Source organism: Rhinopithecus roxellana, chromosome 8 (assembly GCF_007565055.1).
Source record: "Rhinopithecus roxellana isolate Shanxi Qingling chromosome 8, ASM756505v1, whole genome shotgun sequence".
In the NCBI taxonomy this organism is placed as follows: domain Eukaryota; kingdom Metazoa; phylum Chordata; class Mammalia; order Primates; family Cercopithecidae; genus Rhinopithecus; species Rhinopithecus roxellana.
In genome coordinates, this window is record NC_044556.1 from 87142362 (window position 1) to 87286540 (window position 144179).

The 144179-nt window shown below is 42.9% G+C and overlaps 2 protein-coding genes, 1 non-coding gene and 1 pseudogene across 4 annotated transcripts; all 4 read left to right on the forward strand.

Moving 5' to 3' along the window:
• The first annotated feature begins 1798 nt into the window (after positions 1–1798).
• On the forward strand, positions 1799–2293 carry LOC104677279 (annotated as a pseudogene).
• Positions 2294–61735: 59442 nt separating this feature from the next.
• On the forward strand, positions 61736–103124 carry FBXO28 (F-box protein 28). Its single transcript, XM_010382260.2, has 5 exons — positions 61736–62039; positions 73453–73562; positions 77660–77798; positions 96547–96742; positions 100932–103124. Exons 1-5 carry the CDS (start codon positions 61773–61775, stop codon positions 101324–101326), a joined length of 1107 nt encoding a protein of 368 aa, XP_010380562.1. The 5' UTR covers positions 61736–61772; the 3' UTR covers positions 101327–103124.
• A 20768-nt stretch (positions 103125–123892) lies between these two features.
• On the forward strand, positions 123893–124018 carry LOC115899423. The gene has a single exon (XR_004059131.1). It is a non-coding gene; the product is annotated as a small nucleolar RNA SNORA72 (small nucleolar RNA).
• A 4667-nt stretch (positions 124019–128685) lies between these two features.
• DEGS1 (delta 4-desaturase, sphingolipid 1) lies at positions 128686–139860 on the forward strand. Of its 2 annotated transcripts, none has more exons than XM_010382259.2 (3): positions 128686–128933; positions 135997–136739; positions 139036–139860. In XM_010382259.2, the coding sequence occupies exons 1-3, from the start codon at positions 128852–128854 to the stop codon at positions 139180–139182; spliced, it is 972 nt and encodes a 323-aa protein (XP_010380561.1). In that variant the 5' UTR covers positions 128686–128851; the 3' UTR covers positions 139183–139860. The 2 variants fall into 2 exon arrangements, with proteins under 2 accessions (XP_010380561.1, XP_030792475.1); XM_030936615.1 differs by lacking the exon at positions 128686–128933 and adding an exon at positions 129155–129306.
• Positions 139861–144179: the final 4319 nt, after the last annotated feature.

A 144179-nucleotide genomic window follows, 5' to 3' on the forward strand; every position in this document is an offset into this window, starting at 1 on the left:
TGTTAGATAATATTGAATTAAAAGCAGTATACCAAATAATGGATACGCACTTGTTAAAATTATATAAGTCTATGCAGACATGATCAAAAGTAGAAAATTAATTTGGAGGAGTGGAAATAGTTTATAATGTATTCATTATGTTGTGTGAATGCTTGTTTAAATTCACAGAAGAGAGCCTATCCATCTGGCAGGCAGTCCAACACAACAAGGAGGACCAGATGGGCACAGTAATAGGTCAGTACTGGTAGAAAGAATATCCAGGACAGGATTAATTACTGATGCCCCTACCCGCCTTGGGACCGACGACAGGCCAATTGCCGGCTCAACTTGCCCTGCAGTCACCCAAGGGAATTAAAGGCCACCTGGTGGCTATATCAGAAAATTACAGCTCAGATGATTCCTGGAGGGCAGCTGCAGCAAGAAAAACTAAATAGGACCTAGACAGACCACAATGTATTGGTTAGCTTCACATACATACAGAAGCATCTTAACAGATCATCACTATTTCCGGCAAATCCTGTTACTTCCTCTTCATCTTTGCCAGGGTCCTCAGTCATGCCTTCTCTCACCTTCAATCATCCCTAATCCAAAAATCCAAAATTCAAAATGCTCCTAAATCTGAAACTTTTTGAAAGCTGACCTGACACCACAAGTGGAAAATTCCACACCTGCCCTCAAGTGACAGGTCACAGTCAAAACAGCCGAAACTTTGTTTCATGCACAAAATTATTTAAAATATTGCATAAAACAGAACTGGCATAGGCATAGCAGCTCAAACCTGTAATTCCAGCACTTTGGGAGGCTGAGACAAGTGGGTTACTTGAGCTCAGAAGTTTGAGATCAGCCTGGGCAACATGGCAAAACCCCATCTCTGCCAAAAATACAAAAAAAATTAGCCAGGCTGGCCGGGCACGGTGGCTCACGCTTGTAATTCCAGCACTTTAGGGGGCCGAGGTGGGTGGATCACTTGAGGTCAGGAGTTTGAGACCAGCCTGGCCAACATAGTGTAACCCCATCTCTACTAAAAATACAAAAATTAGCTGGGCATGATGATGGGCATCTGCAATCCCAGCTGCTCGGGAGGCTGAGGCAGAAGAATCGCTTGAACCCAGGAAGAGGTTGCAGTGAGCCGAGATCGCACCATTGCACTCCAGCCTGGGCGACAAGCAAAACTCTGTCTCAAAAAAATAAAAATAAAACATAAAAAAATTAGCTGGGAGTGGTGGTGTGCGCCTGCAGCCACTCAGGAGGCTGAGGTGGGAGGATCTCTTGAGGCCGGGAGGTGGAGTTTGCAAGGAAGTGGAGGTTGCAGGGAGGTAGAGGTTGCAAGGTGCCAAGATTGCACCACTGAACTCCAGCCTGGGCAACAGAGCAAGATCCTGTCTCAATAAACAAATAAATAATAAAATACTGTATAAAATTACCTTCAGGCTATGTATATAAGATGTGTATGAAACAAATTAATTTCATGCTTAGACTTGGGTCCCAGCCCAAAGATATCTCATTAAATATATATGCAAATATTCCAAAATCTGAAAAAATCTGAAATCCAAAACACTTCTGGTCCTAAGCATTTCTGATAAAGGATACTCAATCTATATCTCTATCTTCCTTCTTCTGAAAATGCCACGTGCAGAATTCATTACTATTGCATGTGAATAATCAAGATTTAGCATTTCAATAGTCAAAACCATCCCTTTGCTCTTTCTGGGCTACCTTGTAGCAATTTGAAGGTCAGTCATCAGTTTCTGCTTGGTTTCAAAGATCCAGGAGAAGCTTAGTGTTGTTCAAGACGCAGATGGACCCATCACAGCAGTTTAATCCAACCTCCATCCCAGAGTCTTCACAAATGCTGACCCAAGAAAATTCTCGGGACGATTCATGGGCCTCTGAAATCTGTTCCGAGATGTTGATAAAGAACCTTAGTAACTTGACTATCAACGCCACTAATGAATCCCCTTCCCCTCTACCAGAAGAGTCACTCCATCGAGTGATAGATGGAATTGCTGCAAGAGCACCAGTCCTCAGGGAAATCAGAGATGACTTGATTTATAGGAGGAGAGGAGTAAGAACATTGCTGTCTGTGCAGAGAGAAAGGATGGCAAGATTCAGATACATGTTACTCGGCAGAGTTCGTACGCATGAAAGAATACTAACAAACACTGGACTTAAGGGAGTTAGGAAGGAATCAAGACCATTCAAATGTCCCCGCAGTTTCTGCATGTCTAATGGATGGGATCCTTCTGAGAATGCTAGAATAGGGAGTTATGACACCAAGCCACTTCAGCCATAAAACTTGTTCTTGCACCTTTTTCTTCTTGCTGGTAATCCTATATAGCAGGTTGTGAAAGCTATTCTATGCTAGTATAGACTATACACCAATAATATTAACAAGTTCTAGGATATATTTTTCTTCTTGCATCTTTTTCTTCCTACTATGATACTAGTCATTTGTAAGGGATCTGTGTCATTTGAATGTATTTGAATAACTTTAGCTTTACTGTTTGATTTGACCCAAAGACATAAGTATTCCCATGTGTCTGAGAAGCCCAAAGTCAGTGAGATGACACCCAACATCAAGAAATTGAAGCAAAGTTACTTGTGGATAAAGAAAGCATTAGGTAGTTTGGCTATAGCATAATAACTAGATTTTCTGGCTTTCAAAAATTTGGATTGCAATCACAGCAAACGTTGTTATTTTTACAGTTTTCAGTACAAAAAGCTGTTTATATAGAAACAATAAAGTCGACATTTGAGTACCTTTTAAAAAAAAAAAAAACCATCCCTTTGCGTCAGCACACCCTCTAATTCTTCTCCAGAAACATGGCAATATACATATTTTGTTATTAAACAATAACAATGATAACTGATTCACAAAGACAAATACACATTTTGCTTCACTATCTTTTTTTAGTGACTCATTCATTATTGAACACTATTCCCATCATTCAGTCAACTCTTGAAAATCCTTTGAGATAGTTTGAGTAATTAAAATAGCAGCATTTAATTTCAGCTCTATTTTTGATAGAATTATTATTAGTACCCTCAGCAGAGGTCTCTCTGCCTGAAAGACAGCTCCCCCTTACCCCCCACCAAGTGACAAGTCCTGATATGACATTAAAAACGCATGAATCCCAGCTACTCGGGAGGCTGAGGTGGAAAAATCACTTAAGCCCAGGAGGTTAAGGCTGCAGTCAGCTATGATCACGCCACTGCTCTCTAGCCTGGGCAACAGAGCTGTACCCTGTCTCTAAAAAAATAACGATAATAATAAGTAAAAAGCATTTTAAAAGATAAGGAAAGTCTCTTTCAAAAGGAACTTTTGGGCACTGACACCTGACTCCCTGGGCTTTTGTTTGATTCCCTTCTCCACCGAGCTCTACTTCCTGATTACTCAGTTGACCATTCCTCATCTATTTGTCATGAAAGTGAGTGGATCATAGCAGAAGCTCAAAAAACATGAGTCCCTCCTCTTCCCATCCATTTGGACCAGCATGCCTATGCAAAGGCCAGAAGTGGGAAACAGGATGGCCGGCACCAGTTGTACATTAGAACGCAGGATGTGAATGAAAGAAGGCATTAAGGGGGTGATCAGGCCTCTCCTCCCAATCTTTGGGTCCACCTGTGGCTTTGGTAAGTCCCAGGACCAGAGTATGCCCTTCATTACCCCATCCACCTTAACACCCGCTACTCAAAGATGGGGTGCCCACCAGCCCTTCAGTCCATCTCCAGCCTGGGCCTGCCTGGGCTTAGTCAGGAGATGTTTCAAATCCTCCTTCCTTCAATTCATCTTGCCACAGTACTACTATTATTTACTTTTCCCAAACAAATTGAAAATGAGAAGGTGTACACAAAAGGAAACTTGGAAACAGACACCAAAAAAAATCAGATGATGCATGGCACTCTTCTAAGAAATCCTTCCACTTAACTGGATTCCAACACATTGGTTATTCTTTGTTCCCCTGGTTCTTATTCTGCTTGTCAATGATCAAAACATCAGAAAATAATTAACATCATCAACAGCAGGACAAACTGACAGTTATGAGTTTCCTGATGTATAGCCCCAGGAAGGATGAACCACCACTCCTGGCTATTCTCACCATGTTCTCATGTACAACTGGAATCTCATCCTGAGAAAACATGAAATGAACCCAAATGGAGAGATAGTCTATAAAACTACAGGCCTACACACTTAACAGCAAGGTCATGAAAAGTAAACACATGCTGAGGAGTTGTTCCAGATTAGAGGAGACTAAAGAGTCACCTCAAGGAGATTATTAAGACAAATGGTAAAATTTGAACAGCCACTGATATAATATTAGACAATAATATTATATCAAGGTTAAGTTTCCTGAATTTTCTAATTGAGCCATGGTGATAGGTTCTGTGTCCCCACCCAAATCTCATGTCAAATTGTAATCCCCACATGTCGGAGGAGGGGACTGGTGGGAGGTGATTCGCTCATGGGGACAGACGTCCCCCTTGCTATTCTCGTGATAGAATAATCACAAGATCTGGTTGTTTGAAAGTGCATAGCACTTTCCCCGTCTCTCCCTCTCTCTCTCCTGCCTCACCATGGTAAGGCACACTTGCTTCCCCTTCACCTTCCTCCCTGATTGTAAGTTTCCTGAAGCCTCCCAGTCTTGTTTCCTGTACAGCCTGTAGAACTGTGAGTCAATTAAACCTCTTTTCTTCATGAATTACCCAGCCTGAGAACAGACTAATACATATGGCTATGCGGGAGAATGTTCTTAGGAGATTTCTGCTAAAGTATTTTGAAGTAAAAGGGCACCAATCATTTAGGAAAAAAGTAATGTGAATACATAGAGAGTAATAACATAGGGAGTGATGGGCAAATGTGGCAAAATTTTAAGAATTGGGGTAAAGCAAATGTGGAAATTTTTGTACTATCGTAACTCTGCTATAAGTTTGGGATTATTTCTAGAAAGAGAAAAGAGAAAACACAAAAATAGAACATTCAATAATCAGATGCTTCACCTCTATTTTCTAATAGGTTTTTCATGTAAGAAAAGGGGAGAGTTTACCTGCAGCTCTCCTATCAGTTGCATTTTTAAGTTGAGTAGTAATAGTGATCATTGGGAAAGGGATTCCGCTATTTGGTTATGTGGACTGGATTAGTTCATTTTCATGCTGCTATGAAGAAATACACAAGACTGGGTAGTTTATAAAGGAAAGAAGTTTAGTTGACTCACAGATCCACATGTCTGAGGAGGCCTCGGGAAACTTACAATCATGGTGAAAGGGGAAACAAACATGTCCTTCTTCACATGGCAGCAGGAGAGAGAAAAAGTGCCAGCAGGGGAAACACCAGATGTTTATAAAACCATCAGATCTCGTGGGACTCACTCATTATCATGAGAATGGCATGGGGGGGAACCACCCCCATGCTCTAATTACCTTCCAAGAGGTCACTCCCCCAACATGTGGGGATTACAATTCAGATTACAATTCAAGATGAGATTTGGGTGGGGACACAGAGCCAGACCATACCATGGGTCTACCAGTTTTTTTCCCTCATTAGCAAGAAGGCATTGATTTGCCTCATAGGTTCAGGAGAAGTCCTCTACCCATCTGGTCCAATGGAGAGTTTGCTCTTCTATGTTCACAAATAATAGTAGTGGATGAGCCAGGCGTGGTGGCTCACACCTGTAATCCCAGCAATTTGGGAGGCCGAGGTCGTTGGATCACCTGAGGTCAGGAGTTCAAGACCAGCCTGGACAAAATGGTGAAACCCCACCTCTACTAAAAATACAAAATTAGCCTGGCATGGTGGTACATGCCTGTAATCCCAGCTACTTGGGAGGCTGAGGCACAAGAATCACTTGAACCCAGGAAGCAGAACTTGCAGTGAGCTGAGGTCATGCCATTGCACTCCAGACTGGGCAACAAGCACATAGTGTATCCACTACAAGATAGTAGTGGATAAGTATTAAATGCTTGTATATGAAACACTGTGCCTTCTTAATTTTTATTTTATTTTTTAAAATTTATTTTTGAGACAGTGTCTTACTCTGTCGCCGAGGCCAGAGTGCAGTGGCATGAATGGTTCACCATAGCCTCATCCTCCTGGGCTGAAGCAATCCTCCCACCTCAGCCTCCTGAGTAGCTGGGACCACTCAGCTATGCACCACAGGTATGCTCCACCATGCTAATTTTTTTATTTTTTGTAGAGACAGGTTTCCCCATGTTGCCCAGGCTGGTCTTGAACTCTTCTGCTCAAGCAATCCTCCCACTTTGGCCTCCCAAAATGCTGGGATTACAGGTGTGCACCACCACACCCCGTCATGCTAACCTTTTAACAGTATTAAGGCATTTAATTCTTACAAGAATACTATAAGCTATGTACTATTATTTACCCATTTTTACAAATGAAGAAACTGAGGCACAGAGAGGGCAATACATTTCATGACCTCACAAAATGACTTGGTGGAGGAGCCAGGAATTGAAATCAGGTCTATCTGGCTCCAGCGTTGATGCTCTTAACTGTGCTACTACACGACATCTAGGCAGAAAGAGCCCTTGCTGGGGCGGCATTTTGTTGGGAGGACCATTGATCTGGCATTCCTACTCTTGGCACTAGGATTGAATACTGTCCTGAGTCTGGATATCTACCTAACCATCACATGTCAGGGATGGCTACAAAGCTTTAAGAATAGAAGTAGGGGTCAGGTGGTGTGGCTCATGCCTATAATTCTAGCGCTTTAGGAGGCCGAAGCAGGTGAATCACCTGAGGTCAGGAGTTTGAGACCAGCTTGGAAAACATGGCAAAACTCTACTAAAAATACAAAAATTAGCCAGGCACAGTGGTGAGTGCTTATAATCCCAGCTACACGGGAGGCTAAGGCAGGAGAATGGCTTGAACCTGGGAGGCGGAGTTTGCAGCGAGCCGAGATAATGCCACTGTACTCCAGTTTGGGCAACATAGTGAAACTCCATCTCAAAAAAAAAAAAAGAATAGAAGTAGGGCCTCTTTCCCTGCTCCCCTGGCCCCTTCTTTCCCCTTCCACCATCTGTATATAAGTCTCAGGGATTGTAAAGACGACCAAGATAATGAAGGAACCCACACCATGGAGTGAGAAAGACACAAATTCGGCCACGATGAATTGTGATGTTAACGTGCCTCCATCCCCAGTTTCCCTTGCTGCCTTGTCTGGTTCCGTGGACCTCCTCCCTATTCCTCCTTTTCTCCTGCAGCTCCTCTGCAGGAGGGTCAATGCTCACTTCGTATCAAGGCTCTGCCTTTCACTTTGCTCCACACCAACTCAAAGTTCAACTGAAATCCAATATGGGCTCTTTATTTCCCTCACACCCACCATACAAAATGCCCACAGCTGGTTACAGCTTCTGCTGCCTCTGATCTGAGTGTTTCTTTCTTTGAGAGTTCTCTGGTAGTGACCTCTGTGCTCAGCTATTCTGTTCCCTGCTCTGCCCTCACTGGGGCAACAGAGGAAATATTTTATATTCTGCTTCTTTGGGCAGCAAAAGTAAATTACACAAGGTGTGGTTGGTGGGGTGCCCAAGTTGAAGAGATTTCTATGTCAGGCAGAAACATGGATGCCTGTGACACTCTGAGTAATGACATTCAAAACCCATTCTGGATGCAGAAACCTGTAAACAAAATGTAGGGAGTGTGTATGGAGTGGGAGGGAGGAAAGAGCATATCCTTTTAACTTCCCAGAGAGGGAAAAATTTGTAGTGATCTGAAAATAATAAAACTTGGAAACACATGAAATCTGCCTTATGGCAGGCTCATCATTCCTTAAAACACAGCTCTGCTTGTTCTGCAATGATGTAGAAACCACTAATCATGTGCCACCATAAACTATTTAGACTTACCACTGTCCCATCTGGTAATCTTCATTTCCATACACTGAGTCATGCTATGGCCACACTATGTCAGTTTGAGTGCTAGCACGGCAGCAAGATGAGTAGATCTGAACTAGATCTGGTAGCAGGGATGTGGTAGGTGCTTGAGGAATGACCAGTAGTAGGTAGCAGGACAGCACCTGCACCGAAGAGAACATTCTTCAGGGGTTAAAGGTGGAGGGTTCCAGGTTCTTAGCGTCTTGAACAAAGAATTGGACAAAACGCACAAAGCAAGGAAGGGATGGAGGAATTATTGAAAATGAATGTACACTCCGCAGTGCAGGAGTGGGCCTGAGCATAGGGTTCAAAAGACCCTGTTACAGAATTTTTGGGAGTTTAAATACCCCCTACAAAATTCCATTGGTAACTTTGGGTACGCCCTATGTAAATGGAGAGGATGAAGTAAAGTTACAGTCATTTACAGCGTACACCCTATGGAGAGGATATTTTCTGTTATAGGGTAAGTGTGAATTGGCCTAATGTTCCCTGCTTCCAGACCCTATTTTCCTGCCTCACAGGAAGGCAGAACAATGACTCAGATGATATACAAAGTCATAGTGAGTACCCAGTGACTAACATGATGTCTCGGGGTGTCCTGCGAGACAGGTGAAGCCCTACCTATAGTACTCAGAAATCAGGGAGTTAGCATTATGTAACTGTTAGCTGAATGCAGGCCACCAATCTCCAGGCCATGGCCCTTGGACGGACTGGCTTTTTGGAGTAGATGGTACTGGTGAGAAGAAAGTAAACTCTGAGATTTGAATAGAAAGGGTACTAGACAGATCTAAGCACATTAGTGATCACATCGAACCAGGCATTGGAACCAGCTCACAGACTCCTCTAGTCTAGAAGCAAGGGTGAATTGGAGGAAGTCCTAGAATGTTGATTTACATGGTCAAGTGCCTCTCTATGAGGTCAGGATTGGTCCTACAGATCAAAGCTCCAGGGCACACATGTTAAGGACCCTCAGCCCAGGGAGGTGGCTTTAATCTTGGTTCTCCAGTGTCAGGAAGAGATCCTTCAGTCTTGGGGTAAGCATTTTCTGAGCACTTAGTATGTGCCAGTCTCTGGACTATAATGGAGAATAGTCCCTGCCTTCAAGACTCATTGGACCATCAGTTTGGATTCACTGAAGCAGGATTCTTTGCAGCACTTCTGATGCAATTGTCATGGACTGGAGACCAGCCTCTATACAGGACCTGCAGGTACGGTTTGTTATGCCCTGCATGGCGAAATACAAATCCAGTAGAGGTAAATGAACAAGTCTGAGGGGAACAGTTTGAAGATCTTATATACTGCCCCACCACAGTGTTTTTAAAGGTTAGGTAATGTCACTGAAAATAGAAAGAGGAAAGGTACATCCAGAAGGTGGAATAATAACCCGCCAAAGACATCCACATTCTAATCCCCGGGATCTGACGGAGTGAAAGCAACTTTGCAGATGTGATTAAGGGCCTTGAGGTGGGGAGATTGTCGTGCATTATCTGGACGGGCCCAATCCATTCACAGGGTTTTTTTCATCAGAGAACCTTTCTTGTCCAAGTTCATAGTCAGAGGGAGATGTGACTACAGAAGAATGGTTGGAGATATGCAACATTGTGGGCTTTACAGAGGGAGGAAGGAGACACGAGCCAAGGAAATCTGGCAGCCTCTAGAAGCTAGAAAAGGCAAGGAAACAGATTCTCCCTTAAAGCTTCCAGAAAGGGACACAGCCCTGTAACACTTTGATTTTAGCCCAACCAGGTGTTTGTCCCACTAGTGATCTCCAGAACTGTGAGATAAGTGTGTGTTGTTTTAAGCCATTAGGCTTGTTTGTGATTACTTGTTATAGCAGTGATAAGAAACTGATACATTAGCGCTTTTTTTTTTTTTTTTTTTTTTTGACAGATTCTCACTCTGTCACCCAGGCTGGGGTACAGAGGCATGACCTCAGCTCACTGCAACCTTCGATGCCTGGGTTCAAGCAATTCTCCTGCCTCAGTCTCACAAGTTGCTGGGACCACAGGCATGCACCGTCATGCCTGGCTAATTTTTGTATTTTTAGTAGAGATGAGGTTTCACCATGTTGGCCAGGCTGGTCTTGACATGCTGACCTCAGGTGATGTGCCTACCTCAGCCTTCCAAAGTGTTGGGATTACAGGCATGAGCTACCAAGCCAGCTGGCTTATTTTATGATGCTAAAAAGATTGGGTACTATCTATTCTCTAATACTTGCTAAATCTTCATCTATTATCTATCAGAAAATAAATTGATAGTGTCCAAAAAGGATAAATTTTAAAATAACAGCTTAAACATATTCTTTATATGTGAAGGTAAATATCAAAAGAAATGCTCAAGAGAAGTGAAAGTGGGTGCCTCTGCAGAGTGAGACTAAAAGATGGGGCAGGAATCTGCTGTTTTAGTACTACTAACACAATTTTTAAGAATCAGAAAACACTAAAACTTTGACTTAAGAAATGCTAAAACAATGTAATTAGACCTGTGTTTTCTTTCACATAAGCAGGCATTGTCTAGAACTGTACTGTTCTATATAGTTAGCCACTAGCTATATGTGACTTTTACATTTCATATTAAAATTAACTAAAATTGGCTGGGCATGGTGGCTCACACCTGTAATCCCAGCATTTTGGGAGGCCGAGGTGGGTAGATAACCTGAGGTCTGGAGCTCAAGACCAGCCTGGCCAACATGGTGAAACCCTGTCTCTACTAAAAATACAAAAATTAGTCAGGCATGGTGGCACATGACTGTAGTCCCACCCAGCTACTTGGGAGGCTGAGACGGGAGAATCGCTTGAACCTGAGAGGTGGTGGTTGCAATAAGCTGAGACTGCACCACCGCACTCCAGCCAGGGCGACAGAGTGAGACTTTGTCTCAAAAAAAAAAAACAAACAAAAAAAAAACAAAAAAAACAACTAAACTTAAATTAAACTAAATTAAAAGTTCAGTCCCTTGTTCACACTAGCCACATTTTGTGTGCCAGAGTATTGGATTCATAGATTAAGAACTTTCCATCAGAACATTCTATTAGGCTATGCTGGTCTAGATTCTTTTGTTCTCTGCCCTGCACAGCCCTGAAGCCATTTGGGTTTGTAACTATTGCCTAGTGGCAAGATAGGTCTACAGATGCGAGTGAATGGGAGCCTGCAGGCCAGTTAAAGGAGTTACATCTGCCAGTTAGGATTAATGGAAAGCAAGATTAGAAAAGGAACAGACCAGCTCAGTTCCAGTTATCTAGGACTACATACCAAACCACCTCAAAACGTATCTGTTGTACCATAACCATTTTATTTGACCCTCAGCTGGAACATCTAAGGATGGTCTCTCTGTGTGGCCTGGGCTTCTTCATCACATGGTGCCTGGGTCCAAGAGATAGGAAGTGGAAGCTGCCAGGTTCTGAAGATCTGGACCTGGAGACTGGCACTGTTCACTTCCACTATATTTCATTGGCCAAGTAGGCACAGAATCCAGATTCAAGGAGAGGGGACATAGACCCCACTTCTCAATGAGAAGAACATCACAGAATTTGGGGGCCATGTTTTAAAACCACCAAAGCTCAGAACTCCTCTTCTTCCTTATCAATGCCTACTTTTCAAGGAAATATATTTTTTTTCTACAAAACAATTTTTTTTTTTTTTTTTTTTTGAGACGGAGTCTCCCTCTGTCGCCGGGGCTGGAGTGCAGTGGCCTGATCTCAGCTCACTGCAAGCTCCGCCTCCCGGGTTCCCGCCATTCTCCTGCCTCAGCCTCCCAAGTAGCTGGGACTACAGGCGCCCGCTACCTCGCCCGGCTAGTTTTTTGTATTTTTTTAGTAGAGACGGGGTTTCACCGTGTTAGCCAGGATGGTCTCGATCTCCTGACCTCGTGATCCGCCCGTCTCGGCCTCCCAAAGTGCTGGGATTACAGGCTTGAGCCACCGCGCCCGGCCCTCTACAAAACAAATTTTACAAAACCTTATGAAGACACAGTCTTTACGACTTGCATGCCTTTGCTATTCTAAAACTATAAAGTACCTTACTACATGTCAAACACTGTGTAGACTATTACTCTTTCAAGTAATGACATAAAGGAGGAAACAGAAATGCAGTATCAAGAAAGTTTCTTTTTTCTTTTTCTTTTCCTTTTACATTTTTTTACATTTTTCCCTAAAAATTTCACTGAAGTGAGAAAGCTTCTTTTTTAGATGGAAGATAACTTGAACATGTTTATAGGCAGGAGAAAAAGGGTGTTGCCAAAATAGAAAAAGATTCTAAGTGTTAGCAGAGAAGGAAGGAATTGGCTAAAGAGTACTAGGGAAGGTGGAGCTGATTTCTGATTAATGTTTTTAAAAAAGGCTGGGTGCGGTGGCTCATGCCTGTAATCCCAGCACTTTGGGAGGCTGAGGTGTGTGAAATGCTTGAGTACAAGAATTCGAGACCAGCCTGGGCAACATGGGGAAAACTGTCTCTACTAAAAATACAAAAATTAGCCAGGTATGGTAGTGTGTGCCTATAATCCCAGCTACTTGGGAGGCTGAGGCAGGAGAATCACTTGAACCCAGGAGGTGGAGGTTGCAGAGAGCCAAGATCGCGCCACTGCACTCCAGCCTGGGTGACAGAGTGAGACTCTATCTCAAAAAATGAAGTAAAATAATTTAAAAATGTAAAAAAGAGTACCAGGGAAGGAGTTTACATCAGGCCACAGGGGGCCACTCATCCTTTGTCCCTTCCAGAAATTTTTACATTTTCCTTTTAACGAGTCTGTGTCTTTCTCCTTATGAACATTAAAAAGCTCATTTGCACAGAACACTGTGTGGCCCACTGAGAATCCAATTCTAAAGGTGTCATAGCCTTCAATTCCATTATTTCTACCACTACCTTGCCCCACTTAGAAGAGGGTGCGCATGTCAGTGTTAAATGCTGCTCCTTCAATGGTTCTTCTAAGAAGCAAAGAAACAGGCTGCTGCAATGGGATCTCTGAGCAATTCTGATTTGCTGGGAATTGCAAAAGTTTTCTTTTACTCAGTGTTCTTGAGGTTTTGCTTCCATCTTTGAGAAATGAACCTTTTACTACTCCAAATTCTTCACCTAGAGAGACACTCAGAAGTCCACAGACACAAAAATGGCATTTATTAAACATTTAAATCACCTGTAGGGTAATTATCAGATAAGTACAGTATAAGGTTGCATGCATTATTATAATCACGATGCTTGACATTTTCTTTTTTTTTGAGATGGAGTCTCGCTCTGTCGCCCAGGCTGGAGTGCAGTGGCGCGATCTCGGCTCACTGCAAGCTCCGCCTCCTGGGTTCACGCCATTCTCCTGCCTCAGCCTCCCAAGTAGCTGGGACTACAGGCGCCCACCACCGCGCCCGGCTAATTTTTTTGTATTTTTAGTAGAGACGGGGTTTCACCGTGTTAGCCAGGATGATCTCAATCTCCTGGCCTCGTGATCCACCCACCTCGGCCTCCCAAAGTGCTGGGATTACAGGCGTGAGCCACCGCGCCCGTCCGACATTTTCATAAAGCCATTTTATTCTGCAATTTAAAAGAAATGATTCACAATAATTTTTTTTTTTTTTTTTTTTTTTTTTTTTTTTTTTTTTTTGAGACAAGAGTCTCATTCTGTCGCCCAGGTTGGAGTGCAGTGGCACTATCTTGACTCACTGCAAGTTCCACCTCATGGGTTCACACCGTTCTCCTGCCTCAGCCTCCCTGAGTAGCTGGGACTACAGGTGCCGGCCACCTGGCCTGGCTAACTTTTTTTTTTTTTTTTTTTTTGTATTTTTAGTAGAGACAGAGCTTCACCATGTTAGCCAGGATGGTCTTGATCTCCTGACCTCATGATCTGCCCGTCTCAGCCTCCTGAAGTGCTAGGATTACAGGCATGAGCCACCACGCCCGGCCCAATAAAGCATTTTTATTGAATATTGTCAGTGAATGAGCTTCGGAAGGTTTTTAAATGAGTCATATGATTTTCTAAAACTACTAAGTTCCTACTTTCCAATTTGATAAATACATCTGACATTTTTAAGTGTAACATCTAGTTACCTAGGGAGAACAAAATCCAAAAACCATGTGAAATCAGAGGGGCAAGGCTGTGACTCCTATCATGCATTCATCATGCTCCTCTCAGGTGTCTCCTGCCAGCTCTCAGATTACAGCTGTACACAGCTCACAGGTAATAAACTCAGGCTATTCCAGCTTTCTGACTTCATTTTCATTCAAATCTCAACAAATATTTACAAAGCACTTATTATATAGTAACACTGCACAGGAGGCCAGTCAAATATGAGGAAGACAGTGGTAAATCTGTAAGATGGAGCAAGAACTGCAACTAAAGAATCAAAGAGGATATGTCTTCTAAATCCAGACATGTGAGAAAGAAAATAGAAAAACTCTTATTAGGTGTAGGAGCCAGGGAGCTTACATGAGCAGAAATGGGCAACCCAAGAACAGAATAGAATAAAGAAACCATGTTAAGATAGTGAATTCTGAGCCAAATCTTTTCTTTCTTTCTCTCTCTCTCTTTTTTTTTTTTTTTTTTTTTTTTTTTTTTTTTTTTTTTTTTTTTTTTTGTAGCTCCTGATCTCTGGTTGGAGAGCCAAATCTTTGAAAGAGTACTCCTGCAGAGGTTCCACTGGGCACCTGCTAGGGAAACAATGGGAGGGATGAAAACAGAGAAGGAAAAGAAAGCAGATCCAGGGTTCCCACCTCCCTGGGTGAACCCGACTATCCATGCCCACATTAGACAAAAGGAGACGAAAAGATGTTTTCCTGGGCTCCTGGTTTGTGTTATTTGAGGCCTTCCTTTTTCAAACAATCTAATGTATCAGGTATCTGATTCAAGAGGCACATTCCTTGACATTCATAGTTAATTTATGGACTTATGGCTGCTAATACTTGTTGGCTGTTACAAAACTTTATCCACAGCTCATAAAGATTTCTTAGTTGTGAGCAATAGTGATTTAAATCTTTTTGTAGGGCAGGTTTGTTTTTCAGTTTAAGTTTTGCAAGATTATTACAGTAATAGAACTTTGGCACTTTTACTAAGGGAAGGGAATCTTGAAGGATTTCAAAGCCAACTGTGTTTTCTAGTAAGCTCAGACACCCAAAACCCTAGGAAAGAGGCTCAGAAAACGTGAGATGTAAGGTGAGGTTTGGCACAGAGTTTGAATGAGGAATGGCAAAGGCTGGCATCTTCATCCCAAAGTACCCACTGGCACACAGCATTTGCTAAGTAATTTACCAAGACAACAGGGGTAGCTTCCTTGGCTTTTTATTTATAAAAGCATGCTAGACACATCTCAGAACAGTGACTGGGAAGTCTGTCTGATGTTGTTGTTGTTACTGTTATTATTATTATTTATCACTACTTTGACAATTGTGAGAGTTTTTGAACTCTGATAATGTGCCATGCAGAAGACAAACTGAGAGGCTGGGAACAGTGACTCATGCCTGTAATCCCAGAACTTTGGGAGGCTGAGGTCAGGAGTTCAAGACCAGCCTGGGCAGCATAGTGAGACTCCCATCTCTACTAAAAATACAAAAATTAGCCAGGTGCAGTGGCAGGCTCCTGTAATCCCAGCTACTCAGGAGGCTGAGGCATGAGAATCGCTTGAACCCAGGAAGTGGAGGTTGCAGTGAGCCAAGATTGCACCGCTGCACTGTAGCCTGGGTCACATCTCAAAAGAAAAAGAAAAAGAAAAACAAAGAAGGCAAACTAAGATACAAAGGAAAGACTTTTCAGAAAATCTGTTTTTTAAGCTCTTGATTCATAAAGTACAAAATGATCCTGGTCAAGCAATTACTTCAGAAGCCTAACCCTAAAGAAAAGCGCATCACCTTCTGTAAGAACAGATTGCCAAAGTAAACAGTGATTATGTTCTGACTGCCTAGAAAGGCCCCACCTGTCACCTTTCTGGCAGGAGATTGAAGGGAAGTAACAGGTGAAAGTGTACAAGGAAGTTGCAACCTAAGTGAACCACGAAACCATCCCCACAGGCTGGCAGTTGATATATGAAAATTCCATTGCTATTTGGTCATTTTTAAGAATAATTTTCTTAACTGTTTTTACTTAAATTTTTTCAAAATCAGTTGTAAACTTTCCTTATGGGCCCGGCACCGTGGCTTATGCCTATAATCCCAGCACTTTGGGAGGCCAAGGCAGGAGGATTGTGTGAGCTCAGGAGTTTGAGACTAGCCTGGGTAATATAGTAAGACCTCTGTCTCTACAAAAAAATAAAATAAAATAATTAGCCGGCATCAAGGCACACACCTACAGTCCCAGCAACTTGGGAGGCCAAGGCAGGAGAATTGCTTGAACCCAGGAAGTTGAAGTTGCAGTGAGCCATGATCATGCCACTGCACTCCAGGTTGGGCAACAGAGTGAGACCTTGTCTCAAAAAAAACAACAAAAGCAAAACTTTTCTCACGAAAAATTCCCTGAAATATAAAAATGTATTCCAAGGCCGGGCGCAGTGAGTGGTTCATGCCTATAATCCCAGCACTTCTGGAGGCCAAGGCAGCTGAATCGCTTGAGGTCAGGAGCTTGAGACCAGCCTGGCCAGTATGATGAAACCTCGTCTCTACTAAAAATACAACAATTAGCTGGGCGTGGTGGTGGGCACCTGTAATACCAGCTACTCAGGAGGCTCAGGCAGGAGAATTACTTGAACCCAGGAGGTGGAGGTTGCAGTGAGTCAAGATTGCGCCACTGTACTCCAGCCTGGGCCACAGAGTGAGACTCTGTCTCAAAAAAAAAAAAAAAAAAAAATTACTCCAAGGAACAGCACACACACCTCACAAATCACCACCAGCTTTACATTTTAGATTGTGATCATACGGAGCAGACAAAGGCTGAGGGCTCTACTGGAACTCGTTTTTCATCTGTAGAAACCACTATCTGGATAAATCTTTACCCGGAGAAGAAGCATCATCTTTGTCCCAAAAGCCAGATGGTCTAATAGTATACCAGGGCGCTCTGTACCTCAGTTTCCTCATCTGTAATTGCCTTACGCAGTTGTATGAATGCCCTAGTACTGTTTCTTTTTTTAACTTTTTTTTCTTGCCTCAGGAATTTTGCACCTAGTACTGGTTTTAAAAGTGTACTACCAATATTAAGATGAGATCCAAAGGAAAATTTGAGTTGAGCTTGAGCATTACAACCCGTAGTTTCCCCCTTTAAGAATTTTTTTTTTTTCCTTGAGATGGAGTCTCACTCTGTCGCCCAGGCTGAAGTGCGGTGGCATGATATCAGCTCACTGCAACCTCCGTCTCCCAGGTTCAAGTGATTATCCTGCCTTAGCCTCCCAAGTAGCTGGGATTACAGGCATGCACTACCACATCTGGCTAATTTTTGTATTTTTTTAGTAGAGACAAGGTTTCACCACGTTGGCCAGGCTGGTCTCAAACTCCTGGCCTCAAGTGATCTGCACACCTCAGACTCCCAAAGTGCTGGGATTATAGGCATGAGCCACTGCACCCGACCCCCCTTTAAGAATTAATTTCCCTATTGAATCTTTTAAAACAAAAAAGGCTCTGTAGATTATCACTGGGTTTAATCCTTTCTAGAAGCAAGAAACACCAGGGTGAATTTACCTGAGACCCAATTCTTAAGTACTTGCCTACATGTCTAGGATAGTTATGAGTGTTTTCCTGAGAATCTTCAAGCAAAGAAATTCAGTTTCCTGAAATAGTACAGGTTTCAAGTAAAACTACTACATAGGAGAGTTAAATTAAATAACCTCTAAAAGTTTTTTCCAACCATGGCTTTTATTTTTAATTGCCTTATGCTTCTCCCTCTCTCTCATTTCAAAGGTAATCAGGAAGTCTCCTAGGATAAGGTTATTATATTCAAGTCCTGCCAAAAAATGTAAGAAAAGAAGCTCCTATTTGAGTGGACCGAAAAGAACAATTATACCTCCTAAAAATAAAATGAGCCTAAGCTAAGAAAATGAAAAGTTTTCTAAAGAAGAAGGTCAGTACTTCTTTTTTGGTCTCCTTTCATCACGGTGTGATTTACTTTAATAGTACCCTGTCAAACTAGATGATTCAGTGGCCTCATCATAGCTTACAGAGCATTTCATCTGTGGTCACTCATCCTGCCTATGAAGAAATTGACATGTAGTCACTACAGAGAAACACTGCTCACCAATTTTTATTCACCACCATAACCTCCTGATCCTTGCCTAATCAAACAGAGAGATACTATCCTGCTTTTACCTACACAGAAAAAGATAGAAGATAAAGCAATGTTGGGGGTTGTGGCTCATTGATGGTCAGATATGAAAAGCTGCTGCAAATTTTGTCCCATCAGTTCCTAAAACTGCAACATGAAAATGCATCATCATAACTACCCTTTACCTATGTCCCAAGAGTGAAATTGTTTTCCCCAGTGAAAGTTTAAGGAAATGAAGTAATTGGTGTTTGGGGCAGGAATATTATGAGTATTACCATACAGTTTTTTCCTTAAATGGTTAATTAGAAGGAAGTGTGGCATTCTTAGAGCTATTTTTTAATTAAGCCAGCAGACTCTACCAAGAATCTGATCCCCTCTCTAAGCAGATAATTACAGCGACAAGTGACTTTCAAGTTTATGCCCACGTACTCCTAGATTTCTGATGTGTGCCAGGAGGTTACCATTCCAGTGTTCTGAGTGCTGGCCTCTGGGCCTGACCCCCTGTCTGCCTGGATTTGGAAATTTGCCTTCCCTTAGCTTGTGACTTGCCCCCCTAGATTCCAGCCTGTCCTTGACCTCTGGCAACAGTAAACTCGTTAATACTTGCTCTGCATGCATAAATCCTTGCCTTCTGCCCAATTCTTAATTCTGATTTTTGGACTTCTGGACCAGGCTAATCCTTACAGTCTGGGGAGAAAGAAACCATTGTGAGACTGAAATAGCTAAGCCCAGAGTTTATGATTAATGAGGACAGACAGTTCAAGGAGTCATTAACCATACAAATGTTCACAAATGATTTGCCATAAGGCCTTAGATTTTGCATATTGTATATATGAGGTTCATATATTACAGCCAGTGTCAGGATACTAACAAGTGAAAGACTTTTCAAACCCAGGTCAGGGAACACAAGGCATAGCTCTCAAAACGCACCTCAGATCATAGGGCAAAAATATGCAGACGTATGTAGTCACTGTTGCTGAGTTGACAGTGTCACCCGTGCCCTGAGGACAAGTTTGGTATCTATTTAAGACCTGAGCATTGAGAGGCTGCAAGAGGTGCACAAATTCTGGGAAAGTCTTCATCCTTTCAAATACAAATGCACAGTATGTAAAATTACACATATTTTTTTGAGGAAACTCTCATTATAAATGTTCAAATATGGTAGGGGCTATAAAATAACAAATGGAGTTTGGACTATAAAAGGCTGGTGTGGAAGACCAAAAGGAATGCACAGTGGAGAATTAGAAGACTTGGTTGGAGAACTTGCTCAGGCACTGATCAGCTGGCTCTCAATTTCTCTGTAAAAAAAAAAAAAAAAAAAATTGAGGAATATGCTTCTAAATCACATTTATAGCCCTTCCTGCTCTGAATGATTCTTTGACCTTGACATAGAATAATAGGACTGGAAAGGACCTTAGTTACTTAATTCAACCACTAATCCTTCAGGGACAGAGACAATAGCATCTCCTGGGCCAGCCTATGCCCTTTCCAAAGAGCTCTTATCAGAAGAAAGGTCTTTTTTATCTTGAACTGGCACCTTTCTCTCTGTATTTTCTACCGTTAGTTCAAATTCTGGTCTCCCGGAAAACATAATCCAAATTTAATCTTTAACCCACATGACAGCTTTTCACATTCCCCTCTGAAATTCTGTCTCAAGCAAAGCACCGTTAGTTGCTTCACACATTCCTCATATGCTGAGGTTTTTTTGTTTTGTTTTGTTTGAGACAGGGTCTCACTCTGTTGCCCAGGCTGGAGTGCAATGGTATGACCTCAGCTCACTGCAACCTCCACCTCCTGGGTTCAAGCGATCCTCCTGTCTCAGCCTCCCAAGAAGCTGGAATTACAGGCATCCACCACCACGCTTGGCTAATTTTTTGTATTTTTAGTAGAGACAAGGTTTCACCATCTTGGCCAGGCTGGTTTCGAACTCCTGACCTCAAGTGATCGACCCGCCTCAGCCTCCCAAAGTGCTGGGATTACAGGTGTGAGCCATCACGCCTGGCCCATATGCTGAGGCTTTAAACCCTATCTCCAACCACTCACTTTTTTTTTTTAGAGATGGAGTCTCATTACGTTGCCCATGCTGGACTCCTAAACTCAAGGGACCCTCCTGCCTCAGCCTCCTGGAGTAGCTGAGAATACAAATGCACACCGCCATGCCACACCCCACCCACTCACTTTTGTCTGTTTCTGTTATTTGCTGTCATTGTCCTTCTTAAAGTATGGGATAGGGGACATCAGAGCATCCAGAAGCAAATACTAAGGCGAGAGGGAGTATCATCTTCTCTCCCCTGTTCTGAGTATTATTCTTCATTAATGTGGCCCACTTATGAATTAGCATTTGAAGAACAGTCATATCACATCATTGAATTACTGCATGTTTATCTTACAGTTTTTTCCACATGTGGACATTAAGCAACACCTCTTCTATTCTGGGTTGTTTAATCAGGATTTTAATTCCAAGTATAAAACCTTACAGTTTTTATCCAACCCTGTTGGATTTCATCTTATTAATGTTGTGAAAGATTCTATAAGAAAAGTCCAAGGCAAAAAGGAATCAGTAATGGATCTTCAAGGAAAAAGAAATAGGAAATAGTCCCAGAAATGCAAGGAGTTAACTAGGAAGCCTAGCTGAGGGACTACTAAATTAAAAGGGCAGATGGAACCCTGTGTTTATTTTTGCTTCCTCCTAAAACCCCAATGAATCAACATAACAGGATTCTTTCTAAGGCACAAACTCACAAAGAAGGATAGAAAAGTCATAACAGCAATACAATTTTGGAATTTGAAAAGCTGATGACCAAGTGGTAACTAACTAGCACATCTGAGAAAGCAGTTCTTAATCTAGAAATGAGGAAAGCCAAAAAGCAATTTGATATTCACCCCTGAAGTTCTAAAAGGCTCAGGAATTGGTGGTACGAGGTTCTACTGGAAGTGAGGGGGAAGGAGGGCTAAAAGCAGATTGATTGGATGAAGGGTGTTTTAAGAACACATAGGATCCCTGGAGCTTCTTCTCCACCTCATCTTAGGAGGCATATTATCTGGACAATAAGGCACTATTGAAGGTTGGCATACTGTTTCCAGGAAATTAAAGGGAGTATACTCAGCTCAGTCTTCTATTTTTTTTTCTTTTCTTTTCTTTCCTTCTCTTCTGACAGGTTCTCACTCCTTCAACCAGGCTGGAGTACAGTGGTACAATCTGAGCTCCTCTGCCTCCCCAATTCAAGCCATCTTCCCATTTCAACCTCCTGAGTGGCTGGGACCACAAGTGCACACCACCATACCTGACAAATTTTTTGTATTTTTGTTGTTGTTGTTGAGATAAGGTCTCACTATGTTGCCCAGTCTGGTCTCAAACTCCTGGGCTCAAGCAATCCACCCACCTTTGTCTCCCAAAGTACTGTGATTGCAGGCATGAGTCACCATGCCTGGCCAGCTCAGCATTTTTTTTTTTTTTTAACAAACAAAATATTAAAGCATCTTCTCTACAGAATCCAACCAGTCCAAGAGGAAATACCAAAGAATTTCAACTTTAAGAGTTCCTCGATGACATTCTTCCCTTCTATGGTACTGGTCCATGGCCTGTTAAGAACTGGGCTGCACTGTAGGAGGTGAGCAGCAGGCCAGCGAATGTTATTGCCTGAGCTCCACCTCTTGTCAGATCAGCAGGAGCATTAGATTCTCATAGAGGTGTGAACCCTATTGTGAACTGCACATGTGAGGGATCTAGGTTGTGTGCTCCTTATGAGAATCTAATGTCGGATGATCTGAGGTGGAACAGTTTCATCCGGAAACCATCCCCCATCCCCAGATCATCATACAATGAAGCCCACAAATAAGCCCCACCCACATGCTCAGATCTTCCAAACAGCTTGCAAGAGTGCCTCTCTTGAATATAAGTAGCTATCTAAGATTCACCAAGCATCTGAGGCAAACCTCCAGTATGATAAACAGACCACAACAAACAGAACAAAACACCCAACTTGGAGGAAACAGACTGCAGAGAAAATAAGACATCACAAAACTGTAATTAATAACCTTAGAAAGATAAGAAGATATTACATTCAAGAAATAAGGATATTTAGAGATTATTTGCAGAAATGAAAATCTCAGTGAAAGATTTGAAAGATGCCGCTGAAGAAATTTCCCAGAAAGTGGAGCAAAATGACAAAAAGATGGGAAATAGGAATGTAGAGATTTAAGGAAAATAAAAAGGTCATTCGAGAATATCTAGCACTTGAATAACAAGAATTCTATAAGACAAAAGTACCAAACTTTCTTAGCACCAGGGACCAGTTTTGTGGAAGACAATTTTTCCACGGACAGGGGTTGGGGTTGGGGGATGGTTTCAGGGTGAAACTGTTCTGTCTCAGATCATCAGAAATTAAATTCTCATAAGGAGCACACAACCTAGATCCCTCACATGGGCAGTTCATAATAAGGTTCACACCTCTATGAGAATTTAATGCTCCTGCTGATTTGACAAGAGGTGGAGCTCAGGGAATAATGCTCACTTGCCTGCTACTCACCTCCTACTGTGCAGCCCAGTTCCTAACAGGCACGGACTGGTACCAGGCCATGAACCAGTACCAGTCCACAGTCCAGGGATTTGGGAACCCCTGCTCTAAGAGAAGAATTGGGAAAAAAAAAGAAAGAGAGGAAATTATGGAAGACATCATTCAAGAAAATTTATCAGAACTGAAAGGCATAAGTTTTCAGATAGAAAAGGCCCATCTAATCCCAGCACAATATGTGAAAATAGAACCACAGAAAAAAACACATGTACATGACATTTAAGAACACTGGGGTTTATAAAAGATTTCAGAAAAGAAAACAGGCCATATATAAAGAGTCAAGAGTCAAAATGTCTAGAATCCAGAAGAAAATGGAGCAGTGCTTTCAAAATTCTGAGGAAAAATTATTTGCAGCCCAAAATTCACATATCAATTAAGCATAAGGGCAAAATGAAGACATCTTCAGACATGAACTATCTAAAAATTACCTCCTATATACAGTTTCTTAGGAAGGTACTGAAGGATGTATACCACCCAAACAAAGGAGATAATGAAAGGAGAGAAAGATATTGATTGAGACTTCAGAAGTTTGGGCTTACCAGATACAAAATATAGGCATTTAAAGGAATAAAACCTACAAAATTAACAAAGGTACAAAGTTTACATATCTGCTTATGGTGGAAAAGCAACAACTTTCTCACAAGAGGAAAAATGGGGAAACATAATTTCATTAACTGCCTAAGCACAGAACCAAATCTTTCATTGGCTTGTAATACCATAGCTCTAGGGTTACTCAGAAATAGAATGATGGCATGTTCCTATGGGTTCCTTGAGGAGTTCATTCTTTCACGTAATTAGTTTGCTTACTTATTTGTTTGAGTGTGCATTTAGAACCTGTCTTAGTCTAAATCCGATTTAAAGTAACGTACTACTATAATATCTTTGGAGAGAAATTGAACAATCTGTGTGGTTTTCTTTACCCTCATTAAAAGAGATTTCTACTGACTGGCGAAAAAGATTATCTAAGTAGGAAAGTAGTACAATATTCTGGTATGCCAAAATAACATTAAGAAATTATCTGCATCGAAACAATGCCATTCAGCCGGGTACGGTGGCTCATGCCTGTAATCCCAGCACTTTGGGAGGTCGAGACGGGCGGATCACCTGAAGTCAGGAGTTCGAAACCACCTTGGCCAACGTGGTAAAATCCCATCTCTACTAAAAATACAAAAATTAGCTGGGCATGCTGGCACATGCCTGTAATCCCAGCTACTTGGGAGGCTGAGGCAGGAGAATCTCTTGTACCCGGGAGGCGGAGGTTGCAATGAGCTGAGATCACACCACTGCACTCCAGCCTGGGCAACAAAGCGAGACTCTGTTTCAAAAAACAAAAGAAAGAAAGAAAAAATGACATTCAAAATACGCATTTTGAAGCAATATTTTGCAGATGAAAGAATATTATACACTATATAAATACTTAGGGGAAGTCAGATAATTATTTTTGTAAGCTACAGAGATGAAGGTGATACTGTCAAAGATACCTTTTTAGTATAATGACATGTGAAACTTTGTGATGAGAGCTATTTATTGCAAGAGTTTAGAATGTGGTCATAAAATAACCCACTAATGGCAAACTATAGATATGTCAAAAAGACATTATTTTTCACTAGAAAAAAAAGGTGAGCCCTTTCTAGCCTGTTAAGTGTATTGATGGCTTTTTGGCAGAACTTTATTATTGTGAATCTCTTTCACTTGAAAAGCATATTTCCAACATTTGTCACCTTGACTCCTTGGGGAGATTATTACACTGATGGATTCTTAAGCTTGCTTTACAGGATATAAACATGTAGAGGATTAAACCATTTTTCCTTGGTCACTGCTAAGGGGACAGGCTAGGAACCATGAACTTAGATGGCGGCAGCCCTTTGCTGCCACCTCAAATTTCAAGCTTCAATGACATTTCAGAAAGCCTAGGACGCTTTTAAATGTAAGTGGAAAGAGAAATAGGTTTTGGCATTCCTAAGCCTATAGCAGGTCCTTCTAGATTCTAATAGAAATCTCAGCTTCAATTTTCAATATTTTGGTTTTGTTCAAAACTAATGCTGCACATATTTCCACTAACCATTAGTATAAGTAAGGTTTGGTGGAGAGTAAGCAGTCTCCACCAGCTTGTACTGGCGGAAATGGACCTGAAGAGGATCGTTCATCCAGTCCATGAATATTTACAGAGCAACAGTTGTGTAGTGCCCTCCTAATTCCAGCATAACCAAGGCCCAGCTGTTAAGGAGCCTTCAAGGCCAGTGGGGAAATAAGATAATCACATACACAAAATGAAATAAGAACATAGGGCTGTGCATTCTTAAATGATAAATGAATGAGGCAGGCATTAAGTAGCCATCAACTGGTTCTTCTCTTCTCTTCTCTTCTCTTCTCTTCTCTTCTCTTCTCTTCTCTTCTCTTCTCTTCTCTTCTCTTTTTCTGAGACAGAGTCTGGCTCTTGTTGCCCAGGCCTGGAGTGCAACGGCATGATCTTGGCTCACTGCAAACTCTGCCTCCTGAATTCAAGCGATTCTCCTGCCTCAGCCTCCCGAGTAGTTGGGACCATGCCTGGCTAATGTTTGTATTTTTAGTAGAGACGGGATTTCACCATGTTGGCTAGGCTGGTCTCGAACTCCTGATCTCAGGTGATCCACCCACCTCAGCCTCCCACTTTTCTATTTTTTTTTTTTTTTTTTTTTTTTTGAGACAGGGTCTCGTTCTGACACACAGGCTGGAATGCAATGCCGCTATCATGGCTCACTGCAGCCTCAACCTCTCAGGCTCAAGCAATCCTCCTGCCTCAGCCTCCTGACTATCTGGGACTACAGGTGCACACCAACATGCCCAGAATTTTTTTTTTTTTTTTTTTTTTTTTTTTTTTTCTGTAGAGAAGGGATCTCCCTATGTTGCCAAGGCTGAGCCACTAACTTTCTGAGAAGGGAGGTATCACTAGAGGATAGAGAGGCATCATTACTCAATGGAGCCCAGCTTCTTGTATTCAAATCTTGGCTCAGCCATTTGCCAGCCCTATGACCTGAAGCAAGTTACTTAACTACCTCTACCTTGGTTTCTGATCTGTAAAGAGCCAAGGTAAGGGTGGGGATAATGTAGAAGCAAAAACTGACACTTTCCATTGTCTCCAATACAATCAAATGTCTTACATTCCACAGTCAGGAAAAAACAAAAAACAAAACAGAACACTTTGAATATGAGACAAACCAAAATAAGTCACCCTGTCTCATTCTGACCCCCAAATAAAATCTTGAATACCTCCTACAAACTCCTTAAAAAAATATATCTCTTGGCCGGGCGCTGTGGCTCACGCCTGTAATCCCAGCACTTTGGGAGGCCGAGGCCGGCGGATCACAAGGTCAGGAGATCGAGACCATCCTGGCGAACACGGTGAAACCCCGTCTCTACTAAAAATACAAAAAATTAGCCAGGCGTGGTGGCAGGCGCCTGTAGTCCCAACTACTCAGGAGGCTGAGGCAGGAGAATGGCGTAAGCTCGGGAGGCGGAGCTTGCAGTGAGCCGAGATCGCGCCACTGCACTCCAGCCTGGGCGACAGAGCCAGACTCCCTCTCAAAAAAAAAAAAAAAAAAAAAATGTATCTCTTGTTTTTGCTATGTTGGTATCTGAAGACGTGTCCTGACTTTCATGAATATGATCATGTGAGAAAGTTGTTGCTTTTCCACCATAAGCAGATATGTAAACTTTGTACCTTTGTTAATTTTGTAGGTTTTAGTCCTTTAAATGCCTATATTTTGTATCTGGTAAGCCCGAACTTCTGAGGTCTCACTCTGTTACATTCGTTGCAAGTAAACGTTCTTTTTTACTTTTTCTTTTTCTTTTCTTTTTCTTTTTCTTTTTTTTTTTTTTTTTTTTTTTTTTTTTTGAGATGGAGTCTCGCTCTTGTTGCCCAGGCTGGAGAGCAATGGTGTGATCTTGGCTCACTGCAATCTCCGCCTCCCGGGTTCAAGCGATTCTCCTGCCTCAGCCTCCTGAGTAACTGGGATTACAGGCGCCCACACCCGACTAATTTTTGTATTTTTAGTAGAGATGGGATTTTGCCATGTTGGCCAGGCTGGTCTTGAACTCCTGACCTCAGGTGATCTGACTGCCTCGGCCTCCCAAAGTGCTGGGATTACAGATGTGAGCCACCGTGCCCAGCCTTTTCTCTCCTTTTCTAAATGCTTCTGCCTCTGAGTCTTCCTTTAAGTTATGATAGTACCTACCTCCTAAAGCTATTGTAAGGATTGAATGAGTAAACATTTATAAAACACACAGCACAGTGCAAGGCTTTTGTTAAATAATAAAGTGGAAGCCGGGCGCAGTGACTCACACCTGTAATCCCAGCGCTTTGGGAGGCCAAGGTAGGCAGATCACTTGAGGTCAGGAGTTCAAAACCATCATGGCCAACATGGTGAAACTCTGTCTCTACTAAAAATACAAAAAAATTAGCCGGGCGTGGTGACAGGCGCTTGTAATCCCAGCTACTCTCAAGGCTGAGGCAGGAGAATTGCTTGAACCTGGGAGGCGGAGGGTGCGGCGAGCCAACGTTATCGTCACGCTGCTGCACTCCAGTCTGGGTGACAGAGCAAGACTCCATCTCAAAAATAATAATAATAATAATAATAATAAAGTGGAGAGAATGAGAAGGCTTCCCAGAGAAGAGTAGACTTTACTTGGTCCAGAAAAATGCATAAGATTTAGATGGGATGAGGGAATGGTGTGAGGACAAGGATGTGACAGCATGACTAAGGAACACTAAGTAACCTCGTTGGAATGGAACAAAGGACTCACTTTGAGTGCGATGAGAGAGATACCATTGATGGGAGTTTCCAGTTTTGAATTACACATTGAAGGGCTTGTTCTTGTTGGTGAAAATAATAGGGAGTCAGTGACATATTTGTACTCAGTGACATGACTTGGCCACAACTCTGCTGTAAGCAGAGTTTTCTTCCACAAATGCCTCTGGAAGCCAGAGCTTCCAGAAATTTAACTTTATTTTGCATGCTGCCTGCTGCCTTTGCTGAAAATGAAGCACAGCACTGCTTCCTGCCTACTCCCTCCAACCTCCATGTCAGTGACTGCTGTTTCCTGCAATCTGTTAAGAGGCCACAATTGAAGTTATTTTGTAAACTAATTAGAAAAGCCACAATTAGCTTCTTGCGCATGTTCTAGCAGCATTTTTTTTTCTGCCCATTGTATTTGAGGTCAAACCACTTCAGCTCATGATACAATTTCTGTTAGCACATTGAGTGCTGTGCAACCTTCACTGAGAACTAGTTCCAGAACTCTACTGCCACTGATCACAACACTAACCAAGAAGAGAAATTCATTTATGGACCAGTCTGGAGAGCATTGCCAATTATCTGTAAAGTGCTGGTGTGAAGCTTGCTTTGTTTTGCTTCTTCACTTTGTTTTCTAGCATCTGAAATTCTATACTTCCTTTTTGATTTTCTAATTTTTAACAAAAATCGACCAGAGGTGGTACCTCACACCTGTAATCTCAGCACTTTGGAATGCTGAGGTGGGAGGATCATTTGAGATCAGGAGTTTGAGACCATCCTGGGCAACATAGCAAGACCTTGTCTCCACTAAAAATTAATAAAATACAAAAACAATAAATTTTACAATTCAATGCAACAGAAGACAAAGAGCCTTTCACAATTTTCTGCCAGTCAAAATATTTGCCTGCCAAAATCTTTGACTCTACCCGAATCTTCTAACCCTTGGTGTTTTTCTGTCTCTGCAAGGGAGTCCAGAAGCTCTACGGGTGTGTTTCAGGGAATGTAACTATTCACCTGTAGCAATTCCAATTTGCTTGGTAGCTAGATTAAATCATTTAGTCAGCATGGTATTGGGAAAAGAGCACTGGGTTCTTGTCCTGACCATGATACTCGCACATTGCATGTTCTCAAACAATACACTTACATTCACTAAGCCTGATTTTTCTCATCTGTAAAACAGGAGGGTTGAACTAGACTAGACAGCACCTAACATCCTTTCCACTATTAAAATTCTACAATCCATGATCTCATGTGTATTAATTAATCAAGATTCCCTAAGTCAAGTCATCACACTCTGGGATACACTCACTGTGATAGAAAGCTTCTGACATAGCTCCCAATGTTCCATGACTCCTGATGTTCATTCCCATATGTAATCCCCTGTCCTTCAGTGTGGGCTGGACCTGGCAACTTACTTCCAATCAGTAGAATACAGCAAACGTAATGTGATGTCATTTTCATGATTAAGTACAATACTGCAATGCCAACTGATACTAATCTGATGCTAACCACCTGGGGTTAGAGCAGACTCCGCAGATGTAAGGGCACAGTCCCCAACAAGACTGCCTGCATGTCAGGCACCAGCTACAAGTTTAGGGGTCCCCAGGCCACCGTCACTTTTAAACAATGAGCTACAAGTTTGGGGAGATTTCACTCCTCCCACCAACAGGTTCAATAATTTACTAGAGCAGCTCACAGAATTCAGGCAAGTGCTACACTTACAATTACAATTTTGTTATAAAGGATACAAATCAGAACCAGCCAAATGAAGAGACACACAGAGCAAGTTCAGGAAGGGTCCCACACAGAGTTCCCACGTCTGCTGTCTGTGGTATCAGGACGCATCACCTTCCTGGTACATCAATGTGTTCACCAGCCAGGAAGTATACCCAAACTTCAGTGTCCAGAGTTTTTTATTGGCATTCCATTATGTAGGCATGATTAACTGAATCACTGGTCATGTGACGTGATTAAACTCAATCTCCAACCTTCTCTGTTCCCTGGGATTTATGCCAAAAGTTTCAACCCTCTAATCACATAGTTGGCTGTGCTGGAATGGCCAATCCCTATGCTGAAACTATATGAGGACCCATCATGAGTTATCTCATTAGCATAAATTGAGGTGTAGTTGAGGGGCCCACCATGAGTAACAAAGACATTCCTAGAACTCTGGAAATTCCAAGGATTTAGAGGTTTTAACCTCCCAGGAACCAGGAGCAAAGACTAGACTAACTTTTTATTGAACAACATTAGGTCCCAAAATATTTTGACTTTTGTCTTGCTAGTAGAAAAACTCTTTAACTGGCTTTGATGAAGCAAATGGCAAGGTATTGAGGGAAGCCTCAGTCAGTGATGCTGGAGAAACTGAATCTCATCAACTGTGTGAATGAGGTTGGGAGTATATCCTTCCCCAGCAGAGCCTTCAGATGAGGCCCTTGTAAGTGAAAAATAAAATGCTAAGCACCCCAACTGATGGAATGGACCCCTCCTCTCAGCCAAGGGGATATCAGAGAAACCTTTAAAAAACTAGTTTGGGCCACGATGGGAAGTTGGGGGTCAGATATGCCTCACTATACTTTCCTCTCCTTGGAATTCAGGCACAACTGACCATCATTAACATTAAAGCAGAGATCTTAAGATTGACAAAACAGACTCTTTGTAGCAATAAGATGCCAAATTGCAACCTAACTCTGTGATAGCATCATGACAGTTAGCAGGCCCTGAAAGTATTTTACCCTAAAATATATTTCCCTGACTTTTTTTTTTTTTTTTTTTTTTGAGACGGAGTCTCACTCTGTCACCCAGGCTGGAACACAGTGGCATGATATCTCGGCTCACTTTAACCTCCGCCTCCTGGGTTCAAGCAATTCTTCCACCTAGGCCTCCAGAGTAGTTGGGATTACAGGCATGTGTCACCATGCCCAGCTAATTTTGTATTTTTGGTAGAGACAGGGTTTCACCCTGTTGGCCAGGCTGGTCTCAAACTCCTGACCTTGTGATCCACACACCTCGGTCTCCCAAAGTGCTGGGATTACAGGCGTGAGCCACTGCTCCTGGCCACCCTGACCTTTTTTTTTAATGGCTCTGCAAAGTTAACTTGTGTAGGGGAAATCTATGTAGAGAATCCTCTTCTCTTCCCAGGTCTGTTTCTGATCCTGAAGAGATTAGCTGAGCATTTAGCACATTTTAAAAGTCTGAATAGAAAATATTTGACTGGGCGCAGTGGCTCACACCTAAGGTCAGGAGTTCAAGACCAGCCTGGCCAACATGGTGAAACCCCATCTCTACTAAAAATACAAAGATTAGTCAGGCATGGTGGCACATGCCTGTAATCCCAGCTACTTGGGAGGCCAAGGCAGGAGAATCACTTGAACCCGTGAGGCAGAGGTCACAGTGAGCTGAGATAATGCCATTACACTCCAACCTGGCCAACTTAGCAAGATTCTGTCTCAAAAAAAAAAAAAAAAAAGTTTGCCATCTATTTCTTGTAAGGGTGGCCACCTGTGAGACTTCTTCTACATAATAAGAACTTTGGTCTTCACAGCCCCTTATCTTAACCCAGACACTCCTTTCTATTAATTCCTAGTCTTTAGATATTAATTTAACTCTTTCAACTAATTGCCAATGAAAAAATCTTTGAATCCTCTTACGACCTGTAAACTCCCACTTTGAGTTGTCCCACTTTTCCAGATTAACCAATACATACCTTACATGTGTTGATTTATGTCTCCCTAAAATATTTAAAAGCAAGCTGTAAGCTAACAACCTTGCGTACATGTTCTCTGGACTTCCTGGAGCTGTGTCACAGGTCATGGTCCTCCTATTTAGCTCAGAATAAATCTCTTCAAATATTTTACAGAGTTTGGCTTTTTCATCAACACCCTTGATTTCAGTCTTGTGAGAATTCCTGAAGAAGAGGACCTGGCTAAACCCTTCCCAGTTTCCTGATTCATGGTAACTGTGAAATAATAATTATGTGTTGTTTTAATCTGCCAAATTTTGAAATAATTTGTTATACAATACACATAACTACTACACTGGCTCTATTATGACTAAAAGTCAGTGATGTCCTGAACACAGACAATGGGAAAATTAAATTAAAGAAATAGATTTTCTATGCTAATGCTAAGTGAATGATAAAATGAGATGGATTTGTTTAAGCAGAAAACTACCAGGATTCTGAACTTCTTATCTTAGAAACAAAGTTGGAAAAGCTTGGCAATAAATCCTAATGTTAACAATGTTCATCTTAAACTGTATGCCAGGCATCGTTCTAAGTACTTTATATTAATTATCTCATTTAATTCTCACAATAATTCTGTGAGGGAGTTATACTTATTCCTATTGCAGATGGGAAAACTGAGGCACGGAGAGACTGAATGACTTACCTTAGATCAAATAGGAGGTAAGCCGTAAAGTGAAGATTTGAACCTCTAATGGCCAGAATTCAGAACTATTGCACTAAAACACTACATTACACTGCCTCCAATAAAAACTCAAACTGCAGGCTGGGCACCATGGCTCACACCTGTAATCCCAGCACTTTGGGAGGCCAAAGTAGGTGAATTGCCTGAGCTCAGGAGTTCAAGACCAGCCAGGGCAAGATGATGAAATCCCAGCTCTACAAAAAATACAAAAATTAGTCAGGTGTGGTGGTGAGCACCTATAGTCTCAGCTACTCAGGAGGCTGAGGCAGGAGGATCACTTGAGCCTGGGAGGTCAAGGCTGCAGTAAACAGAGATTACGACACCACACTCCAGCCTCAGAGTGAGACCCCCCCCCAAAAAAAAAAAAAAAAAAAAAAAAAAAAAAAAAAAACCTCTCACTGCAAAGATTCACATTAATTTCCCAAAGTTCCTCTTTCTTTTTTTTTTTTTTTTTTTTTTTGAGACGGAGTCTCGCTCTGCCCCCCAGGCTGGAGTGCTGTGGCCAGATCTCAGCTCACTGCAAGCTCCGCCTCCTGGGTTCACGCCATTCTCCTGCCTCAGCCTCCCAAGTAGCTGGGACTACAGGCGCCCGCCACCTCGCCCGGCTAATTTTTTTGTATTTTTTAGTAGAGACGGGGTTTCACTGTGTTAGCCAGGATGGTCTCGATCTCCTGACCTCGTGATCCGCCCGTCTTGGCCTCCCAAAGTGCTGGGATTACAGGCTTGAGCCACTGCGCCCGGCCCAAAGTTCCTCTTTCAAAGAGTTGCTTCCCCTAAGGTTTAACTACTATCTATTTCTATGTCATTATTACAAAAGAGGATATAAAGTATCTCAATAATTCTACAGTTCATCATAATTAAAATAAAATCAGTTGAGTAAATTGAAACAAGGAGAATATAAAGATTAAAAAAATAGAATGAAGCTCAGAGCAAAATGAAAGCTATGAGGGTTTATTCACCAGAGAGGTAGAAATTACAAAGTTAACTCTGAATGTTCAAGATTCCAGGCAAATAAAAAATATATATGATCAATTACATGATCCACAGAGCTCTCAAAAGATTAAAGAAAGTAGTTGCACAGGAAAAAATATATATATATTATTCCTAGTTGAAACCAGAAGAAAATTTTTCCTGTAGGCTCCCACAAAGGAGACACTGTGTAAATACAGTCATCAACCACCTCGAAAATATCTATAGGATGCTGAAACAATGCTATCCAGCTTCCTGCTGATGGTCCAACACATGCACAGATTTTAGAATCATTAGAAATATTGATGAAATGCATAACTTATCTCTTATTTCTTTTTAAATTTTCTTTCTCAATTTTTTTATTCCTCCTACTCTCTGATACCTACTCTTTGGTGGTTTGGACATTAGTGGAAAACCTGTAAAATTTGGGGCTGAAAATGAAGACCAGATATAAAATCACTATAGCTGCTAAAATGGCTACAAGGAAGGAGAAAAGGAAGGGGAATAAAAGGAGGATGTGGTTCCCTCAATAAAGAAACTGCTTCCTTCATGCTGACAAACTAATCCTCCTTTCTCTATATATATGTTCTGCATTCTGTTATCCCACCAGTCGCATTTTTTGTTTTTTAAATTTTTTTTCTTTTTCTTTTCTTTTTTTTTTTTTTTGAGACGGAGTCTCGCTCTGTCACCCAGGCTGGAGTGCTGTGGCCGGATCTCAGCTCACTGCAAGCTCCACCTCCCGGGTTCACGCCATTCTCCTGCCTCAGCCTCCCAAGTAGCTGGGACTACAGGCGCCGCCACCTCGCCCGGCTAGTTTTTTGTAGTTTTTTTTTAGTAGAGACGGGGTTTCACCGTGTTAGCCAGGATGGTCTCGATCTCCTGACCTCGTGATCCGCCCGTCTCGGCCTCCCAAAGTGCTGGGATTACAGGCTTGAGCCACCGCGCCCGGCCAAATTTTTTTTTTTCTAACGGAGTTTTGCTCTTGTTGCTCAGGCTGGAGTGCAGTGGTGAGATCTTGGTTCACCTCAACCTCTTCCTCCCGGGTTCAAGCGATTCTCCTGCCTCAGCCTCCCGAGTGGCTGGGATTACAGGCACACGTCACCGCACCTGTCTAAGTTTGTATTTTTAGTAGAGACGGGGTTTCTCCATGTTGGTCAGGCTGGTCTTGAACTCCCGACCTCAGGTGATCCTGTAAAAATACAAAAATTAGGCAGGTGTTGTGTCACGCACCTGTAGTCTCAGCCACTCGGGAGGCTGAGACAGAAGAATCGCCTGAACCCAGGAAGCAGAGGTTGCGGCGAGCCAAGATTGCACCACTACACTCCAGTCTGGGCAACAGAGCGAGACTCCACCTTGTTAGGTATGAGTTCTAAATTTCTTTGCAAAGAATTAACATGTCAGTATGTTCAATTCTTTGCCTTCTACTTTTAAACTTAACTGCCTCGAAAAGCAACCTTTTCCTATTACCCTCCACCCTGACTCATTCCGATCACCTGCTTCACCCCAACTCATTCCGATTACCTGCTACCTGCTCTGCCCTGACTCCTGCCAAAGCACTCACCCCGTCATTCTCTTTAAATTAACCAATCGGAATTAGTTTAGCCTGTGTGGTCTAACCCCAGCCAATAGGGGAATGACACAGCAGCAGGGGCCACCTGCGTCAGGGATAAGAACCCCTTCCCCTCCCTTGTCCAAGTGTGTGCTCACCATTGTTCCATCTGTAAGGGTGCACCCTTCTATATAGAAATACTTTGCCTTGCTGAGAATTAAAAAAAAAATTTTATACTCGAGTGCTATTCCTTTTGTGGCATCAAAACTTTATACATAACACACCTCAATAAAAAGAAGAGACAGGGTCCCACTCTATTGCAAAGACTGGAGTGTGGTGGTGTCATCATAGCTCACTACAGCCTTGAACTACGGCCTCAAGTGATCTTCCCGCCTTATCCTCTCAAGTAGCTGGGACTACAGGTGTGTGCCACCACACCTGGCTAATTTTTGTATTTTTTGTAGAGGTAGGGTTCTCACTGTGTTGCCGAGTCTGCCTCAAACTTCAAGTGATCCTCCCTCCCTGACCTCCCAAAGTGCTGGATTACAGGCATAATTGCATCTGGTCCTAGTCAAATTGTAAATATGCTATTCAGATTCAAACACTTATAGCTTCTTATTTTGAAGTTGCAATATGATTCTTATTCTTTGCTGTGAAATCTAAATCCTCCGACACCACCTTCCACAGCCCAGCAGGAGAATGTCCTGCCACACGTAGCTATTTGAAGTCTCTGGCTCACCTATTTGAATGCTCATTATTTCCTAGATTCAAATGGCCTTATAAATGCACCTATTGTATGATTATGGAAGAACTATTAAAAATAATTCAGGAAGCCAAAGGTTATAAAACAGAGACATGAGTAATTGCTTTGGTCTGTGATCGTTAAATGGCATCCATACAAGGCCAAGCATTTAAAGTGGGGCAGGATATGGCAAAACACAGCACAACTTCCCAGAATGTCCTTTAGCAGATCAATGCTTATAGTTGTCTAATTTCATGTGATTATTAGAATAGACAAGTGAAGGCCAGGCGCAGTTCATGCCTGTAAACCCAGCACTTTGGGAGGCCGAGGTGGGTGGATTCCTTGAGCTCAGGAGACCAGCCTGGCAACATGGTGAAACCCCATCTCTACTAAAAACACAAAAAATTAGCCAGGTATGGTGGCATGTGCCCATAGTCCCAGCTACTCAGGAGGCTGAGGTGGGAGAACCACCTGAGCCCAGGAGGTCAAGGCTATGGTGAATGGAGGTCAAGCCACTGCATTCCTGCCTGGGTAAATGGAGGGAGACCCTGTTCCAAAAAAAAAAAAAAAAAAAGACAAGTGAGTCTCAAAGGTAAGGGCTAACTAACCCTTACCATGAAGGGGACTTCTCAGAACCTGGAGAAGTGGACTATGTAAATTGAAATCACATTATGATATTACACTATTATTTATATTGGTAAAAGGACAAATGCATATTTTTGTTGTAAAAACTTCTTTTTTTTTTTTTTTTTTTTTTTTTTTTTTTAAGATGGAAGGAGTCTCCTTCTGTGGCCCAGGCTGGAGTGCAGTGGCACGATCTTGGCTCCCTGCAACCTCCACCTCCCGGGTTCAAGCGATTCTCCTCCCTCGGTCTCCCGAGTAGCTAAGATTACAGATGTGCACCACCACACCCGGCTAATTTTTGTATTTTCAGTCGAGACAGGGTTTCACCATGTTGGTCAGACTGGTCTCAAATTCCTGAGCTCAAGTAATCTGCCCGCCTCGGCCTCCCAAATGCTGGGAAAGGCGTAAGCCACCATGCCTAGCCCTGTAAAATTTCTAAAAGTAGCATTTGCAAAAAATGATCTTGGTTGCTGAGAATACAAGAAACAATGATTCTCAGAGTCATAAGAAAGGAGGGGAAATGAGGGTGTGCCTTTCTGTGGATACACTCAGCACCTCAGGACAGGACCTGGGATGGTTATGATTATAAAAGATAATGGGGGCTGTGCACAGTGGCTCACGCCTGTAATCCCAACACTTTGAGAGGCCAAGGCAGGAGAATCAGTTGAACCCAGGAGTTCAAGACCAGCTTGAGCAACATCATAAGACCTCATTTCTACAAAAACAAAATTTAAGTTAGCTGGGCTTGGTGGTGTGCACCTGTAGTCCCAGCTACTCCAGAGGCTGAGGCAGGAGGATTGCTTGAGCCCAGGAGTTTGAGGCTGCAGTGAGCTATGATCACAACACTACACTCCAGCCTCTGACACCACAGATGACAAAGTGCAACCCTGTATTAAATAAAAAGAAAAAAAAAAGATAATCAAGAGGATATAAAAGAAGACATAGACTTAAAAGTTGAGAAAATTGGCCGGGCGTGGTGGCTCATACCTGTAATCCCAGCACTTTGGGAGGCCAAGGCGGGCAGATCACGAGGTCAGGAGTTCAAGGCCAGCCTGACCAACATGGTGAAACCCCATCTCTACAAAAAATACAAAAATTAGCCGGGCGTGGTGGCGCATGTCTGTAATCCCAGCTACTCAGGAGGTTGAGGCAGGAGAATCGCATGAACCTGGAAGGCGGAGGTTGCAGTGAGCCAAGATCATGCCACTGCACTCCAGCCTGGGCGACAAAGTGAGAGACTCTGTCTCAAAAAAAAAAAAAAGTTGAGAAACATTGTACCAGCCAATGGGCCATGTCTAACTCATCTTCCTTTCCCCCATGCTAAAATTCCATTAAACAAAATTCTAGGACAAATAAATCCAAATACATCTAATCGATGGTGATGGAATGAATATCAGTGGTTGCTTGGGGCAGGGGGTGTGGAAAATGGAAACAGATTGGAAAGGGGCACAAGGAAACCTTTCAGGGTGATGAAAACGTCCTGTATCTTGATTGTGGTGGTGGTTGTATGAGGATATATAGTTATTATTCATCAAACTGTACCAATAAGTGTGTACACTTTATTATATGCAAATTATACCATTATTAAGGCTTTTTTAAAGACTATGTTGCCCAAGGTGAACTTGAATTCCTGGGGTCAAACAATCCTCCAGCCTCACCCTCCCGAGTAGCTGGGACTACAGGTACATGCCGCCACGCCCAGCTATTAAGTTGATTTTAAAAGGAACCACAACATGTTCAAAAGAGAACCCTTGCCCTAAACCTGCTCCTCAAGTCTTCCCCATCTCAGGAAATGTCAACTCCATTCTTTCATTTATTTAGATCTTGGAGTCATCTTTGACTGCTTTGTCTATTTAATCTACATTTTCTTTATTTTCATCTATATTCGAAGGACATCCAGACCCTGATCTCTTCCTAGTACTTTTCCCTCTTCCATCCTGGTGCAAGCCACTATCATCTCACTGATGCAGGAACCTCTGAAATGGTCCCCTGCTTTCATAGCCTCCTGACTTCTCAACTATTCTCCCTGACATGGCCAGAGTGATCCATTTGCAATATTTTTGCTCACATGACTCCTGCACTCAACACCCCTCATAGTTTCCTTTCTAATTCAGTATAAATTCCAAAGTGCTTACATGGCCTGCAAAAGACCCTATGTGATCTGTCCCCAACCCTCTCCCTCATATTCACATATTCTCTCCCACCCTCAATGCACACACCTCTACACTTCTCATTACAATTCTCTTTGCTCACTAGGCTCACTATCCTCCATGCTGTTTTTCAAACACACCAAGCACACTTCCGCCTCAGGACTTTGACTTGTGCCTTTGCCTTCAATAACATTGACATCCTCCCAGATATCCCAAGGCCTCATCAGAGAAGTCATCACTAACTGGCCCATTTAATAGCATTCCGTCTCTCTCTCTATCCCTGAATCCTGCTTTATTTTTCTTCATTGCACTTATCTTACATATTGTATGTGTTTCTTTCTCTCCCCTAACTAGAATGTATTTTGTATGTTTTGTTTGCTGCTATATCCCAAGAGCCTAGAGCAATACCTGGCACATTAAAGATGATCAACACATTTTTGCTAAATGAATTAATGAGTCCATTTTTCTTTCCTTTCAAGTCCTGACCATGAATATCTTAAAATTGGCCTGGCTAAAATGTAACTCTTGGCTGGGCATGCTGGCTCACACTTGTAATCCCAGCACTTTGGGAGGCCAAGGCGGGCGGATCACCTGAGGTCAGGAGTTCGAGACCAACCTGACCAATGTGGTGAAACCCCATCTCTACTAAAAATACAAAAATTCCCCAGGCGTGGTGGTGGACACCTGTTGTCCCAGCTACTCAGGAGGCTGAGGCAGGAGAATCACTTGAACCTGGGAGGCAGAGGTTGCAGTGAGCTGACATAGTGCCACTGCACCCACCCTGGGTAACAAAGTGAGACTCTGTCTCAAAAAAATAAATAAATAAATAAATAATAAAAATAAAATGTAACTCTTGGTTATTGTCATTGTGCTGAAACTTGTGCCTCCTTTAGTCTGTTCTTCCCATTTAATGGCCTCATCCTTCACCTTGGTGCTCAAAAGACTAGAAATCATCCTTGATTCCTCTCCTTACCTCATCTACTGCATTCAATCCATCAAAGATCCTTTTATTCATAGATTTATCTCCAAAATATATCCTAATCCGTCTATTTCCTTATATCTCTACTGCCACCATCCTAGCGCAAGCCAACACTGTCTCTGCCCTGGAATATTAAAATAGATTCCTGACTATTCTACCGATATCCTCTTCCAATTCAATATCCACCCAGAAGCTGGTGACATTTTCTTTTAGTGGTGGTTTTTTTTTTTTTGGTTTGTTTTTTGTGGGTTGTTTTTTTTTTTTTTTTTTTTTTTTTTTTTTTTTTTTTTTTTTTTGAGACACCCAGGCTGGAATATAGTGGTGCATTCTCGGCTCACTGCAACCCTCACCTCCCAGGTTAAAGCAATTCTCCTGTCTCAGCTTCCCCAGTAGCTGGGATTACAAACGTGCACCACTACACTTGGCTAATTTTTGTGTTTTTAGTAGAGACGGGGTTTTGCCATGTTGGCCAGGCCAGTTTCAAATTCCTGACCTCAGGTGATCCGCCCACCTCAGCCTCCTAAAGCACTGGAATTACATGTGTGAGCCACCACGCCCAGCTGCTGGTGACATTTTCAAATCAGAATATGTTATCTTCTGATGAAAAGACCACAAACTTCAGTGTCCAGAGTTTTTACTGCCATTTCATTATGTAGGCATGATTGATGTAGGTCATGTGCTGTGATTAAACTCAATCTCCAAACTCCTCTGCTCCCTGAAAGTTGAGTCGAAAGTTTGAACTCTCTAATCACATAGTTGGTCATTCCAGCATGGCCAATGACTATACTGAAACTATTTAGGGGTCCATCAGGAATCATCTCATTAGCATAAATTCAGGCGTGGTTGAGGGGCCCACCATGAGTAACAAAGACTCAGGTATAACTCAGGAAATTCCAAGGATTTAGAGGTTACCTCTCAGGAACCAGAACCAAAGATCAGGCAAATTCTGTGTTATACAACAGACCAACTGTTCAGGTCTGAATGTTTAGCTTCCTTGAGCCCTTAGAATAAAATGTAATCATCTTCCTATGGTCTAGAAGACTCTATGTGATCTACCTCTTGCCTATTACCTCCCTCTCATTATCATCCAACCCCCTGGCTTTCTTTCAGAAGCACCAAGTTCATTCTGACCTGGTATTCTCTTGCTTGAATCTCTGATGGTTAATTTTTTATGTGTCAACCTGACAGGGCTATGGGGTGAAATGGCCTTTTGAAGACTCAGTGACTCAAATGTCCATGGTCTCCACTTCTACTACTAAAGGAAAATGCACTTATAAAGAGATGGAAGAGATGTATTAGAGAAGGTTTGCAAGTATTCCTGTTGCAGGTAAACATGAAACTATTTTACCAATTTCTACCAATGTTGAAATATCTTATGTTCCAGTCTTAGCCACTCTGACCTTAAAATATTCAAACTCTTTAATTCATTAATGTCTGATATAGTTTGGACATTTGTCCCCTCCAAAACTCATGTTGAAATGTAATCCCCAATGTTGGAGGTAGGGCATGGTAGGAGGTGTTTGGGTCATATTGGCAGATCCCTCATGAACGTCTTGGTCCTGTGCTCATGATAATGAGTGAGTTCTCATAAGATCTGGTTGTTTAAAAGTGTGTGACACATCCTGCCCCCCTTGCTGCCTATCTCCTGCTCTTACTCTTGCCATGTGACAGGGCTGCTCCCACTTCACCTTCCACCATGATTGTAAGCTTCCTAAGGCTCCACTAGAAACAGATGCTAGAGCCATACTTGTACAGCCTGCAGAACTGTAAGCCAGTTAAACCTCTCCTCTTTTCTTTATAAATTACCCAACCTCAGTTATTTCTTTGTAGCAATGCAAGAACAGCCTAACACAGTATCACTTCTGATAAATTATTCTAAAATATTTTTAATTTTTAATTTTAATCTATAATGTAAGTAAAAAATTAGAAACAACCAGAGTGTCCAATATTTGGTAAATGGATGGGTTAACTATAGGCGTTTTTTCTTTTTGAGATGGAGTCTCGCTCTGTCACCCAAGCTGGAGTGTAGTGGTGCCATCTCGGCTCACTGCAAACTCTGCCTCCTGGGTTCAAGCAATTCTCCTGGCCTCAGCCTCCCAAGTAGCTGGGATTACAGGCACCTGCCACCACACCCAGCTAATTTTTGTATTTTTAGTAGACACCAGATTTCACCATGTTGGCCAGGCTGGTCTCGAACTCCTGACCTCAAATGATCTGCCCGCCTCAGCCTCCCAAAGTGCTGGGATTACAGACGTGAGCCACTGTGCCCAGCCTAGACATTTGACATTATAATTACCAACTGCTATGGTCTGAATGTCTATGCCCCCCAAAATTCATATATTGAAACCTATTCCCTAATGTGATAGTATTAAGAGGTGGGGGTTTGGGGAGGTGATTAGGTTATAAGGGTGGAGCCCTTACGAATGAGATTAGTGCCCTTATGTAAGAGGTCCAAGAAAACTTACTCATCCTTCCCACCAAGTGAGGACACAGCAAGAAGGCATCATCTATGAAATAGAATGAGCCTTCACTAGACATGAAATCTGCTGGCACTTTAATCTTGGACTTTGCAGCCTCTAGAACTGTATGTAAGGCATAAATTTATATTGTTTATAAGCCACCAAGTTTATGGTATTTTTATTACAGCAGTTTGAATGAACTAAGTCACCAACCTTATATAACATCAAGGAAAAAATACTTCTAATATGTTATATATATTTTTAAAACACCAAAATGTATTTACTTTTTTTTTAGACAGGGTCTTGCTGTGTTACCTAGGCTGAAGTGCACTGGCCCAATCATGGTTCACTGCAGCCTCAACCTCCTGGACTCAACTGATCCTCCTGCCTCAGCCTCCTGAATAACTTGGACCACAGGTGCTCGCCACCATGCCTAGTTAATTTTTTTTTTTTTTTTTTTTTTTTTTTTTTTTTTTTTTTGTAGAGACAAGGTCTTGCTATGTTGCCCAGGCTGGTCTTGAATTCCTGGGCTCAAGCAATTCTCCCACCTCAGTCTCCCAAAGTGCAAAGTTTAAATTTGTAAATTTTTGGCCGGGTGCGCTGGCTCACGTTTGTATTCTCAGCACTTTGGGAAGCCAAGGCGAGTAGATCACTTGAGGTCAGGGGTTCATGACTAGCCTGGCCAACATGGTGAAAGAGACCCTGTCTCTACAAAAAATACAAAAATGGTGCCATGTACCTGTATTCCCAATTACTCAGGAGACTGAGGCCAGGAATCACTTGAACTCAGGAAGCAGAGGTTGCAGTGAGCTGAGATTGTGCCACTGCACTCCAGCCTGGGTGACAGAGTGAAACCTTGTTTCAAAAAAATATAATAAATAAATAAATTTGTAAATGTTTATGTTAAAAATATGTGAAATGAGAGTATAGTATGCAAGGAATTGCAGAGAACTGAAACTACTGTATTAGAATAGCAAAAATAGAGGTAGTTTATGTTTTTTAAATTTTTCTTTAATGCTGGTTCAATACATTTTTTTTTTTTTTTTGAGACGGAGTCTGGCTCTGTTGCCCAGGCTGGAGTGCGGTGGCCGGATCTCAGCTCACTGCAAGCTCCGCCTCCCAGGTTCACGCCGCCATTCTCCTGCCTCCGCCTCCCAAGTAGCTGGGACTACAGGCGCCCACCTCGTCGCCCGGCTAGTTTTTTGTATTCTTTAGTAGAGACGGGGTTTCACCGTATTAGCCAGGATGGTCTCGATCTCCTGACCTTGTGATCCACCCGTCTCGGCCTCCCAAAGTGCCGGGATTACAGGCTTGAGCCACCGCGCCCGGCCTGGTTCAATACATTTTTACAAGAAAAATTTTATACAAAACAAAATGATGTTTACTTTCAGATCTTGTGGGTACTATTCAGCAATGTATGCCTGAAGACCGGTTTTTCCAAACCTGCTGAACCTAAGAACTCCCTGAAGTTCTTGTTAATATAGGTTCCCTGGACCCGCCCCAGATGCATTGAATCCACATCTCCAGAGAAGGTACCCAAGAATCTTTGTTTTTAATAAGCACTGATGATTTGGCAACCACTAATTTAGGGCGCAAATGACGTCATTGTGACTTGAAAGAGCCTGTGTCCACCAATTGACTTGCACCCATAAGTATATGTTTCTCATGCCTCCTTATTCCCTCTTATTAAAGAACCTCAACCTTATTCTTCTATGAGCTCAAAGGATAGCAATGTTCTCAAGTAATACATACTAACAGAAAAGAAAATTAGAGCCTGACTTAGGTTACTCAACGAATTACAGGTAGAGAGCAGACCAAAATACTATTTATGCAATCTGCAGGCAGAAAAAATGAAGCTATTTTTTTTAGTGACATTAAAATGATTGCAATGATAGATTGGGAAGAGGGTAATAACAGAAGAAGGAAGTAGATAGAAACACAAAATCAAGCTTCCTATAGTCAGAGGGAAAGATACCCCTGTTCCTTCATTTTCCTTCCCACCCTCAGCCCAAGTTAAGGGTAAGTGGCTACATAGTCAGAGTCCGTCCAGGAACCCAGCTCAAGTTTTGTTAGGCTAAATGCTGTGAAGAAGTTCCCAGGGGGAAATGGTGGCCATATATTCATTTCCAATATGTGACAAGGTGGAAGGGTGTTTCCAGAACCTGTCAAATGAACTGTGAAGATACGTACTGGGAGAGTCAAGAGAAAGAACAAAGTACAAAACAGGTCAAGTGACTCAGTGGTTTGGTTCTAGACCACATACCCCCTTTTTTAGGCAACAGCCAAACTGATGATGAGAGCAGCCAAGTTACTTAGCGCCCCTATAGTAGTCCGTTCTCACACTGCTATAAAGAACTGCCTGAGACTGGGTAATTTATAAAAGAAAGAGTTTTATTTTTTTTTTTTTTTTTTTTTTTTTTTTTTTTTTTTTTTGAGATGGAGTCTCGCTCTGTCGCCCAGGCTGGAGTGCAGTGGCTGGATCTCAGCTCACTGCAAGCTCCGCCTCCCGGGTTCACGCCATTCTCCTGCCTCAGCCTCCCGAGTAGCTGGGACTACAGGCGCCCGCCAGGTCGCCCGGCTAGTTTTTTGTATTTTTAGTAGAGACGGGGTTTCACCATGTTAGCCGGGATGGTCTGGATCTCCTGACCTCGTGATCCGCCCGTCTCGGCCTCCCAAAGTGCTGGGATTACAGGCTTGAGCAAGAAAGAGTTTTAATTGACTCATAGTTCCGCATGGCTGGGGAGGCCTCAGGAAACTTTAATCATGGCAGAAGGAGAAGCAAATACGTTCTTCTTCACACAGCGGGAGGAGAGAGAAGAATGACAATCAAGCGAAAAGAGAAGCTCCTTGTAAAACCATCACAGCTTGTGAGAGCTTCACTATCACAAGGACAGCATGGGGGAAACCACTCCCATGATTCAATTACCTCCCACCAGGTCCCTCCCACCACACATGTGGATTACGGAAACTACAACGCAAGATGAGATCTGGGTGGGGACACAGCCAAATCATATCAGCCCTCCACTGTACTGGACAAGAGCCTCCCCCTACTATGCATCTTGCTGGCCCAGCCCATAAGATTAGGCAACTGCCTGCCCTGGTTTTCCACTTAACTCTGCAAGTTCACCCTTAGTCCAGCCCAGAACATTACTAGCTCACCTAGGAATTCTCGTGCATGCCTTTTTCTCATCAGCCTCTCCCCATTCACCTCCTGCTGTCTGAGATGATTTCTTAAACCATAGTTCTGCCAAATATTGCTCCAACCCACTAGATAAAATCTCCTTTGATAAGAATATCATGATCCATGTGCCACTGCACCCCAGCCTGGGCAACAGAATGAGACACTGTCTCAAAAAAAAAAAAAAGAAAGAAAAAGAAAGAAAGAAAAAAGTCATGGTCCAGTTCGTGAAACCCCTTGGGTTAACGGACTGCTGGCTCCTCCATCCTAAGGAGCAGTTTCTCCCACTCTGGTTCCACCTAGTGCCTTAACCTAAGCCCTTGATGTTATACTCAAGTCATCATAAGAGATGACTGATAGACAAAGGACATCAGAATGATGCTCAATGATGCACACCTGCATCTGAAATTTTGTAATAGTGCTGAGGATAAATACACCTTCACAGGGTAACAATTGTTTATTTCCTTCAGAGACAACAATGCTTCAAGAATCTCAGAACCTGAGCAGAAAGGCAGGCATGTAGCTCTTTAAAAGTTCTTCTCCCCAGTCTCCTACTTTCTGAGATGCATTCAAATCTGGTGAATGGGGTCTGAACCACAATTATTAGTTCAGAACCCATCATTTAAATTCAGAAATATTCCTGACACCCCCAAATCTTCAGCCCTTGCCATCCAGTTTTCTCCTATAATATTAGTTCTCCCATTTCATGCCTCCAAATCTGCAATCCACCCTTTTCAGTTCTTGGTGTCTTCTGTTCTGACATGCGACAAGTTGCCTTTGCCCCTTAACTCTGTCCTCACTTCCTAATCTGGTTCTGATGTACTTCTGCTGCACCTGCTTCCACTACTGATACCCTAAAACATGCTTCTTCCAGTGGGTGCAAGACAATGACCAGGGGACACTAAAGACATCAGAAATGCTGTGTGGTGTATTTCTACCCAAAATTTGCAGACGTTTCTTCTTTTGAAAGCTGCAGAATCATTCTGGCTTATTGTTTATGGCTTAGGACTCCAAACCATGGTGTCACATTTAAATGAAACCTAGAAAAGATATGAAGCAGTTATTAATGAGAGTTGTCATCTCCAGGACTGTAATTTCTGTCAAAGACTCCATAGACCGGAGTCTCCAGTTAGTCTTAAATCAGAAACACTTGATCCTGAAGCTGCATAGATTAGGATTTCACTTGGGGAAGATGATCCTTCACAGTGCATACGGACTGTGGCTCACACAGCTGACAGCTGCTCTATCCACAAATGCCCAGTCCCTGAAGATGGCAGGCAGTGATGCTGAACCCTCATTGTTAAACAGCTGAACAAACACTTCACCCCTATTCCAGACCAATGGCTAATTAACTTTGAACACTGCCCATTGTGCATCATTATAGTTTTGTCTAATTCATTAGATATTTGCAAGCTTCTACTATGCCAATGTACCATGTCAGGTACTTGAGACATACAAAGATAAATGAGACAAGTTCTCAGCTGGACGCAGTGGCTCATACCTGTAATCCCAGCCCTTTGGGAGGCCAAGGCAGGCGGATCACTTGAGGTCAGGAGTTTGAGACCAGCCTGGCCACAAAACATGGTGAAACCCCGTCTCTACTAAAAATACAAAAATTAGCCAGGTGTGGTGGTTGGGCGCCTATAATCCCAGCTACTCAGGAGGCAGAGACAGGAGAATCACTTGAACCTGGGAGGCAGACATTGCAGTGAGCCGAGATCGTGCCACTGCACTCCAACCTGGGCAGACTCCGTCTCAAAGAAAAAAAAAGAGACAAGTTCTGTCTTGAGAAGAATTATAAATCCAAACCTAGATTTTAAAAATCAAATATATTTATTTATTAGAAAAAGTCAAATGATGACCTATCTCCCACAAACTTTATGAAAATTACTTAAGTAGAGGCCAGTGTCTGAAACTAAGAGGCAAATGGCAACAACAACAAAAAAAAGTAAAAAGAATTCTGAAATAGTTACTGCTCAGAAAATCGAATTACAACGGTACTGTGAATTTCAGTACACAGTTACACAATTACCACAGCTTTTTTACAGATTTGGGGGTAAAACATAAATACAGACAGAGCCTACAGTATGCCTGAGAAACAGGTGTGGAGCTTATTTACCATGAGATTCTCAGCGTTTCTGATTTGGTAGATCTTGGGTACGGTGCAAAAATCTTAATTTTTTTTTTAAACAAGATCTTGCTGTGTTGCTCAGGCTTGCCTCAAACTCCTGGGCTCAAACTCCTGGGCAAACTCCCTTGCCTCAACCTCCTGAGTAGCTAGGACCACAGGTGTGTGTCACTGCACCCGGCTAGAACCTTACTTATTATTATTATTATTATCATCATCATTTGCATTTTCTGTAGAGACGGGGTTTCACCATGTTGGCCAGACTGGTCTTCAACTCCTGTCCTCAAGTGATTGCCCACTTCACCCTCCCAAAGTGCTGAGATTACAGGCATGAGCCACCACACCCAGCCTAGAACCTTAATTTTTAACAAATGCTTCAGATGTTTCTGATCCAAGTTTCTCACCAGAATTTTGAGAAATACTGACCTTTAGCAGCAAGAGATAGACAGATAATGCCTAGCTGGCTCAAGACTAAATTGGGATATTGAGATTCAAATATCCAAATGCCCTGCTGTCTACCGACTCCTCAGCCCTCATTATCCTCCATTAAAATGTTCTCTGACTAAAGGTCATTACCCTAAGAGAAATAAATCTGAAACAGAAAGTCAAATACTACATGTTCTTACTTCTAAGTAGCAGCTAAACAACGGGTACACATGGGCATACAGAGTAGAATAATGGACACTGGAGACTCCACAAGGTGGCAAGGTGGAGAGGGGATGAGGGTTGAAAAATTACTTATTGCGTACAATGTTCTCTATTTGGGCGATGGGTACACAAAAAGCCAGAGTTCACTACCATATAATATATGCAAAAGAAATCTGTACTTGTACCCCCTAAATCTATAAAAAAAAAAGTTAATTTTTTTAATAAAATAAAATGTTCTCTGAAAGTGAGAGAAGGGTCCTGCAGCAAGTGAAAGATGCCAACGCTTAAGATGCATTTGCTTTATGAAGCTGGGCATGGTGACTCATGCCCTGTAATCCCAGCACTTTGGGAGGCCACGGCAGGTGGACTGCTTGAGCTCAGGTGTTCAAGACCAGCCTGGGAAACAGGGCGAAACCCAGTATCACAAAAAAATACAAAAATTAGTCAGGCATGTGGCATGCACCTGTAGTCCCAGCTATGCAGGAGGCTGAGGTGGGAGGATGGCTTGAGCCTGGGAGGGGGAAATTGCAGTGAGCCAAGATCGCACCACTGCTCTCTAGACTGGGCAATAGAGCAAGACCCTGTCTCAAAAAAAAAAAAAAAAAGATTCATTTGCTTTATGGAAAATCCAATTCTGCAAAGAAGTGAGCCACGAAAATATTTGGGTAAAGGACTTTCCAGGCCAAAAGAATGACGCTGAGGAGGGAGAAAGTTTGGTGTGAGAAGGAAAGAAAGACAGTGAGACTGAAGCAAAAGAGAGAAGAGGCATAAACCATGAGGTCAGAGCAAACCCAGAAGACAGACTTTATCAAGTCTTATGTGTCTTTGTGAGGATGTTGGGCTTTTATTGAGTGGAATGGGAACCATTGAGCAAAGAGATGTGATCAGACTTATATTACAATAACATCATTCTAGCTGCTGGATCGAGAACAGACTGAAAGGGGGTCAGGGGGGATGCAGGGACATCAGTTAAGAGGCTGTTACAATAACCCAGACAAGAGATGATGGCAACTTGGTCAAGCATCAGAGATGGTAAGAAGTGGTAAGATTTCCAACGTGTTCCAAAAGTGGAGCCTATGGGATTTGCTGATGGATTGGATGTGGGATGTGAAAGAGAGGAGTCAAGAATGATTTCAACTAAGGAGGATGGGGTTTCCTTGTGGGGTAATGAAAATATTCTAAAATGGATTGTGGTAATGGTTACATCACTGTGAATATACTAAAAACCAGTGAATTGTATACTTTAGGTAGATAAACTGTTCGATACATATAATATCTCAATAAAATTGTTTTTTTTTTTTTTAAAAAAAAGAATGATTTCAAGATTTTTGGTCTGAGCAACAGGAAGAGTGAAGTCACCCCTCTAATGAAATAAGGAACACTTTGGGAAGAACCAGTTTAACGGAGCTCAGTTGGGGATACAGTAAGTTGGGAGATGCAAAATTTGAGATGCCTATTAAATATCTAAATAGAGAAACTCCTTAGGCAGTTGGATATTTGAATCTCAAATTCACAAGAATGGTCTGGGCTGGAGATATGTTTGTTTTAAAAGCCAAGGACAGTGGCTCCCACTTGTAATCCTAGCACTTTGGGAGACCAAGGTGGGAGGACTGCTTGACCTCAGGAGTTTGAGACCAGCCTGAGGAACATAGCAAGACCTCATCTCTACTTAAAACCTTGGTGGTATGTGCCTGTAGTCTCACAGTCTCAGTTACCTGGGAGGCTGAGGTGAGGATCACTGCAGCCTAGGGCATAAAGGCTGCAGTGAGCTATGATCAAGCCGCTGTTCTCCAGCCTGGGTGACAGGGCAAGACCCTGTCTCAAAAATAAATAAATAAAAATTTTTTAATTGTAATAAATAAAAATTAAAAGGACTAGATGAGATCACCTAGAGAGTTAATGAAGGCAATAAAAAGAAGAGGTCCATCTGGGCGTGGTGGCTCATGCCTGTAATCCCAGCACTTTGGGAGCCTGAGGCAGGTGGATCATGAAGTCAGGAGTTCCAGACCAGTCTGACCAACATGGTGAAACCCTGTATCTACTAAAAATGCAAAAATTAGCCAGGCATGGTGGTGGATGCCTGTAATCCCAGCTACTCAGGAGGCTGAGGCAGAAGAATCGCTGGAACCCAGGAGGCGGAAGTTGCAGTGAGCCCAGATTATGCAACTGAACTCCAGCCTGGACGACAGAGTGAGACTCCGTCTCAAAAAAAAAAAAAAAAAAAAAAAGAGAGAGAGAGAGAAGAGGCCCAAGGACTGGGCCCTGGGACACAGCAATGTTAATTACGAGGGAGATGTTTTGGTTGCTATAGCCTTGTAGTGATTTGAACTCAGATAATGTGATGCCTCCAGATTTGTTCTTTTTGCTTAGGATTGCTTTGGCTTTTCAGGCTCTTTTTTGATTCCATATGAATTTTAGGGTTGCTTTTTCTAATTCTGTGAAAAATGACATAGTACTGTTATAAAAGTAGAAACACAGACCAATGGAACAAAACAGAGAACCCAGAAATAAAGCCAAATGCCTGTAACCAATGGATCTTCAACAAAGCAGACAAAAACACACACTGGAGAAAGGACACCCTATTCAATACATGGTGCTGGGATAATTGGACAGCCGCATGCTGAAGAATGAAACTGATTCCGTACCTCTCCCCACATACAAAAATTAACTCAAAATAGATTACAGACGCACATGTAAGACCTGAAACCATTAAGATTCTAGAAGAAAACATAGGAAAACTTCTTCTGGACATTGGCCTAAGCAAATAATTTATGACTAAGACAACAAAAGCAAAAGCAAGAAAACCAAAAATAAATAAATGAGACTTAATTAAACTAAAAAACTGTCTGCACAACAAAAGAAATAATTAACAAAGTAAATAACCTACAGAATGGGAGAAAATATTCACAAACTATACATCTGACAAAGGACTAATATCAAGAATCCACAAAGAACTGAAAAAAGAAAATCAAGAGAAAAACAATCCCATTGAAAAGCAGGCAAATGACATGAACAGACGTTTTTCAAAAGAAGATAAACAAATGGCCAAGAGGTTGGGCGTGGTGGCTCTCACCTGTAATCCCAGCACTTTGGGAGGCCAAGGCAGGCAGATCTCTTGAGGTTAAAAGTTTGAGACCAGCCCAGCCAACATGGTGAAACCCCATTTCTACTAAAAACACAAAAATTAGCCAGCGTGCTCATGCACATTTGTCATCCCAGCTACCTGGGAGACTGAGGCGGGTGGATCGTTTGAACCCAAGAGGCAGAGGTTGCAGTGAGCCAAGATCGTGCCATGGCACTCTAGCCTTGGCGACAAAGCAAGACTCCATCTCAAAAACAACCAAACAAACAAATGGCCAAGAAACATATGAAAAAATGTACAGCATCACTACCCATCAGGGAAATGCAAATTAAAACCACAATGAGATACTACCTGACCTCAGTCAAAATGGTCATCAGTAAAAAATTCATGGCCAGGCAAGGTGGCTTACACCTGTAATCCCAGCACTTTCAGAGGCCAAGGTGGGTGTATCACTTGAGGTCAGGAATTTGAGACCAGCATGGCCAACATGGTGATACCCCGTCTCTATTAAAAACACAAAAATTAGCCAGGTGTGTGGTAAGTGCCTGTGGTCCCAGTTACTCAGGAGGCTGAGGCAGGAGAATCCCTTGAACCCAGGAGGCAGAGGTTGTAGTGAGCTGAGATTGTGCCACCGCACTCCAGCCTGGGTGACACAGCAAGACCCTGTCTCAATAAATAAATAAATAAATCCAAAAATGATGGATGTTGGTGTGAATGCATTGAAAAGCGAACATTTATACACTGTTGGTGGGAATGTAAATTAGTAAAACCTCTGTGGAAAATAGTGTGGAGATTTCTCAAAGAACTAAAAGTACATCTACCATTCAATCCAGCAATCTAACTACTGGGTGTCTACTCAAAGTACGAGAAGTCATTATATCAAAAAGACACCTAAACCCATACGTTTATTGCAGCATGATTCACAACTACATAGATATAGAATCAATCTAAGCATCCGTCAACCAATGTGTGGATAAGTATATACTACATTTATATCCCATGGAATACTACTCAGTCACAAGAAAAATGAAATAATATATTTTGCAGCAACTTAAATGGAACTGGAAGCCATTATCCTAAGTGAAGTAACTCAGGAATGGAAAACCAAATACTGCATGTTTTCACTTTTAAGTGGGAGCTAAGCTATGGGTACACAGTGGTGTAATGGACATTGGAGACTTAGAAGCAGGGAGGGAGGTGAGAGATGAAAAATTACCTGCTGGGTACAATATACACTATTTAGGTGATGGGTACACTAAAAGCCCAGACTTCACCACTATGTAATTCATTCATGTAAGCAAAAACCACTTGTACCCTAAAGCTATGGAAATTAAATAGTAATAATTTTAAAAGATGCAATTGATTGATAAGGTGTAAGATTGTCTTGAAAACTTAATTTGTTACAATAATTTCAGTCTTGTGTAAAGATGCTAGAGCTAGTACACGGAATAAAGACTCTCTAGGAAGTGTTACCATACCAACAAATGCAATCAGATCTAAAAACAAAAAGAAAAAAGAATGAGGGAGATGAAGAGAGGTAGAGGAAAGGCCAGTGGAACAGAAGGAAAATCAGGATGGCATACTGACCTGAAAGCCAAGTATAGGAAGTGTTTTAAAGAAGGTAGAATCATCAACTGTCAAATGCTCCTGACAAGTCAAGTAAGGTGAGTACTAAGAATTGACCCTTGGATTTAGCAATGTGGAGGTCCCCAGAGAACTTAATAAGAGCCATTTTGATGATATGGTCAGAGTAAAAGCCTGACTGAAGTGGGATTAAGAGAGAATATGAGAAGAGAAATTGGAGGCAGCAGCAAAAGTGGCCAACTCTTTTATGACATTTGACTGTGAAGAGAAGGACAGAGATGGGGTAGTAGCCGGAAGAATAGATGAAGTGAAGAGCTGTTCTCCTAAGATGGAAGAATGGAAGAACTAATGGCATGTGTGTATGTGGAAGAGAAATAGAAGCAATCAGAAGAAACATCCACAGGCTCTTATATTTACCCATCAGTCTGCACCTACCCATGTGCTCTGCCTCCTCTTCTGTTACTTTGGATGAACTTTTTCAGTTCCCAGCTGATACCCGCATTTCCACTTGCATAACAGATCCTGTCCTCTCTCCTCTACTCAAAAAATCAGCAATTCCTTCTCTCCCACTAAAGTTTCCTTGTCTCCCACTACAATTTCTCTCTTTACCTACTATTTTGACATTGAAATAAAAAGTCAGGTCAATACTTGGATGGGGGATTGAAGGAGTGAGAAGAGAGGAGAAGATGTAAAATAACCATTTAGAAAAAGAGTAAAGGAAGTCAACTTGGAAAATATGCAGTGACTGCAGGGCAGCAGTAGAATCCACTGGAGGGTCACAATTACAAAGTTAAAGTGAAAACAGTCAGCGAGGTTGCATATATTTTGGTAGCCACTCTCAGTTCTCTAATGCAGGAAGGAGTAAGTAGAGAATTGGATTTAACAATATTCTAACCTGGCCAGGCATGATGGCTCACACCTGTAATCCCAGCACTTTGGGAGGCTGAGGCAGGCGGATCACCTGAGGTCAGGAGTTCAACATGGTGAAACCCCCTCTCTACTAAAAATACAAAAATTAGTCAGGTGTGGCGGTGGACGCCTGTAGTCCCAGCTACTTGGGAGGCTGAGGCAGGAGAATTACTTGAACCCAGGAGACGGAGGTTGCAGTGAGCTGATATCGCCCCACTACACTCCACCCTGGGCAACAGAGTGAATGAGACTCCATCAAAAAAAAAAAAAAAAAAAGGAAAAGAAAGAAAGAAAAGAAAGAGTAACTGTAGCAGGGAATTGGAACAATGAGGGATTGGCTAGTAAGAAATAAAGAAAACTCTAAAGAATAAAAGAATAGCAAATATAAGTAGTAGCCATGTTCTTTGAGCTGGGATAGAATGTCCAAGGAAAGGGCTCCCCAGGCCCAGGACCCAGATCTTGGAGGGCACAGGTGTGACTCACTAGGAAGCAGAGAAGTCGCTATGGTTCTGTGCTGGCAGAACTTGCTGGAAATCTGCCCTTTGGAATTTACCAGAAATCTGTCCTCTGAGATGTCAGGGAAAGCAGGTCATGGAGAGGTGTTGCACCAGAGACACTTTACTACAAAGCAATTCAAGGGAGAAGGTGATGCCAAGGGAAGCTGCTGGTCAATAGGTGCTACTGACTACCCTGCCAGGCAGGACATGGTGCTGGAGAACCCACCTGTGTGCTACAGGAGCTGCCAAGCAAGCACACCAAAACCAGGAAGCAAAACTCTTTGCTCTTGCAATGTCTCCCCGGAGCCCTCTACTGACATAGCTTCACACTGTGCAAGCTGATAAAGAAGAAAACATTTAATGGGCCCATATGTATTTTCACAAAGCAGGCAAAAAAGGGTGAATTTAGAGCTCAGAGGCAATTAATTGATAATTGACACAACATTTTTTAAGTAATTAAAAGCAAAAACAATCACCACTGGTCTATAGAATTAAAGTCCAAAATCCTGTGCACACCTGCACTTATCTTTCGGATGTTTGCATAATTCATGCTATTTGTTTTTACTGTTACCTTTCTTTGAAATGTCCTCACACCCTTCTTCACCTTTCAATTAACAAAACCACTGCAAGTATCCCAACATTATCGTCCTTCTAAGTCAAGGTGAAAGAGAACCTTCTCTGTGAAGTTTTCCCTGGTGTTCCCATAATTTTTGTTTACACACCTTTCTTATGGTAGAACAGAGGCAGCTGAATCACATGTCCAGAATAGTCCAGGAAATTAAGTTTATCGTCCTGAATATACAACTTTAGGAAAACTGCACATGAGAAAATAAGGAAACACCAGTCCAGTCTGCTAGGTCAGCAGAATCAATTCAGGTCATCAATGTGGTGACTGGTACTGCAGCCAGATTCACATCATCCCCAGGGTGGGAAATATTGTTTATATCTTAATATCTTCCTAGCGTTACCCATGTAGCAATCAATGAACGCTGGCTGAATCGAAAGTCTAGTGGACTACCTTTTTCTGGAGTCAAACTTTAAATTTTAAGAAATTTATCTAATCATGAAATTTCACATATTAGTCATGATAGAAAACATCTCATCTAGTCAAAAGATGTATCTTTAGGCTGGGTGCAGTGGCTCACGCCTGTAATCCCAGCACTTTCGGAGGCCAAGGCAGGCAGATCACTTGAGGCCAGGAGTTCTAGACCAGCCTGGCCAACATTGCGAAACTCCATCTCTACTAAAAATATAAAAACTAGCTGGGCATGGTGGCGCGTGCCTGTAGTCCCAGCTACTTGGGAGGCTGACGTACAAGAATCTTTTGAACCTGAGAGGTGGACGTTCCAGTGAGCCAAGATTGCACCACTGCACTCCAACTTGGGTGACAGGGCAAGACTCTGTCTTAAATAAATAAATAAATATTTTAAAAGATGGATCTTTAAAAACGCAGTTAATTGCAATCCATAGAAACTTCAAATCTCTTTTTAGTTGGGATATGAGCTCTTCCTTCATTCTTTCTAAATATATTACAAATCTGCTGACAAATAGAAAAATAATATCTAGTTTTAGCTTTTTCTGTTAATATATAAAGCCCATCTTCCTATGGCGGTACCATTGAATAGGCTACATCACCCCTCACCATGCCCCACCACACCCAACACCCCCCATCTCCTCAACACACCCCCTAACCAGGGAAGCAGAAGGATAACACTGTCCTCATTGTAGTAAATTGATTTTAACACCTTTAATCAGAGGCATTCAAAAACCTACCCATCTGCAGTCTCAGTTCATTCTCATTTCAACTGTGTGATATAAGAGAGGTAATATTCTCCGCTTTTAAAAATATGAAACTAGAAACACACAGATCTTAAGAAGCATGTGTCCATCTCATACCTGAGACCACTGTCTTGCAAAGGTCCTATTGTAGTCTATTGGCATAAAACTACATTTAGAACCTAGCACTACTCTTGAGTTCAAATATTTGTATTAGTTACAAATAACTGTTGTGATTGGAAAACATATCCAAAACAAGAATTGATTTTAATAATTGAAACAAATCCAAAACAAATATTGATTCTAATAAGTGAAACAAATCTATCATTTGCTTTGAAATTCTCTTCATTAAAAATATGTAGGGGCTCACACCTGTAATCCCAGCACTCTAGGAGGCTGAGGCGGGCAGATCACTTGAGCTCAAGAGTTCAAGACCAGCCTGGGCAACATGGTGAAACCTGTCTCTACAAAAATACAAAAATTAGCCAGGTGTGGTGGTATACACCTGTAGTCCCAGCTACTTGGGAGGCTGAGGTGGAAAAATGGCCTGAGCCCAGGAGGCGGAATTTGCAGTGAGCTGAGATCATGCCACTGCATTTTAGCCTAGGTGACAGGGTCAGACCCTGCATCAAATAAATAAATAAATATGAACTTAAATAAATTTTAAAATGTAGGAGATACAAGGGCACAAATCCAATATATATAAACAGAATCATTTGAATGAGCTACTGGTGGGAACTAGTTTAAATTGTTCCCTACATTGTATTTATTCTATTGTTAGATCAATATGATTCTATTCAATGTGTTCTATTGTTAGGTCACCTAATCTGGATGTTAACTGGCTGACCGCAAGCGGAGAGTTAAGGGAGTGGGAAAGCATGTCCACTTCAAGCAAACAAGTAATGATTGGATTTATAAAATAAAGTTAGAGAGTGATGATTCTTTTTTTTTTTTTTTTGAGAAGGAGTCTCGCTCTGTCGCCCAGGCTGGAGTGCAGTGGCCAGATCTCAGCTCACTGCAAGCTCCGCCTCCCGGGTTCACGCCATTCTCCTGCCTCAGCCTCCTGAGTAGCTCGGACTACAGGCGACCGCCACCTCGCCCAGCTAGTTTTTTGTATTTTTTAGTAGAGATGGGGTTTCACCATGTTAGCCAGGGTGGTCTCGATCTCCTGAACTCGTGATCCACCCGCCTCGGCCTCCCAAAGTGCTGGGATTACAGGCCTGAGCCACCGCGCCCAGCCGATGATTCATATTTTAAAGGATTTTCTACAGGTTTCCTTTACATGAGTTTCCATAATGAATTTAAAGCATGATTCTATGTACAAAAATTATATTTCAATCTTACCTATCAAGAAGCCATCTAATTTTAATTAAAAAGATAGAAAATGAATTTAATTAAGACTAAGTTGTAATAGGTTCCATGAAGAGATAGCAATATTGTAGAAGAAAAGTAAAATTACAATCTATTAGTGGAGATAAAACTAACATATTACAAATATGCAAACATGTCAGAAAGAGTCAAGCATAAAGCGTATGTTTAATGCTAAACAACCCCAAAGTAGGAGAATCAAAGGAACAACTTCAAAACTTTTGCAACAATCATAGGTAAAATGATAATTGTTCACATGCCAAGTGAATGGGGAAAGGATGTCAATTCTGACAAGCTCAACACCACCAATTAATTTCTTCGCTTCAGTTGCCCCCACTTCCCTTAACCTTTAGTCATATTTAGTTTTTTCTGCAGTTTCCACATCTACTGTGCAAAAATTAGATTCCAAAAGAAAGCTACAAAAAAAGGACATATTGGAAGCTTTAAGAATAAGACCAAGCACTAGGGAGCAGAAAGCTTCAAAATTTAATGATTTGGCCAGGCATGGTGGCTCAGGCCTGTATCCCAGCACTTTGGGAGGCTGAAGTGAGAAGATTGCTTGAGCACAGTAGTTCAATACCAGTCTGGACAATATAGTAAGACCTCATCTCTGCAAAAAATTTAAAAAGTAGCCAGGCATGGTGGTGCACACCTGTAGTCCCTACTTGGTAGGCTGAGGTAGGAACATCGTTTGAGCCCAGGAGGTCAAGGCTGCAGTAAGCTATGATCATGCCACTGCACCACAGCCTGGGTAACACAGTGAGACCCTGTCTAAAAACAAAAACAAAAACAAAAAAAACAGTGATTTGTATACCTTTATCTTTGTCATAGGATATTATAAGTATACAAAGATATGAAAAATTTAGGCAACCTTTAAATTTTTCTTTTTCTTTTTCTTTTTTTTTTTTTTTTTGAGACGGAGTCTCGCTCTGCCGCCCAGGCTGGAGTGCAGTGGCCGGATCTCAGCTCACTGCAAGCTCCGCCTCCCGGGTTCACGCCATTCTCCTGCCTCAGCCTCCTGAGCAGCTGGGACTACAGGCGCCCGCCTTGTCGCCCGGCTAGTTTTTTGTATTTTTAGTAGAGACGGGGTTTCACCATGTTAGCCAGGATGGTCTCGATCTCCTGACCTCGTGATCCGCCCGTCTCGGCCTCCCAAAGTGCTGGGATTACAGGCTTGAGCCACCGCGCCCGGCCTAAATTTTTCTGTTCTGAAAAAATTACAAGATAGTACAAGGAAGACTCTGGTATACTCTTCAACCAAATCCATCAATTAATAACACTTGTTGTATGTGCTATATTAATCTCATTATCTATTTACTTGAACCATTTGAAAGTAATTTGAGGCATCATTTCCCTCTACTCCTAAATAGAGAAATATCTCTGAGATATTGAGAGACCACACAGACCACCACAATAAAGTAGTGCAATAAACCCAGTGACACAAAAGTTTTGGTTCCCAGTGCATATAAAAGTTATGTTTATATAAAACTGTAGTCTGTTGAGTGTGCAATAGCATTATGTCTAAAAAAAGATATATCTTGGCCGGGCGCGGTGGCTCAAGCCTGTAATCCTAGCACTTTGGGAGGCCGAGACGGGCGGATCACGAGGTCAGGAGATCGAGACCATCCTGGCTAACACGGTGAAACCCCGTCTCTACTAAAAAATACAAAAAACTAGCCGGGCGAGGTGGTGGACGCCTATAGTCCCAGCTACTCGGGAGGCTGAGGCAGGAGAATGGCGTGAACCCGGGAGGCGGAGCTTGCAGTGAGCTGAGATCCGGCCACTGCACCCCAGCCTGGGCGACAGAGCAAGACTCCGTCTCAAAAAAAAAAAAAAAAAAAAAGATATATCTTAATTTTAAAATACTTTATTGCTAAAAAATGTTAATCATCTGAGCCTTTGGCGAGTCATAATCTTTTTGCTGGTAGAGGGTCTTACCGCAATTTAACAGTTGCTGCTCGAACAGGATGGTAGTTACTGAAGGTTAGGGTGGCTGCGGCAATTTTCTAAAGTAAGATAGCAATGAAGTTTGACACACTGATCGACTCTTTCACAAAGATTTTTCCATGGCATATGATGCTGTTTGATAACATCTTGCCACAGTAGAACTTTCTTTCAAAACTGGAGTCAATCTTCTCAAACTCTACCATTGCTTTATCAACTAAGTTTATGTAATATTCTAAATCCTTTGTTGTCTTTTAATAATGATCACAGCATCTTCACTAGGAGCAGATTCCACCTCAAGAAATCAATTGCTTTCCTCATTCATAAGAAGCAACTCCTCATCTATTCAATCCATTCAAGTTTGGCTTTTTTTCTCTTCTTTTTTTCTTTTTTGAGCTGGAATCTCGCTTTGTTGCCCAGGCTGAAGTGCAATGGCACGATCTCAGCTCACTGCAACCTCTGCCTCCCGGGTTCCAACAATTCTCCTGCCTCAGCCTCCTGAGTAGCTGGGATTACAGACGCATGCCACCACGCCCAGCTAATTTTTGTATTTTTAGTAGAGACGAGAGTTTGCCACATTGGCCAGGTTGGTCTTGAACTCCTGACCTCAGGTGATCCACCCACCTCGGCCTCCCAAAGTGCTGGGATTACAGGCATGAGCCACCGCACCCAGCCTCTATTCAAGTTTTATCATGAGATTGCAGCAACAATTTAGTCACATTTTCAGGCTTCACTTCTAATTTCAGTTCTCTCACTATTTCCACCATAGCTGCAGGAGAGGAAGAGAGATGGGGAAACAGCAACCAGTCAGAATACCTACATGTATTGATTACATTTGCCATCTTATATGGGCATGACTGGTGGCACCCCAAAACAATTACAATAGTAAAATAAAGATTACTTATCTGCCGGGCATGGTGGCTCACTCTTGTAATCTCAACACTTTGGGAGGCCAAAGCAAGGAGACTGATTGAGCACAGAAGTTCAAGACCAGCCTGGGCAATATGGCAAAATCCTGTTTCTACAAAAAAATACAAAAATTAGCCAGGTGTGGTGGCACACACCTGTAGTCCCAGCTACTCAGGAGGCCAGGGTTGGGGGATTGCTTGAACCCAGGCGGTGGAGGCTGCAGTGAGCCATCATCCTGTCATTGCACTCCAGTCTGGGTGACACAGTGAGATGCTGCCTCAACAAACAAAAATTACTGATCACAGCTCACCATAACAGATATAACAATAATAAAAAAGTTTGAAATATCATAGGAATTATCAAAATGTGACAGAAAGAAACAAGGTGAATACATGCTGTTGGAAAAATGGCACCAAGAGACTTGCTCAAGGATTGATACAAATCTTCAATTCATTTTTTAAAACGCAATATCTGAGAAGCACAAGAAAGCAAAGTGTAATAATACAAAGCATGCAGACAGGTGCCATGGCTCACGCCTGTAATCCCAGCACTTTGGGAAGCCGAGGTGGGTGGATCACGAGGTCAGGAGTTCGAGACCAGCCTGGCTAAGATGGTGAAACCCCGCCTCTACTAAAAATACAAAAATTAGCTACTCGGGAGGCTGAGGCAGGAGAATCGCTTGAACACAGGAGGCAGAGTTTGCACTGAGCCGCATTGCACCACTGCACTCTAGCCTGGGTGACAGAGCAAGACTCCATCTCAAAAAATAAATAAATAAATAAATAAAGGAAAACAATACAAAGCATGCTTATCCTTCAACGTGTATTTCCTAAAGACAAAGACATTGTCTTATATGACCATAATACAATTATCCAAATTGAAAAATTTAATATGATTACAATATCATCTAATATACTGTCCATTTTTAAATTTTGCCAGTTGTTACAATAATGTTCTTCATAGTTATTTCTCCCTTAATCCAGGATCCCATCCAGGACCACTCATAGATTTAGTTGCCATATCTCTTTAGTCTCCTTTAATCTGCCACAAACCCTTAGTCTTTGTCTTTCGTAACGTTAATACTTTTGAATAATTTATGGGCCAGTCATCTAGCGATGTCTACAAACGCAACTCAAGTGGTTTTTTTTCATGAATACTACATTATGCTGTGTCCTTGTCAGGGTATCATATTAATAGGCATATGATATTGGCTTCTCCTATAACTGTGATGTTAATCTCGATTCTTTGGTTATGATGGTGTACACCAAATTTCTCTATTGTAAACTTTTTTTTTTTTTTTTGAGACAGAGTCTTGCTCTGTTGCCCAGGCTGGAGTGCAGTGGTGGGCTGACAGTTCACTGCAGCCTCGAACTCCTGTGACTCAAGCAATCGTCCCATCTCAGCCTCCCGAATAGCTGGGACCACAGGTGCTGCCACTACATTTGGCGAATTTTTTGTATTTTTTATAGAGATGGGGTTTCTTCATGTTGCCCAGGCTGGTCTCCAACTCCTGGGTTAAAGTGATTCTCCTGCTTCAGCCTTACAAAGTGCTGGATTACAGGCATGAGTCACCATGCCTGGCCTTGTAAACTATTTCTTTTAATCTTTGTAAGTAATATATAATTTATGGGGAGTTATTTTGAGACAATGTAAATATCTTGTTCCTCATCACATGTTTACCTCCTAGTTTTAGTACCTTTTGATGATTCTTGCCTAAATCAGTTATTAGAATATAGTTCATATATGATAAAATTCATTAAAGCATATAGTAATTCAGTGGTTTTTGCATATTCATACGGATGTGTAATCATCACCACTAATTCCAGAGCATTTTTATCACCCCAAAAATGAAACCCTTCACCTGTTAGCAGTCATTTCCCCACTTCCCCCAGCCTCTGGAGACCAATAATCTACTTTTTATCTCTATGGATTTGCCTATTTCAGACATTCTATATAAATGCAATCATACACTATGTGGTCCTTTGTGTCTAATTTCTTTCACTTAATATGTTCTCACGGTTCATCCATGTTGTAGTTCTTGATATTTTACACCTTTTTATTTGCCTAAATCAATCATTTCTACGATTCCTGAAAAATGGTGCTAGTCTAACTACATTATTTCCGTCTACACTTATTAGGCAACATCTTTATTATCCTTTGTCAGGAAGCCCTTTAAGAAAACTGCACAGTGAAGTTCATTTTAATAGATAGGGTTTCCTTGCTCTCAAGCAGTTACTAATCTTAGACAAAAGGGTTAGGATGACCACCTTTCTTGGGGTTTACATGATCTTCCCTGACTTCCACTTGAAAGGTACCCTGTGAGTCCTCTCCGCCTGTTATCCCACAGGCTCCTCCCCACTCCTCCAGGTACCCCTTCCCCGGCGGCTGCAGGAGGAGGAAGTGACGCACCGGAAGTGTCCCTGTTCCCCTTGCAGTGGGGGTAAGGAATCAAACCCCCAAAATGGCGGCGGCGGCGGAGGACCGGATGGCAGAGGAAGGAGGCGGCAGCCACGGCGACGGCGGCTCCTCTTTGGCCTCCGGCTCTACCCAGCGACAGCCCCCACCGCCCCCGCCACAGCACCCACAACCGGGGTCCCAGGCGCTGCCAGCCCCGGCGCTGGCTCCGGACCAGCTGCCTCAAAACAACACGCTTGTGGCGCTGCCCATCGTAGCCATCGAGAACATCCTCAGCTTTATGTCCTACGACGAAATTAGCCAGCTCCGCCTGGTGAGGCCCCCGGACAACTCCTGCCTCCCTCTCCCCCCGGCCGAGGTCTGGGAGGGGAGGAGAAGAGAGCGCGTTCCCCGGGGAGGGATCCCCTCGCGAGCCCCAGCCGGCTATAGATCCGGGAGGGCGCCGCTCCGGTTCCGAACTCTCCTTTGGCGTCAGTCAGCAGGAGTGGGCTGGTTTCCAGTTGCGTCCTAGCTGCGGAGCTGGGGTTACTTCTTGAGGGAACTTCGCCCTGGGGGCTCCTTGCCTCCCGCCCGGAAGCGGGCCCTCTACGGGAGGGGTAGCGGAATTGGTCTTTCCACCTTCCGCCTGGCCTGAGAGTGGACCCGGAGAGGTCATGTCGCCTGCCTTTTGTATGCCGCTTCCAGCCCCCGGCCTGGGTTGGGGGAGAAAACTCAGAAGTAGGCAGATGACCCCAGCCAGGCTTGGTTTATCTTGCAAGAATAACGTATTGTTCCCCACCCCAACCACCCAAGTTTCCTTGTTCGAGAAGATTGAGTAGAGTAGGGTGGCTCAGCTGCCCCAAACCGGGTAGCGGTTCCGAAGAATTCAAACGTGTTTACTTAGCGTTAGCCCCAGCGCCTTAGTTGACCACTAAAGTAGAGCCTTGGGAAATGACCATTCCTGCTTTGCCTCATCCTAACGCTTCCCACCGTAGTGAAGCAACTTACCCCTTGACGGGTTTTTTCTCTTTTGCAATTTATTTTTAACTAGTGATTTACGCCCACCCACCTGCTTTAGGAGAGGTTTCTTTATACCTTAAAATCACAATAGTTCAGTCCATGATTTTTAAAAATAATGAATTTGCCATTGGGCTTTTACTTCACTCCCGAGGTATGACTGAAGGTGTGGTGAATGTTAGTTCAGTTAGATATTTTGCTGCCTTTCAGTGAATGTATCTTTAAGTGGTAAATAAATGGAAGGAGGTGGACATTTTGAAATGATTGCAAACCGATTCTATGGAGAAGCTAAATCTGTGCTGGGAATTGTTTTTAAGAGGACAAAGGCATATCTCTGAATGTGCTGTGTATAACATTTTCTTATTACTCAATATGCTATATTGTAGGCTTACTCCTCCAGTTTCAAGTGGATTATAATTGCATTTTTAAAAGAAATCATAACTTATTTGTAAAAGAGAGCTTATAAATATTAATTCAAACTGATGACCAATTTTTTTTCTAGTCAACACAGCAGTTCAACCATGCCAGTCTGCAGGATGGAAAATTTCTTCAGCTGAAAATAGATATTTCACAATTGATTGCCTCTGAATTTCCAGAACATTTTCATCCTAGAACTTCATTTAGAATCTTAAATATTCCTTCAGATTTTTACAAATGATGGCGTTTAATCAAAATTCGCGCTGTACATTCATGGTGTTGGGGAAATTGGGCATATAACATTTGTTTGAATTGAACCATTCAACTAGACAATGGCTTGGTAAAGCTTGGAATATTCACAGTTCTGTTTTGTAAGTGTTGAGAAAAACGGAGTTTTGTTTGTTTGTTGATCATATTACTGTTTTAAAAAAATGTAAAGTTGTAGGGGGAGCAGGGGAACCAGTCTGTCCTAACCAGAGTTAAAACATCCCACAATTTATGAATAAATGACATCTCTGTCAGGTGAGATATTCAGCTGCATTCTTAATTTTTAAGCAGTTCTCTGGCCTTTTAAGGTTATAAATTTATAATTTCAAACTCAGATTTTTCATAAGGAGTCCCTTCAGTACCATTGCCCACCCCCAGGAAAAGATTCTGCCCCGTTCTACATCTGCAAATAAGATTTTTCAGTGATGGGGAACTGTTTTTCTTTACTTAAGACTAATGGATAATTCTTGAATAGATTAAATGGATAATCTTTTGTGGGGATTTGGAAGTGTCTTTGCTTGGAAGGTACAATTCAGGTAACGTTATAAAAGAAAGATGTTCTTTCTTGCCACTAGGTGTCAGCATTAATTTAATTATGATCTTTTCTGAACTTGGCAGTCAAGAGAGTGCCTAGGTGTACTGTACATGCCTTCTTAAGTAGCCATTTATACCTAAAGAATCGTTTGCAAAGAATCAAGGGACTTTAGTATATGCTGCTATCTGACATATAAGTTACATAGTTCTCTTCATTGTAAGTTTATTTTTTAGCTGGAATTAAGGCTGGATATGCTTTGAAGGGGGTAATATTAAGAACAGAATTAGTTTTCATAAAGCTAAATGTCAGCTATTAGGTAGCTAGTGAGCTAATTTATATATTGTTCAGGGACTTTTTTTCTTCCTTCTCAGTTTACTTGTCTTATTGGGACCTCAGTTACAACTATGCTTAGCACCTAATGTAGACAACAGGTACACAATCCATGTACTTATTACTCTGCATTTTCTTTAAAAGTTTTGCTCTAGGCTGAAATTGCTACAATAACATTTTTCGGTTATTTGTACTGTTTAGTTGATAATAATCTTTGTTTCCTCTTACCATGAATAACTGATTTCCAAGGGACTGTGTGAATGCCTTTTTAAATTGGATTTTTGGCTGGGCATGGTGGCTCACGCCTGTAATGCCAGCACTTTGGGAGGCTGAGGTGGGCGGATCACCTGAGGTCAGGAGTTCAAGACCAGCTGGCCAACGTGGTAAAACCCCATCTTTATAAAAATACAAAAATTAGCCAGGCGTGATGGTGGGTACCTGTAATCCCAGCTGCTCGGGAGACTGATGTGGGAGAATCGCTTGAACCCGGGAGGCGGGGGTTGTAGTGAGCCGAGATCGCCATCTCAAAAAAAATAAAAATAAATTGGATTTTTTTTTTTTTTTTTTTTTTTGTGACAGAGTCTTGCTCTGTCACCCAGGCTGGAGTGCAGTGGTGCCATCTCGGCTCACTGCAACCTCCACCTCCCAGGTTGAAGTGATTCTCCTGCCTCAGCCTCCTGAGTAGCTGGAGCTACAGGCACACGCCACCATGCCCTGCTAATTTTTGTATTTTGTAGAGATGGGGTTTCACCATGTTGCCCAAGCTGGTCTTGAACTCCTGAGCTCAGGCAATCCACCCACCTAGGCCTGGATTTTTTTATTTCATTTTATTTTATTTTTTGGCCATTGACTATTGATCAGAAGATGTATCATGAGTCTGGTGGTTTCACAGAAATTACTCCTTAAATATTTGACTCCTCCAGTGTAAAATTATTTGGCTAAACACAACCTTTGAAATGACAAAACATGTACTTTGAGTTGTTTTTCCAGTAAAACAGACAAATTTGTGCTGATGCAGCGTTAGTATGTCACCCAGGCCCCCTTGGCAGGTGGGTGAGAGACTTTGAAACAAATGGCAAAGGTTAAGAAGTGAGAGCCTGGCCGAGTGCGGTGGCTCACGCCAGTAATCCCAGCACTTTGGGAGGCCAAAGTGGGCGGATCACTTGAGGTCAGGAATTCGATACCAGCCTGGCCAACATGGTGAAACCCCCATCTCTACCAAAAATATAAAAAATTGGCCAGGTGTGGTGGCACACTCCTGTAATCCCAGCTACTCAGGAGGCTGAGGCAGGAGAATCACTTGAACCCAGGAGGCGGAGGCTGCAGTGAACTGAGATGGTGCCACTGCACTCCAGCCTGGGTGACAGAGCGAAATTCTGTTTCAAAAAAAGAAAAAAGAAGTGAGATCCTACCTTCAGGAGCAGATCAGAGCTAACTTTGAACCTATGTAACTTTGGCTCATGAGCATTATATTCTCACCTGCTGAAAAACAAGTATAGGGAGCTTTTTAAATTATTTATTTATTTTTAATTTTTGAGACAGGATCTCCCTCTGTCGCCCAGGCTGGAATGCAGCGGCGCGATCACAGCTCACTGAAGCCTTGATTTTGTGTATTTTTTGTGGAGATGAGGTTTCTCCATGTTGCCCAGGCTGGTCTTAAGTTTAAACTCCTGTGCTCAAGTGGTCCGCCCACCTCAGCCTTCCAAAATGCTGGGATTACAGATGTGAGCCCCTGCACAGTATAAAAAGGGGAAAAAATTTTTTCTATTTATTTAAAGTACAATATAAAAAGGGAAAAAAATTATCGTGTTTCAAACACTGCATTATATAATTTTACCTGCCCTACAGGAGGCTTTTAAAAGATGTTTTAGAGAGATACTGTCAATTTTTTTCCTCTGCGGTTCAACTGGAGCTCTTATTTTAATTGAAATCCTCTTAGTGTTTCAGAACTTGAATTTGACTAAAGGTTAAGTTGAGAATTCTTGCTTATTTTCTGGAATGAATTTTCCAGTCAGCGACAAAATACATAAATGCGTGCTTTTGTCTCAAGATATTTCTCTGGAGCACTTTAGCTAATTAAATGTTACCTATTTATAGTTCCTTTCGCATCTTTTCTTCAAATATGTTAGAAAATTTTAGTTATAGAGTGGGTTGGTTGGTAGGAAATATGAAGGAAAATGAAGAACCATTACTTCTTTTTTTGTTTTTGTTTTTAAGTAGGCAAGCTGTCTTCATTGTATCTCTCACTCTGCGCAAGAGTTCTGTTTTTTTGGTCTGAAGACACCTTTACACTTTTAAAAGTTATTGAAGACCCAGAGAACTTACCTTGGAAAATTCTAGAAAACACAAGAATACACAGAACATATTCCATTAGCTGTCAGAACAATAATGTCAGCACATGTCATATTGCTTCTGGAAAATTCCACAGGATACTTGTGAGAGAATGAGTGGAAAAGGCAAATAACTTCTTGGTACTCTGAGAATCTGAGAATAGTTTGGTCTTGCAAACCTCCTGAAATGGTCTCCGGGACCCTGGGGATCTCCCACTGCCCAGACCACACTTTAAGGACCACTGCTCTGTATTGCTATATTCCAGAGAATACACTCTATTGCTGATTTTTTGTTTTTTTCTCCTACTGTCTCTTCAGGCTGTTGATTTTATTAATGAGTGCATAAGTACAGGTAAGAAATTATAATCTCTTGGGGGCAGTTCATTCTTCCTGTTCTCACAAAGTAAAGAGGTTCAGTCAGTAACTCTGTCCACTGGATCGTCATCAAGAAAAAATATACGTACCTTCCTTGAGCACACTTACACAGCACCAGGATAACAAATGCAAAGATGGTAAATATGAGTGTTGAGGTTAATTAGGACTTAATCAGGAAAGACTTCCTCAAGATAATAAGTTTTTATCCAGTTAATAAAGGTAGAAGAAGAGCATTCCCAGCAGAAAAAAACGATGTGTAAAGTAATGAAGTGATTGGAGAAGAATGACTTAGAGGGATTCAGATAAGCTTGAATTTGGATATGTGAAATTGTAAATGTTCTAGATTAGTGGTCAACCGTCCTCCTATCCCCCCAGCTTTTTTATTTCACAGACCAGTCCGATTTAAGAAACTGTTTTTGAGAACCTCCAGGGTTGACAGCTTTCGGTGGGTGGAGCAAATAAGGGCATTTTAAAAAACAAAACAATTTCCATCTCTTATCATCATTTCTTAAAAGACGCCAGATATATCTGCATACCTTGATAAACTGAGTAGTATGGATTCTTACAAGATTGAAGAAGATACTATGTTAACAGGATGAGCTGTGCATATAAATCCAGCTTCCTAATTTTTGAGATTGGGAGCAAAAGATAACCTTTAATAGAGATTTTCCTTAAACACCTATTTCTAGCATCTTGTACTTAAGATTGATTGAAACAAACATCAAGCTCTTCAGTTTCCTGAATATCTTGGGCCTCTTCAAACACATGCTTTTTCCTGTTTTCCCTCTCCTAGAAAATATTTGTACCTTTGGCATATACTTCTTTCTATAATTCTTCTCTGAAGTTTATGTAGGTAATATTTCTAAGTTTCCATTGCATCATTTTTGCACTTACTACATTGGAATTATCATTGTGTAAGATGAACAGAGAAACTAAATATTTATTTATTTATTCTGTCTTCATCTTACACAATGATGAATACATTTTAAAACTCGGTTCCAGCTGGGCACAGTGGTTCATGCCTGTAATCCTAACACTTTAGGAGACCCAGGTGAGTGGATCACTTGAGCCCAGGAGGCTGAGGTGGGAGGATTGCCTGAGCCCCAGGGAGGTGGAAGCCTCAGTGAGCCGTGATCGTGCCACTGCATTCCAGCCTGGGCAACAGAGGGAGAGCCTGTCTTAAAAAAAAAAAAAATTGGCTTCCATTACAGTATTTCCTTAATTCTAAGATATAAGAGTTTCATATTTAACTTTTTTGAAATCAATGCATCTTGATCAATTTGTATGTATATTATCGTGGTGGTACCTTTTTTGTCCCCAGAAAAGTTGTTATTAAGTTGGTAACATGTCTCTAAGTCTCTACAGCGTCTTAAAATTGAAGGAGTTGAGCATACCGTATTTCAAGGCATCCAAGAAAAAAATGCCACCAATTGTAATTCTAAGACATTATGTATCGTAGGTCTATTCCACTGTCAGATGTTTAAAAATGTGCATCTTAGAAACAGTTAAAACTTAAAGAAATAAAAATTTTAAAAAAATAGTTAAGACAAGGCTGGGCATGGTGGCTCATGCCTGTAATCCCAGCACTTTGGGAGGCTGAGACGAGTAGATCACCTGAGGTCAGGAGTTCGACACCAGCCTGACCAACATGGTGAAACCCCGTCTCTACTAAAAACACAAAAAATTACCCGGGAGTGGTGGCGGGCGCCTATAATGCCAACTACTTGGGAGGCTGAGGCAGGAGAATCACTTGAACCCGGGAGGCGAAGGTTGCAGTGAGTGGAGATCACTGCATTCCAGCCTGGGCAAAGAGAGTGAAACTCCATCTCAAACAAAAAGGACTTGATATTAAAGATTAAACAGGAAAATCACGTTTCACAAATGTATAGCCTGTGTGTCTTGCATTATTAAGAAGGACCATGGTAGCACAACAATTCTAAAAACAAAGAAAATTTTTCTTTACTGACCTCAACCAAGAAAACTACATTTATTCTCTTATAGTAGAACAGCAAGTAACAGGAGCCCAAACTATATATCTTTGTTCTTCAGTGATTTATTCTGTTCATTCCCTTTTGTCTTTATGGTATATACTTTTCCTAATCTTTCAATGCCCTGATAGTTTTTAACATAGTCATCATCTTTAGGCTCCATATATTAGGCTTCAGGATTTTATGTTACTGTCTTGGGTAAATTGCCAAATTGCTAGGATTTTTGTTTGGTTGTCGTCACTGAGGAAATAAAATTTCTTCCCTTTAGCTTTGGGAAATTATTAAAATATGCCTAAATTTAGAGCTACACTTTAAATGAGATAATTTGAGTTATAAGTTAGCATACATTATCAGCAGCTATCATTAAATTGCTTGCCCTGGGGCAATTTAGTATATTTCTTTTTTCCAGATGTGACTTCTTTCTGAACCCTAAACAAAAGATGTGTGATCTCTTGGTTTTTTGTTTTATATTTGAGATGGAGTCTCGCTCTGTCACCCAGGCTGGAGTGCAGTGGCGCGATCTCGGCTCACTGCAACCTTCACCTCTCAGGTTCCAGCGACCCTCCTGCCTCAGCCTCCCGAGTAGCTAGGATTACAGGCGCCTGCCACCATGCCTGGCTAATTTTTGTATTTTTAGTAGAGATGAGATTTCACCACTTTGACCAGGCTGGTCTCGAACTCCTGACCTCAGCTGATGCGCCTTGCCGAAAGATATATGATCTTTTGTGTTTTTGTGCTATTTGTTAGTCAGTGCTCCTTGAACATTTGAACATACAGGAAAACTACCACATTAAATACTGTTCTTTCCTTACAATATTGCCTAATGTTTAAAATAATTTTTCTTTTTTTTTTCTTTTGGGATGAGGTCTTGCTATGTTGCCCAAAATAGAGTAGTGCAAGTGTGATCATCATACACTACAGCCTCAAACTCCTGGGCCCTAGTGATCCTCCCACCTCAGCTTCCCAAGTAGCTGGGAAGCTAGAACTAAAGGCCCATGCCTCTGCACCTGGCTATGCTTAAAATCTTTTTGATGTTGGCTTGTGTAGTGTTATTCTAATTTGTCTGTCTTTGTGACCTCCTATTCTCTAATCTTTTTATCAGCTTTTAATTATAAATGTCAGTTGAGGCTCCGTTTATAGGCCTTTTTTTTCTTGTCTTTCACTTCATTTGGGGTCCATGTACATTTATTTCACTATCTCCAGTGAAATTTCCAGAACCATCTCTTTAGTCCTGGTAAGATAGTGCTTGCAGAAAATAACCAAAAAGATGGGTAGTCTTTTTCTTTTCTTTTCTTCTTTTTTATTTATTAAGTCCAACTTCTGCGGAAGGGTGGTCATTCTCTTTTTTTTTTTTTTTTTTTCTGACACGGAATCTCGTTCTGTCATCCAGATAGGAGTGCATTGGTGCGATCTCAGCCCACTGCAACCTCCACCTTCCTGGTTCAAGCGATTCTCCTGCCTCAGCCTCCCAAGTAGCTGGAATTACAGGCGCCTGCCACCACACCCAGCTAATTTGTATATGGGGGTTCATCATGTTGGACAGGCTGGTCTTGAACTGCTGACCTCAAGTGATCTGCCCACCTCGGTCTCCCAAAGTGCTGGGATTACAGGCGTGAGCCACTGCTCCTGGCCATTCATTCTCTTTTTAAAGTTACTTACCTGATTTCTCAACTCAAAACATGGGAAATTTTATTCCTCTCAGCTTGGCCCACACATCTCACATGTCTTCGGAAGTGGTTTGCTCACTAACGGTTTGTTCATTCTAGACTTTGTGCCTTTGCATACACCATTACATCTAACTTAGCATTCTTTGCCCTCTCCTCCTTCAAAGCCTGATTCAAATCTTCTGTCATATGAAATCTTCCTTAGTTGGGCCTATCTGGTTATTTATTCTTACTCTCATCATCCAGTCAGTACTTAAATACTTATGCTAGTCAGCACTCATATTCATTTGAGTTTATAGGTTATTGAAAGATATCTAAACCCTAGAAGTTAGCTAGATCCAGTGCAGCAAAACTAGTAAAATAATTTTGACTGAACCTTGAAAATTGTTACAGCAGTGATTGACTTTAATTTTTGTCTTTGTAAATATATTGCTGATAAAAATTATTTCTCTCAGAAATTATCAACAAGGTTGTAGAGTCTACAGAGACAAGAAGTGTTTTTCTACAAGGTTGTGTTACAGGGTACCTCAGTTTATTTTTAAATCCACTATCTACTCATCTGATGATTTAATGTATCAAATAGGCTGGGTGCAGTGCTCAACGCCTGTGATCCCAGCACTTCTGGAGGCCAAGGCAGGGAGATCACTTGAGGTCAGGAGTTCAAGACTAGGCTAACCAACATAGTGAAGCCCTGTCTCTACTAAAAATAGGAAAAATTAGCCAGGTGTGGTGGCAGGCATCTGTAATCTCAGCTACTTGGGAGGCTGAAGCAGGAGAAGCGCTTGAACCCAGGAGATGGAGGTGGCAGTGAGCCGAGATCACGCCACTGCACTCCAGCCTGGGCAACAGAGCGAGACTCCCTCTAAAAATAAATAAATAAGTAAAATAAAATATCAAATAGTTTTAACAACAAAACATAGTTTTTATAGTCCCCAGTTTTTATTCCCCAGAGGCACCACTTTCAAGTCTTTTGGCTGATTTTCTTCTATTTGATATTGTCTGTTAACTTCCTAATAAGTTGAGAAGTTAGCCCTGTTGCCCTCATTTCACACACATAGACACTCCCTTTTCTTTCCTTCAATAACATAATAAAAGTTTTTTTTTTCCCCACATGAAGTTCAGTACTGGTGTTTGTGGTCATGTGATTATTCAGGATTGGAGCACTGGTTCTCAAAGTGTTGTCCAGAAACCCCAGAGAGGTTTCCAAGATCCTGTCACAGGGTCCATAAGTTCTAAAGTATTTTTTTTTATATAGTACTAAGGTTTTATTTATGTTTGGCATGCTCATTTTTTCCACAATTATACATGGAGTTTTCCAGTAGCCACGTGACATTTGATGACGTGATGGCATCACACTGATAGCTAATGAAACGTGCACTTGTGTGTTCTTGTGTTTTCCAGAATTTTCTGAGGTAAGAATACCTCAGTTGATTGAATGCAGAGACAGGTATGAAAGTTGACCTGTGTTATATTAAACCACATATCAAAAAGCCTTTCAGAAATGTAAAATAAGGCTAATCACTAAATGTTTTGTTTTGGAAAAAAGTTACTTTTCATTAAAAGCAGTTACATATGTTGATATGCACTGGGTTTATGTCTTTTTTTTTTCAGTAGACACTGAACAAATACTGATAACTGGTTTAGTTTAGTTAGAAATAGATTCTACTGTATTTTAACATATTGGCCAGGCAGGGTGGCTCACACCTGTAATCCCCACACTTTGGGAGGCCAAGGTGGGTGGATCACCTGAGGCCAGGAGTTCAAGATCAGCCTGGCCAACATGGTGAAACCCCATCTCTACTTAGAATGCAAAAATTAGCTGGGCGTGGTGGCCCGTAACTGTAATCCCAGCTACTCGGGAGGCTGAGGCAGAAGAATCACTTGAACCCGGGAGACGGAGGTTGCAGTGAACCAAGATCACGCCACTGCACTTCAACCTGGGTGACAGAGTGAAACTCTGTCTGAAAAGCAAACAAACAAACATTACTTATTAGAAATTACTGGCCAGGCGCGGTGGCTGACACCTTTAATCCGGGCACTTTGGGAGGCCGAGGCTGGCAAATCACAAGGTCAGGAGATCGAGACCATCCTGGCTAACGTGGTGAAACCCCGTCTCTACTAAAAATATAAAAAATTAGCCGGTCTTGGTGGCGGGCGTCTGTAGTCCCAGCTCAAGAGGCTGAGACAGAAGAATGGCGTGAACCCGGAAGGGGGAGTTTGCAGTGAGCCAACATTGCGCCACTGCACTCAAGCCTGGGCGACAGAGCGAGACTCTGTCTCAAAAAAAAGAAAAAGAAAAAAGAAATTACTTTGTACTTAAAGTTTATTGTGCTTTAAATATCTGGTTTTATTATGAGAATATTAAAGCCTTCTTGAGCTTCAACCCAGTTTGCCAGAATTTTTGTCAGCCCTATGTTCTCAGGAGAAAACAACTTACATCAAGAGTTTCATCAGCATTTCGTTTCAACAAACATTTGTTGATCATTTGTGCTTGGATGAGATGGAAAGAAGCATAAGACAGCTCCTAACTATCCATATCTTGTACTGCAACATCTACCCCATATGGTGAGAATTAACCTTAGGTTGATGACTCAGTTGCTGCAGAATCCTTGAACCTGGGAGGCGGAGGTTGCACTGATCAGGCCACTGCACTCCAGCCTGAGCAACAAAGTGAGACTGTCTCAAAAAAAAAAAAAGGTACATACAGCAAACTGAGGAACGATAGTAGGATACAGAGAGCTTTAAGCCATCAGTTATGAGTCTCTGTTAATTGTCTGTTATTAATTTGGTTATTGATTTTTGTTGTTCTTTTTTCTCCCTGTAGGTTTGTAAAAGAATGGACTTGGTCTGCCAGAGAATGTTGAATCAGGGATTTCTTAAAGTGGAGAGGTACCATAATCTATGTCAGAAACAAGTTAAAGCACAACTCCCAAGGTATGTTGTGGGTGGCAATGACAATGATATACAGCTGGTTTTGTTTGTTTCTTGACTTCTTTTTTTCAGTCTCATGGTTTATATATTGCTTTCCAAGTTTTTATAGCAAAGGGCACAAAGATCACAATGTGATTTCTGCAGTGGTTTGTCCATTCTCACCGTTTCTGAGCAACATTTTACTGGAGGTTCTAGCCAGAGAAAATAGGCAAGAAAATGAAATATAAGGCATTCAAATGGGAAAAGAAGAAGTAGAACTCTGTGTTCACAGATGATATGATCTTGTGGATAAGGAGTGCACTAATTGATTGTTAAAGCTAGTAAACCAGTTCAGCAAGGATATGGGATATAAAAATAATATACAGAAATCAATTATGTTTATATACACTAGCAATGAACAATCCAAAAAGGAAGTTCAACACATTGTATCATAGTTTCAAAAAGAATAGAATACTTAGTAATACATATAACAAAAACACAAGACTTGTATACTAAAAACTACAAACACCATTGAAAGAAATTAAAGAAGACTTAAATAAGTGGAAAGGCATTCTGTGTTCATGGATTCGAAGACTTCATATTGTTAAGATAACAATACTCTTCAGATTGATCTACACATTCAGTGTGATAGGGGTTGACAATAAGGTACAATATGTTTTGTTTGTTTCTTGACTTCTTTTTTTTTTTTTTGTAACCCCTAGCAAAAATTCCAGCTGTCTTTTTTTTTTTTTTTTTTTTTTTTTGAGACGGAGTCTCGCTCTGTCGCCCAAACTGGAGTGCAGTGGCCGGATCTCAGCTCACTGCAAGCTCCGCCTCCCGGGTTCACGCCATTCTCCTGCCTCAGCCTCCCAAGTAGCTGGGACTACAGGCACCCGCCACGTCGCCCGGCTAGTTTTTTGTATTTTTAGTAGAGACGGGGTTTTACCATGTTAGCCAGGATCGATCTCCTGACCTCGTGATCCGCCCGTCTCGGCCTCCCAAAGTGCTGGGATTACAGGCTTGAGCCACCGCGCCCGGCCCAGCTGTCTTTTTTTTTTTTTCCAAAACTTGATACACTGATCCTAAAATTCCTGTGGAAATACAAGAATGTGACAATAACCAAAGCAATTTTGAAAAAGGAGAGGAGTATTGGAGGACAAACACTTCCCACTTTCAAAACTTAGTACAAAGCTATAGTAATCAAAACAGTATGGCACTAGCATAAGGATAGACTTGTAGATCAAAGAAATAGAGGCAAGAGTCTGGATAATAAACGTTATATTTTTAATCAGTTGATTTTAACAAGAATGTCAAGATAATTCAATGCGGTGAGAATAGTGTTTTCAACAAATGATACTGGGACAACTAGTTTTCTTCATGAAAACGAATGAAGTTGGACTTCTTCCTCATACTGTAAATCAAAGTTAACTCAAAAGGGATCATAGACCTAAGTGTAAATGTCAGCACTATATATAACTCTTAGAAGAAAACATAGTAGTAAGTCTTCATGAACTTGGATTAGGCAGTGACACCAAAAGCACAAGTAGCAAAAGAAAAAATTAGGCGAATTGGACTTAAAATTTAAAACTTTTGTGGCTCAAAAGACACCATTAAGAAAATGAAAAGACACGCCACAAAATGAGAGAAAACATGCACAAATCGTGTATCCAGATTGTATGAGGAACTCTTACAACTCAACAATAAAAAGACAAACCAGTTTAAAAAAGGGTAAAGGGGCCAGGTGCGGTGGCTCACGCCTGTAATCCCAGCATGTTGGGGGACTGAGGTGGGTGGATCACCTGAGATCAGGAGTTCAAGACCAGCCTGGCCAGCATGGTAAAACCCTGTCTCTACTAAAACTACAAAAACTACCTGGGCGTGGTGGCGGGCGCCTGTAATCCCAGCTACTTGGAGGCTGAGGCAGGAGACTCGCTTGAACCCGGAAGGCGGAGGTTGCAGTGAGCCGAGGTCGCACCACTGCACTCCAGCCTTGGCAACAGAGCGAGACTCTCCAAAATAAAGGGCAAAGGATTTGAATAGACACTTCTCCAAAGAAGATACGTAATAGCCAACAAGCACATGAAAGGTGCTCAACATCATTAGTCATCAGGGGAATGCAAATCAAAACCACTACAAGGTTTATATCCACTAGTGCTTTATATCCACTAGGATGGCTACAATGGAAAAATGTTGGGGAGGATGTAGACAAATTGGAACCTTCATATATCAATGTTGGGAATGTAAAATGGTGCAGTCACTTTAGAAAACAGTGTGGCTTGAGGTCAGCAGATCGAGACCATCCCGGCTAACACGGTGAAACCCGTCTCTACTAAAAATTCAAAAATTAGCCAGGTGCAGTGGCGGGCATCTGTAGTCCCAGCTACACGGGAGGCTGAGGCAGAAGAATGGCGTGAACCCAGGGGGCGGAGCTTGCAGCGAGTGGAGATCCTACCACTGCACTCCAGCCTGGGCGACAGAGCGAGACTCTGTCTCAAAAAAAAAAAAAAAGAAAACAGTGTGGCTATTCTCAGGCCGGATGTGATGGCTCACGTCTGTAATCCCAGCACTTTGGGAGGCCAAGGCAGGTGGATCACCTGAGGTCAGGAGTTCAAGACCAGCCTGGGCAACATGGTGAAACCCCGTCTCTACAAAAATTTGAAAATTAGCCAGGCATGATGTCGAATGCATATAATCCCAGCTTCTGAGGAGGCTGAGGCAGGAGAATTGCTTGAACCCGGGAGGCAGAGGTTGCAGTGAGCCGAGATCGTGCCATTGCATTCCAGCCTGGGCAACAGAGTGAGACTTGGTCTCAAAAAAAAAAAAAAAAAGAAAGAAAGAAAACAGTTGGGCTGTTCTCAAAAAGTTAAACAGAGAGTTATTGTCTGAGCCACCAATTTCATTCCTACATAAGTACCCAAAATAAATGAAAACATAATGTTTGCACAAAAACTTGTACACGAACATTTTTAGCAGCATTATTCATAATAGCCAAAAAGTGGAGACAACCCAAGTGTCCGTCAGCTGATGAGTAAACAAAGTGATGATATATCTGTATGATGGAATGTTACTGGGCAATAAAAAGTTACATGCTACAACAAGAATGAACCTTGAAAACTATGCTGAATGAAAGAAGCCAGAAACATAAGGCCACTTTATGATTCCATTTATCTGAAATCTTCAGAATAGGTGGATCCAGAGAAACAGAAAGTAGATTAGTATTGCTAGGGACTGGGAGAATGGGAGTGGCTGATAATGGTTCCAGGAGTTCATTCTGTGGTGATGAAAATATTCTGAAATTAGATAGTGGTGATAGTTGTACAATCCTGTGAATATACTAAACACCACTAAATTGTCCTCTTTAAGATAATTTTATTATGGATGAGTTATTTCTCAAATTGTTAAAAAGTTTAAAGGAGTTAAATTTTATGGTCAAAAGCATATAGTCTCCTGCCTATATTTCTATGTGTAATCCATTCATTTATCTAATTTCTCTGGTTCTAATAGCCATTAGATTTGATAACCAAAAAACCTTTTTTTTTTTTCTTTTTTTCTTTTTTTTTTTTTTTTTTTGAGATGGTGTCTTGCTCTGTCGCCCAGGCTGGAATGCAGTGGTGCGGTCTTGGCTCACTACAGCCTCCTCCTCCCAGATTCAAGCGAGTCTCCTGCCTCAGCCTCCCAAGTAGCTGGGACTATAGGAGTGTACCATCACGCCTGACTAACTTTTGTATTTTTAGTAGAGACAGGGTTTCACCATGTTGCCCAGCCTGGTCTCAAACTTCTGACCTCAGGTGATCCACCTGCCTCAGCCTCCTAAAGTGCTGGGATTACAGGCGTGAACTTCCAAGCCCGGCCCCAAAAAACCTAATTTAAAAATATGTATATATAATTTGGGTTTTTTTTGTTTGTTTGTTTTCAAATATTTTGTCAGTGAGTACCAGTCCTTGATAAGGATTTCTAGGCATAGTGATTCATTCATCATTACAGTTAAATTATGACCCAATTGTAGATTTCTAAATTAACATGTAAAAAAGTGTTTCATTAAACTATCTTGATTGCTTAATATTTTAGTCCACAATACTGCTTTAATGGTTGCCTTGCTTTTATTATTATTATTATTATAGGAGAGAGTCAGAAAGGAGAAACCATTCATTAGCTCGTCATGCAGACATTCTTGCTGCTGTTGAAACAAGGCTGTCACTATTAAATATGACTTTCATGAAATATGTGGATTCCAATCTCTGTTGCTTCATCCCAGGAAAGGTAAAATAGAATTGCTTGCCTAGAACAGCTGGACTGCCCTGCATAAACTTATTATAAAGTTATGAATTTTTAATTTTAGAAATGTTAGAATTGTTTCTACTTCTCTAAATGAGTTTCTACTAATGAATTTGGCTTCTGTACAGTTATTAATAAAAATATGTATCATTTATGTGATCTTTATATTTAAAATTCTAATTATGAAATAGACAGTTGAAACTCTAATATTTAGAGAAGTTTGTTAAGAGTTCATACTCAAGAATAAAATTTGAGGTTTTACTGTTTCGTATGATGCTAGAGATACAGCAATGAACAACATACATATTATCCCTGCCTTCAAGACTTAAAATTTTGGGGAGGTGGAATAGGAGGGACAAGCTGGTTTTTGTTTTGTTTGAGAAATGTTTCATAAAGACAACTTTATAAACTTTCAGATTTGACAAGAATAAACAATTGCTATTTACCAATATTCTGAGAACTAAATAGCAGTCCTGTTTAACATAGAAATAAATATATTGTGGCATATTTACCATTACTAAGTTAATAAAAACTCCAACATTCAACACACTACTTATACCTTCAGTAGTACCCTGCTCCTTGAATTAAGTATAAATTGAGATATGTCTGTATCTTTTTATATGGAAGTGGTAGAGATATAATTAAAGGTCATTTTGCTACTTGGTTGTTGCTAGCAAAAGGTTCCCTTAACATGGTTGGAAATAATTAATATCTAGTAAAATTTGAATGTTCTCTTTTTATTTCCAAAGATAATTTACATTGGCAATATTTAATATGTACTTTGTCCATTTTTAGTTTTCTTTGACATTTATTTTTGGGGGAATCACATTTCTTATAATTGTATTTGAAATATTTTTGGTATATCTCGCTTTCTTTGCATTATCCACATTTTCTTTTAAAGATCTTGTTGCATACCAGCACATTACCTACTAATGCTTTTTATAGGGTGCTGTAAGAGGGTGACCAGTTAGATACTTCAGAGTGATTCTTATGCCAGATTTTTCTGAATCTGACTTAAAGGCCTTAACTTTTAAGTGTTCCTGAGAAGTTCTTTGAACTTAGCTTGTTTCATGTAGCATCATAGTTTTTATTGCATATCTCATTGTTAGAAACATGGATGTTTAAGAAACATCCCACAGTTATAACTTCAAAGAGAGTTCAGTCAGTTGTTAAGTAACAGAGTTGAATAGTTTGTGACAGAGTTCATGTGGCCTACAAAGATTAAAATATTTAGGATCCAGGCTGGTTGTAGTGACTCAAACCTCTAATCCCAGATACTTATGAGGCTGAGGCACGAGAATCCCTTGAACCCGGGAGGTGGAGGTTGCAATGATCCAAGATCACACCACTGCACTCCAACCTGGGCAACAGAGCAAGACTCTGCCCCAAGAAAATAAAAAAAGAAAAGAAAAATTTAGTATCTGGCCTGTACAGAAAAAGTTACCAATTTCTGTGCTAGTTGATCAGGCTCATGTGTTTGGAATGGTGATCTTTACAGTCTTTTTTTTTTTTTTTGTATTTTTTAGTAGAGACAGGGTTTCACCGTGTTAGCCAGGATGGTCTCAATCTCCTGACCTCGTGATCCGCCCGTCTCGGCCTCCCAAAGTGCTGGGATTACAGGCTTGAGCCACCGCGCCCGGCCTACAGTCTAAATAAATAATGTTGCCAGGCGCAGTGGCTCACACCTGTAATCCCCACCCTTTGGGAGGCCGAGGCAGGCAGATCACAAGGTCAGGAGATCGAGACCATACTGGCCAACATGGTGAAACCCCATCTCTACTAAAAATACGAAAATTAGCTGAGCATGGTGGCACGTGCCTGTAATCCCAGCTACTCGGGCATCTGAGGCAGGAGAATTGCTTGAACCAGGGAGTTGGAGGTTGCAGTGAGCCGAATCATGCCACTGCACTCCAGCCTGGCAACAAAGCAAGACTTCGTCTCAAAAACAAACAAACAAAGAATGTTAAATTCACTTGAGTCCTGTCATTTTTTGGAAACCACTTGTTGACTTTTTTTTTTTTTTTTTTTTTTTTTTTTTGAGACAGAGTCTCGCTGCATTACCACCCAGGCTGGAGTGCAGTGGGGCAGTCTCGGCTAACAGCAACCTCTCCCTCCCGGTACAGGAGTGTTCCCTTTTTTGTACTTCTCATGCTTGAACTTTTCACATCCTGTCTGCAAAAAATAAGGATGTGGCATTTAGTTTCCACATGCTAAAGTAAGAACATTATACAAAATTTTCAGTCTAACATATAATCTTCATTTAATATATGGGTTTCCACATGCTAAAGTAAGAACATTATACAAAATTTTCAGTCTAACATATAATCTTCATTTAATATATGGTGTTTATGATAAGTTGTTCTTGTTTTCCCTGAGATCTTGCTTCTCGGATATACTTAAAAGTCTAGGCCGGGTGCGGTAGCTCACACGTGTAATCCCAGCACTTTGGGAGGCTGAGGCGGGCGGATCACGAGGTCAGGAGATCGAGACCATCCTGGCTAACATGGTGAAACCCTGTCTCTACTAAAAATACAAAAACAAAATTAGCTGGACCTGGTGGCAAGCGCCTGTAGTCCCAGCTACTCGGGAGGCTGAGGCAGGAGAATGGCATGAACCTAGGAGGCAGAGCTTGCAGTGAGCCGAGATCACACCACTGCACTCCAACCTGGGCGACGGAGCAAGACTCTGTCTCCAAAAAAAAAGTTCAGAAGCGTTTTTGTTTTTGAAATGGAGTCTCGCTCTGTCGCCCAGGCTGGAGTCCAGTGGCACAATCTCAGCTCACTGCAACCTCTGCCACCCACCCAGGTTTAGGCGATTCTTATGCCTCAGCCTCCTGAGTTGCTGAGACTACATGTGCACACCCCACACCCAGGTAATTTTTGTATTTTTAGTAGAGATGGGGTTTCACCATGTTGGCCAGGCTGGCCTCAAAACTCCTGACCTCAAGTGATCCGCCTGCCTTATCCTCCCAAAGTGCTGGGATTACAGGTGTGAGCCACTGTGCCTGGCCACGGAAGCTTTTATACTTTGTTAAGAAAACCAACTTTTGTGATTTTATATGGACTACATTCATTTTGTCCAACTTTAGGTCTACAGTAAGCATTTTATTCACTTTAGTGAACCTGAGTAGTAGCAGCATTATAGTTTAAATTAGATAGCCAAATATGTACCAGAATTTTGGACCTTTAAAGTAAAAGTTGGGGCTGGGCGCGGTGGCTCACACCTGTAATCCCAGCACTTTGGGAGGCCGAGGTGGATGGATCTTGAGGTCGAGATTGAGACCATCCTGGCCAACATGGTGAAACCCCATCTCTACTAAAAATACAAAAATTAGCTGGCCGTGATGTCGTGAACCTGTAGTCCCAGTTACTCAGGAGGCTGAGGCAGGAGAATCGCTTGAACCCGGGAGGTGGAGGTTGCAGTGAGCCGAGGTTGTGCCACTGCCCTCCAGCCTGGGCTATAGAGTGAGACCCTGCCACACACGCACAGAAAGAATTTAGACAGGTTACAAGTTTGCTATTACCTAGGACAGGGACCAGCAAACTTTTTTTTGGTAAAAGGCCAGATCATAAATATTTTTGGCCTTGTGAGCCTCGTGCTCTCTGTCACAGCTATGCAATTCTGAGAAACAGCTGCGTGCAATGTGTGGTAAATGAATGCTTGTGCCTGCGTTCCAGTAAAACTTTATTTACAAAACCAGGCATAGGGTAAATAGGGGCATAGTTGGCCAACCCTAACTACCACATTGATATTCTCTTTATCTTCTCTCAGAACTAACATGTTATAGAATGTTGGCTTACTCCTTATACATTTCTCAAATCTTCTGTCTAACACATGGAAGTTATACTTTTTACAGTAAACTCATGTTAGTATCAGCAGTTTACATATACTGAAGCACAACTATATGTGAGCATTGAGCAACCAACCGTTCGTAGAGATAATGAAAAAAGATGTGGATAGTCTCTGCTCTTCTGTTTTATTTATATATTTTTAAAATATTTTTAGAGACGGGGTCTCACCATGTTGCCCAGGCTGTCTTAAACGCCTAGACTCAAGCAATCCACCCACTTCAGCCTCCCAAAGTGCTGGGATTACAGGTGTGAGCCCCCATACTGAGCAGCATAGTCTCTGCTCTGTTTTGTTTTGTTTTGTTTTGTTTTGTTTTGTTTTGTTTTGTTTTGTTTTGAGATGGAGTCTGTCTCTGTCAGCCAGGCTGGAGTCTCGGCTCACTGCAACCTCCGCCTCCTGGGTTCAAGCGATTCTTCTGCCTCAGCCCCCCAAGTAGCTGGGACTACAGGCGCATGCCACCATGCCCAGCTAAGTTTTCTTGTATTTTTAATAGAGACAGGGTTTCACCTTGTTAGCCAGGATGGCCTCGATCTTCTGACCTCATGATCTGCCTGCCTCAGCCTCCCAAAGTGCTGGGAGTACACGTGTGAGCCACTGCACCCTTCCCAGTCTCTGCTCTTAATTGTCCCTAGTAGCCCTGGTAAACCTTTTGTTCTTATTGAAACACAGTGGTCCCCAAGAATTAGGGGTTTTAGAGTATAATTGGCTATGTAAGGCCATGAAGCTATATTTCCCTGAACAGACATAAAAATCTATATATTAGGCATTATTGGCTTGTATTTATTGTTCTGGGAAAGAAAACTGGTGGTGGTACATTTTTTTATTCCTTTTGTCGTGTGTAAATTTTTGTTTTCTTGTAATTTCAAGTTTACACAAAAATTACAAGACTAGTACAAGGAACTCCCATAGAGCTTATTTGCATATCCAGCAGTTATTTACCTTTCATCCTGTTTGTTTTTATTTTCTCTTTATAAATACATTTTGGCCAGGCACAGTGGCTGCCGCCTGTGATCCCAGCACTTTGGGAGGCCGAGGCGAGTAGATCACAAGATCAAGAGATCGAGACCAGCCTGGCCAACATTGTGAAACCCCGTCTCTACTAAAAATACAAAAATTAGCTGGGCATGGGCCAGGTGCGGTGGCTCACGCCTGTAATCCCAGCACTTTGGGGGGCCAAGGCAAGTGGATCACGAGGTCAGGAGATGGAGACCATCCTGGTTAACACGGTGAAACCCCGTCTCTACTAAAAATACAAAAAATTAGCCAGGCGTAGTAGCAGGCACCTGTAGTCCCAGCTATTTGGGAGGCTGAGGCAGGAGAATGGCGTGAACCTGGGAGGCAGAGCTTGCAGTGAGCCGAGATTGCGCCACTGCACTCCAGCCTGGGTGACAGAGCAAGACTCCATCTCAAAAAAAAATAAAATAAAATAAAGTAAAATTAGCTGGACATGGTGGCACATGCCTATAGTCCCAGCCACTTGGGAGGCTGAGGCAGGAGAATCACTTGAACCCAGGAGGCGGAGGTTGCAGTGAGCTGAGATTGCGCCACTGTACTCCAGCCTGGTGATAGAGTGAGACTTCGTCTCAAATACATACATACATGCATACATACATACTTTTTGGCCAGGCATGGTGGCTCATGCCTGTAATTCTAATACTTTGGGAGGCTGAGACGAGCAGATGGCTTGAAGCCGCTAGGAGTTCAAGACCAACCTGGGCTGCAAAGTAAGACCCCTGTCTCTACAAAAAGAAATTAATTAGCTGGGTGTGGCAGCATGCACCTGTAGTCCCAGCTACTTGGGCGGCTGAGGTGGGATGATTGCTTGAGCCTGGGCAGTCAAGGCTGCAATGAGCTATGATCATTCCACTGCACTCCAGTCCTGGGTGACAGAGCAAGATCCTGTCTCAAGAAAATAAAATGTAGGCCGGGTGCGGTGGCTCAAGCCTGTAATCCCAGCACTTTGGGAGGCCGAGACAGGCAGATCACGAGGTCAGGAGATCAAGACCATCCTGGCTAACCTGGTGAAACCCCGTCTCTACTAAAAAATACAAAAAACTAGCCAGGCAAGGTGGCGAGCGCCTGTAGTCCCAGCTACTCGGAGGCTGAGGCAGGAGAATGGCATGAACCCGGGAGGCAGAGCTTGCAGTGAGCTGAGATCTGGCCACTGCACTCCAGCCTGGGCGACAGAGCGAGACTCCGTCTCAAAAAAAAAAAAGAAAGAAAGAAAAAGAAAATAAAATGTAAATACTTTTTTTTTTCCTGAACCACTTGAAAATAAGTTGGAGACACTGTGCTCCTTAGTTCCTAAATATTTCATTGTATTTCCTAAAAGCTAGGATACTGTTACTTAACCATAGTACAGAGAGCAAAATCAGAAAATTATAACACTGATGTAATACTGTTATGTAGTTAACAGTTCATACTCAAGTTTCATCACATATTCCAATAATACTCTTCCTATCAATTTTTTTTGTTAATACAGAATGTAATCCAGAACCATGGATGGACTTTAATCTTCCTATATCTGGAACAATTCCCTAAGCTCTCTTTGTGTCACTTGATAGTCACATTTTTGAAGAAGATAGGTCAGTTATTTTGAGGGATATGCTTCCATTTAAGTTTAATGCTTACAGAATGTTGTTTTTGTTTCTTTTGAAGTTGATTTTAATGTGGAGATACTCTTTTTTTTTTTGAGACTGGTCTTGCTCTGTCGCCCAGGCTGGAGTGCAGTGGCACGATCTCTGCTCACTGCAAGCTCCGCCTCCCGGGTTCACGCCATTCTTCTGCCTCAGCCTCCTGAGCAGTTGGGACTACAGATGCCATCACCACACCCGGCTAGTTATTTTGTATTTTTTTTAGTAGAGACGAGATTTCACTGTGTTAGCCAGGATGGTCTCGATCTCCTGACCTCGTGATCCGCCCGCCTCGGCCTCCCAAAGTGCTGGGATTACAGGCGTGAGCCACCGCACCCGGCCAATGTGGAGATATTCTTAAAAATCAAGAGTAGTTGGGAACATTTCTCCTTTTACTATGCTTGTCCCAAAATAAATATATACAGCCATGAGCCTTTAAAGGAAAAAAAAAAGTCTGTTTTCATATTAAAGAGAATATAACAGGCCAGGCAGGATTGCTCACGCCTGTAATCCCAGCATTTTGGGAGGCTGAGGCGGGCGGATCACCTAAGGTCAAGAGTTCTAGACCAGCCTGGCCAACTTGGTGAAACCCCATCTCTACTAAAAATACAAAAAATTAGCCAGGCATGGTGGCATGTGCCTGTAATTCCAGCTACTCAGAAGGCTGAGGCAGGAGAATCGCTTGAACCTGGGAGGTGGAGGTTGCAGTGAGCCGAGATCATGCCACTGTACTCCAGCCTGGGCAACAAAGTGAGACTCTGTCTCAAAAAAAAAAAAAAAAAAAAATTATTCTGAAAAATAAGAAAAGATACGCCAGCCTGGCCAACATGGTGAAACCCTTTCTCTACTAAAAATGCAAAATTAGCCACGTGTAGTGACAAATGCCTGTAGTCCCACCTACTCAGGAGGCTGAGATAGGAGAATTGCTTGAACCTGGGAGGCAGAGGCTGCAGTGAGCCGAGATCGATCCATTGCACTCCAGCCTGGGTGAGACATATCAGGAAAAAAAGATACAGTCATGCATCATTTAGCAAAGAGGATCCATCCCAAGAAATGCATTGTTAGGTCACTTTGTCATGTGAACATCATGGAGTGTATTTACACAAACCTAGATGGTTTTCATACACATAGGTTATATGGTATAGCCTATTGCTCCTGAACTGCAAACCTGTACAGCATGTTACTGTACTGAATATTGTAGGCAATTGTAACACAATCATATTTGTATATCTAAACATAGAAAAGGTACAGTAAAAGTAGGGTAAAAAAAAATGGTATACCTGTATAGGGCACTTATGATGGAACTCAGTTTCTCTGGGTAAGTCAGTGTGTGAGTGGTGAGTGAATGTGAAAGCCTAGGATGTTACTGTACACTTTGTAAAGACTGAATACTGAGGCTACATTAATTTTTTTTTTCTTTTTTGGTACTGGGTTTTGCTGTATCACCTAGGCTAGAGTGCAGTGGCATGACCACAGTTCACTATAGTCGTGACCTCCCAGACTCAAGATGATCCTCCCACCTCAACCTCCCAGGTACCTGGGACTACAGACACATTACATTTATTTATTTATTTATTTTAATTTTGGGGGCCAGGCATTGTGGTTCAGGCCTGTAATCCCAGCACTTTGGGAGACTGAGGCAGGCGGATCACCTGAGGTCAGGAGTTTGAGACCAACCTGGCCAGCATGGCAAAACCCAGTCACTGCTAAAAATGCAAAAATTAGCCAGGCATGGTGGTGTGCACCTGTAGTCCCAGCTACTCAGGAGGCTGAGGCAGGAGAATGGCGTGAACCTGGGAGGCAGAGCTTGCAGTGAGCTGAGATCTGGCCACTGCACTCCAGCCTGGGTGACAGTGAGACTCCATCTCAAAAAAAAAAAAAAAAAAAAAATTGCCAGGCACAGTGGCTCGCGCCTGTAATACTAGCACTTTGGGAGGCCAAGGCAGGTGGATTGCCTGTGCTGAAGAGTTTGAATCAGCCTGGGCAACATGGTGAAACCCTGTCTCTACTAGAAATACAAATAGTAGCCAGGCATGGTGGTGCGCGCCCATAATCCCAGCCACTCGGAAGGCTGAGGCACGAGAATTGCTTCACCCCAGGAGGCGGAAGTTGCAGTGAGCCAAGATTGTGCCACTGAATTCCAGCCTGGGGGACAGAAAGAGACTCTGTCATAAATAAATAATTGTGCCACTGAATTCCAGCCTGGGGGACAGAGACTCTGAAATAAATAAATAAGTAAGTAAATAACAGAATGAGACTCTGTCTTAAATAAATAAGCAACCAAGCAAGTGTGCAGTGGTGAGGGCCTATAGTCCCAGCTAAAAAATACATATATTAACCGGGTGCGGTCGTGCGGAACCCAGGAGACAGAGGTTGCAATGAGCCAACATCGCGCCACTGCACTCCAGCCTGGGCAACAGAGACTGTCTCAAAAAAAAAGAAAAAAGAAAAAGAAAAAAAGTCAGTTCCTGGCCAGGGCCACTGTCTGTTGAATTTGTACATTCTCCATATATCTGCATGAGTTTTCTCTGGGCACTCTCATTTCCTCCGACATCTCAAGAGCTGTGCCTGTTAGGTTCATTAGCATGTCTTAGTGGCCCCAGTCTGAGTGTGGGTGTGAGGGCGCTCTGCAGTGAGATGGCATCCTGGCCAGGGTGCATAACCACCTGGTGCCCTGAGCTGTCAGGATGGGCTCCAGCCACCTGCAACCCTGAATTAGAATAAGCAGATTGAGAAATGAATGAATAGCCAGGCGTGGTGGCTCACACTGCACTATAATCCCAGCACTTCGGGAGGCTGAGGCAGGTGGATCACTTGAGGTAAGGAGTTTGAGACCAGCCTGGCCAGTAGAGACAGTAAAACCCCATCTCTACTAGAAATACAAAATTTAGCCGGGCATGGTGGCGTGCACCTGTAATCCCAGCTACTTGGGAGGTTGACGCACAAGAACCACTTGAACCTGGAAATGGAGGTTGCAGTAAGCTGAGGTTGTGCTGCTGTACTCCAGCCTGGAGCAATGAAACTGTGTCTCAAAAAAAAAGGAATGAATGAATGAATGGACCAGGTGTGGTGATTCATGCTTGTAATCCCAGCACTTTGGGAGGCCAAGATAGGAGGATCGCTTGAGACCAGGAGTTCAAGACCAGCTCGAGCAACATAGGGAGACCTCGTCTCTACAGAAAAAAAAATTAGGCAGGCATGATGGCACGCACCTATGGTCCCAGCTACACAGGAGGCTGAGGTGAGAGGATCGTTTGAGTGCAGGAGGTCAGGGCTGCAATGAGCCGTGGTCATGCCACTACACTGCAGCCTGGGCAACAGGGCAAAGACCCTATCTCAAAAAAACAAAAAAGGCTGGGCGCAGCAACTCACACCTGTAATTTCAGCACTTTCGGAGGCCAAGGTGGGCGGATCACAAGGTCAAGAGATCGGAACCATCCTGGCCAACATGGTGAAACCCCATCTCTACTAAAAAATCCAAAAATTGGCCTGGGAGTTCACGCCTGTAGTCCCAGCTGCTTGGGAGACTGAGACAGGAGACTCGCTTCAACCTGGGAGGTAGGGGTTGTAGTGAGCTGAGATCACGCCACTGCACTCCAGCCTGGTGACAAAGCAAGATTCCATCTCAAAAAAAAAACAAAACGCCCTCCATATTTGTTATTGTTTGTTTCTGAACTGCATGTTGGTAGGAGGTGCTCCTTAAAATTTTTGCTTTATAAACATGTATTCCCTGATGTAACCCACCACCATATGATTGCCATAGCTCACTGATTGACCAAAAATTGGATACATTATCTTGTTTTTATTAATCTTTCTTAAATGTATGTATAGTTCACATTTATTTCAGTGTTTGATATTAGAAGTGTTTTAGGGGCTGGGGGTGGTGGCTCACACCTATAATCCCAGCACTTTTGGAGGCTAAGTTGGGTGGATCACTTGAGGTTAGGCATTTGAGACCAGCCTGGCCAATATGGTGAAACCCCATCTCTACTAAAAAAATAAATAAATAAATACTAAAATTAGCCGGGCATGATGGCGGGCACCTATAGTCCCAGCTACTGGGAGGCTGAGGCAGGAGAATCTCTTGAACTGGGGAGGCAGAGATTTCAGTGAGCTGAGATCACGCCACTGCACTCCAGCCTGGGCAACAGAGCAAGACTACATCTCAAAAAAAATTAATTAATTAATTAATTAAATAGAAGTGTTTTAGGTCTTTATTTAGAGGCTTGGTGGTTTTTGTGACTAGAAATGTGCCTTAAGAACTTAACACTTATTTATATTAATTAGCCTATGATGCAATTGGTTTCATTACATGTCATTTAACTTAAAGTCGGAGTTTTCAAGTACCTATCAACATTAAAATGAGGACTTATGTATAATACAGTAAATACTAGGCGATGGGAATTTTTCAACTCCATTGTAATCTTACAGGATGACCCTCATATGTGGTTTGTCATTGACTGTAACTTCATGATGCAGCATATAACCATATTCAAACAAACATGCCATATAAAGAATATTCAGGCCAGGCGTGGCAGCTCACTGGGCGTGGGCCGGGTACAGTGGCTCACACCTGTAATCCCAGCACTTTGGGAGGCCAAGGCAGGTGGATCACCTGAGGTTGGGAGTTTGAGACCAGCCTGACCAACATGGAGAAACCCTATCTCTACTAAAAATACAAAATTGGCCGGGTGTGGTAGCACAAGCCTGTAATCCCAGCTACTCAGGAGGCTGAGGCAGGAGAATTGCTTGTACCCAGGAGGTAGAGGTTGCGGTGAGCCGAGATCGTGCCATTGCACTCCAGCTTGGGCAACAATAGTGAAACTCCGTCTCAAAAAAAAAAAATTATCCAGGTGTGGCAGCACACGCCTGTAGTCCCAGCTACTCAGGAGGCCGAGGCAGGAGGATCACTTGAACCTGGGAAGTGGAAGTTGCAGTGAGCTGAGATCGGGCCATCACACTCCAGCCTGGGCAATAGAGTGTGATGGCCCGAAAAAGGCCATCACCAAAAAAGAAAATTAAAAAGAATATTCAGAAAATGTTAGATTTACTGAAGATTTTTAAATTGGAGGAATTTTTTTTAAAAAATAAAAGGGGTAGAAGGGAAAATTAAGGAAAACTCAAGTACAACAAAAAGACAAAAATGGAAAATCAGAAAAAAATGAGAATTTATGAGGTTCAGTATTTTAGCAGGAGCTTTGTTTGCTAAACAGTAGATTTAAAAAGATTACTTTTCACCCACATTAGTCTAAAAGCCTAAATGATATTCATAGTATATAACTTGTTATTGTACCACTTTAGACATAAGCATGGTACTTCTACTGTGTGTTAGAAATGTGATGGTGTACTTTTTAATTTTTGTAGAGACTGTTTCTAGCTATGTTGCTCTTGAACTCCTGCCTTCCTTGGCCTCTCAAAAAGTGCTGAGATTACAGGCATGAACCACCAGCCACAGCCTGTACTGTACTTTCATAAAACTAAAAAAAATTTTTTTTTTTTTTTTTTTTTTTTTTGGAAACTGAGTCTTGCTATGTCGCCTAGGCTGAAGTGCAGTGGCATGATCTGGGCTCACTGCAACCTCTGCCTCCTGGGTTCAGGCCCTTCTTCTGCCTCAGCCTCCCGAGTAGCTGGGACTACAGGCACATGCCACCATGCACAGCTAATTTTTGTATTTTTAGTAGAGACGGTTTCACCACATTGGCCAGGCTGGTCTCGAACTCATGACCTCATGATCCGCCCTTCTCGGCCTCCCAAAGTGCTGGGATTACAGGCCACCGTGCCTGGCCAAATTTTTTTTTTTTTTTTTTTTTTTTTTGAGACGGAGTCTTGCTCTGTCACCCAGGCTGGAGTGCAGTGGCCGGATCTCAGCTCACTGCAAGCTCCGCCTCCTGGGTTCACACCATTCTCCTGCCTCAGCCTCCTGAATAGCTGGGACTACAGGCGCCCGCCACCACGCCCGGCTAGTTTTTTGTATTTTTTAGTAGAGACGGGGTTTCACCGTATTAGCCAGAGATGGTCTCGATCTCCTGACCTCATGATCCGCCCATCTCGGCCTCCCAAAGTGCTGGGATTACAGGCTTGAGCCACCGTGCCCGGCCTAAAAATATTTTTTATAACATTCAGTCAAGCTCTGTATTCGTGGGTTCCACATTCATGGATTCAACCAGCCATGGATAGAAAATATTTAGTAAGACTCCATCTCAAAGAAAAGAAAATATTTAGAGAAGAAAAACAATTGCCAGGAGCGGTGGCTCACGCATGTAATCCCAGCACTTTGGGAGGCTGAGACAGGTGGATCACGGGGTCAAGAGTTCAAGACCAGCCTGACCAATATGGTGAAATCCTGTCTCTACTAAAATTACAAAAATTACCTGGGCATGGTGGTGAGCACCTGTAGTCCCAGCTACTCAGGAGACTGAGGCAGAAGAATCGCTTGAACCCAGGAGGCAGAGGTTGCAGTGAGCTGAGGATCACGCCACTACACTCCAGCCTGAGTGACAGCGAGACTCTGTCTCAAAAAAAAAAAAAAAAGAGAAGAAAAACAATTTTTAAAACCACAGCTATTTTTAAAATATGAATTTTAAAATAATACAATGTAACAACTATTTACAAAGCTTTGACATGGTATTAGGTAGTGTAGGTAATCTAGAAGTGATCTAGGTTATATGCAAATACTATGCCATTTTATATAACGGACTTGAGCACACACACATTTTGGCAATATGGTGGGTCCTGGACCCAAACGCCCGAGGATGTGGAGGGACTGACTGTTTTATTTCCTACAGCCTGGGTAAGGTTCAACATGTAGTATATCATTTGAAAGGTATAGAAACAACCATTAAGAGTTTTAAGTGACCTTCCTAAGGCCTGTGGTCTTTCCATTAGACCTCAAGACTCATACCATTACATTCTTGTTAATGTAATTTGCAAAAAAAAAAAAGATTAAATCTACTCAGAAAATGAACTGTTTTGAAAATTTGTTAAATACCATGCTTTCTTAATATATGGCTCTAAAGCCATGGCAGCCCCTTAAAACTGAATGGTAGAAGCAGTATGGTTCTCACACATACTTTCCTTCCCTTATTTTTTTCCTTCACCTTATCCTCTACTTAAAGCTTTTGGATAAAGAAAAGAAACTATTTTAAATTTTATTGGAAACACAGATTATCCCATTTCACTAAAATAATCTCTATACAGTAAGATTGTTAAATGTTCTTTTTTAATGGAAGACTAGGGCAAATGGAAAGAGTTAACTTGCTTTTATACTATATTTAGAAGACTACAGTAAAGATAATATTTCACAAATTATAGACGCATTTTCACATTACTTTTATAGGCAAAACCACAGTTACTTTGGAACCAACCTAATAATTTACTGTCAGTTAGCAAACCCTGAAGGATATTTTGATATGAAAGTTATTCTGAAGAATAAGGATCATGGAAAAGGACTAATTGTATAATACGTGTTTTTAAGAAACATCTTAGAATAAGTGCTTGGTACACGATAGTACTGCATAACTACTGTATAAATGTTGAATTGCTGCTGGGTGCAGTGGCTCACACCTGTAATCCCAGCACTTTGGGAGGCCAAGGCGGGCAGACCACGAGGTCAGGAGATCCAGACCATCCTGGCTAACATGGTGAAACCCCGTCTCTACTAAAAAAAAATACAAAAAAAATTAGCTGGGCATGGTGGTGGGCGCCTATAGTCCCAGCTACTCAGGAGGCTGAGGCAGGAGAATGGCGTGAACCTGGGAGGCAGAGCTTGCAGTGAGCCAAGATTGCGCCACTGCACTCCAGCCTGGGTGACAGAACGAGTCAAAAAAAAAAAAAAAATTGTTGAATTGCTATCCTATCACCTAGCCATTCACATCATCCCTGTGCTCCACTCCACACTTTGTTTAGTCAGGTGTACCTTCCTCCTGCTCTGACTTCCCTTACCTGTTGAAATTTTACTTATTCCTCATTACCATGTCCTTCATTAGACCTACCCAGTTCTCTCAAGCAGATCTTAATCTCTACTCTGTTTTCATACAGCACTTTGCTTATACACTGAACTTACTACAATCTGAGTTTTGCTTTGCTGTTTATGGGTCTTTCATAGAGTCATCTTTCACTGGATAGGATCTGTGTCTTATTCATGCCTATACCATTACAACAGTCCTATTCTGGCTCAAATACACTATATTCTTCTGTCTACCAGTATTTATATATGTAAAATATCTAGAGGTGTATTAATAAGGCCATGGGTATTTTATTAAACATATAAGTACCATTTTAAGTATTATGTATTTTTACAAGTCCCTCTCAATAGAAATCTTGTTTACTATGACCTTTGTGTTCAAAACATAATCATCTGACTTCTGAAAAACCATGTAATTTTTTTTTTTTTTTTTTTTTTTTGAGATAGTCTAGCCCCGTCACCTGGGCTAATCACAGCTCATGGGACTATAGGCATGTGCCACTGTGCACAGCTAATTTTTTAATTTTTTGTAGAGACAACTCGCAGTGTTGCCCAGGCTGGTCTCAAACTCCTGTCCCCAGGCAGCCTTCCCACCTCGGCCTCCCAAAGTGCTGGCTCTGTAGGTATGAGCCACCATGCCTGGCCAAAAAACAAATTCTTGTGTTGAATTTAATCCTGTCATTTGCCCTTAAACAGTTTTGTTTAGATGTATCAATTAATATTGAGCAATCAATATACCTAACTACCTTTATCCCTTGTTTATTGAGTGTCTGCCATGTGCTAGACACTGCTAGGCTCTGGGGATCTGACAGTGAAACATGGTATGATCTCTTCTGTCGTAGAGTTACTACATTATAGGGAAAACAGAAATTAACAAAAAGATGTACTTACAAATTGTAATGTGTATTCTGAAGGGGAATAAAGGGTTGAATGAAGATGTTAACATGATTGAAACTGGAGGAGGGTTCAGAAAAGACTTCTGAGAAAGTACAGTGTTACTGTGACCTCATGTATAACTAAGGAATTTGAAGTGAGGGAGATACACCGGGACAGCTTTCCAGGAAAGGGATCCGAATGGACAAAAGCCCTGGGGCAAAACGGTGGGGGACTTGATTTAGTTCAAAGGGCTGATGTCCAGTTTGTATCCATAGATGCAACATATTAGCCTTTGGGGACAACATTTAAAAATTAATGAAGGCCAGGCGCAGTGGCTTACACCTGTAATCCCAGCCCTTTGGGAGGCCAAAGCAGGCGGATCACCTGAGGTCAGGAGTTTGAGACCAGCCTGGCCAACGTGGTGAAACCCCGTCTCTATTAAAAATACAAAAATTAGCTGGGCGCAGTGGCGGGCGCCTGTAATCCCAGCTACTTGGGAGGCTGAGGCAGGAGAATCACTTGAACCCAGGAGGCGGAGGTTACAGTGAGCCAATAACGGGTCATTTCCAGCCTGGGCAACAAGAGCGAAACTCCGTCTCAAAAAATTATGGAGTACTGTGCTGCTTTTCCTATATATAACCCATATGTAAAACTTTGATAAACACAAAACTGCTGTGGGTCAGTTAATATCCTAGCACTGTATATAAATATCGGTCAGTTTGAAGGACCCTTTAAATACTGGTTTTCTGCTTTGGCTTATATTTTTAATTTTATTAACTCTCAATTATGTATATATTACGTAACTTTTAAAGCTTGATCAGCTAGCTTCCACAAATATTTACTCTGGATATATACATGTATATATAAAATTTGTCTATTTCTAGTCCTCGAACTCCTTGAACAAGCCAAGCTGACACTGACCTTGGGGCCACTGCCATTACTCTTTCTACCTCAATCACTTTTCTCCCCATATCTTCAATCGATCAGTTCTTCCTCATCATTCAGTCTTACCTTACAAATGGCAAAGAATCCTTTCCCAACCACCTGTCTCATGTTATTCCTGCCTTTCCTGGTAGAAACTATCACATTATCCTCTTTTTTCCATATGGCACTCCTTTAAATTATTTTCTTGTTTACTTTAGCTTAATGAAAATGATAATCTTGTCATCTTTATTTACTGTTTTTTTACTCCAGTACTTTGAAAAGTGACAAGTACATAGTAAGAACTCAATTAATACTTGAATAAAGTTTATCTTACAAGTTATGATAGGCTTACATAATTAAATTGTAAGTCCAAGGGAAAGTACTCCATTTTTCACTTCTTTATATATATATATGTATGTAATAGTTCTTAACATAGTAGTTCAGTAAGTTTTTATTGGGGAAAAGTATTATCTTCTAAAGTGAGTTCATAATATAATATTGCCAGAAATAAATGTGTTTTCTCCCTTGGCAATCAGCCATCATCCAAAATTCTGAACTCCCAACCTGTATCTCAAGCCACCTGCTAGCAAATATCACCTACATGACCCATGTAATTCAAAATCAGCACATCTCACCTCCCACTGCATCTGCCTATGGACACCACCTCAGCCCAAGCCATTTCGTGTTCAGTTCTCCAGACCCACAAACCTGACCTCGTCTGTGATGTCTTCTCAGGCTTATGATAAGGACACATCCTAAGGTTAGATTTTGCTGACATTTATTAAGCAAACATCATGCTCCACTAACAACGATCATCATATTATGCTGAGAGTCTAGAAAATGTGAAGGGCTATGAATTTGTCCTGATACTATTCTGCAAGATTGTTTCTCTGGCTGTGCTCAGCAGCCTAAATAAAGGAGAAGGGAAGGTGGATTATAAGATTGATCTGAGTTGGGAACAAGCTAGATAAATGCAGTGGGAGGAATATGTGGGATGCCAGGTTGTTTGAGATTTTGGTGACAGAATGGTTTGGTTGATTAACCCTCAGTTCTTGTAAGGTAAGGGCCCATAGATGTCATCCCGATTGGGGTCTTCAGAAATAGGAATTTTAGGTCGGGCACGGTGGCTCACACCTGTAATCCCAGCACTTTGGGAGGGTGAGGAGGGTGGATCACCTGAAGTCAGGAGTTTAAGACCAGCCTGGCCAACATGGTGAAACCCCATCTCTACTAAAAATATAAAATTAGCCAGGCATGGTGGCACATGCCTGTAATCCCAGCTACTTGAAAGGCTGAGGCAGGAGAATCACTTGAACCCTGTGATTGGAGGTGACAGTGAGCCAGGATCGTGCCATTGCACTCTAGCCTGGACAACACAGTGAGACTTCGTCTTAAAACAAAAAAGAAAAAAAGGAATTTTATCTTTAGGTCTATACTGAAGCCACGGGAAGAATTAAGGATAACCTATAACCTCACAGGGATGAAAGCTAAACGCATAAATGCCTGAGGAAGGTTCACTTAACCATTTCAGCAAGAGAGTTAGGTGTTCTCCCCATTACAATTATCATTAAAACAAAAAAGGATCTTCTGCTACCTTTTGGTGATGACAGGAAGTGACAAGACTTCATTCCAATCCATAACAAGCCTCAGAGAAACAAAACTTAAAGGGATAGAGCACATGGGGGCAGTATTAAAAAGAGCAGAGAAATCACGCTGAGTCCCTGCAGCTTAGGGGAACAGATTCAGGTTTGGAGGATTAATAAAATATGGGTTTGGGCAATCTCCAACCCTACCTTAGCTCCCATACAGGATTTAATTTCTTAGTTTAGTCCTCTAGTGTCTATAGCAATTTGTATATCTGTTTGTATCACTTATGTACACACATATCTCCCCAGTTACACTGTGATTTCCCTCAGAGTTAGGAACTTTATTTGATTCGTCCTGATTCCTCAGCCCCAACACAGTACCTGATACATAAATGGTGTTTAATAAATGCCAAGTATAAAGTATTGTAACAGGCCAGGCGCAGTGGCTCACGCCTCTAATCCCTGCACTTTGGGAGTCCGAGGCGGGTGGATTCTGAGGTCAGGAGTTTGAGACCAACCTGGACAACATGAAACCCGTCTCTACTAAAAATACAAAAAATTAGCCACACGTGATGGCAGGCACCTGTTATCCCAGCTACTCAGGAGACTGAGGCAGAGAATTGCTTGAACCCCAGAGGCAAAGGTTGCAATGAGCTGAGATTGCACCACTGCACTCCAGCTTGGGCAACAAGCGAAACTCCGTCTCAAAAAAAAAAGTACTGTAACAAGCCCAAAAGCCATGTGCTGCAAATAGCAATATTCTTCAGTGGCCAGTACATCACTTAAATCACCCTACAGGTCTTTACCGGAATTGCAGAACAAGCAGTTACTTCTCTGCCTGTTTAGCTATTTTTTATTAAAAAAGAAAAATCTAAAATGCTAATGAGAATTCATTATTTTAGGTGATTGATGAGATTTATCGCGTGTTGAGATACGTCAATTCTACCAGAGCCCCTCAGCGAGCTCATGAAGTACTTCAAGAATTAAGGGATATATCCTCTATGGCAATGGAGTACTTTGATGAAAAGATTGTTCCAATTTTAAAGAGGAAATTACCAGGATCAGATGTTTCTGGAAGACTCATGGGCTCTCCTCCAGGTACCTCTACTTTATAATCATGTTTGTACATAATTTTGTAACTTGTTTCTGTTTTTTTTCCACTTAATCAAGTGTCTTGAACTTTTCTGTGTTAGTAGTTGTTTATTGGCAGCATCATTTTTAATGATATTGGATTATCAACCACAACTTATACAACTGATCCACTAGTTAGGCACATTTCTTGTTTCTAGCTTTTCAGTACTTAAGAACAATCTGAGCAGTCTTGTGACTAAATCTTTGCACATATCCATATTGACTTACAATAAACATATTAGAAATAGAATGGCTGGGCCCGGCCAGGCACGGTGGGACACACCTGTAATCCCAGCACTTTGAGAGGCCGAGGTGGGTGGATCACCTGACTGAGGTCAGTAGTTCGAGACCACCCTGGCCAACATGGTGACACCCATATCTACTAAAAATACAAAAATTTGCTGGGCATGGTGGCGCACACCTGTAATCCCAGCTACTCTGGAAGCTGAGGCAGAAGAATCAGTTGAACCGGGGAGGCAGAGGTTGTAGTGAGCCAGATTCACACCATTGCACTCCAGCCTGGGCAACAAGAGCAAAACTCTTTTTTTTTTTTTTTTTTTTTTTTATGTTTTTTTTTTTTTAGAGACGGAGTCTCGCTTTGTCGCCCAAACTGGAGTGCAGTGGCCGGATCTCGGCTCACTGCAAGCTCCGCCTTTTGGGTTTATGCCATTCTCCTGCCTCAGCCTCCGAGTAGCTGGGACTACAGGTGCCTGCCACCTCGCCCGGCTAGTTTTTTGTATTTTTTAGTAGAGACAGGGTTTCACCGGGTTAGCCAGGATGGTCTCGATCTCCTGACCTTGTGATCCGCCCGTCTCGGCCTCCCAAAGTGCTGGGATTACAGGCTTGAGAAGAGCAAAACTCTTATCTCAAAAAAAAAAAAAAAAAAAGAAATAGGATTGCTGGACCAGGCGCAGTGGCCCACGCCTGTGGTCCCAGCACTTTGGGAGACTGAGGGGGAAAGATCGCTTCAGCCCAGGAGTTCAAGACCAGCCCGGGAAACATAGGGAAACCCCCATCTCTACAAAGAATTTTAAAAATAGCCGGGTGTTAGTGGCGCATGCCTGTGGCCCCAGCTACTCAGGAGGCTGAGGTTTGAGACCCTGTCTCAAAAAAAAAAAAAAAGTAATAGAATTACAGGTGAAAAGTTACATACAGATGCTCCTTAATTTACAATGGGATTACATCCTGATAAACCCGTCATAAGTAGAAAATATTGTAAGTCAAAAAATGCACTTAATACACGAACCTACCAAACATCATAGCTTAGCCTAACCTACCTTAAACATGCTCAGAACACTTAACATTAGCTTACAGTTGGGCAAAATTATCTAGCAAAGCATATTTTATGATAAAGCATCCGTGTGTAATTTACTGAATTAATTTTCTATTATACTGAAAGTGAAAAGCAGAATGGTTCTGTGGATACCTGAGGTACAGTTTCTACTGAATGTCTATCACTTCCATACCATCGTAAAGTCAAAAAATCATTAAGTTGGCTGGGCGCAGTGGCTCACGCCTGTAATCCCAGCACTTTGGGAGGCCAAGGCGGGCAGATCACCTGAGGTCGGGAGTTCGAGACCAACCTGGCCAACATGGTAAAACCCTGTCTCTACTAAAAAAATACCAAAAAATTAGCCAGGCGTGGTGGCGCACGCCTGTAGTCCCAGCTACTAGGGAGGCTGAGGCATGCGAATCGCTTGAACCCAAGAGGCGGAGGTTGTAGTGAGCCAAGATCATGGCATTGCACTCCAGCCTGGGCAACAGAGTGAGACTCTGTCTCAAAAAAAAAAAAAAATCATTAACTTGAACCATTGTAATTTGAGGACTTTTTTTTTTCTGATGAATTAATACTCATTTTTTAAAAAGACAAATATACTAGATAAAATGCCAAAAACTCTTCAGGGAAATATTTGGTGAATTATTTCAGCCCCCAAAGTTTCTGGCTGCTACTTTATTTTTATTTATTTATTTATTTATTTATTTATTTATTTATTTATTTATTTTGAGGTGGAGTCTCACTCTGTCACCCAGGCTGGAGTGCAATGGCGTGATCTCTGATCACTGCAACCTCCACCTCCCAGGTTCAAGCATTTCTCCTGCCTCAGCCTCCTGAGTAGCTGGGATTACAGGTGCACACCACCACGCCTGGCTAATTTTTGTATTTTTTAGTAGAAACGGGGTTTCACCATGTTGTTTAGGTTGTTGGTCTGGAACTCCTGACCTCGTGATCGGCCTGCCTTGCCTCCCAAAGTGCTGGGATTACAGGCATGAGCCACCATGCCCGGCTGCTACTTTGAAAGACAGGGTTCATAAGGCTGTTTTGAACAGTATCACTTCATCTGCGCTAAATAACTGTTTTTGCAAAAGTATATTGGCTCCTAGAGATTTGTGCCTTTATCTACTGAAAGACTTAATTATTTAATATCCCCAACTCTGGCAAGTACTTTAATTAGGAAAGAATTTAGTAGAACTTTTTATTTTGTTCAGATTAGTTAGCTCCCTGTAGTACTCAGTGAGGCAACCAAGTGGCTCTCTGTAATTGAGTAATAAAGCCTACACATCTCAGCATTAATATATCTGTTATTTATTGAGTACCTATTATGCGCACAGCACTGTACTGTGTCCTGTGGAGACTAAAAGGAAGTGTAATACATGGTGTCTGCTCTCAAGGATCTTACTATTTCAAAAGGTAAGATATACTCAGTCTTGAAGTTAAATTATCATAGGCAAAACAAATAATGCAATGTCCAATTAAATGTCAAATGAGAGCAGAGAAACAATTTTAAGGTAGATCAGTGCTGGCTGATCTGATGGAAACATCACAGGAGGTAAGGATTGATTTAAGCCTTGGTGAATAAGTAGAAGTTGGATATGGATAAGCAGAGAGGGAAAGAAGAATGCATCCATAAAGGAAATACAGTTATTTAGATGCGCAAGGAGAAGATTAACATGATGTGTTTAGGGTATGAATGGACCCCTCTTGTTCTTTTAGAAAACCTTCAGTAGATAAGGTTAAAAGAAAGTAAGTTCTTTGTTTAAAATAGTTATTTTTATGCTTGTGTTACATTCTAATTATTCCTGAAAGAATAGGTCCAAGACCCTCCTACACCATGCCAGGAATTCTTTGTGATCGTAATGTATGATGTAACCCACTCTTTAATGGAGTCCTATCATTTGGCTAAAGTTGAAGCCTTTGCAAATAACAAGTTCAGAGTAAACTTAAGAACACGATACAGGTTGAGTATCCCTTATCCAAATTTCTTAGGACCAGAAGTGTTTCAGATTTCAGCTTTTTTTCAGATTTTGGAATATTTGCATTACATGTACTGGCTGCACAGTCTGTTATCCACATACCCACAATCCAAAATGCTCCAATGAGCCATTTCCTTGAGCATCATGTTGGTGCTCAAGAAGTTTCAGATTTTGGATTTCAGATTTCTGGATTAGAAACGTGCAACCTGTAGGTCTGTACTTCTAACTTGAAAGTGTGTTTGTTATGTGAATTAGATAGAAAATAATTATTTTCTGGCCAGGCACAGTGCTTCAATGCATCTGTAATCCCAGCACTTTGGGAGGCTGAGGTGGGTGGTTCACGAGGTCAGGAGATCCAAACCATCCTGGCTTACACAGTGAAACCCCATCTCTACGAAAAATACAAAAAGAAATTAGCCGGGTGAGGTGGCGGTGCCTGTAGTCCCAGCTACTCGGGAGGCTGAGGCAGGAGAATGGCGTGTACCTGGGAGGAGGAGCTTGCAGTGAGCCGAGATCGTGCCACTGCACTCCAGCCTGGGCGACAGAGCGAGACTCCATCTCAAAAAAAAAAAAAATATTATTTTCTAATTTTACGCTCGTATTTTGTTACTAGATTCTGAAAATATTTTACAATATTTTAAACTCAAGTTTATGCCATTAAATGCCCTTCTTCATTTCCTGGCAGTCTACATACTGCCACATGAGCAGGAGAATCAGAATTTAAACTCATTTATAGTTAAAATAAGATGTTAAATTATGATGATTAACCCAATTGACCAACTGGATTGCAAAGAAGAAGAAATTCTCAGAAGTGACATAATAAGGGTATTCCATTTTTAAATAAGTGTAAGACTGGTAGAGAAACATTTTAAGTGACTGACCCTTTTAAATTATTCCTCCACAGTTCCAGGACCGTCTGCAGCCCTAACAACAATGCAGCTCTTCTCCAAGCAAAACCCTTCAAGACAAGAGGTTACCAAACTCCAGCAGCAGGTTAAAACAAATGGTGCTGGCGTGACTGTTCTCAGGCGTGAAATTTCTGAGCTTCGCACCAAAGTGCAAGAACAGCAAAAACAGCTTCAAGACCAGGACCAGAAACTGCTAGAGCAGACCCAGATCATAGGTGAACAAAATGCACGGTTGGCAGAGCTAGAACGCAAACTACGAGAAGTAATGGAAAGTGCTGTAGGAAATTCCTCAGGGTCTGGGCAGAATGAGGAGTCTCCTCGGAAACGAAAAAAGGCCACAGAAGCCATAGACTCTCTTAGGAAATCTAAACGTCTTCGGAATAGAAAGTAAATTGGAATGTGGTTCTAGTTCCAGAGGAAGACGCAGCTTAGTAGCTTAAGCAGTTAACGTATATCAGGATACTGTGAGCAACACGGTGTCCCTTAAGCTTCTAGGCTTTCAGAACACAACTTAAACTTGAACTCTTATGGTTGGGACATTCTTTTCCCGCTTCTCCTGATTGAACTGATGCACAGAATCTTTTTACTTTGCAATAGATTTGTACTAACCAGACCTGTTCTATCATGTTTTGAGGAGTTAACTTTTTTCTGTGCAGATAATGTTGAAAGTAAGTTAATTTGTTTCTGCATATATGCACATACATAAGGATCTTAAACCCAGTCTTGACAGACTAAACAGAAGTTAAGTTTAATACAGAAAATGTCCTGTTCACTTGAAAGAAAAGACCTACTTTTTAAATGGACACTATCTTGGTTCTTTTTTTTTTTTTTTTTTTTTAAGTCGTCTTTTTGTTATAAGTGACCTTTGTCTGGAATGTCTGAAAAGTAGTTAATGCTTTTTGGTATTGAAGTAATGGGTAACTAAAATGGACTTCCATAGTATTGACTGTAGAAGGAGGCTCTACAGTATTGACTATATATTTTTATAAACTACTGGCAAGAAACTTACCCAGCTGTTATACATGTTTTCAGTTCTCTTTGGGGGCCATGTCCGACATTTGCATGGATGGATGCATGCATTGCCTAATCAACTCACTTAAAAAGCTCTTGCACTGGTATTGATCTTAAACCTCTATACTTCTCCACTTTTTAGAGCGGCGTCTTAGTTTAAGCGCTTAACATCTTCCACCGCAACAGCTTGCCTCTAGAGGAGGAATTATTCATCCATTTGTCCTCCAGTTTTATAGGAACAAGAGACTATTAAAGCCCATTGCTTTATCTGTTCTCTGTAGGGTTCAGGTACACTGGCTAAGGCAGAACCCCAAATTCCAAGGCTCTTTCTATCAATATTGGACCTCTGGGAGTTAGTACTCCTCTTTGCTCACCACCATGTTCTCAGTTGATCAGATGTGAGTGAGTAGGGAACTCGACTTGTGGGATGCAGTTTTGCCATTGCAGCAAAGTTCATTGAGGAAAATTGTACCATGAAAAAGCATTTTCATTATTTCATTTCTGGGGGATGGCCTTGAGGGAAGCTTTTTAATATTCGTTTCAAGCTTTCCTTATTCTACAACTTTAAACAAAAGCTTTAATTTTGTTTGCACTCCTGTTTTGAGCTTATAACTGGAAAAGCATGTCTTGCACTGTTCAACCTCCTAAGTGGTCACTTTAACAACCTCCAAATTGTGTACAGTGGTTATTTTCCCCAGTTGTATATTTTTGAGACATTCAATTATCACTGTCTTAGTTGTATTTTAATTTACTAAATTATGTAGCCGTTTGACTGTTAAGTTCTGTTAAACAACTGTTGCCTTGGGCTTCAGTTATTTAAAGTAAATTTGGGTGTAATATAGAAAACTGTCCCTTTCCAGGCAGGGGTTGGCGCCTGTATAACCCTAAGGTTTGGTAGACGCCTTAGTCGAATAAGAGCACAAGGCTATCGCCTTTTATCCGTCCACCGTGACATGGCTGTGCATCCTTTAAATTAACCTCACCAGACGAAGCTTTTTCTATCCATTTTTAATATTGTCCTTACATAATATTGTCCTTAGATTTTCATCAATTCTATGTCTGACTTTGAAATTCCATTTACAATGTAGTATGTTTTCAATGAAAAACCATAAAGTAACATCCAAGTGTTTCATGGTTTGTTGGGAAGGTAATTTTAAAATAAAACAATTTCCAAAAAACATTTGTCAGCCAAGGTCATCCATAAAAGTCCCCGTCTGGAACTTATTTTCTCAGCACTTCTCATTTTTATAATCAGAGTATTTAGCCATATTATCATATCTCTAGAGGAGGCCTGGTGGAATACCCCGGGCCTCTACTAGTCTGCTGTTCTGGTCACAGGAAGACTTTTTTTTTTACGTATCAAAGTATGTGTTTACAGATTTACAGAGTGTGATCCGTATGCATCAAAGGAATACAGCCCCAGACTATTTCTTTAATGGTCGTTCATGAACTATTAAGTTTCCTGAATTTCTTTTTAAACTACATCTAGATAGCCTAAATATCTGTGTAGTCTTCCATTAGTTAACATGTGTATATGGCTTTCGTAATAAGTAGTCACACTGTTAGAAGGTAAATTTTCTATTACAAAATCCAAATTTCTATTGCATACACTTATAATCATCTATTCATAAAGCTAATTCGTTGTACTTGTTAATGAATGAATGTTCCATGCAGTAGGAGAATAAAGCACTACAGTTCGTTCGGTTGTTCAAATCTTAAATCTTAGGCTATTTAGCTAAAACATGTTAGGATGTTGCCTTCACCAGTTATTAGGACAGTTATTAGCCGTTATGCTTATTTATGGATAGCATAATGGTATTTAAGGTTCAACAAACTGCAGATTTTTTTGATCAGCTGAAACTGACATATGTTACAGAAAAACTGTAAATTAACCTCCTGAGAGAACCATTCTGCCCTGCATTTTAAGTCAGGTATTTAAATGCTGTGTGTTGTTAATATTGCGTTGTCTTAGTGCAACATTTCTTGAAGTATTCCCATCATCTTCCTTGGCTGTTTTTCAGAGGAGACATCTCCATGTTAATGGGTCATTCCCACATAGGGAGGTATTATGGTACAGCGCTACACACATGGATAACAATGTGAAAAGGCGTGCCTAAGAAATGAAAAGGGCTGGCCTTATCCCCACCCCAGCTGGATCCTCTGCTTATCTCCCACATGCACTTGGCTTACCTGGTTTTCACAGATTCTGAGGTTATAGAACCTGTTGTTTTTCAAACTCCTGTACAGAACCTGGAAATAATGGAGCAAATGCAAATGTATTGAGAGTCATTATACTTAGTTTTAAAGACTATTGGGGTATCATCCAGTCAAAAGCCACTGATTTGGGAAGCAATTTTTTTGTAAAACACGTTTTTTGGAGTACTGAACTTTACAGGGGCTTGCCTTAATCTCTATTTAGTAGTTTCAAGATGTATGCGCGGCCGGGCGCGGTGGCTCAAGCCTGTAATCCCAGCACTTTGGGAGGCCGAAACGGGCGGATCACGAGGTCAGGAGATCGAGACCATCCTGGCTAACACGGTGAAACCCCGTCTCTACTAAAAAATACAAAAAACTAGCCGGGCGTGGTGGCGGCGCCTGTAGTCCCAGCTACTCGGGAGGCTGAGGCAGGAGAATGGCTTAAACCCGGGAAGCGGAGCTTGCAGTGAGCTGAGATCCAGCCACTGCACTCCAGCCTGGGCGACAGAGCGAGACTCCGTCTCAAAAAAAAAAAAAAAAACAAACAAACAAAAAAAAAAACAAAAAAAGATGTATGCGCAATTATTCTACGTGTTAAAAATGTTAAAATATTCTATGTAGCCCCAAAAGTGGGTAAAACAGTATAAGTAATGCCTAAATTAATAAGCTAAAAGGTGTCACTACAGCTAGATTTTTGAGAGAAAATGGACATAAAACTAGGCTATGTGTAATAAAAATAATGGCACCTTAAGATTGCACTATTTTATGCATTATTTTATATGCCATTTCATAGCCTGCACTTTAATCTCCAAAGAAACGATGTATGATGTCCCAGTTGTTCCTTATTCTTAATAAATTTTTCCTAAGACAGGGCACTTAATTCTATTTTACTATACTGAATTAGTTTCTTGGAGGTAGATTCCTTTCTTGAGTTCTCTGTTTCCTTAGCCATAATAATTTCTAGGATCTGGGAACTCCCTATATTGTCTATTTCCAACATTATATAATTTTAATTTAATGTAATATAAATCTCATACTTGGTGATCAGCACATTCTTATATCCTGCTCTACCAATGAGTACCCATTTGTTACACTTACCAAACTCTCTAAAAACATATACTGTGAGTAATATTTGAAGCCAGGAATAAAAGGCAGTCTGAAAGAAAACGTCCTATATGATGCAGTTGTTTGGAAATGGCTGATTTCTGATATGAAACCCAATTTGATAACACCATTCAGTTCTTTGACTTGGGATCTATCTGAATTGCTTTAACTAGTACACAAAAGGTTAAGTTACGACTACTTTAAATTTGTATAGCCTGCCATCTGAGGTGAATTATTTTCAAAAAATACTAAATCTGTGAACTGAGACTAGCAATTAGTTGGCTGCTCCCTACCATGATTTTACTTTTAATAGCAATACCGTTATATTGGTGATAAATATGACAGGCTTAAGTACTGCCGGCCTTTCGCATCTTCCTAATCATCTTGGTTAAATTTCTGAGGTTTAAAAATTAGATCCAGATTTCTTCTGTTGTGTCTGAAGAGAACTATGACATTTTAGAAGTATATTGGCAATCTCTTAGGTCCATTGGCAAAGTATATTGGTCCATATTCAAACCTATTCCAAAAGGTTAGAAGTGTTTAAGATTCCTTTATTGTGGTACCATGTCTGTTTACCTATGCTTATGGGCAACAATAAATTACTAGTTTACCTTCTGGAATTTTAATTGTTATAACTGAATCAATTATTGGAAAGTGAAAAACACCTCCCGGTCACACAACAGGGTACATAAATAAATGTGTTGTTACCAGTGCTACTTGTTTTCTTTGTATTTCATCCACAAAAGAATATGGAGCTCTATTGCTAACATACCATATTAATAGCTACTGTCTTTTGGAGCACTGTACTGTGTGTTTTACAGATGTTACAGTGGTCCTCACAGCTACCTTATAAAGTAGGTCTTACTCTACATGGGGAAGTTGAACTTGTGCTAAGCAATGTGTCCACAGTGTATGCAAGTAAGTGACATAAGTGGGATTTGACCCATAAGCTCTGAAGTTTATAAACTTCCTACTACACTATACTACATCCTAGAAACCTGAGAACAATGAGACTCTGAACTTAATATAAGCAAGACCATCCCACACATCCACTAGAAACAGTCAGTGCCCAAATCACTAATGCTAACAGTAGTATGTAGAACTGAGTTCAAGAAAAAGCTGGGCTAGGCTGGGCACAGTGGCTCACACCTGTAATCCTAGCACTTTGGGAGGCCAAGGTGGGCAGATCACGAGGTCAGGAGTTCGAGAACAGCTTGGCCAACATGGTGAAACCTCATCTCTACTAAAAATACAAAAATTAGCCGGGCGTGGTGGCAGGTGCCTCTAATCCCAGCTCCTCAGGAGGCTGAGGCAGGAGAATTGCTTGAACCCAGGAAGCAGAGGTTGCTGTGGGCCAAGATCATGCCATTGTACTCCAGCCTGGGTGGCAGAGCGAGACTCCATCTCAAAAAAAAAAAAAAAGTTGGGCTTGGTGGAGGCAACTTTTAAGGTTATGCAAGTAACCTTAACCTTGCACCGAGGTGTGCAAGTGAAAGAGAATGTTTTCAAGGCTTCCAGAACCTGTAATCTAAACTCAGAGGAAGTCCTGGCAGTAGATGTGCTCTGAGGCTACTGACGTGTAAAGTCCCCTTCTGGCCCGGTGCGGTGGCTCACACCTGCTACCCCAGCATTTTGGGAGGCCAAGACGGGTGGGTCATCTGAGGCCAGGAGTTTGAGACCAGACTGGCCCATGTGGCAAAACCCCATCTCTACTAAAAATACAAAATTTAGCCAGGGATGGTGATGCACATCTGTAGTCTCAGCTACTAGGGAGGCCGAGGCATGAGAACTGCATGAGCTGGGGAGGTGGAGGTTACAGTGAGCCGAGGTCACGCTACTGCACTCCAGCCTGGGCAACAGAGCAAGACTGTTTCCAAAAATGTCACATTCCTATCAGTAGAAAAGTAGCAACTACCAATTCTTTTGCCCTGCAAGGGCAGAGTACTAGTTCTCTTTTCAAGACTACTTCCAGTTCCAAAACTAAATGCTTAGAATTTTAACAAAATAAAATCATATAAATCAGTTTAACCTGTTTCTTAAAGGTATAACTGGTAGGGAATTGCTGAAAACATTTCTCTGAAGAAGATAAAACTTCTCTAAGTGCTTTAACCGCAGCCTGTAGACAGCTTAGATTTTCAGAAAAGAGATCACAGATAACTTTATACTGTGGGTGAGGGTGATGGCAGTGGTGTCAATTGTCCTAGCACCATTACTGCATTCTAGTCATCCAGATAGCCTAGAAAGATAAAGGTGGCCGCTGTGTATCCCCAGTCTTCAGAAGGCAGATGAGGGTGGAAATTTGAATTTTCATATTCTCCAGGTGGCTCAATTGCTGTGTAATAGATTGACATTGTTAGAAACCAAGGCTCTTCACCAGTATTCTTGCTTTTTTGCTTTTCTTTAAAAAACTTTTTAAAAGATCTCACCTGTATGAACTTCCCCATGTTAATTGCTGAACCAATTCTTACAGAATTCATTAAAGATGATGTTCTTTCCAAAAAGATGTATCTCAACTCGCTGGTATACATTCCTCTGTTTTTTTGTTTGTATGGAGTCTCTGTTGCCCAGGCTGGAGTGCAGTGGTGCGATCTCGGCTCACTGCAACATCCGCCTCCTGGGTGCAAGGGATTCTCCTGCCTCAGCTTCCTAAGTAGCTGGTATTACAGGCGTGCACCACCACACCCACCTAATTTTTGTATTTTTGGTAGAGATGGGGGGGTTTCACTATGTTGGCCAGGCTGGTCTCGAACTCCCGACCTCAGGTGATATGCCCGCCTCAGCCTCCCAAAGTGCTGGGATTACAGGCATGAACCACCACACCCGGCCTACATCCCTCTGCTTTCTGATTGATCATTTCTTCAAAGCAAAATTAGAGTAAATCATATGCACAAGAAATGTGAGCAGTTGGGTGTTTGAGCAAAATGTACAACTGATAATTATAAAGGAAATACAAATCAAGGACAAACTTCCCCTAATTCAATAAATTCTGTTCAAGGAGACGCAACTAAATAGCTGTCAACTTTCTCAGCTTTTTGTGTTTTTAAACCTTTTTCCTCCTCTCCTTTGGTTTGAACAAAAGTCGAATTCAAATTAACTGATTTGTTAAGAATCTGTGAAGCAGCGATGTAAATAGCAAAACTGACTCCAGAATGCAACACCTAAGATGTACTTTTCTGTGATAAGACAAGGGGAACACCCCTCCCTTCTATGCCAAGCTGAAGAGAATTACTTGGGCTAGGGTAGAGAACAGAGGGCTAGGCCAGGCGCGTTGGCTCACGCCTGTAATCCCAGCACTTTGGGATGCCGAGGCAGGCAGATCATGAGGTCAAGAGATTGAGACCATCCTGGCCAACATGGTGAAACCCCGTCTCTACTAAATATACAAAAATTAGCTAGGCATGGTGGCGTGTGCCTGTAGTCCCAGCTACTTGGGAGGCTGAGGCAGGAGAATAGCTCGAACCCGGGAGGCAGAGGCTGCTGCAGTGAGCCGAGATCCCGCCACTGCACTCCAGCCTGGCAATAGAGCAAGACTCCGTCTCAAAAAAAAAAGAGAGAGAGAGAGAAAAGAGGGCTAAACTGCTTGTTCTTTCTTTGGAGAGTTGGAGCAAGCTTACAAGAAAGTGCTCTTTAGATAAACAGTTCCTGTAACCCTACTGTAAGAGGACACTACCTCTTACAGTGTGGCCCATGGATCAACAGCCTCTGAATCACATAGGAGCTTCTGTGAAATGTAGAATCTCAGGCCCCACTCCAGAATCAAATCTGCATTTTAACAAGATCACCTGGTGATTAGTTTGCACATTAAAATTTGAAAAATACCACTGTAAAGCACATTTGTCATTTTGAATCTAAATGCTAAACAAGCCTTAGCTCCCCATATTTAGCAATAACAAAGAAAATGGACCAAGAGAAGAGAGGAAGAAGAGTAAAAGGGAGGAGAAAGTAGGAAGAAAATACGAAAGTTAGTATTGTTCAGGGACAGTTCTTGAAACCAGTAGGGGTCATGACCATCAGCCATCCCAAACAGAAAACAGTTTCATCACCTTTGGTGTCATAAAAGAAATTTATATTAAAATTCCCACCAATATCAAACCAGTCACTACCATTTGAGAATAAAGAAACTATTTTAAAAAATACACTTTGGGGCCGGGCGCGGTGGCTCAAGCCTGTAATCCCAGCACTTTGGGAGGCCGAGACGGGCGGATCACGAGGTCAGCAGATCAAGACCATCCTGGCTAACACGGTGAAACCCCGTCTCTACTAAAAAAAAATACAAAAAAAACAGCCGGGCAAGATGGCGGGCGCCTATAGTCCCAGCTACTTGGGAGGCTGAGGCAGGAGAATGGCGTGAACCCGGGAGGCGGAGCTTGCAGTGAGCTGAGATCCGGCCACTGCACTCCAGCCCAGGCGACAGAGCGAGACTCCACCTCAAAAAAAAAAAAAAAAAAAACAAAAAAAAAACACTTTGGGAGGCCAGGGTGGGAGGATTGCTTGCATCTAGGAGTTCATGACCAGCCTGGGCAACATACCAAGACTTTGTCTCTACCAAAAACAAAAATTTTAAATTTTAAATTAAAAAAAAAATTAGCCAGGCTTGGTGGCATACACCTGTAGTCCCAACTACTTGAGAGGCTGAGACAGGAGGATGGCTTGAGCCCAAGAGGTCAAGTCTGCAGTGAGCTGCCACTGCACTCAGCCTGAGTGACAGCAAGACCTTGTCGCAAAAAATAATAGTAAGATATCCATCAATAGGAGACAGGTTTCATAAATTGGGATATATCCTTACAATAGAATACTAGGCACCTGTAAAAATAAGAAAATTATCTATATGCTCAGAAATATTTCTGGCCGGGTGCAGTGGCTCATGCCTGCAATCCCAGCACTTTGGGAGGCCAGCGTAGGCAGATCACTTGAGGTCAAGAGTTCGAGACCAGCCTGACCAACATGGTGAAACCCCATCTCTACTAAAAATACAAAAAGTGGCTGGGCATGGTGGTGGGCACCTGTAATTCCAGCTACTTGGGAGGCTGATGCAGGAGAATCACTTGAAAATGGGAGGCAAAGGTTGCAGTGAGCTGAGATCGTGCCACTGCACTCCAGCCTGGGAGACAGAGTGAGACTACATCTCAAACAGAGAAAAAAAAAACAAAAAGGCCAGCGTGGTGCCTCATGTCTGTAATCTCAGCACTCTGGGAGGCCGAGGTGGGTGGATCACCTGAGATCAGGAGTTCAAGACCAGCCTGGCCAATGTGGTGAAACGCTGTCTCTACTAAAAAAAATCCAAAAAGTAGCCAGGCATGGTGGCATATGTCTGTAATCCCAGCTATGCAGGAGAATCACTTGAACCCAGGAGGTGGAGGTTGCGGTGAGCTGAGATTGTGCCACTGCACCCCAGTCTGGAAGACAAAGTGAGACTCTGTCTCAAAAAGAAAAAAATATATATATATTTCCAAGACTGCTAAGGGAAATAACAAAATACAGAATAGTATATATTTATATACTATTATATAAATAGTATATAAATATAAATATATATATATATTTTTTTTAGACGGAATTTCACTCTTGTTGCCCAGGCTAGAGTGCAATGGTGCAATCTCAGTTTACCACAACCCCTGCCTCCCAGGTTCAAGTGATACTCCTGCCTCAGCCTCCCGAGTAGCTGGGATTAGAGGCATGTGCCACCACGCCAGGCTAATTTTATATTTTTTAGTAGAAATGGGGTTTCTCCATGTTGGTCAGGCTGGTCTCGAACACCCGACCTCAAGTAATCCACCTGCCTCAGCCTCCCAAAGTGCTGGGATTACAGGCGTGAGCCACCACGCCCAGCTTATACTACCATATTTTTACTGCTTCTTTTCTATGTTTATGTGTTTAGATACACAAATATCACTGTGCTGTAAGTGCCTACAGTGTTCAGAACAGGAACATGCCATATAGTTTTGTAGTCTAGGATCAATAAGCTATACCATATAGCCTAGGTGTATAGTAGGCTAAACCATCTAGGTTTGCGTAAGTAAACTCTATGATATTCATACAACAAAATGACTTAACGATGCATTTCTGAGGGCACATCCCCGTATTTAAGCAGTTCATGGCTGTAGTGCTAAGTAGTGGCAAGCATATGCATAAAGAAACTCTACGCCGGCACGGTGGCTCATGCCTGTAATCCCAGCAATTTGGGAGGCTGAGGGGGGCAGATCACTTGAGGTCAGGAGTTTGAGACCAGCCTGGCCAACATGGCGAAATCCCACCTCTACTAAAAATACAAAAATTAGGCAGGCATGGTGGTCTGCACCTGTAGTCCCAGATACTCAGGAGGCTGAGGCAGGAGAATCACTTGAATCTGGGAGTCGGAGGTTGCAGTGAGCTGAGATTACACCACTGCACGCACTCCAGGCTGGGAGACAGAGAAAGACTCCATCTCAAAAAAAAAAGAAGGAAGGAAGGAAGGAGACAGAAAGAAAGAAAGAAAGAGAGAGAGAGAGAGAGAAGAAAGAAAGAAAGAAAGAAAGAAAGAAAGAAAGAAAGAAAGAAAGAAAGAAAGAAAGAAAGAAAGAAAGAAAGAAAGAAAGAAAGAAAGAAAGAAAGAAAGAAAAGTCTAGAAAAATGTACAGGGAATCAATAACAGTGGTTATATTTTGGGGTTTGACAACATAACAACAGGAACAGGAGCTGGGAGGAGCTTATCACTAGACACTTTCTATATGTTTTTCTATTTTTAAACCATGGAAGTGTATTACCTATTCAACAATTAAACCAGCTGCTATAGACTGAAAGTTTGTGCCCCCACAAAATGTATGCCTTGAAGCCTAATCCTCAAGGGGAGGAGACCAGGAGGTTGGGCTTTGAGGAGGTGATCATGTTATGTGGGTGAAGCCTTCATGAATGGGGTTAATGTTCTTTTAAAAGAGACCCCAGGCTAGGCACGGTGGCTCATGCCTGTAATCCCAGCGCTTTGGGAGGCCGAAGCAGGCAGATCACCTGACGTCAGCAGTTTGAGACCAGCCTGGCCAACATGTGAAACCCATCTCTACTGAAAATACAAAAATTAGCCAGGCATGGTGGTGGCGGGTGCCTGTAGTCTGAGGCAGGAGAATTTCTTGAACCCAGGAAGCGGAGGTTGCAGTGAGCTGAGAGCATACCATTGCACTCCAGCCTGGGTGACAGAGCGAGACTCCATCTCAAAAAAATTAATTAATTAATTAATTAATTAAAAAATAAAAGAGACCCCACAAAACTGCTTCACCTCTTCTGCCATGTGAGGTTATAGCCAGAAGACAGCTATCCATGAACAAAGAAGCAGCCCCTCACCAGATACTGAATACGCACGCTAGTGCTTTTATTTTGGACTTCCCAGGCCCCAGAATTATTTTTTGTTTTTTTGTTTTTTGTTTTTTGTGTTTTTTTGAGACGGAGTCTCACTCTGTCACCGAGGCTGGAGTACAATGGCACGATCTCAGCTCACTGCAACCTCCAGCTCCCGAGTTCAAGCGATTCTCCCATCTCAGCTTCCCTAGTAGCTGGGATTACAGGCATGTGCCACCACACCTGGCTAATTTTGTATTTTTAGTAGAGATGAGGCTTCTCCACGTTGCTCAGGTTGGTCTCAAACTCCCGACCTCAGGTGATCCGCCTGCCTCAGGCTCCCAAAGTGTTGGGATTACAGGGGTGAGCCACAGCGCCCGGCCTGATTTTTGTATTCTTAGTAGAGACGGAGTTTCACCATGTTGACCAGGCTGGTTTCGAACTCTTGACCTCGTGATCCATCCGCTTTGGCCTCCCAAAGTGCTGGGATTACAGGAGTGAGCCACCACGTCTGGCCTGACCCTGTTTTCTTAAAAACCAAAAACCTGGAAAAAAAAACAAAATCTCTTGCAAATGTATTCTCAATCTCAGTCAATCCCCTGCAAAACTCAGACTCTGGAAGAATGAAAGCTATGCGCTATTTTCTCCACTCATTCGTATTGTTGGTTTCACACAGATAGATAAAGCGCTTCATCCTACAGAACTGCTCTATCAGTTCATGGTGTTTTCCTGGATCCTGGACCCCCGCCTTCCCCACCATGAGTCACCTCTGGATCAAGTCCATCTTCTACTTGGAATTTGGAACCCAGACAACCCTTTTCCCTTTTTAGCCTCTGCTGTGCTCTAAGCTATGTGATCTAAGACATGTCACTCACATTCTGGAAGTATTTGCTTCCTCATACATGAAATGGGGGAAATCTCTCTAATCCTGCGGTTTTGATTTCAGTGCTCACTAGTTCAAGACTTTTCTTCTTGTCTATGCCCCTTCACCCTCTTCCTTTGTCAATTTCCTTTTTCATAAGCTGTGGCTGCTGGTGAGTAAAAGAGTCATCTGAGTACAACTGCTTTTGCATGAGCTAGACTTGGAAGGGTGCAAATGGAAGCAGATTCATTTCTTCTCAGTAACTGCTCTTTTAGACTGTCCTGTTGCATCGTTCTGCCCTGATCCCAGAAGGAATCTCAGGCAGGTCCCAGAGACTCTCTTGGTCACTAACAAATTGATCACCTTTATCCGGTGATTTAAAAATCCAGCCTGATCCAAACAAAGACTTTATTGTCTCAATTGATTAAGGCTTCTTTCCTCTTTCTTTTCTCTTTTTTTGAGACGGAGTCTTGCTCTGTTGCACAGGCTGGAGTGCAGTGGCTCGATCTCGGCTCACTGCAAACTCCACCTCCCAGGTTCAGGCGATTCTCCTGCCTCAGCCTCCCAAGTAGTTGGGATTACAGGTGCCTGCCACCAGGCCCAGCTAATTTTTGCATTTTTAGTAGAGACGGAGTTTCGCCATGTTGGGCAGGCTGGTCTTGAACTCCTGACCTTAGGTGATCTGCCCGCCTTGGCTTCCCAAAGTGCTGGGATTACAGGCATAAGCCACTGTGCCTGCCCGCTTCTTTCCTCTTTCTGTAAGTCAGGCCTGAGTTCAACTTCAGAGAAGCTGAGTTGGGCTTCTCCTTTTCAGTGGAGAAGGGCAGGAAGGAGGATGTCTTCCATTTCTTGCTTTTCCTCCTCCCTCTCCTGCCAGACTCTCTGCTGTCTAACCCAGTGGGGAAGAGAGACATAATAAAGAAAAAAAAAATCTGCATTACTGGTATGGTTGGAATCTGTCATGTGTGTCTCTTGGTTGAGGCAGAGATCACACTTTGAGATTGTTTTCCCCAAGGCATTTTCCACTGTTGTTGTTGTTGTTGTTGCTGTTTTCTTTTTTTGAAGAGACAAGCTCTTGCTTTATCACTCACTGCAGTCTTGAACTCCTGAGCTCAAGTGATCCTCCCATGTCAGCTTCCTGAGTAGCTGGGACTACCATGCCTGGCTAATTATTTTTATTTTTGATAGATGCAGAGTCTTGCTACATTGCCCAGGCTGGCCTCAAACTCCTGGCCACAAGTGATCTTCCTATCTCAGCCTCCCAAAGTGCTGAAATTACAGGCATGAGCCACTGCTCTCAGCCCTCCATTGGTTTTTAAATAATCTCCTCATGGGTTACCTTCACCATGAATTTTTCTTCCGAGTTACCGTACAGCTGACTCACAGGAACCCCTCCTTAGCCCTAGGCATCTGGTGGTAAATGTTCTTTCAAGAAGGAGCATTAGGATGCATGACCTGTGAGGCCATAGACAGCAACCAAATCTAGCCCTTGTCAAATGGTTACACATCTGGTCCACCTATACCTGATCAACCTGGCAGAAAAACTGCTATCAGCAGAGACCCTCTGTCCATACTCAGTGACCATGGACAGCTTCTGATTGCCCCTCACCTTTAGGCATGCTCAAGTCCAAGTCCAGTACCAGCCCCTCTGTCTCTCCAAACACAAAAGTCAAGTTCGAGGAATGGTTCTGAGAAACTCTCTTCACTTGGCCAGTAATTAACAAAGCAACAGTTCCTTCTGCCACCAGAGGGTGTGCAGCAAGGATGGGCAGCGCAACCTGGTACCAACTCTCTAAAGAAATTCTCTTCTCTCTCTCTTTTTTTTTTTTTTTTGAGATGGAGTTTCACTCTTGATGCCCAGGCTGGTGTGCAATGGCATGATCTCAGCTCACTGCAACCTCCACCTCCCAAGTTCAAGCGATTATCTTGCCTCCGTCTACCGAGGAACTGGGACTACAGGCGCGTACCACTGCGCCTGGCTAATTTTTGTACTTTTTTAAGAGACAGGGTTTCACTATGTTGGTCAGGCTAGTCTCAAACTCCTGATCTCATGATCCACCCTCCTCAACCTCCCAAAGTGCTGGGATTACAGGCATGAGCCACAACACTCGGACCCCTTGCCCTCATTTTTGACAGATAGTTTGCTAGACACAGATCCTTGGTTGATAAGTTTTCTCTTTCAGCACTTTGAATATGCCATCCCACTGCCTTCTGGCCTCCACTGTTTCTCATGAGGAGTCACCTATTCATCATATCAGGGCCTCCTTTTCTTTTCTTTTTTTTTTTTTTTTTTTTTTGAGACGGAGTCTTGCTCTGTCGCCCAGGCTGGAGTGCAGTGGCCGGATCTCAGCTCACTGCAACCTCCGCCTCCTGGGTTCACGCCATTCTCCCGCCTCAGCCTCCTGAGTAGCTGGGACTACAGGCGCCCGCCACCTCGCCCGGCTAATTTTTTGTATTTTTAGTAGAGACGGGGTTTCGCCGTGTTAGCCAGGATGGTCTCGATCTCCTGACCTCGTGATCCGCCCGTCTCGGCCTCCCAAAGTGCTGAGATTACAGGCTTGAGCCACCGCGCCCGGCCAGGGCCTCCTTTTCAGTGATGAGTCATTCTTCTCCTGCTGTTTCAAGATTTTCTCTTTGGCTTTCAGGATTTTATCATAATGCATCTGAGTGGATCTCTGTTTTGTGTTCATTCTACTTGGGTTCATTTTGTTTTGTTTTGTTTTGTTTTGCTTTGTTTTTGAGAGGGAGTCTTGCTCTGTTACCCAGGCTGGAGTGCAGTGGCACGATCTCGGCTCACTGCAAGCTCCACCTCCCGGGTTCACGCCATTCTCCTGCCTCAGCCTCCCGAGTAGCTGGGACTACAGGCGCCCGCCACCACGCCTGGCTAATTTTTTATATTTTTAGTAGAGACGGGGTTTCACCGTGTTAACCAGGATGTTCTCGATCTCCTGACCTCATGATCCGCCTGACTCAGCCTCCCAAAGTGCTGGGATTACAGGCGTGAGCCACTGTGCCTGGCCTCTACTTGGGTTCATTGCATCTCTTGGATGTGTAGATTAATGTTTTCCATCAAATTTAGATCATTTTAGGTATATTTTTCCTTTGATTTTTTTTCTTGCCCTTTTCTCTTCTCTCCTCTGGTATTCCCATCAGCTGTATTTTGATGACCTCAATGATGTCCGAAATTTCTCTGAGGCTCTGTTCATATTTTTTTTTTTTTTTTTTTTTTTTTTTTTTTGAGACGGAGTCTCGCTCTTGCCCGGGCTGGAGTGCAGTGGCTGGATCTCAGCTCACTGCAAGCTCTGCCTCCCGGGTTTATGCCATTCTCCTGCCTCAGCCTCCGGAGTAGCTGGGAATACAGGCGCCCGCCACCTCGTCCGGCTAGTTTTTTTTTTTGTATTTTTCAGTAGAGACGGGGTTTCACCATGTTAGCCAGGATGGTCTCGATCTCCTGACCTTGTGATCCACCCGTCTCGGCCTCCCAAAGTGCTGGGATTACAGGCTTGAGCCACTGCACCCGGCCAGAGGCTCTGTTCATTTTTTATCATGGTAAATATACATAACAAAATTTACCATTTTAACCACTTTTACATGTACAATTCTGTAGCATTAAGTATATTCACAAATTTGTTCAATCATCACCACTATCCATTTACAGAAATTTTTCATCATCCAAACAGAAACTCTATACCCATTAAAGACTAGCTCCCCACTCCCCTCTTCCCCAACCCCTGTTAATCTCTATTATTCTTTCTGTCTCTAAATCTGGCCAACTTTTATAGTATGATCATAACAATCCCCTTTTCATCAGGTTTTCATGGAGGGTAGGAGGGGTAATTCTTTGACTTAAAAATATAATTTGAAGAAAATGACTGCTTAGGAGAGAAAGAAAGATAGTGAGACAGAGAGAGAGAAGAAAGAAAAAGAAGAAGAAGAAGAGGAGGAGGAAGGGGAAGGAGAAGAAAAGAAAGAAAGAAAGAAAGAAAGAAAGAAAGAAAGAAAGAAAGAAAGAAAGAAAGAAAGAAAGAAAGAAGAAAGAAGAAAGGAAGGAAGGAAGGAAGGAAGGAAGGAAGGAAGGAAGGAAGGAAGGAAGGAAGGAGGAAGGAAGAGGAAGGAGAAAGGAAGAAGAAAGAAAGAAGAAAGGAAGAGAGAGAGAAAGAGAAAGAAACAAAGAAAGAAAGAAAGAAAAGAAAGAAAGAAAAGAAAGAGAAAGAAAGAGAAAGGCAGGCAGGAGGGAGGAATGAAAGAAGGAAGGAAGGAAGGAATGAAGGAAGGAAGGAAAAGGAAGAAGGAAGGAGGGAGGAAAGTAGAGAGGGAAGAAGGGAGGGAAAAAGAAAGCTATGAAAACCATTGACCACAGGTCGAGATGGGAATGGGGATAATTCATCATTTTTTCTACCTTGACGTAACTCCCGAGAGTTGTAGACTATTCATTGGCTTTCACAGATTTGTCAAGAGGACAAATCTCAGCTTAATTAGCGAAGGATAAAATCGTGAAATTAGTAGATTCCCTAATTTGGGCATGCCTCAGAGATGAATATGATTGCAAGGGCAGGTTTGGAAAAGGGAATGATGCCTGAATATATTGGTTTTCCCAAAGATTTTGGACCTCAAAGTTTGGGCTTTTAAGGAACTACCATTTAAATCTGCAGTTTGCTGTAAAGATGGTTAAAAGAGTTCTTTAGTCAGGCGCGGTGGCTCATGCCTGTAATCCCACCACATTGGGAGGCTGAGGCAGGCAGATCTCCCAAGGTCAGGAATTTGAGACAGCCTGGCCAATGTGGTGAAAACCCATCTCTACCTAAAAATACAAAAATTAGCCAGGCGTGGTGGCACGTGCCTGTAATCCCAGCTACTTGGGAGGCTGAGGCAGGAGAATCGCTTGAACCAGGGAGGCAGAGGTTGCAGTGAGCCAAGATCGCGCTACTACACTCCAGCCTGGGTGATAAAGTGAGATTCCATCTCAAAAAGAAAAAAGAAAAAAATTATACTGCATTTGAAGTGCATTCAAAAACTATGAGAACACGATGTTAGGTGTGAGCTTGTGAAAACAAAAGCAGACAAAACTTACGAGAACACTTGTACCTCCCTAGCCTGAGGGGCATGGTGTATAGCCTCTTTCAGGACTGATGGTACATGCCCCTTTGAATATTCACTGTGGAAAATCTTTTTTAGCAAGCATAGCTAAATTTTATCTGCTCCTCTAAACATTTGCCAGAAGGAGAAATAGTTTATTTTCAGGTTCAGGCTCTACAAATTCTCTTTCTTTTCTTTTCTTTTTTTTTTTTTTTTTTTTTTTTCCTTTTCCAGACAGAGTCTCACTGTATCTCCCAGGCTGGAGTGCAGTAGCATGATCTCGGCTCACCACCACCTCCACCTCCCAGGTTCAAGCAATTCTCCAGCCTCAGCCTCCCGAGTAGTTGAGATTACAGGTGCCTGCCACCACGACCAGCTAATTTTTGTATTTTTTAGTAGAGACGAGGTTTCACCATGTTGGCCAGGCGGGTCTTGAACACCTGACCTCAGGTCATCCACCTGCCTCAGCCTCCCAAAATGTTGGGATTACAGGCGTGAGCCACCGCACTGGGCCCTCTTCTCCCTCCTTTTCCCTTTTCCTTTCTTTCTTTTTTTTCTCTCTTTCTTTTTTTTATTTGACAGTCTCACTCTGTTGCTCAGGCTGGACTGCAGAGGCTTGGCTCACTGCAACTTCCACATCCTGGGTTCAAGAGATTCTTGTGCCTCAGCCTCCCGAGTAGCTGGGATTACAGATGCACATCACTACACCCGGCTAATTTTTTGTATTTTTAGTAGAGATGGAGTTTCATCATGTTGGCCAGGCTGGTCTCGAACCCCTGCCCTCAAGTGATCAGCCCACATTGGCCTCCCCAAGTATTGGGATTACAGGCATGAGCCACCACACCTGGCTTCTACACATTTTATGAGCAATAAATAATGTTGATAATCTCTCAGTTTTCTTCTTTCTTCCTGTATCTTCCTCCCCAATGGTCCTGCAGCAGTTTTAATCCCATTCCCATCACCAGTTGATCAGAAACCTAGTATTTTTAGGAAGGTAGCAGCCTTTATTTATTTTTTTTATAGTTTTATTTTTATTTTTACTTATTTATTTATTTATTTTTGAAACAGAGTTTCACTCTTGTTGCCCAGGCTGGAGTGCAATGGCATGATCCCGGCTCACCGCAAGCTCCACCTCCCGAGTTCAAGTGATTCTCCCGCCTCAGCCTCCGGAGTAGCTGGGATTACAGGCATGTGCCACCATGCCCAACTAATTTTGTATTTTTAGTAGAGCTGGGGTTTCTCCATGTTGGTCAGTCTCCATGTGGAGACAGAATTTTGCCATGTTGCCCAGGCTGGGCTTGAACCCCTGGGCTCAAGTGATGTGTCTGCCTCAGCCTTCCAACGTGCTGGGACTACAGGTGGGGAGCCACCATATCCAGCCTGCATACTTTTTATGTTATCAGAAATGCTATCTTTCTCTTTGGTTACATTTCTTGATCATGGTGTCTCCCCAGCCAGGTAAGTATCTCTTTGAATAAATTTCTTTTTTTCTCTCTTTTTTTTTTTTTGAGACGGAGTCTCACTCTGTGGCCCAGGCTGGAGTGCAGCAGTGGTGCAATCTCGGCTCACCGCAAGCTCCGCCTCCCGAATTCACGCCATTCTCCTGCCTCGGCCTCCCGAGTAGCTGGAACTACAGGCACCCGCCACCCCGCCCAGCTAATTTTTTGTATTTTTAGTAGAGATAGGATTTCACCGTGTTAGGATAGTCTCAATCTCCTGATTCGCCCGCCTCGGCCTCCCAAAGTGCTGGGATTAGAGCCGTGAGCCACCTCACCCGGCCTATTATATTTCTTAACTGGCTGTTGCTGGTGTATAAAAATACAAAACATTGGCTGGGCACGGCTTATTTCTGTAATCCCAGCACTGTGGGAGGCCGAGGCAGGCGGATCACTTCAGGTCAGGAGTTCAAGACCAGGCTGGCCAACAGGGCGAAACCCTGTCTCTATTAAAAATACAAAAATTAGGCCGGTCGGTGGTTCACGCCTGTAATCCCAGCACTTTGGGGGGCCGAGGCGGGGGGATCACCTGAGGTCAGGAGTTCGAGACCAGCCTGGCCAACATGGTGAAACCCTGCCTCTACAACGAATACAAAAATTAGCTGGGTGTGGTGGTAGGCGCCTGTAATCCCAGCTACTCAGGAGGCTGAGGCAGGAGAATCACTTGAACCTGGGAGGCGGAGGTTGCAGTGAGCCAAGAATGTACTAGCCCCGGCAACAAGAGTGAAACTCTGTCTCAAAAAAAAAAAAAAAAAAAAAAACACCCAAAAATTAGCTGGGTGTGGTGGCACGTACCTGTAGGCCCAGCTACTCAGGAAGCTGAGGCAGGAGAATCCCTTGAACCTGAGAGGCAGAGGTTACAGTGAGCTAAGATTGTGCCACTGTACCCCAGGCTGGGTGATAGAGTGAGACTCCATCTCAATAATAAAAATAAAAATATAAATAAAAAATATTTTTGCACATTTAGTGCTTTTTGTTTATTTGTTTGTTTTTGTTTGTTTGTTTGTTTTAAGATGGAGTCTCACTCTGTTGACCAGGCTGGCGTGCAGTGGTGCAATCTTGGCTCACTGCAACCTCTGCCTCTCGTGTTCAGGAGATTCTCTGCCTCAGCCTCCTGAGTATCTGGGACTACAGGCGCTTGCCACCACGCCCGGCTAACTTTTGTATTTTTAGTAGGGACGGGGTTTCACCATGTTGGCCAAGGTGGTCTCGCACTCCTAGCCTCAAGCGATCCACCTGCCTCAGCCTCCCAAAGTGCTGGGATTACAGGCGTGAGCCACCACGCCCAGGCCCTGCTTTCAACATGATGTGTATGTAGTAGATTAGCACTCTTTAAGGGAAGTGTCTAATCTGATGGGCCTGAAGACAAATACACAGAATCCTGTACGTCCCTTCATGGACAAGGCAATTAGCTGACGAGGCAATCTCGTCTATCCCTTCATGGACGAGAGATCATCCCTCCACAGGAGTGAGGCCCTGAAGCCCAGAGAAGGCTATGGACTGGGAGAAACTTGCACAGGGTCCAAGGGAGACAGGTCCAGCGTATAGAGCCCAAGACTGGAGGTCACTGTGGTACTAAAGATAACAGGAGTAAATGGCAGCACATCATGCCCCCAAACTGGCCAGGACTAGCTACACTGAGTGAGGCCAGCATGGCAGAGGACAAAACAGGCAAGGAATTATTTCCCCCGCCACACTAAGTCAGCTTTAGTTATGGACAAATTTGCAATTTTTTTTTTTTAAGACAGAGTTTTGGCCGGGCGCGGTGGCTCAAGCCTGTAATCCCAGCACTTTGGGAGGCCGAGACGGGCGGATCACGAGGTCAGGAGATCGAGACCATCCTGGCTAACACGGTGAAACCCCGTCTCTACTAAAAAATACAAAAAACTAGCCGGGCGAGGTGGCGGGCGCCTGTAGTCCCAGCTCCTCGGGAGGCTGAGGCAGGAGAATGGCGTAAACCCGGGAGGCGGAGCTTGCAGTGAGCTGAGATCCGGCCACTGCACTCCAGCCTGGGCGACAGAGCGAGACTCCGTCTCAAAAAAAAAAAAAAGACAGAGTTTTGTTCTTGTTGCCCAGGCTGAAGTGCAATGGTGCAATCTCAGCTCACTGCAACCTCTGCCTCCCAGGTTCAAGCGATTCTCCTGCCTCAGCCTCCCAAGTAGCTGGGATTACAGGCATGTGCCACCAAGCCTAGCTAATTTTGTAGTTTTAGTAGAGATGGGGTTTCACCATGTGGGCCGGCCTGGTCTTGAACTCCTGACCTCAGGTCATCCACCCGCCTCAGCCTCTCAAAGTGCTGGGATTACAGGCATGACCCACTGTGTCCAGTCCTATGTCATCTATTTCTTGACACCAATAACAGACAACTACTCTAGTCCATAATTAGTTTTCGATAAATATTTTTCTTACTTAAAATGTATTATTTAAATATAAAATTAGCACATGCAAATTTATAGTTAAAACAGTCATGAATTTGGTCTGGGCCCTGTAGCTCATGCCTGTAATCCCAGCACTTTGGGAGGCTGAGGCAGGTGGATCACCTGAGGTCAGGAGTTCGAGACCAGCCTGACCAATATGGTGAAACTAAAAATACAAAAATTAGCCAGGCATGGTGACGTGAGCCTGTAATCCAAGCTACTCAGGAAGCTGAGGCAGGAGAATCACCAGAACCCAGGAGGCAGAGATTGCAGTGAGCTAAGATTGGGCCACTGTACTCCAGCCTGGGCAATACAGCAAGACTCTGCCTCAAAAATAAAAAAATAAAAAAATAAAAGAAATAGATAACATAAAATTCTTATGATTATTTGCCTGAAATGAATAAAGAATGTTTTCTGTATTACTCTTCTACAAATTAGTCAATACCATTCAATCTCAACTGTTATCACTATTGAAATAGTCTCAAAAATAAACTGCCCTTTCAAAAATCAAGCAAATGGAAAAGGAAAAATCTACATTCATTTCAAAAGTATAGCTGCCCTCATCTGAAAACTACTTCATCTTAAATTTCCTAATATGATCACGGCTGGCTGCTATTCACCACAGCTTCCAACAGCAGACTGGAGAGTGTCTTTCCAGAATTACTAGTATGTTTGCTTCAAGACAAATTATTTGACAAAGCTAGATAATCCACTAAGAATTTTTTTTTAAAGCATTTTATTTATCCTTTTTTTTTTTTTTTTTTTTTTTTTTGAGATAGTCTTGCTCCGTTGCCCAGGCTGGAGTGCAGTGGCGCCACTCGGCTCACCGGAACCTCTGCCTCCCAGGTTCAAGCTATTCTCTGCCTCAGCCTCCCGAGTAGCTGGGATTACAAGCACCCACCACTACGCCCGGCTAATTTTTTTTTTTTTTTTTTTTTTGAGACGGAGTCTCGCTCTGTCACCCAGGCTGGAGTGTAGTGGCCAGATCTCAGCTCACTGCAAGCTCCGCCTCCCGGGTTCACGCCATTCTCCTGCCTCAGCCTCCCGAGTAGCTGGGACTACAGGCGCCGCCACCTCGCCCGGCTAGTTTTTTGTATTTTTAGTAGAGATGGAGTTTCACCGTGTTAGCCAGGATGGTCTCGATCTCCTGACCTCGTGATCCGCCCGTCTCGGCCTCCCAAAGTGCTAGGATTACAGGCTTGAGCCACCGCGCCCGGCCTTTGTATTTTTAGTAGAGACGGGGTTTCACCATCTTGGCCAGGCTGGTCTTGAACTCCTGACCTCATGATCCACCTGCCTCGGCCTCCCAAAGTGCTGGAATTACAGGTGAGAGCCACCGCACCCGGCTATACTTCTTAGCTTACTTTTTTGTTACGCATACACATTAAGAACTTTTAAAAGTCCAAATTAAAGAAGCATGCCTAGACATCATTAAAATAGTTATCAATGCCCACTACAATCCTGTAGCTAAAATAGTTTACTTTAGAATGTCAAACTTGATTTTGTAATAGTCAGGACAGGACAGGCTAAACATTTGCTATATTAAGACCATGCATGTGTCCCTAGACCAAGTTCTTTCCTTACGTCTGTTTTTATAAATGCTGGTGATAAACCAGGTCTGATTAATACATAATCATTTCGTGTGATTATGTAACGGCTGTAATTCTAGGTTATCTTTGGTCAACCTTAAGAAAAACGGCAGTACAGGCCGGGCGCGGTGGCTCAAGCCTGTAATCCCAGCACTTTGGGAGGCTGAGGCGGGCGGATCACGAGGTCAGGAGATGGAGACCATCCTGGCTAACGCGGTGAAACCCCGTCTCTACTAAGAAATACAAAAAACTAGCCAGGCGAGGTGGCGGGCGCCTGTAGTCCCAGCTACTCGGGAGGCTGAGGCAGGAGAATGGCATGAACCCAGGAGGCGGAGCTTGCAGTGAGCCGAGATCCAGCCACTGCACTCCAGTCTGGGCGACAGAGCGAGATTCTGCCTCAAAAAAAAAAAAAAAAAGAAAAGAAAAGAAAAACGGCAGTACATGTAATGAGTTTTGCAAAAGATCAGTGCTAATTTGCAGACTCTTGTTTAAAGAAGGTATAAACAAAATAAGAAAATTTCATGATTACCAGTTGCTATTAAATGAATCGTAACTTTTTTTAAAAAAAGAATGTCCAAGCCAGGTGTGGTGCTCATGCCTGTAATCCCAGCACTTTGGGAGGCCAAGGTGGGCAGATCACTTGAGGTCAGGAGTTCAAGACCAACCTGGCCAACATGGTGAAACCCCGTCTCTACTAAAAATACAAAAAGTAACTGGATGTGGTGGCACACGCCTGTAATCCCGCTACTCAGGAGGGTGAGGCAGGAGAATCGCTTGAACCCAGGAGGCAGAGGTTGCAGTGAGCCGAGATCGCGACACTGCACTCCAGCCTGGGCAACAGAGGACAACTCTGTCTGAAAAAAAAAAAGGGGGGGGCCGGGCGCGGTGGCTCAAGCCTGTAATCCCAGCACTTTGGGAGGCTGAGATGGGCGGATCACGAGGTCAGGAGATCGAGACCATCCTGGCTAACATGGTGAAACCCCGTCTCTACTAAAAAATACAAAAAACTAGCCGGGCATGGTGGCGGGCGCCTGTAGTCCCAGCTGCTCAGGAGGCTGAGGCAGGAGAATGGCGTGAACCTGGGAGGCGGAGCTTGCAGTGAGCTGAGATCCGGCCACTGCACTCCAGACTGGGTGACAGTGAGACTCCATCTCAAAAAAAAAAAAAAAAAAAAAAAAAAAAAAGGTATGTCCAAATCCACATTTTTTTTCAAACTCTGCATTTTTCTTTGTTTTTCCTTTTATTTATTTATTTTTTAATGTTTTTGAGACAAAGCCTCACTCTGTCACACAGGCTAGAGTGCAGTGCCACAATCTCAGCTCATTTCTCAGCTCACTGAAGCTTCGACCTCCTGGGCTCAAGCAATCTTCCCACCTCAGCCTCACCAATAGGTGGGACCACAAGCATGGGCCACGACGTCCAGTTAATTTTTTTTTTTTTTTGATAGGGAGTTTGGCTCTGTCGCTCAGGCTGGAGTTCAGTGGCACGATCTTGGCTCACTGCAAACTCCGTCTCCCGGGTTCATGCCATTCTCCTGTCTCAGCCCCCCAAGTAGCTGGGACTACAGGCATCCGCCGCCATGCCTGGCTAATTATTTGTATTTTTTTTTTTTTTTTTCCTTTTTGAGACAGAGTCTCGCTTTATCACCCAGGCTGGAGTGCAGGGGCCGGATCTCAGCTCACTGCAAGCTCCGCCTTCCGCGTTTACGCCATTCTCCTGCCTCAGCCTCCCAAGTAGCTGGGACTACAGGCGCCCGCCACCTCGCCCGACTAGTTTTTTTTTTTTTTTTTAGTAGAGACGGGGTTTCACCGTGTTAGCCAGGATGGTCTCGATCTCCTGACCTCGTGATCCGCCCGTCTCGGCCTCCCAAAGTGCTGGGATTACAGGCTTGAGCCACCGCGCCCGGCTATTTGTATTTTTAGTAGAGACAGGGTTTCACCGTGTTAGCCGGGATAGTCTGGATCTCGTGACCTTGTGATCCGTCCACTTTGGCCTCCCAAGGTGCTGGGATTATAGGCCTGAGCCACCGTACCTGGCCTAATTTTTGTATTTTTGTACAGAGGTGGGTTTTCGCCATTTTGCCCAGGTTTGTCCCTAACCCCTGCCCTCAAGTGATCCCCCTACCTCGGCCTCCCAAAGTGCTCAGAATACAGACACGAGCACCTGGCCTGCTTTTGGACTGGTGTGCCAGTTCACACATGCCTGTGATAGCAACTGCGTTCTGAACTGCAGGGATGCATTTACTTGTCAGCACCTGAAAACTTCCTCCTCAGTTGAGTCCAATTATCAGCTTCATGTGCCATCTGCCAATCCAGATGAAACTTGGCAAATACAAAGCTGTCCTTTTCCAGGTGACTCTCCCCACCTTTCTTTCTCCTCCACCATGTCATTAACAACTGAAAAGCTCCTGCATGATCAGACCTGTGTATCTATCCATCGTCAAATCCTACTCCTTTTTCGACACTGGGACCCTCCCGAGGCTGTCCCAGCCCCGCATTTGCTAGCATGCCCTGCAGACATGACCCTTGCTGGGCTCTGATGAGCCTTCAGGCCTCCACTCCAGGTGTCACTGTTTTGTCTCCCCTCTGCTCTCAGAGCCTTCTCTGCTAGATGCCTCAGCCTTGCTGGCCCTCTCTGTCTCAGACGTGAATGTACTGAGCAGGTCTTAGGGATTTACTAATGATGCTCCTGGGGTTAGATGTGGTAGCTCATGCCTGTGATCCCAATACTTTGAGATCACTTGAGCCCAAGAGCTTGAGATCAACCTGGGCAACAAGGTGAGGCCCTGATTCTACCAAAAAATTCCAGGCATGGTGGTGCACGCCTGTGATCCCAGCTCCTCGGGAGGCTGAGGTGGGAGGATGGCTTAAGCTCAGGTCAAGGCTGAAGTGAGACATGAGGCCACCACTGCACTCCAGCCTGGGCAACAGAGCAAGACTCTATCTCAAAAAAATAAAACCCACTATAAACATAATACTATTATCACACTTAAGAAATTGATAATTGGCCGGGCGCGGTGGCTCAAGCCTGTAATCCCAGCACTTTGGGAGGCCAAGCTGGGCGGATCACGAGGTCAGGAGATCGAGACCATCCTGGCTAACACGGTGAAACCCCGTCTCTACTAAAAAATACAAAAAACTAGCCGGGCGAGGTGGCGGGCGCCTGTAGTCCCAGCTACTGGGAGGCTGAGGCAGGAGAATGGCAGTAAACCCGGGAGGCGGAGCTTGCAGTGAGCTGAGAACCGGCCACTGCACTCCAGCCCGGGTGACAGAGCGAGACTCCGTCTCAAAAAAAAAAAAAAAAAAAAAAAAAAGATTGATAATTCCTTAATGTCATCACATATCCAATTGATATTTGAGTTCAATTATTTCATGTCAATGTTTTAAAACTATTTCAATCCGAATCTAAATAAGGTCAACACATGCAATTGGTTTGTATGTCTTTTGAACTCCTTTTAATGTATAGGTTTCTCTTCTCTTTTTTTTTCCTTGAATTTTATTTATTACAGAACCCAGACACTGTCCTACATAGAGTCTCCCAGAGTTGGATCTTGCTAGTTTCATCCCCGTGGCCTAGTTTAACACATTTCTTTGTCCTTTCTATTTTATTTTCTTTTTATTCTTGAGAAGGAGTCTCGGTCTGTCGCCCAGGCTGGAGTGCAGTGGCTCCATCTCAGCTCACTACAACCTCTGCCTCCCAGTTCGAGCGATTCTCCTGCCTCAGCTTCCTGAGTAGCTGGGATTACAGGCGCCTGCCACCACGCCCAGCTGATTTTTATATTTTTAGTAGAGACGGGGTTTCACCCTACTGCTCAGGCTGCTCTCGAACTCCCGACCTCAGGTGATGGACCCGCCTCGGCCTCTCAGAGTGCTGGGATTACAGGCGTGAGCCAATGCACGCGGCCAAATGTCCTTTCTATTTTCAATAAATTAGCAGTCAGATCTAGGGGCTTGATAAGATTTGTGTGTGTGTGTGTGTGTGTGTGTGCTGTGTGTGCGTGCACAGCATGTTGATTAGGAGGCACACCCGCTTTGGTTATCTTCTTTTTGTAATCTTTAAGTTGCTCTTTGATGTAGACGTGGTAACTAATGTTGAAACAAAATTAGTTTGGTTTCAAAACATTTCTTTCAGGAAGAGGTTGTGGTTGATTACTTCTGCGACAGATAGATGAAAGGTTGAGCAATCATCTCTTCACAAACATGGTCACTCTAGAATAATTCAAGCACAACAACAAATCCCTTATCATCTCCCCCTCTTAACAATGGTGTTTTATTTGATTAGCTTTTAATTGTCACGCACTCTGCATTTTTTCCCTGAGGCATTATTTCCAGAAGGCAGCGAAATATGACTCAATGGCTAATTTGCTTTTAAAAATTAAACAAAATTTAGGCCAGCTGCCATTTAAGAAGGGCTCTGGCACCTCCAGACTTGGTGTGATCGCAGCCGTGCCCGGTGCTCCGCTCGCGGAGGCGCTAAGGCGGCAGGTTTATCTCACTTTAGACCTTTCCTTCCTTTTGCATCTTCTCCGGGCTCCGGCGCAGCAGGCCTCAGGGGCGGGCACTCGCAAGAACGCGGCATCCTGGCTGGTGGCCAAGTCACCAAAACTCAGAACCCAGCGTCCCAGAATTGCTGAGAGCCAGCACCGCACTGAGGCCCGGGAGCGCCACGCGCCCTCCACCCAGCGAGGCGGGCGGGCCGCGAGGGGCGGGGCCTCGGGACTCCGCCCACGCCTCCGTCTCCTCCGCGCTCCGCCGCAGTCGGCCGACACCACACGAGTCGGGAAGCCGCCGCAGCCACCTCTAAGGAGCCGGCTAGGAGCAAGAGCCGACAGCGAGCCTGCGAGCCACCGCCGCCGCCATGGGGAGCCGCGTGTCGCGGGAAGACTTCGAGTGGGTCTACACCGACCAGCCCCACGCCGACCGGCGCCGGGAGATCCTGGGTGAGGGCCAGCGGGCGCCCCGTTATGTGCGTGCGCGGCCTCCCGGCGCCGGGGCGCGCTCTCCCCTCGCGGGCCCTGCGCGGCCGTGGGCGCCGGAGGCCCGTTAGCAGCCCGCTCCCCGCCGCGTCCCGCCGCCGCTGGGGCCGCTGGGGCCGCCAGCCCGCGGGTCAGCGCGGGAGAGGCTAGGCGAGGCGCGGGGGAGGGACGGGTCCTCGGGGCCGCGCAACTCCGACCCTTCCGCGAAGAGGCGCAGGCGCGTCCCCGAGCGCGGGAGTCCCCGTCAGGCCCACGCCGGCCGGTTGGGGCGAAGGGTGCCCCCGGCTGCGCCAGCTTTGGGTTAGATCCTCGCGCTGGACGATTCCTGTGCCCTCAGGTGGGCGCCCTTTCCTCTCCCTCCTCCCCCTCCTCCAGAGCAGGCCGAGGTGAGCGTGTGCCGGCGCCAGGGCTGCCCGAGTGCGGGGCAGGGTGTGGTCCTCGGCATCCCGGGGCCTACCCGTGAGCCCGGCTCACGGTGTCGGGCGCTAGCGGGCAGTACTGGCGGGGGCGGCCGCAGTCCCGGCCTCGGGCCCGGGGAGGGGGCCGGCGACCCTCCCTATGCCCTCTGGGGCTTCTTGGACTGGATGGGCCCTGATCATTTCCCGCCGCTTGTCCCATTGATCCTCACGACAAGCCTGGGACGTAAGAACGGCGGATTCGTAGACATATTTCATCCATCTCGGTTTTGTGGATGAAAAAACTGAAAATGGAAGACTTGCCAAATAGGGAAAATACGTGGCGTGGCCTGCTGGTGCCCTGACAGCTTATTGAGAGCACTTAGCTCTCCAGAGGATTTGGCCTTTCTGTGTTACACAGAGAATCCTCATCTCTCCCAGGCTACTCCTAATATACTAGGGATTGCGTGGAATGCTTTACAAACATTACCCAATTTCATCCTCCTGGTAATTCTACTAGGTTGGTATTATCGCTGTTTTAAAAAATGAAATAAGAACGCGTGACTGAATGCTAAAGAGATTCTAATGCGCATTCGGTTGCCTCTTCCAGAGCACGTGTTTGGTTTTTTTTTTTTGTTTGAGATGAGTCTCGCTCTGTTGCTCAGGCTGGAGTGCAGTGGGGAGATCTCTACTCGCTGCAACATCTGCCTCCTGGGTTCAAGAGATTCTCCTGCCTCAGCCTCCTGAGTAGCTGGGATTACAGGTGCCCACCACCACGCCTGGCTAACTTTTGTATTTTTTTTAGTAGAGACAGCGTTTCACCATGTTGGCCAGTCTTGTCTCGAACTCCTGACCTCAGGTGATCGATCTGGCCTCCCAAAGTGCTGGGATTATAGGCGTGAACTACCGTGCTCGGCCAGAGCATGAGCTTCCTTTTTTTTTTTTTTTTTTTTTGAGACAGAGTCTCGTTGTGTCACCCAGGCTGGAGTGCAGTGGCGCGATTTCAGCTCACTGCAATCTCCGCCTCCCAGGTTCACGCCATCCTCCTGCCTCAGCGTCCCGAGTAACTGGGACTAAAGGCGCACGCAGCCACACCCGGCTGATTTTTTATATTTTTAGTGGAGACGGGGCCGTTTTAGCCAGGATGGTCTCGATCTCCTAACCTTGTGATCCGCCCACCTCAGCCTTCCAAAGTACTGGGATTACAGGCGTGAGCCACCGTGCCCGGCCGATCACGAGCTTTTTAACCTATGCTGTTTCTTCAAAAATTGAGGAAACGGTAGCTCAGGCCTGTAATCCCAGCACTTTGGGAGGCCGAGGTGGGAGGGTTGCTTCCGCCCAGGAGTTGAGACCATGGTCACGGTAGCTCAGGCCTGTAATCCCAGCACTTTGGGAGGCCGAAGCGGGAGGATCGCTTCAGCCCAGGAGTTGAGACCATCCTGAGCAACACAGTGAGACCCCCATTTACACACGCGCGCAAAATTTTTTTAAATTGAGGAAACAGTGAGTTGAACATGAGACATTATTTCTTATATACAGTATTTCATTAGATTTTCTTCTCAACATTCATTTGCCCAGTGAAAAGAAAAAGCGAGTAGCTGGGACCACAAGCGCATACCACTATGCCCGATTGATTTTTCTGTTTTTTTGTAGAGATGGGTTTCTCCGTGTTGCCCAGGCTGGTCTTGAACTCCTGGGCTCAAGCAGTCCGTCCGCTTTGGCCTCCCAAAGTGCTGGGATTTTAAAGGCGTAAGCCCCTGCACCCGGTAAATTTCGATTCTTTTTTTTTTTTTTTTTTTTTTGAGGCGGAGTCTCGCTCTGTCGCCCAGGCTGGAGTGCAGTGGCCGGATCTCAGCTCACTGCAAGCTCCGCCTCCCGGGTTTACGCCATTCTCCTGCCTCAGCCTCCCAAGTAGCTGGGACTACAGGCGCCCGCCACCTCGCCCGGCTAGTTTTTGTATTTTTAGTAGAGACGGGGTTTCACCGTGTTAGCCCGGGTGGTCTCGATCTCCTGACCTCGTGATCCGCCCGTCTCGGCCTCCCAAAGTGCTGGGATTACAGGCTTGAGCCACCGCGCCCGGCCAAATTTCGATTCTTGAATCTCCTTCCTCCTTTCCTTCCTCCTCCCCTACGCTCCATTACAGACAGGGTCTTGCTTTGTTGCTTAAGTTGGAGTGCAGTGGCTGTTCACAAGCATGATGATCACGGCAGCCTGGGCTCAAGTGATGGGCATACCTCAGCCTGCCAGTAGTAATTTGTTTGGCAAATCACCTACACATGCTTGATATGAGATAGCATGATACTTTTTTTTTTTTTTTTTTGAGACGGAGTCTCATTCTGTCACCCAGGCTGGAGTGCAGTGACCCAATCTCGGCTCACTGCAAACTCTGCCTCCCGGGTTCAAGCAGTTCTGCCTGCCCCAGCCTCACGAGTAGCTGGAATTACAGATGCCTGCCACCACACCTGGCTAAGTTTTTCTATTTTTATTTTTAGTAGAGACACGGTTTTGCCACATTGGCCAGGCTGGTCTCGAACTCCTGACCTCTGATGATCTGCCTGCCATGGCCTCCCAAAGTGCTGGGATTACAGGCATGAGCCACCCTGCCAGGCCACATATGATACGTTTTATCAATGCCTTGTCTACACGTTACATAGGAATAATCTGGTGTCCTACCTGTGTAAAAACCAACTCTGGAATACTGAAGCTGAGCTATTTAATATTCTGAAAATCAGGACGGGTGTGGTGGCTTTTGCCTTTAATCCTAGCGCTTTGAGAAGCTGAGGCAAGAAGTTCTCTTGAGGCCAGTTCAGAACAGCCCCATCTCCATGAAAAATTAAAAAATTAGCTAGGCGTGCATGCCTGTGTTGTGCTACTCAGAAGGCTGAGGCGAGAGGAACACTTGAACTCAGGAGTTTGAGACCAACCTGGGCAACATGGTGAAACCTTTCCCTCTCTCTAAAAAAAAAAAAAAAATTTAATTAGTGGGGCATGGTGGCATGTGCCTATGGTTCCAGCTACTCAAAAGGCTGAGGTGGGAGGATCACTTGAGCTGGGGAGGTAGAGGCTGCAGTGAGCTGTGATTGCCTCACTGCATTCCAGCCTGGGCAAAAGAGTGAGACTGTCTCAAAAAAAAAAGAGATGAAGGAAGTAAGAAGGTGCTGATTAATACCTCACACTGAGCCTTTTTTCCTCCACAAACTTATCACTGAGCCATTTCACTTGGAAAGTAAAAGGACTACGTATTTCTCAATGAAAGTATGTTTTCCATGCAGGTGTAAATACCAGTGTTCCGTTTCAGGGTGGGAGATGGAATAACCTGTAGAAAGAGAAGAATCTTTAGATTTGTTTAAATTATACACAAATGATAAGAGATCTTATGGCCGGGCGCGGTGGCTCAAGCCTGTAATCCCAGCACTTTGGGAGGCCGAGACGGGTGGATCACGAGGTCAGGAGATCGAGACCATCCTGGCTAACACGATGAAACCCTGTCTCTACTAAAAAATACAAAAAACTAGCCGGGCGAGGTGGCGGGCACCTGTAGTCCCAGCTACTTGGGAGGCTGAGGCAGGAGAATGGCATGAACCTGAGAGGAGAAGCTTGCAGTGAGCTGAGATCCGGCCACTGCACTCCAGCCTGGGTGACAGAGCAAGACTCTGTCTCAAAAAATAAAAATAAAAAGAGATCTTTCTGAAAGTGTTCAGTTTTTTGGCAGGGGAGGGAAGGGGCCTGATAGAACAACCAGCATTTGTACACTTTAAGTTTACATTTAGAGTTCACATTAAAAGTTCATTTATAAGGTATCTCTTTGAAATTAGGATGAGCTGGACTGGGTGGCTCATGGCTGTAATCCCAGCCCTTGGGTGGCTGAGGCGGGCAGGTCACCTGAGGTAAGGAGTTCAAAACCAGCCTGGCCAACATGGTGAAACCCCGTCTCTATTAAAAATACAAAAATTAGCTGGGCTTGGTGGCGGGCGCCTGTAATCCCAGCTACTGGGAAGGCTGAGGCAGGAGAATTGCTTGAACCCAAGAGGCAGAGGTTACAGTGAGCCGAGATCGCACCATTGCACTCCAGCCTGGGCAACAGAGCGAGACTCCGTCTGAAAAAAAAGAATAAATCACAAGAAATGCGTCCTTCACTGCTGTGCTTTCTCAGTGATACAGTTTTTTAATGTTTTATTTTTTGAGACAGAGTCTCACTGTGTTGCCCAGGCTGGAGTACAGCCTAAATTCTTGGGCTCAAGTGATGCTCCCACTTCAGCGCCCCAAGTAGCTGGGACTACAGGCTTGTGCCACCTCACCTCAGCTAATTTTTTTAATTTTTGGTAGAAATAGTCTCTGTTGCCCAGGCTGATCTTGAACACCAGGCCTCAGGCAGTCTTCATGCCTCAGCCTCCCAAAGTGCTGGGATTAATGGTGTGAGCCACAGCAGCTGGCCAATAGCTTTGTTGAGATTATAATTCATCTATCATGATTTATTCATTTAAAGTGTACAGTTCAGTGTTTTTTTGGTATATTCACAGAGTTATGCAGCTGTCACCACCATGTAACTTTAGAACATTTCATCATCACAAAAAGAAACCCTATACTCATTAGCAGTCCCTCATATCTCCTACTTCTACCTAGATAACCACTAATTTACTTTGTAGTCTATAGATTTGCTGATTCTGGACATTTCATATACATGAAATCATAAAATACATGATCTTTTATGATTGGCTTTCACTTAGCATAATGTAACATTTTTTAATTTTTAATTTTTTTTTTTTTTTTTTTTTTTAGAGACAGGGTCCTGTTATGTTGCCCAGGCTGATCTTGAATTCCTGGGCTGAAGCGATCCTCCTGCCTTGGCCTCTCAGAGTGCTGGCATTATAGGTGTGAGCCACTGCACCCAGCCATTAGCATAAGATTTTAGCTGGGCACAGTGGCATGATCCTGTAGTCCCAGCTACTAGGGTGACTAAGGCAGGAGGATCACTTGAGTCCAGGAGTTTGAGGCTGTAGTGAGCTATGATGGCACCACTGTACTTCAGCCTGAGTGACAGAGGTAGACCCCGTTTCTAAATATAAATATTTTAAGGTTCATTTGTGTTGTAGCACGTGTCAGTATGTCATTCCTTTTTGTGGCTGAATAATACTCCTTTGTATGGATATACCAGGTGTTCAACATTTTGAGGAACTGCTCTACAGTTTTCCAAAGCAGCTGCACCATTTTACATTCCCACCAGCAGAGTATGAGGGTTCTAATTTCTCCACATCCTTGTTTTTACCTACCTTTTTTTTATTATAGTCATCCTAGTGAGTGTGAAGTGGTATCTATGGTTTCAGTTTGCACTTTCCTAATGACTAACGATGTTGAGCATCTTTCCTGTGTTTCTTGACTGTTTCCATATCTTTTGGAGAAATGTCTTTTGAGATCCTTCGCCCATTTTTTAATTGGATCATTAGTTGTAAGAGTTCTTCATATATTCTGGATATAGGTCCCTTATGAGATACATGATTTGCAAACATAACCCCGCTTCTGTGGATTATCTTTTCACTTTCTTGACAGTATTATTTGCAACAGAAAAGTTTTGGATGCAGTCCAATTTCTCTGTTTTCTTTTGTCACTTGTGCTTGTTATAGTATCTGAGGAACCACAAAGGCCATGAAGATTTATTTGTTTTCTTATCAGAGTTTTATAGTTTTCTTTTTCTTTTTTTTTTTTTGAGACGGAGTCTCGCTCTGTTGCCCAGGCTGGAGTGCAGTGGCACCATCTCGGCTCACTGCAAGCTCCGCCTCCCGGGTTTAGGCCATTCTCCCGCCTCAGCCTCCCGAGTAGCTGGGACTACAGGTGCTCACCACCTCACCCAGCTAGCTTTTTTCGTATTTTTTAGTAGAGACGGGGTTTCACCGTGTTAGCCAGGATGGTCTCAATCTCCTGACCTCGTGATCCGCCCGTCTCGGCCTCCCAAAGTGCTGGGATTACAGGCTTGAGCCACCGCGCCCGGCCTATAGTTTTCTTATAAATTTGGGTCTGTGATCTGTTTTGAGTTCATTTTTGTGTATGGTGTGAGGTAGGGGTCCGAATCCATTCTTTTGCCTGTTGCTAACAAGTTGTTGTGGCACCATTTGTTGAAAGGACTGTTCTTTCCCTGTTTATATTGGCAGCCTGTAGTATTGGTTTTTATATACTATTACAACTTTGGGAAAATTCAGTACAGAATTACTTGGAGCATGTTGATTTGTCTGAGAGGACTGTGAATACCAGTTCCATGATTTTAGGGTAACTACAAAATGCATATTATATTCTATCCTTTGTCAGATGTGTTAATTTAATTGTTTTATATAAGGTAAGAATGCTGTACCTCTGTCTAAACACAGAAATAACACACATTTTAATACAAAAAATGTGGAACTTCTAAAAGTTTGAGGCTAATTTTTCCTGCATAAATTTGCAAATGTTTGTGACATATTTCGTAACTTTACTAGTAGAATCCTTCCCTGTGTTTTTAGTATTAACTAAAGTCTCTAGTAAAGGGAATATTATTTGCAGAACAAATTTAATGTGTTAGTTTAATGAGTGTTAATTTAATTATAATTGCTAAACTATTATATACTTTTCTTAGTTCCTGTTTTTTTGTTTTTTCTTTACAGCAAAGTATCCAGAGATAAAGTCCTTGATGAAACCTGATCCCAATTTGATATGGATTATAATTATGATGTTTCTCACCCAGTTGGCTGCATTTTACATAGTAAAAGACTTGGACTGGAAATGGGTCATATTTGGGGCCTATGTGTTTGGCAGTTGCATTAACCACTCAATGACTCTGGCTATTCATGAGATTTCCCACAATGCTGCCTTTGGCAACTGCAAAGCAATGTGGAATCGCTGGTTTGGAATGTTTGCTAATCTTCCTATTGGGATTCCATATTCAATTTCCTTTAAGAGATATCACATGGATCATCATCGGTACCTTGGAGCTGATGGCGTCGATGTAGATATTCCTACCGATTTTGAGGGCTGGTTCTTCTGTACCACTTTCAGAAAGTTTATATGGGTTATTCTTCAGCCTCTCTTCTATGCCTTTCGACCTCTGTTCATCAACCCCAAACCAATTACTTATTTGGAAGTTATCAATATCGGGGCCCAGGTCACATTTGACATTTTAATTTATTACTTTTTGGGAGTTAAATCTTTAGTCTACATGTTGGCAGCATCTTTACTTGGCCTGGGTTTGCACCCGATTTCTGGACATTTTATAGCTGAGCATTACATGTTCTTAAAGGGTCACGAAACTTACTCATATTATGGGCCTCTGAATTTATTTACCTTCAATGTAGGTTATCATAATGAACATCATGACTTCCCCAACATTCCTGGAAAAAGCCTTCCACTGGTAAGTAAAGGATTTGATACATATTCTAATTTCATTTTTTTATTTGTTTTTTGAGACTGTGTCTTGCTGAGTCACCCAGGCTGGAGTGCAGTGGCACGATCTCGGCTTACTGTAACCTCCACCTCCTAGGTTCAAGCGATTCTCGTGCCTCAGTCTCCCAGGTAGTTGGGATTACAGGCGCATGCCACCATGCCCAGCTGATTTTGTATTTTTAGATGGAGTTTCACCATGTTGGCCAGGCTAGTAATTTGTCAGTCCAAGCTGCTCATAAAAAAAAAAAAAAAAAAAAAAAAAAAAAAAAAAAAGCAAGAATATAAATACTGCATCTTCCAGCCTAATTTTACAAAGGGTTCACTCTTGGGTCCTTAAGCTTAGTGGTTACACTTAGGATTTATTTTTAATTTTTTTTTTTAGAGACAGGGTCTTGCCCTGTCACCTAGGCTAGAGTGCAGTGGTGCGATAGCTCACTGCAGCCTCAACTCCTGGGTTCAAACGATCATCCCACCTCAGCCTCCTGAGTAGGCAGGACTACAGGCACGTGCCACCCCGCATGGCTAATTTTTTACTTTTTGTAGAGGCAGAGTCTTGCTATGTTGCTCAGGCTGGTCTCAAACTCCTGGATTCAAGTGATCCTCCTGCCTCAGCCTCCCAAGTAGCTAGGACTACAGGCACATGCTATGACAGGCTAATTTTTAAAATAATTTCTTTTAATCCTCCAAATGGTTTATTTAAATTTTTAAATGTTTTTGTAGAGATGGGGTTTCCTGGATGGGTGCAGTGGCTCACACCTGTAATCCCAGCACTTTGGGAGGCCTTGGTGAGTGGATCATCTGAGGTCAGGAGTTTGAGACCAACCTGGCCAACATAGTGAAACCCTGTCTCTACTAAAAATACAAAAAAATCAGTTGGGCATGGTGGCAGGCACCTATATGTAATCGGGAGGCTGAGGCGGGAGAATCGCTTGAACCCTGACAGCAGAGGTTGCAGTGAGCCAAGATTGTTTCACTGCGCTCCAGCCTGGGTGACAGAGCGAAACTCCGTCTCAAAAAAAAAGAGAGATGGGGTTTCCCTGTGTTTCCCAGGCTGGTCTCAAATTCCTGGGCTCAAATGATTCTCCTGCCTTCCAAAATGCTGGGATTATACTTACGAGCCACTGTGCCCATCCAGATAGTTATTTAACTTGAGATGTAGCGACATTTTTAACTTGAGATGGCAGAATTGCATACTTGATAAAGCTTACCTTTTTTTTTTTTTGAGGTGGAGTCTGTCACCCAGGCTGGAGTGCAGTGGCACAATCTCAGCTCACTGCAACCTCCACCTCCCGGGTTCACGCAATTCTCCTGTCTCAGCCTCTTGAGTTGCTGGGACTGCAGGCGCATGCCACCGTGTCTGGCTGATTTTTTTTTTTTTTTTTTTTTTTTTTTCCTGAGACGGGGTCTCGCTCTGTCACCCAGGCTGGAGTGCAGTGGCTGGATCTCAGCTCACTGCAAGCTGTGCCTCCCGGGTTCACGCCATTCTCCTGCCTCAGCCTCCCGAGTAGCTGGGACTACAGGCGCCCGCCACCTCGCCCGGCTAGTTTTTGTATTTTTTATTAGAGACGGGGTTTCACCATGTTAGCCAGGATGGTCTCGATCTCCTGACCTTGTGATCCGCCCGTCTCGGCCTCCCAAAGTGCTGGGATTACAGGCTTGAGCCACCGCACCCGGCCTTTTTTGTTATTTTTAGTAGAGATGGGGTTTCACCATATTGGTCAGGCTGGTCTTGAACTCTTGACCTCAGGTGATTCACCCGCCTTGGCTTCCCAAAGCCCTGGGATTACATTTGTGAGCCACCACCCCCAGCCAACTGCTTAATTTCTATCTAATTAGCATGCCACAATTTATTTGTAAGTATTTGTAAGTTCCTGGATGGCAGGGATCAGATGTTGCTTTTATATTCTACGGTGTCATCCATGCAGTACATTCTTTAATAATATCAAGTTAATCTAGTTGCATGTATTTGTTGTTAATTTTACAAATAAGCCAGGAATTTAGTCCATTGGAACGTGATGGAAGAGAGTCCTAGAGGGTCGAGTGTATTCAACTGCTGCTGAAATGTAGACTGCTTTTTGTTTAGAATTCCCTCTGCTGCTGCTGCGGCTGCGGCTGCTGCTGCTGCTTTTATTTTTTTAAGAGAGAGGAGGGAGGCAGGTCTCATGGTTTCCCTTCTCAGTGTTTGTATCAACCATTCATCAGTCATCTTTGAAAGAACCCAGTAATACTCATTTTTCATCTTGCTGTATTTTTTTCCCTTCTAGGTGAGGAAAATAGCAGCTGAATACTATGACAACCTCCCCCACTACAATTCCTGGATAAAAGTACTGTATGATTTTGTGATGGATGATACAATAAGTCCCTACTCAAGAATGAAGAGGCACCAAAAAGGAGAGATGGTGCTGGAGTAGATATCATTAGTGCCAAAGGGATTCCTTTCCGAAACTTTAGATGATAAAGTGGAAGTTTTGCATTATTAAACTTGAGACCAGGGATGCTTAGAAGCTCCCCTGGCACAATTTCAGAGTAAGAGTTCAGTGATATCAAGAAATGAATCTGGCTTTTAAACAGTCAGCCTGACTCTATACCGCTGGGCTTCACTCACAGGAAACTTGTGACTTGTGTATTATCGTCATTGAGGATGTTTCACTCATGTCTGTCATTTTATAAGCATATCATTTTAAAAGCTTTTAAAAAGCTATTTCGCTGGGCACGGTGGCTCATGCCTGTAATCCCAGCACTTTGGGAGGCCAAGGTGGGTGGATCACCTGAGGTCAGGAGTTTGAGACCAGCCTGGCCAACATGGTGAAACCCCGTCTCTACTAAAAATGCAAAAATTAGCTGGGCATGGCAGCGCATGCCTGTAATCCCAGCTACATGGGAGGCTGAGGTGGGAGAATTGCTTGAACCCAGGAGGCGAAGGCAGAGGCTGCCGTGAGCCAAGATTGTGCCACTGTACTCCAGCCTGGGCAACACAGCAAGACCCCATCTCAAAAATAAATATATATAAAAAATAAAAAGCTATTTCTAGTTTATTTCACTATAAAGTTCTGCTTTATTAAAAAGCTAATAAACAGCTATTAATCACAGTGTGTTAGTATTTGTTACATTTTTGTATTTCACTATCTTTATTACATTTTTGTATTTCACTATCTTTATAATATGGTAACCTGGGTACGGGGGAACTTTAAAATTTTATCTCAAAAATAATTTTTAAAAAGCCTGAGATACGATATAGCATAAAAGATGGAATGAAAATATATTTCACCATAAGCTGAATTGCTCATTTAAAAATTTTAGCTATCATGGCCGGGCGCGGTGGCTCAAGCCTGTAATCCCAGCACTTTGGGAGGCCGAGACGGGCGGATCACGAGGTCAGGAGATCGAGACCATCCTGGCTAACACGGTGAAACCCATCTCTACTAAAAATACAAAAATAGCCGGGCGAGGTGGCGGGCGCCTGTAGTCCCAGCTACTCGGGAGGCTGAGGCAGGAGAATGGCGTAAACCCGGGAGGCGGAGCTTGCAGTGAGCTGAGATCTGGCCACTGCACTCCAGTCCGGGTGACAGAGCGAGACTCCGCCTCAAAAAAAAAAAATTTAGCTATCATATATGGGACTCGAATTAGACACTGTTGAATCCTGTACAGCCTTACTCATAAATAAAGTACTTACTGAATTTCCACCATTCAACTTCATGTTTCAGATGTGTTGACTCTCACATTAGAAACTGCTCAATTGATAAAGACTTTCATGTTATTTCACTGCAGTGGGAACTGGCTGTGGTCTGATGGTAGATCATGGGTCTCAGGTAGCTGGTAGCATGGGCTGTTAGGTCAGCAGTCTTGCTTACCTCAGATATGTCACTTGGATAAATTTAGTGTAATACGTTGAATTATTTTAAAAATACATTAACAGCTGGGTGTGGTGGTTCACACCTGTATTCCATACTTTGGAAAGCTGAGGCAGGAGGATTGATCGTTTGAGACCAGCCTGGGCAATATAGTGAGACTTTTTTTTTTTTTTGGGAGATGGAGTCTCACTGTATTGCCCAGGCTGGAGTGCAGTGGTGCGATTTTGGCTCACCACAACCTCTGCCTTGTGGGTTCAAGCGATTTTCCTGACTCAGCCTCCCAAGTAGCTGGGATCACAGGCGTGCACAACCATGCCCAGCTAATTTTTTTTTTTTTTTTTGTATTTTTAGTAGAGACAGGTTTTCACTGTGTTGGCCAGCCTGGTCTCGAACTCCTGATCTCAGGTGATCTGTCTGCCTTGGCCTTCCAAAATGCTGGGATTACAGGCATGAGCCACTGCATCTGATTTTCAAAAAAATTAGAGTAGTGTGGTGGTATGCACCTGTAGTCCCAGCTACTCGGGAGGCTGAGATTGAGACTGCAGTGAGCCATGATCCCACTGCTATACTCCAGCTTGGGTGACAAACACCCTCTTAAAAAAAAAAAAGGTTGACTATGTTGCAGTTTCATAAAGAATAAAACAACACCTAGACTGCTGAGGGTGGGGTGAGGAGTAGAATCCTCTGTGGGACTGCCAGACCTGCCTCACAGACCTCATTTCATCCCCAAAATACTTTGCTTTCCCTTTCTGACCCTCTTGCCTAGGAAAATTCATAGTATCTTCTAACCTGTTGCCCAAAGAACAATCAAAGAGTGACAGTAGGACCAACTTTACAATTAAGATTTTATTCAATTAAGATAAAAAAGTATCTGCAAAACATACCCCTGAATTTGATGCTAGGTCGTAGAGATCATGTACTCCCATCAAGCCTATAGAACTCTAGCCAGTGGCGCCGGTTGTGGTGGCTGAGGCAGGTGGATCACGAGGTCAGGAGTTCAAGACTAGCCTGACCAATATAGCGAAACCCCATCTCTACTAAAAAAAAAAAAAAATAACAAAATAACGGCATGGTGGCACGTGCCTGTAGTCCCCGCTACTCGGGAGGCTGAAGCAGGAGAATGGTGTGAACACAGGAGGCAGAGCTTGCAGTGAGCAGGTGATCGTGCCACTGCATTCCGCCTGGGCGACAGCGAGCCTCCGTCTCAAAAAAAAAAAAAGAAAAGAAAAACTACCTCAGCCTCCTGAGTAGCTTAGGACCACAGATGCACACACCACCAGGCCTGGCTAATTTTGGACTTATTCTTTAGAGGTTATGGGGCCCAGCCTTCTTACTGCCCAGATTGGTAGATCTCTTAAGAATGGATCGATTTGGCAGATGGGAGCCAGAATAATTGGGACGCCTGCTACGAAGACTGAAACTTCCATTCAGGAAAGAAATGGTTATATGTACTACAGGCGCCCGCCACGATACCCGGCTAACTTTTTTGTATTTTTAGTAGAGATGGGGTTTCACCGTGTTAGCCAGGATGGTGTTGATCACCTGACCTCATGATCTGCCCGTCTTGGCCTCCCAAAGTGCTGGGATTACAGGCATGAGCCACCACGCACGGCTGGAGTTTCACTTCTTGAACCCAGGAGGCGGAGGTTGCAGTGAACTGAAATCGCGCGCCGTTACACTCCAGCCTGGGTGGTGTGTAAAATCGTTCAGTAGCTTTGCATGAGTTCTCCCTTCTGTGTAAACTTTCTCCGTTTCTCTTCTGGTTCAAAGCTTCACACCTTCAAGGCTCACACCAGCCTTCTGTTACCCACCCCCATCCCCAGCAGGTCAGGTGTCAATGTTTTTGACTTTGAGAACCAATGATTCATGGCCCTAACCATACCATTGTGTAAGTAGGCACTGTTTCTCCATAAGTTGTAACTCCTTAAGGGCAGGACACATCTTTTATTTCTGTTTCCCAAACCTAGCAGGCTGTTTGACTTAAAGTAAGTGCTTGATAAATGGAGAGAGACCAGGTCCTTGAACTTGAGAAGGTTTTTCTAAAACAAAAACACAGCCAAAGACAGAGGGCATTTGTATAATCTTTAGGTAAAAGTATGTTTTACTAAACATAGTGGTGAGAATCCTTCCTTTGCCCTGAGCCCTGTACCAAGTGTTTTACGTGAACTATTGTACTTTTTTGTTTCTTTTTTGTTGTTTTTTTGAGACAGAGTCTTGCTCTGTGGCCCAGGCTGGAGTGCAGTGGTGCAATCTCAGCTCACTGCAACCTCCACCTCCCAGGGTCAAGCAATCCTCTCACATCAGCCTCCCAAGGAGCTGGGACTGACTATAGGTGTACACCACCACACCTAGCTAATTTTTGTATTTTTTGTAGTGATAGGGTTTTGCTATGTTGGCCAGTCTGGTCTCAAACTCCTGAGCTCAAGTGATCAAACCGCCTCAGCCTCCCAAAGTGCCGGGATTACAGGTATGAACCACAATTTATTTAAGTCTCAACATTTATATGCTGTAAGTAGTACTATTAATATCTTCATTTTGTAGATGACAGAAAAGGCTTAGAGAGATTAACTGGCCGAAGGTCACACTTAGTAAACTGCAGAGACTGAACCTGAAATGCAGACTATGTGGACTCCAGACCCAAAACCCTTAACCACACTCCATTTGGCTTACATTATTAGCCTAGTCCTGAAACAGTAATGAGAATGAAAAACACATGTTCCTACTACTGCGCACATATGCTACTGCTTCATTAACCATTTCCTGTATGCCAGCATTTTGGCTAGATCTCCGTTTTTTTCCAACTCTTGAATCTAAAATTCAAGTATGAAACATTAATATTTAAATCCATAGCAAAAAATGCATTTATGTATTCATTTATTCATTCTACAGATGCTTTTGGCAGGCTTGCAGTAGGCAGTGAGAATGCAAAGATAAAATGTGCCCCCAAATTAAGGAGCTAATGCTCTAGTGCTGGGAAGTACATGTTAAGAAAGGACTTAACATAAAACAGGAGAACCAGGATGTGGCTGGGACTGAGTGGAGGGCACACATTGCCATTGCTGATCTGGGTGAGTGCTCTGCCAGGCTGTACGTGCACATATTGTGCTAATCCAGGGCAGCCTGGGAAGGTAGGTATTGTCTCCTACACTTTCCGCATGAAGAAACAGGGTTAACCAAGCAACTAACCTGAGGTCACACAACATGGGCCAGGTCCTGAAGCTATGTGTATTAAAGCCAATGCTTTCTGCTATTCCTCTTGGAAGCTCTTTGGACAAGTTCATGTGTTTCTTGTTAGGAAAATCTTCCAGAAATCTTAGCCATTTGGAAGGAAGCAAGAATAGTTTGATGACCTAGGGCTAGGAAGGCTCTGAAAAACTGTACCCTTGGAAATCCAAGAACATTATTATTATTATTATTTTGAAACAGGGTCTGGCTTTGTCACCCAGGCTGAAGCGCTGTGGTGAGATCACGTCTCACTGCAGCCTTGACTGCCTAGACTCAAGCGATCCCCCCATTTCAGCCTTGAGTAGCTTGGAGCACAGGCGTGCACCACCACG

What these genes read in the sequence shown, in the direction of transcription:
- FBXO28 (XM_010382260.2), top strand. Translation starts at nt 61,773, where the DNA reads ATGGCGGCGGCGGCGGAGGACCGGATGGCAGAGGAAGGAGGCGGCAGC. An exon ending in GTTGCTTCATCCCAGGAAAG is followed by an intron (nt 77,799 to 96,546) that starts GTAAAATAGAAT and finishes TCATTATTTTAG; the next exon opens with GTGATTGATGAGATTTATCG. An exon ending in ACTCATGGGCTCTCCTCCAG is followed by an intron (nt 96,743 to 100,931) that starts GTACCTCTACTT and finishes ATTCCTCCACAG; the next exon opens with TTCCAGGACCGTCTGCAGCC.
- DEGS1 (XM_010382259.2), top strand. Translation starts at nt 128,852, where the DNA reads ATGGGGAGCCGCGTGTCGCGGGAAGACTTCGAGTGGGTCTACACCGAC. An exon ending in CCGGCGCCGGGAGATCCTGG is followed by an intron (nt 128,934 to 135,996) that starts GTGAGGGCCAGC and finishes TTTTCTTTACAG; the next exon opens with CAAAGTATCCAGAGATAAAG. An exon ending in CTGGAAAAAGCCTTCCACTG is followed by an intron (nt 136,740 to 139,035) that starts GTAAGTAAAGGA and finishes TTTCCCTTCTAG; the next exon opens with GTGAGGAAAATAGCAGCTGA.